Source organism: Perna viridis, chromosome 8 (assembly GCF_037379345.1).
Source record: "Perna viridis isolate PV_CMFRI_1.1 ecotype Kerala chromosome 8, ASM3737934v1, whole genome shotgun sequence".
Classification (NCBI taxonomy): Eukaryota; Metazoa; Mollusca; class Bivalvia; order Mytilida; family Mytilidae; genus Perna; species Perna viridis.
Genome location: NC_142452.1, coordinates 22840757 through 22984935, shown reverse-complemented (window position 1 = coordinate 22984935; position 144179 = coordinate 22840757).

Below are 144179 nucleotides of genomic sequence, written 5' to 3'. Positions count from 1 at the left end.
TTGTAAGATTGACAAAAAAATGTTAACTTTATAAGAACCCTTATGGCTACAAACATGCTCATAAGCAAGCAAAAGCAGTGAAATAGATGCATATTGAACACTGGCTGGTTTAAAACTTTGAAGTCGATCTTTTAAGTCCACGCTGTCTCTACAGACGTTAGCTTAAATCTTACAGTTCTAACAGTTTCATTTTTGAATTTAATTGCTCCGAACAGGAGCAATTAAAGTCAAAAATGAAACTTACAAAGCAACTGCGTTTAATAAAGCATGCCTTTGTGCTTAAATTTCAAGAATAGTGACAGTCTGTTCCTTTAAAATTTTGTGCGGAAAAACCATTTTGAGTATTGAGTTACATTTATGTTCAAATGCTTAACAATATATGTTATAAACGTTGTAGAAAGCTACAATTTGGCAGATATAATTCGTAAGGTGTATATTTCATATAAATAAAACCGCCATTGCACTTTGCAGTCAAACATTTTTATTCTCGTCGATTTTCAAAATCATGTTAGCCCTTACCCGTTATTTGTTTATGTCTAAACATTACTGTAAACACACAACACTTGATGATTAAAGTAACACTGATCCAATCGGTCTGATTGTTGCATTTTTGTTACTTTGGCATCTTAAAGTTGTAAGATTGACAAAAAAATGTTAACTTTATAAGAACCCTTATGGCTACAAACATGCTCATAAGCAAGCAAAAGCAGTGAAATAGATGCATATTGAACACTGGCTGGTTTAAAACTTTGAAGTCGATCTTTTAAGTCCACGCTGTCTCTACAGACGTTAGCTTAAATCTTACAGTTCTAACAGTTTCATTTTTGAATTTAATTGCTCCGAACAGGAGCAATTAAAGTCAAAAATGAAACTTACAAAGCAACTGCGTTTAATAAAGCATGCCTTTGTGCTTAAATTTCAAGAATAGTGACAGTCTGTTCCTTTAAAATTTTGTGCGGAAAAACCATTTTGAGTATTGAGTTACATTTATGTTCAAATGCTTAACAATATATGTTATAAACGTTGTAGAAAGCTACAATTTGGCAGATATAATTCGTAAGGTGTATATTTCATATAAATAAAACCGCCATTGCACTTTGCAGTCAAACATTTTTATTCTCGTCGATTTTCAAAATCATGTTAGCCCTTACCCGTTATTTGTTTATGTCTAAACATTACTGTAAACACACAACACTTGATGATTAAAGTAACACTGATCCAATCGGTCTGATTGTTGCATTTTTGTTACTTTGGCATCTTAAAGTTGTAAGATTGACAAAAAAATGTTAACTTTATAAGAACCCTTATGGCTACAAACATGCTCATAAGCAAGCAAAAGCAGTGAAATAGATGCATATTGAACACTGGCTGGTTTAAAACTTTGAAGTCGATCTTTTAAGTCCACGCTGTCTCTACAGACGTTAGCTTAAATCTTAGAGTTCTAACAGTTTCATTTTTGAATTTAATTGCTCCGAACAGGAGCAATTAAAGTCAAAAATGAAACTTACAAAGCAACTGCGTTTAATAAAGCATGCCTTTGTGCTTAAATTTCAAGAATAGTGACAGTCTGTTCCTTTAAAATTTTGTGCGGAAAAACCATTTTGAGTATTGAGTTACATTTATGTTCAAATGCTTAACAATATATGTTATAAACGTTGTAGAAAGCTACAATTTGGCAGATATAATTCGTAAGGTGTATATTTCATATAAATAAAACCGCCATTGCACTTTGCAGTCAAACATTTTTATTCTCGTCGATTTTCAATATCATGTTAGCCCTTACCCGTTATTTGTTTATGTCTAAACATTACTGTAAACACACAACACTTGATGATTAAAGTAACACTGATCCAATCGGTCTGATTGTTGCATTTTTGTTACTTTGGCATCTTAAAGTTGTAAGATTGACAAAAAAATGTTAACTTTATAAGAACCCTTATGGCTACAAACATGCTCATAAGCAAGCAAAAGCAGTGAAATAGATGCATATTGAACACTGGCTGGTTTAAAACTTTGAAGTCGATCTTTTAAGTCCACGCTGTCTCTACAGACGTTAGCTTAAATCTTAGAGTTCTAACAGTTTCATTTTTGAATTTAATTGCTCCGAACAGGAGCAATTAAAGTCAAAAATGAAACTTACAAAGCAACTGCGTTTAATAAAGCATGCCTTTGTGCTTAAATTTCAAGAATAGTGACAGTCTGTTCCTTTAAAATTTTGTGCGGAAAAACCATTTTGAGTATTGAGTTACATTTATGTTCAAATGCTTAACAATATATGTTATAAACGTTGTAGAAAGCTACAATTTGGCAGATATAATTCGTAAGGTGTATATTTCATATAAATAAAACCGCCATTGCACTTTGCAGTCAAACATTTTTATTCTCGTCGATTTTCAAAATCATCTTAGCCCTTACCCGTTATTTGTTTATGTCTAAACATTACTGTAAACACACAACACTTGATGATTAAAGTAACACTGATCCAATCGGTCTGATTGTTGCATTTTTGTTACTTTGGCATCTTAAAGTTGTAAGATTGACAAAAAAATGTTAACTTTATAAGAACCCTTATGGCTACAAACATGCTCATAAGCAAGCAAAAGCAGTGAAATAGATGCATATTGAACACTGGCTGGTTTAAAACTTTGAAGTCGATCTTTTAAGTCCACGCTGTCTCTACAGACGTTAGCTTAAATCTTACAGTTCTAACAGTTTCATTTTTGAATTTAATTGCTCCGAACAGGAGCAATTAAAGTCAAAAATGAAACTTACAAAGCAACTGCGTTTAATAAAGCATGCCTTTGTGCTTAAATTTCAAGAATAGTGACAGTCTGTTCCTTTAAAATTTTGTGCGGAAAAACCATTTTGAGTATTGAGTTACATTTATGTTCAAATGCTTAACAATATATGTTATAAACGTTGTAGAAAGCTACAATTTGGCAGATATAATTCGTAAGGTGTATATTTCATATAAATAAAACCGCCATTGCACTTTGCAGTCAAACATTTTTATTCTCGTCGATTTTCAAAATCATGTTAGCCCTTACCCGTTATTTGTTTATGTCTAAACATTACTGTAAACACACAACACTTGATGATTAAAGTAACACTGATCCAATCGGTCTGATTGTTGCATTTTTGTTACTTTGGCATCTTAAAGTTGTAAGATTGACAAAAAAATGTTAACTTTATAAGAACCCTTATGGCTACAAACATGCTCATAAGCAAGCAAAAGCAGTGAAATAGATGCATATTGAACACTGGCTGAATTAAAACTTTGAAGTCGATCTTTTAAGTCCACGCTGTCTCTACAGACGTTAGCTTAAATCTTACAGTTCTAACAGTTTCATTTTTGAATTTAATTGCTCCGAACAGGAGCAATTAAAGTCAAAAATGAAACTTACAAAGCAACTGCGTTTAATAAAGCATGCCTTTGTGCTTAAATTTCAAGAATAGTGACAGTCTGTTCCTTTAAAATTTTGTGCGGAAAAACCATTTTGAGTATTGAGTTACATTTATGTTCAAATGTTTAACAATATATGTTATAAACGTTGTAGAAAGCTACAATTTGGCAGATATAATTCGTAAGGTGTATATTTCATATAAATAAAACCGCCATTGCACTTTGCAGTCAAACATTTTTATTCTCGTCGATTTTCAAAATCATGTTAGCCCTTACCCGTTATTTGTTTATGTCTAAACATTACTGTAAACACACAACACTTGATGATTAAAGTAACACTGATCCAATCGGTCTGATTGTTGCATTTTTGTTACTTTGGCATCTTAAAGTTGTAAGATTGACAAAAAAATGTTAACTTTATAAGAACCCTTATGGCTACAAACATGCTCATAAGCAAGCAAAAGCAGTGAAATAGATGCATATTGAACACTGGCTGGTTTAAAACTTTGAAGTCGATCTTTTAAGTCCACGCTGTCTCTACAGACGTTAGCTTAAATCTTAGAGTTCTAACAGTTTCATTTTTGAATTTAATTGCTCCGAACAGGAGCAATTAAAGTCAAAAATGAAACTTACAAAGCAACTGCGTTTAATAAAGCATGCCTTTGTGCTTAAATTTCAAGAATAGTGACAGTCTCTTCCTTTAAAATTTTGTGCGGAAAAACCATTTTGAGTATTGAGTTACATTTATGTTCAAATGCTTAACAATATATGTTATAAACGTTGTAGAAAGCTACAATTTGGCAGATATAATTCGTAAGGTGTATATTTCATATAAATAAAACCGCCATTGCACTTTGCAGTCAAACATTTTTATTCTCGTCGATTTTCAAAATCATGTTAGCCCTTACCCGTTATTTGTTTATGTCTAAACATTACTGTAAACACACAACACTTGATGATTAAAGTAACACTGATCCAATCGGTCTGATTGTTGCATTTTTGTTACTTTGGCATCTTAAAGTTGTAAGATTGACAAAAGAATGTTAACTTTATAAGAACCCTTATGGCTACAAACATGCTCATAAGCAAGCAAAAGCAGTGAAATAGATGCATATTGAACACTGGCTGGTTTAAAACTTTGAAGTCGATCTTTTAAGTCCACGCTGTCTCTACAGACGTTAGCTTAAATCTTACAGTTCTAACAGTTTCATTTTTGAATTTAATTGCTCCGAACAGGAGCAATTAAAGTCAAAAATGAAACTTACAAAGCAACTGCGTTTAATAAAGCATGCCTTTGTGCTTAAATTTCAAGAATAGTGACAGTCTGTTCCTTTAAAATTTTGTGCGGAAAAACCATTTTGAGTATTGAGTTACATTTATGTTCAAATGCTTAACAATATATGTTATAAACGTTGTAGAAAGCTACAATTTGGCAGATATAATTCGTAAGGTGTATATTTCATATAAATAAAACCGCCATTGCACTTTGCAGTCAAACATTTTTATTCTCGTCGATTTTCAAAATCATGTTAGCCCTTACCCGTTATTTGTTTATGTCTAAACATTACTGTAAACACACAACACTTGATGATTAAAGTAACACTGATCCAATCGGTCTGATTGTTGCATTTTTGTTACTTTGGCATCTTAAAGTTGTAAGATTGACAAAAAAATGTTAACTTTATAAGAACCCTTATGGCTACAAACATGCTCATAAGCAAGCAAAAGCAGTGAAATAGATGCATATTGAACACTGGCTGGTTTAAAACTTTGAAGTCGATCTTTTAAGTCCACGCTGTCTCTACAGACGTTAGCTTAAATCTTAGAGTTCTAACAGTTTCATTTTTGAATTTAATTGCTCCGAACAGGAGCAATTAAAGTCAAAAATGAAACTTACAAAGCAACTGCGTTTAATAAAGCATGCCTTTGTGCTTAAATTTCTAGAATAGTGACAGTCTGTTCCTTTAAAATTTTGTGCGGAAAAACCATTTTGAGTATTGAGTTACATTTATGTTCAAATGCTTAACAATATATGTTATAAACGTTGTAGAAAGCTACAATTTGGCAGATATAATTCGTAAGGTGTATATTTCATATAAATAAAACCGCCATTGCACTTTGCAGTCAAACATTTTTATTCTCGTCGATTTTCAAAATCATGTTAGCCCTTACCCGTTATTTGTTTATGTCTAAACATTACTGTAAACACACAACACTTGATGATTAAAGTAACACTGATCCAATCGGTCTGATTGTTGCATTTTTGTTACTTTGGCATCTTAAAGTTGTAAGATTGACAAAAAAATGTTAACTTTATAAGAACCCTTATGGCTACAAACATGCTCATAAGCAAGCAAAAGCAGTGAAATAGATGCATATTGAACACTGGCTGGTTTAAAACTTTGAAGTCGATCTTTTAAGTCCACGCTGTCTCTACAGACGTTAGCTTAAATCTTAGAGTTCTAACAGTTTCATTTTTGAATTTAATTGCTCCGAACAGGAGCAATTAAAGTCAAAAATGAAACTTACAAAGCAACTGCGTTTAATAAAGCATGCCTTTGTGCTTAAATTTCAAGAATAGTGACAGTCTGTTCCTGTAAAATTTTGTGCGGAAAAACCATTTTGAGTATTGAGTTACATTTATGTTCAAATGCTTAACAATATATGTTATAAACGTTGTAGAAAGCTACAATTTGGCAGATATAATTCGTAAGGTGTATATTTCATATAAATAAAACCGCCATTGCACTTTGCAGTCAAACATTTTTATTCTCGTCGATTTTCAAAATCATGTTAGCCCTTACCCGTTATTTGTTTATGTCTAAACATTACTGTAAACACACAACACTTGATGATTAAAGTAACACTGATCCAATCGGTCTGATTGTTGCATTTTTGTTACTTTGGCATCTTAAAGTTGTAAGATTGACAAAAAAATGTTAACTTTATAAGAACCCTTATGGCTACAAACATGCTCATAAGCAAGCAAAAGCAGTGAAATAGATGCATATTGAACACTGGCTGGTTTAAAACTTTGAAGTCGATCTTTTAAGTCCACGCTGTCTCTACAGACGTTAGCTTAAATCTTAGAGTTCTAACAGTTTCATTTTTGAATTTAATTGCTCCGAACAGGAGCAATTAAAGTCAAAAATGAAACTTACAAAGCAACTGCGTTTAATAAAGCATGCCTTTGTGCTTAAATTTCAAGAATAGTGACAGTCTGTTCCTTTAAAATTTTGTGCGGAAAAACCATTTTTGAGTATTGAGTTACATTTATGTTCAAATGCTTAACAATATATGTTATAAACGTTGTAGAAAGCTACAATTTGGCAGATATAATTCATAAGGTGTATATTTCATATAAATAAAACCGCCATTGCACTTTGCAGTCAAACATTTTTATTCTCGTCGATTTTCAAAATCATGTTAGCCCTTACTCGTTATTTGTTTATGTCTAAACATTACTGTAAACAAACAACACTTGATGATTAAAGTAACACTGATCCAATCGGTCTGATTGTTGCATTTTTGTTACTTTGGCATCTTAAAGTTGTAAGATTGACAAAAAAATGTTAACTTTATAAGAACCCTTATGGCTACAAACATGCTCATAAGCAAGCAAAAGCAGTGAAATAGATGCATATTGAACACTGGCTGGTTTAAAACTTTGAAGTCGATCTTTTAAGTCCACGCTGTCTCTACAGACGTTAGCTTAAATCTTAGAGTTCTAACAGTTTCATTTTTGAATTTAATTGCTCCGAACAGGAGCAATTAAAGTCAAAAATGAAACTTACAAAGCAACTGCGTTTAATAAAGCATGCCTTTGTGCTTAAATTTCAAGAATAGTGACAGTCTGTTCCTTTAAAATTTTGTGCGGAAAAACCATTTTGAGTATTGAGTTACATTTATGTTCAAATGCTTAACAATATATGTTATAAACGTTGTAGAAAGCTACAATTTGGCAGATATAATTCGTAAGGTGTATATTTCATATAAATAAAACCGCCATTGCACTTTGCAGTCAAACATTTTTATTCTCGTCGATTTTCAAAATCATGTTAGCCCTTACCCGTTATTTGTTTATGTCTAAACATTACTGTAAACACACAACACTTGATGATTAAAGTAACACTGATCCAATCGGTCTGATTGTTGCATTTTTGTTACTTTGGCATCTTAAAGTTGTAAGATTGACAAAAAAATGTTAACTTTATAAGAACCCTTATGGCTACAAACATGCTCATAAGCAAGCAAAAGCAGTGAAATAGATGCATATTGAACACTGGCTGGTTTAAAACTTTGAAGTCGATCTTTTAAGTCCACGCTGTCTCTACAGACGTTAGCTTAAATCTTACAGTTCTAACAGTTTCATTTTTGAATTTAATTGCTCCGAACAGGAGCAATTAAAGTCAAAAATGAAACTTACAAAGCAACTGCGTTTAATAAAGCATGCCTTTGTGCTTAAATTTCAAGAATAGTGACAGTCTGTTCCTTTAAAATTTTGTGCGGAAAAACCATTTTGAGTATTGAGTTACATTTATGTTCAAATGCTTAACAATATATGTTATAAACGTTGTAGAAAGCTACAATTTGGCAGATATAATTCGTAAGGTGTATATTTCATATAAATAAAACCGCCATTGCACTTTGCAGTCAAACATTTTTATTCTCGTCGATTTTCAAAATCATGTTAGCCCTTACCCGTTATTTGTTTATGTCTAAACATTACTGTAAACACACAACACTTGATGATTAAAGTAACACTGATCCAATCGGTCTGATTGTTGCATTTTTGTTACTTTGGCATCTTAAAGTTGTAAGATTGACAAAAAAATGTTAACTTTATAAGAACCCTTATGGCTACAAACATGCTCATAAGCAAGCAAAAGCAGTGAAATAGATGCATATTGAACACTGGCTGGTTTAAAACTTTGAAGTCGATCTTTTAAGTCCACGCTGTCTCTACAGACGTTAGCTTAAATCTTAGAGTTCTAACAGTTTCATTTTTGAATTTAATTGCTCCGAAAAGGAGCAATTAAAGTCAAAAATGAAACTTACAAAGCAACTGCGTTTAATAAAGCATGCCTTTGTGCTTAAATTTCAAGAATAGTGACAGTCTGTTCCTTTAAAATTTTGTGCGGAAAAACCATTTTGAGTATTGAGTTACATTTATGTTCAAATGCTTAACAATATATGTTATAAACGTTGTAGAAAGCTACAATTTGGCAGATATAATTCGTAAGGTGTATATTTCATATAAATAAAACCGCCATTGCACTTTGCAGTCAAACATTTTTATTCTCGTCGATTTTCAAAATCATGTTAGCCCTTACCCGTTATTTGTTTATGTCTAAACATTACTGTAAACACACAACACTTGATGATTAAAGTAACACTGATCCAATCGGTCTGATTGTTGCATTTTTGTTACTTTGGCATCTTAAAGTTGTAAGATTGACAAAAAAATGTTAACTTTATAAGAACCCTTATGGCTACAAACATGCTCATAAGCAAGCAAAAGCAGTGAAATAGATGCATATTGAACACTGGCTGGTTTAAAACTTTAAAGTCGATCTTTTAAGTCCACGCTGTCTCTACAGACGTTAGCTTAAATCTTAGAGTTCTAACAGTTTCATTTTTGAATTTAATTGCTCCGAAAAGGAGCAATTAAAGTCAAAAATGAAACTTACAAAGCAACTGCGTTTAATAAAGCATGCCTTTGTGCTTAAATTTCAAGAATAGTGACAGTCTGTTCCTTTAAAATTTTGTGCGGAAAAACCATTTTGAGTATTGAGTTACATTTATGTTCAAATGCTTAACAATATATGTTATAAACGTTGTAGAAAGCTACAATTTGGCAGATATAATTCGTAAGGTGTATATTTCATATAAATAAAACCGCCATTGCACTTTGCAGTCAAACATTTTTATTCTCGTCGATTTTCAAAATCATGTTAGCCCTTACCCGTTATTTGTTTATGTCTAAACATTACTGTAAACACACAACACTTGATGATTAAAGTAACACTGATCCAATCGGTCTGATTGTTGCATTTTTGTTACTTTGGCATCTTAAAGTTGTAAGATTGACAAAAAAATGTTAACTTTATAAGAACCCTTATGGCTACAAACATGCTCATACGCAAGCAAAAGCAGTGAAATAGATGCATATTGAACACTGGCTGGTTTAAAACTTTGAAGTCGATCTTTTAAGTCCACGCTGTCTCTACAGACGTTAGCTTAAATCTTAGAGTTCTAACAGTTTCATTTTTGAATTTAATTGCTCCGAACAGGAGCAATTAAAGTCAAAAATGAAACTTACAAAGCAACTGCGTTTAATAAAGCATGCCTTTGTGCTTAAATTTCAAGAATAGTGACAGTCTGTTCCTTTAAAATTTTGTGCGGAAAAACCATTTTGAGTATTGAGTTACATTTATGTTCAAATGCTTAACAATATATGTTATAAACGTTGTAGAAAGCTACAATTTGGCAGATATAATTCGTAAGGTGTATATTTCATATAAATAAAACCGCCATTGCACTTTGCAGTCAAACATTTTTATTCTCGTCGATTTTCAAAATCATGTTAGCCCTTACCCGTTATTTGTTTATGTCTAAACATTACTGTAAACACACAACACTTGATGATTAAAGTAACACTGATCCAATCGGTCTGATTGTTGCATTTTTGTTACTTTGGCATCTTAAAGTTGTAAGATTGACAAAAAAATGTTAACTTTATAAGAACCCTTATGGCTACAAACATGCTCATAAGCAAGCAAAAGCAGTGAAATAGATGCATATTGAACACTGGCTGGTTTAAAACTTTGAAGTCGATCTTTTAAGTCCACGCTGTCTCTACAGACGTTAGCTTAAATCTTAGAGTTCTAACAGTTTCATTTTTGAATTTAATTGCTCCGAACAGGAGCAATTAAAGTCAAAAATGAAACTTACAAAGCAACTGCGTTTAATAAAGCATGCCTTTGTGCTTAAATTTCAAGAATAGTGACAGTCTGTTCCTTTAAAATTTTGTGCGGAAAAACCATTTTGAGTATTGAGTTACATTTATGTTCAAATGCTTAACAATATATGTTATAAACGTTGTAGAAAGCTACAATTTGGCAGATATAATTCGTAAGGTGTATATTTCATATAAATAAAACCGCCATTGCACTTTGCAGTCAAACATTTTTATTCTCGTCGATTTTCAAAATCATGTTAGCCCTTACCCGTTATTTGTTTATGTCTAAACATTACTGTAAACACACAACACTTGATGATTAAAGTAACACTGATCCAATCGGTCTGATTGTTGCATTTTTGTTACTTTGGCATCTTAAAGTTGTAAGATTGACAAAAAAATGTTAACTTTATAAGAACCCTTATGGCTACAAACATGCTCATAAGCAAGCAAAAGCAGTGAAATAGATGCATATTGAACACTGGCTGGTTTAAAACTTTGAAGTCGATCTTTTAAGTCCACGCTGTCTCTACAGACGTTAGCTTAAATCTTAGAGTTCTAACAGTTTCATTTTTGAATTTAATTGCTCCGAACAGGAGCAATTAAAGTCAAAAATGAAACTTACAAAGCAACTGCGTTTAATAAAGCATGCCTTTGTGCTTAAATTTCAAGAATAGTGACAGTCTGTTCCTTTAAAATTTTGTGCGGAAAAACCATTTTGAGTATTGAGTTACATTTATGTTCAAATGCTTAACAATATATGTTATAAACGTTGTAGAAAGCTACAATTTGGCAGATATAATTCGTAAGGTGTATATTTCATATAAATAAAACCGCCATTGCACTTTGCAGTCAAACATTTTTATTCTCGTCGATTTTCAAAATCATGTTAGCCCTTACCCGTTATTTGTTTATGTCTAAACATTACTGTAAACACACAACACTTGATGATTAAAGTAACACTGATCCAATCGGTCTGATTGTTGCATTTTTGTTACTTTGGCATCTTAAAGTTGTAAGATTGACAAAAAAATGTTAACTTTATAAGAACCCTTATGGCTACAAACATGCTCATAAGCAAGCAAAAGCAGTGAAATAGATGCATATTGAACACTGGCTGGTTTAAAACTTTGAAGTCGATCTTTTAAGTCCACGCTGTCTCTACAGACGTTAGCTTAAATCTTAGAGTTCTAACAGTTTCATTTTTGAATTTAATTGCTCCGAACAGGAGCAATTAAAGTCAAAAATGAAACTTACAAAGCAACTGCGTTTAATAAAGCATGCCTTTGTGCTTAAATTTCAAGAATAGTGACAGTCTGTTCCTTTAAAATTTTGTGCGGAAAAACCATTTTGAGTATTGAGTTACATTTATGTTCAAATGCTTAACAATATATGTTATAAACGTTGTAGAAAGCTACAATTTGGCAGATATAATTCGTAAGGTGTATATTTTATATAAATAAAACCGCCATTGCACTTTGCAGTCAAACATTTTTATTCTCGTCGATTTTCAAAATCATGTTAGCCCTTACCCGTTATTTGTTTATGTCTAAACATTACTGTAAACACACAACACTTGATGATTAAAGTAACACTGATCCAATCGGTCTGATTGTTGCATTTTTGTTACTTTGGCATCTTAAAGTTGTAAGATTGACAAAAAAATGTTAACTTTATAAGAACCCTTATGGCTACAAACATGCTCATAAGCAAGCAAAAGCAGTGAAATAGATGCATATTGAACACTGGCTGGTTTAAAACTTTGAAGTCGATCTTTTAAGTCCACGCTGTCTCTACAGACGTTAGCTTAAATCTTACAGTTCTAACAGTTTCATTTTTGAATTTAATTGCTCCGAACAGGAGCAATTAAAGTCAAAAATAAAACTTACAAAGCAACTGCGTTTAATAAAGCATGCCTTTGTGCTTAAATTTCAAGAATAGTGACAGTCTGTTCCTTTAAAATTTTGTGCGGAAAAACCATTTTGAGTATTGAGTTACATTTATGTTCAAATGCTTAACAATATATGTTATAAACGTTGTAGAAAGCTACAATTTGGCAGATATAATTCGTAAGGTGTATATTTCATATAAATAAAACCGCCATTGCACTTTGCAGTCAAACATTTTTATTCTCGTCGATTTTCAAAATCATGTTAGCCCTTACCCGTTATTTGTTTATGTCTAAACATTACTGTAAACACACAACACTTGATGATTAAAGTAACACTGATCCAATCGGTCTGATTGTTGCATTTTTGTTACTTTGGCATCTTAAAGTTGTAAGATTGACAAAAAAATGTTAACTTTATAAGAACCCTTATGGCTACAAACATGCTCATAAGCAAGCAAAAGCAGTGAAATAGATGCATATTGAACACTGGCTGGTTTAAAACTTTGAAGTCGATCTTTTAAGTCCACGCTGTCTCTACAGACGTTAGCTTAAATCTTAGAGTTCTTACAAAGCAACTGCGTTTAATAAAGCATGCCTTTGTGCTTAAATTTCAAGAATAGTGACAGTCTGTTCCTTTAAAATTTTGTGCGGAAAAACCATTTTGAGTATTGAGTTACATTTATGTTCAAATGCTTAACAATATATGTTATAAACGTTGTAGAAAGCTACAATTTGGCAGATATAATTCGTAAGGTGTATATTTCATATAAATAAAACCGCCATTGCACTTTGCAGTCAAACATTTTTATTCTCGTCGATTTTCAAAATCATGTTAGCCCTTACCCGTTATTTGTTTATGTCTAAACATTACTGTAAACACACAACACTTGATGATTAAAGTAACACTGATCCAATCGGTCTGATTGTTGCATTTTTGTTACTTTGGCATCTTAAAGTTGTAAGATTGACAAAAAAATGTTAACTTTATAAGAACCCTTATGGCTACAAACATGCTCATAAGCAAGCAAAAGCAGTGAAATAGATGCATATTGAACACTGGCTGGTTTAAAACTTTGAAGTCGATCTTTTAAGTCCACGCTGTCTCTACAGACGTTAGCTTAAATCTTAGAGTTCTAACAGTTTCATTTTTGAATTTAATTGCTCCGAACAGGAGCAATTAAAGTCAAAAATGAAACTTACAAAGCAACTGCGTTTAATAAAGCATGCCTTTGTGCTTAAATTTCAAGAATAGTGACAGTCTGTTCCTTTAAAATTTTGTGCGGAAAAACCATTTTGAGTATTGAGTTACATTTATGTTCAAATGCTTAACAATATATGTTATAAACGTTGTAGAAAGCTACAATTTGGCAGATATAATTCGTAAGGTGTATATTTCATATAAATAAAACCGCCATTGCACTTTGCAGTCAAACATTTTTATTCTCGTCGATTTTCAAAATCATGTTAGCCCTTACCCGTTATTTGTTTATGTCTAAACATTACTGTAAACACACAACACTTGATGATTAAAGTAACACTGATCCAATCGGTCTGATTGTTGCATTTTTGTTACTTTGGCATCTTAAAGTTGTAAGATTGACAAAAAAATGTTAACTTTATAAGAACCCTTATGGCTACAAACATGCTCATAAGCAAGCAAAAGCAGTGAAATAGATGCATATTGAACACTGGCTGGTTTAAAACTTTGAAGTCGATCTTTTAAGTCCACGCTGTCTCTACAGACGTTAGCTTAAATCTTAGAGTTCTAACAGTTTCATTTTTGAATTTAATTGCTCCGAACAGGAGCAATTAAAGTCAAAAATGAAACTTACAAAGCAACTGCGTTTAATAAAGCATGCCTTTGTGCTTAAATTTCAAGAATAGTGACAGTCTGTTCCTTTAAAATTTTGTGCGGAAAAACCATTTTGAGTATTGAGTTACATTTATGTTCAAATGCTTAACAATATATGTTATAAACGTTGTAGAAAGCTACAATTTGGCAGATATAATTCGTAAGGTGTATATTTCATATAAATAAAACCGCCATTGCACTTTGCAGTCAAACATTTTTATTCTCGTCGATTTTCAAAATCATGTTAGCCCTTACCCGTTATTTGTTTATGTCTAAACATTACTGTAAACACACAACACTTGATGATTAAAGTAACACTGATCCAATCGGTCTGATTGTTGCATTTTTGTTACTTTGGCATCTTAAAGTTGTAAGATTGACAAAAAAATGTTAACTTTATAAGAACCCTTATGGCTACAAACATGCTCATAAGCAAGCAAAAGCAGTGAAATAGATGCATATTGAACACTGGCTGGTTTAAAACTTTGAAGTCGATCTTTTAAGTCCACGCTGTCTCTACAGACGTTAGCTTAAATCTTAGAGTTCTAACAGTTTCATTTTTGAATTTAATTGCTCCGAACAGGAGCAATTAAAGTCAAAAATGAAACTTACAAAGCAACTGCGTTTAATAAAGCATGCCTTTGTGCTTAAATTTCAAGAATAGTGACAGTCTGTTCCTTTAAAATTTTGTGCGGAAAAACCATTTTGAGTATTGAGTTACATTTATGTTCAAATGCTTAACAATATATGTTATAAACGTTGTAGAAAGCTACAATTTGGCAGATATAATTCGTAAGGTGTATATTTCATATAAACAAAACCGCCATTGCACTTTGCAGTCAAACATTTTTATTCTCGTCGATTTTCAAAATCATGTTAGCCCTTACCCGTTATTTGTTTATGTCTAAACATTACTGTAAACACACAACACTTGATGATTAAAGTAACACTGATCCAATCGGTCTGATTGTTGCATTTTTGTTACTTTGGCATCTTAAAGTTGTAAGATTGACAAAAAAATGTTAACTTTATAAGAACCCTTATGGCTACAAACATGCTCATAAGCAAGCAAAAGCAGTGAAATAGATGCATATTGAACACTGGCTGGTTTAAAACTTTGAAGTCGATCTTTTAAGTCCACGCTGTCTCTACAGACGTTAGCTTAAATCTTAGAGTTCTAACAGTTTCATTTTTGAATTTAATTGCTCCGAACAGGAGCAATTAAAGTCAAAAATGAAACTTACAAAGCAACTGCGTTTAATAAAGCATGCCTTTGTGCTTAAATTTCAAGAATAGTGACAGTCTGTTCCTTTAAAATTTTGTGCGGAAAAACCATTTTGAGTATTGAGTTACATTTATGTTCAAATGCTTAACAATATATGTTATAAACGTTGTAGAAAGCTACAATTTGGCAGATATAATTCGTAAGGTGTATATTTCATATAAATAAAACCGCCATTGCACTTTGCAGTCAAACATTTTTATTCTCGTCGATTTTCAAAATCATGTTAGCCCTTACCCGTTATTTGTTTATGTCTAAACATTACTGTAAACACACAACACTTGATGATTAAAGTAACACTGATCCAATCGGTCTGATTGTTGCATTTTTGTTACTTTGGCATCTTAAAGTTGTAAGATTGACAAAAAAATGTTAACTTTATAAGAACCCTTATGGCTACAAACATGCTCATAAGCAAGCAAAAGCAGTGAAATAGATGCATATTGAACACTGGCTGGTTTAAAACTTTGAAGTCGATCTTTTAAGTCCACGCTGTCTCTACAGACGTTAGCTTAAATCTTACAGTTCTAACAGTTTCATTTTTGAATTTAATTGCTCCGAACAGGAGCAATTAAAGTCAAAAATGAAACTTACAAAGCAACTGCGTTTAATAAAGCATGCCTTTGTGCTTAAATTTCAAGAATAGTGACAGTCTGTTCCTTTAAAATTTTGTGCGGAAAAGCCATTTTGAGTATTGAGTTACATTTATGTTCAAATGCTTAACAATATATGTTATAAACGTTGTAGAAAGCTACAATTTGGCAGATATAATTCGTAAGGTGTATATTTCATATAAATAAAACCGCCATTGCACTTTGCAGTCAAACATTTTTATTCTCGTCGATTTTCAAAATCATGTTAGCCCTTACCCGTTATTTGTTTATGTCTAAACATTACTGTAAACACACAACACTTGATGATTAAAGTAACACTGATCCAATCGGTCTGATTGTTGCATTTTTGTTACTTTGGCATCTTAAAGTTGTAAGATTGACAAAAAAATGTTAACTTTATAAGAACCCTTATGGCTACAAACATGCTCATAAGCAAGCAAAAGCAGTGAAATAGATGCATATTGAACACTGGCTGGTTTAAAACTTTGAAGTCGATCTTTTAAGTCCACGCTGTCTCTACAGACGTTAGCTTAAATCTTAGAGTTCTAACAGTTTCATTTTTGAATTTAATTGCTCCGAACAGGAGCAATTAAAGTCAAAAATGAAACTTACAAAGCAACTGCGTTTAATAAAGCATGCCTTTGTGCTTAAATTTCAAGAATAGTGACAGTCTGTTCCTTTAAAATTTTGTGCGGAAAAACCATTTTGAGTATTGAGTTACATTTATGTTCAAATGCTTAACAATATATGTTATAAACGTTGTAGAAAGCTACAATTTGGCAGATATAATTCGTAAGGTGTATATTTCATATAAATAAAACCGCCATTGCACTTTGCAGTCAAACATTTTTATTCTCGTCGATTTTCAAAATCATGTTAGCCCTTACCCGTTATTTGTTTATGTCTAAACATTACTGTAAACACACAACACTTGATGATTAAAGTAACACTGATCCAATCGGTCTGATTGTTGCATTTTTGTTACTTTGGCATCTTAAAGTTGTAAGATTGACAAAAAAATGTTAACTTTATAAGAACCCTTATGGCTACAAACATGCTCATAAGCAAGCAAAAGCATTGAAATAGATGCATATTGAACACTGGCTGGTTTAAAACTTTGAAGTCGATCTTTTAAGTCCACGCTGTCTCTACAGACGTTAGCTTAAATCTTACAGTTCTAACAGTTTCATTTTTGAATTTAATTGCTCCGAACAGGAGCAATTAAAGTCAAAAATGAAACTTACAAAGCAACTGCGTTTAATAAAGCATGCCTTTGTGCTTAAATTTCAAGAATAGTGACAGTCTGTTCCTTTAAAATTTTGTGCGGAAAAACCATTTTGAGTATTGAGTTACATTTATGTTCAAATGCTTAACAATATATGTTATAAACGTTGTAGAAAGCTACAATTTGGCAGATATAATTCGTAAGGTGTATATTTCATATAAATAAAACCGCCATTGCACTTTGCAGTCAAACATTTTTATTCTCGTCGATTTTCAAAATCATGTTAGCCCTTACCCGTTATTTGTTTATGTCTAAACATTACTGTAAACACACAACACTTGATGATTAAAGTAACACTGATCCAATCGGTCTGATTGTTGCATTTTTGTTACTTTGGCATCTTAAAGTTGTAAGATTGACAAAAAAATGTTAACTTTATAAGAACCCTTATGGCTACAAACATGCTCATAAGCAAGCAAAAGCAGTGAAATAGATGCATATTGAACACTGGCTGGTTTAAAACTTTGAAGTCGATCTTTTAAGTCCACGCTGTCTCTACAGACGTTAGCTTAAATCTTAGAGTTCTAACAGTTTCATTTTTGAATTTAATTGCTCCGAACAGGAGCAATTAAAGTCAAAAATGAAACTTACAAAGCAACTGCGTTTAATAAAGCATGCCTTTGTGCTTAAATTTCAAGAATAGTGACAGTCTGTTCCTTTAAAATTTTGTGCGGAAAAACCATTTTGAGTATTGAGTTACATTTATGTTCAAATGCTTAACAATATATGTTATAAACGTTGTAGAAAGCTACAATTTGGCAGATATAATTCGTAAGGTGTATATTTCATATAAATAAAACCGCCATTGCACTTTGCAGTCAAACATTTTTATTCTCGTCGATTTTCAAAATCATGTTAGCCCTTACCCGTTATTTGTTTATGTCTAAACATTACTGTAAACACACAACACTTGATGATTAAAGTAACACTGATCCAATCGGTCTGATTGTTGCATTTTTGTTACTTTGGCATCTTAAAGTTGTAAGATTGACAAAAAAATGTTAACTTTATAAGAACCCTTATGGCTACAAACATGCTCATAAGCAAGCAAAAGCAGTGAAATAGATGCATATTGAACACTGGCTGGTTTAAAACTTTGAAGTCGATCTTTTAAGTCCACGCTGTCTCTACAGACGTTAGCTTAAATCTTAGAGTTCTAACAGTTTCATTTTTGAATTTAATTGCTCCGAACAGGAGCAATTAAAGTCAAAAATGAAACTTACAAAGCAACTGCGTTTAATAAAGCATGCCTTTGTGCTTAAATTTCAAGAATAGTGACAGTCTGTTCCTTTAAAATTTTGTGCGGAAAAACCATTTTGAGTATTGAGTTACATTTATGTTCAAATGCTTAACAATATATGTTATAAACGTTGTAGAAAGCTACAATTTGGCAGATATAATTCGTAAGGTGTATATTTCATATAAATAAAACCGCCATTGCACTTTGCAGTCAAACATTTTTATTCTCGTCGATTTTCAAAATCATGTTAGCCCTTACCCGTTATTTGTTTATGTCTAAACATTACTGTAAACACACAACACTTGATGATTAAAGTAACACTGATCCAATCGGTCTGATTGTTGCATTTTTGTTACTTTGGCATCTTAAAGTTGTAAGATTGACAAAAAAATGTTAACTTTATAAGAACCCTTATGGCTACAAACATGCTCATAAGCAAGCAAAAGCAGTGAAATAGATGCATATTGAACACTGGCTGGTTTAAAACTTTGAAGTCGATCTTTTAAGTCCACGCTGTCTCTACAGACGTTAGCTTAAATCTTAGAGTTCTAACAGTTTCATTTTTGAATTTAATTGCTCCGAACAGGAGCAATTAAAGTCAAAAATGAAACTTACAAAGCAACTGCGTTTAATAAAGCATGCCTTTGTGCTTAAATTTCAAGAATAGTGACAGTCTGTTCCTTTAAAATTTTGTGCGGAAAAACCATTTTGAGTATTGAGTTACATTTATGTTCAAATGCTTAACAATATATGTTATAAACGTTGTAGAAAGCTACAATTTGGCAGATATAATTCGTAAGGTGTATATTTCATATAAATAAAACCGCCATTGCACTTTGCAGTCAAACATTTTTATTCTCGTCGATTTTCAAAATCATGTTAGCCCTTACCCGTTATTTGTTTATGTCTAAACATTACTGTAAACACACAACACTTGATGATTAAAGTAACACTGATCCAATCGGTCTGATTGTTGCATTTTTGTTACTTTGGCATCTTAAAGTTGTAAGATTGACAAAAAAATGTTAACTTTATAAGAACCCTTACGGCTACAAACATGCTCATAAGCAAGCAAAAGCAGTGAAATAGATGCATATTGAACACTGGCTGGTTTAAAACTTTGAAGTCGATCTTTTAAGTCCACGCTGTCTCTACAGACGTTAGCTTAAATCTTAGAGTTCTAACAGTTTCATTTTTGAATTTAATTGCTCCGAACAGGAGCAATTAAAGTCAAAAATGAAACTTACAAAGCAACTGCGTTTAATAAAGCATGCCTTTGTGCTTAAATTTCAAGAATAGTGACAGTCTGTTCCTTTAAAATTTTGTGCGGAAAAACCATTTTGAGTATTGAGTTACATTTATGTTCAAATGCTTAACAATATATGTTATAAACGTTGTAGAAAGCTACAATTTGGCAGATATAATTCGTAAGGTGTATATTTCATATAAATAAAACCGCCATTGCACTTTGCAGTCAAACATTTTTATTCTCGTCGATTTTCAAAATCATGTTAGCCCTTACCCGTTATTTGTTTATGTCTAAACATTACTGTAAACACACAACACTTGATGATTAAAGTAACACTGATCCAATCGGTCTGATTGTTGCATTTTTGTTACTTTGGCATCTTAAAGTTGTAAGATTGACAAAAAAATGTTAACTTTATAAGAACCCTTATGGCTACAAACATGCTCATAAGCAAGCAAAAGCAGTGAAATAGATGCATATTGAACACTGGCTGGTTTAAAACTTTGAAGTCGATCTTTTAAGTCCACGCTGTCTCTACAGACGTTAGCTTAAATCTTAGAGTTCTAACAGTTTCATTTTTGAATTTAATTGCTCCGAACAGGAGCAATTAAAGTCAAAAATGAAACTTACAAAGCAACTGCGTTTAATAAAGCATGCCTTTGTGCTTAAATTTCAAGAATAGTGACAGTCTGTTCCTTTAAAATTTTGTGCGGAAAAACCATTTTGAGTATTGAGTTACATTTATGTTCAAATGCTTAACAATATATGTTATAAACGTTGTAGAAAGCTACAATTTGGCAGATATAATTCGTAAGGTGTATATTTCATATAAATAAAACCGCCATTGCACTTTGCAGTCAAACATTTTTATTCTCGTCGATTTTCAAAATCATGTTAGCCCTTACCCGTTATTTGTTTATGTCTAAACATTACTGTAAACACACAACACTTGATGATTAAAGTAACACTGATCCAATCGGTCTGATTGTTGCATTTTTGTTACTTTGGCATCTTAAAGTTGTAAGATTGACAAAAAAATGTTAACTTTATAAGAACCCTTATGGCTACAAACATGCTCATAAGCAAGCAAAAGCAGTGAAATAGATGCATATTGAACACTGGCTGGTTTAAAACTTTGAAGTCGATCTTTTAAGTCCACGCTGTCTCTACAGACGTTAGCTTAAATCTTACAGTTCTAACAGTTTCATTTTTGAATTTAATTGCTCCGAACAGGAGCAATTAAAGTCAAAAATGAAACTTACAAAGCAACTGCGTTTAATAAAGCATGCCTTTGTGCTTAAATTTCAAGAATAGTGACAGTCTGTTCCTTTAAAATTTTGTGCGGAAAAACCATTTTGAGTATTGAGTTACATTTATGTTCAAATGCTTAACAATATATGTTATAAACGTTGTAGAAAGCTACAATTTGGCAGATATAATTCGTAAGGTGTATATTTCATATAAATAAAACCGCCATTGCACTTTGCAGTCAAACATTTTTATTCTCGTCGATTTTCAAAATCATGTTAGCCCTTACCCGTTATTTGTTTATGTCTAAACATTACTGTAAACACACAACACTTGATGATTAAAGTAACACTGATCCAATCGGTCTGATTGTTGCATTTTTGTTACTTTGGCATCTTAAAGTTGTAAGATTGACAAAAAAATGTTAACTTTATAAGAACCCTTATGGCTACAAACATGCTCATAAGCAAGCAAAAGCAGTGAAATAGATGCATATTGAACACTGGCTGGTTTAAAACTTTGAAGTCGATCTTTTAAGTCCACGCTGTCTCTACAGACGTTAGCTTAAATCTTAGAGTTCTAACAGTTTCATTTTTGAATTTAATTGCTCCGAACAGGAGCAATTAAAGTCAAAAATGAAACTTACAAAGCAACTGCGTTTAATAAAGCATGCCTTTGTGCTTAAATTTCAAGAATAGTGACAGTCTGTTCCTTTAAAATTTTGTGCGGAAAAACCATTTTGAGTATTGAGTTACATTTATGTTCAAATGCTTAACAATATATGTTATAAACGTTGTAGAAAGCTACAATTTGGCAGATATAATTCGTAAGGTGTATATTTCATATAAATAAAACCGCCATTGCACTTTGCAGTCAAACATTTTTATTCTCGTCGATTTTCAAAATCATGTTAGCCCTTACCCGTTATTTGTTTATGTCTAAACATTACTGTAAACACACAACACTTGATGATTAAAGTAACACTGATCCAATCGGTCTGATTGTTGCATTTTTGTTACTTTGGCATCTTAAAGTTGTAAGATTGACAAAAAAATGTTAACTTTATAAGAACCCTTACGGCTACAAACATGCTCATAAGCAAGCAAAAGCAGTGAAATAGATGCATATTGAACACTGGCTGGTTTAAAACTTTGAAGTCGATCTTTTAAGTCCACGCTGTCTCTACAGACGTTAGCTTAAATCTTAGAGTTCTAACAGTTTCATTTTTGAATTTAATTGCTCCGAACAGGAGCAATTAAAGTCAAAAATGAAACTTACAAAGCAACTGCGTTTAATAAAGCATGCCTTTGTGCTTAAATTTCAAGAATAGTGACAGTCTGTTCCTTTAAAATTTTGTGCGGAAAAACCATTTTGAGTATTGAGTTACATTTATGTTCAAATGCTTAACAATATATGTTATAAACGTTGTAGAAAGCTACAATTTGGCAGATATAATTCGTAAGGTGTATATTTCATATAAATAAAACCGCCATTGCACTTTGCAGTCAAACATTTTTATTCTCGTCGATTTTCAAAATCATGTTAGCCCTTACCCGTTATTTGTTTATGTCTAAACATTACTGTAAACACACAACACTTGATGATTAAAGTAACACTGATCCAATCGGTCTGATTGTTGCATTTTTGTTACTTTGGCATCTTAAAGTTGTAAGATTGACAAAAAAATGTTAACTTTATAAGAACCCTTATGGCTACAAACATGCTCATAAGCAAGCAAAAGCAGTGAAATAGATGCATATTGAACACTGGCTGGTTTAAAACTTTGAAGTCGATCTTTTAAGTCCACGCTGTCTCTACAGACGTTAGCTTAAATCTTAGAGTTCTAACAGTTTCATTTTTGAATTTAATTGCTCCGAACAGGAGCAATTAAAGTCAAAAATGAAACTTACAAAGCAACTGCGTTTAATAAAGCATGCCTTTGTGCTTAAATTTCAAGAATAGTGACAGTCTGTTCCTTTAAAATTTTGTGCGGAAAAACCATTTTGAGTATTGAGTTACATTTATGTTCAAATGCTTAACAATATATGTTATAAACGTTGTAGAAAGCTACAATTTGGCAGATATAATTCGTAAGGTGTATATTTCATATAAATAAAACCGCCATTGCACTTTGCAGTCAAACATTTTTATTCTCGTCGATTTTCAAAATCATGTTAGCCCTTACCCGTTATTTGTTTATGTCTAAACATTACTGTAAACACACAACACTTGATGATTAAAGTAACACTGATCCAATCGGTCTGATTGTTGCATTTTTGTTACTTTGGCATCTTAAAGTTGTAAGATTGACAAAAAAATGTTAACTTTATAAGAACCCTTATGGCTACAAACATGCTCATAAGCAAGCAAAAGCAGTGAAATAGATGCATATTGAACACTGGCTGGTTTAAAACTTTGAAGTCGATCTTTTAAGTCCACGCTGTCTCTACAGACGTTAGCTTAAATCTTAGAGTTCTAACAGTTTCATTTTTGAATTTAATTGCTCCGAACAGGAGCAATTAAAGTCAAAAATGAAACTTACAAAGCAACTGCGTTTAATAAAGCATGCCTTTGTGCTTAAATTTCAAGAATAGTGACAGTCTGTTCCTTTAAAATTTTGTGCGGAAAAACCATTTTGAGTATTGAGTTACATTTATGTTCAAATGCTTAACAATATATGTTATAAACGTTGTAGAAAGCTACAATTTGGCAGATATAATTCGTAAGGTGTATATTTCATATAAATAAAACCGCCATTGCACTTTGCAGTCAAACATTTTTATTCTCGTCGATTTTCAAAATCATGTTAGCCCTTACCCGTTATTTGTTTATGTCTAAACATTACTGTAAACACACAACACTTGATGATTAAAGTAACACTGATCCAATCGGTCTGATTGTTGCATTTTTGTTACTTTGGCATCTTAAAGTTGTAAGATTGACAAAAAAATGTTAACTTTATAAGAACCCTTATGGCTACAAACATGCTCATAAGCAAGCAAAAGCAGTGAAATAGATGCATATTGAACACTGGCTGGTTTAAAACTTTGAAGTCGATCTTTTAAGTCCACGCTGTCTCTACAGACGTTAGCTTAAATCTTAGAGTTCTAACAGTTTCATTTTTGAATTTAATTGCTCCGAACAGGAGCAATTAAAGTCAAAAATGAAACTTACAAAGCAACTGCGTTTAATAAAGCATGCCTTTGTCTTTGTGCTTAAATTTCAAGAATAGTGACAGTCTGTTCCTTTAAAATTTTGTGCGGAAAAACCATTTTGAGTATTGAGTTACATTTATGTTCAAATGCTTAACAATATATGTTATAAACGTTGTAGAAAGCTACAATTTGGCAGATATAATTCGTAAGGTGTATATTTCATATAAATAAAACCGCCATTGCACTTTGCAGTCAAACATTTTTATTCTCGTCGATTTTCAAAATCATGTTAGCCCTTACCCGTTATTTGTTTATGTCTAAACATTACTGTAAACACACAACACTTGATGATTAAAGTAACACTGATCCAATCGGTCTGATTGTTGCATTTTTGTTACTTTGGCATCTTAAAGTTGTAAGATTGACAAAAAAATGTTAACTTTATAAGAACCCTTATGGCTACAAACATGCTCATAAGCAAGCAAAAGCAGTGAAATAGATGCATATTGAACACTTGCTGGTTTAAAACTTTGAAGTCGATCTTTTAAGTCCACGCTGTCTCTACAGACGTTAGCTTAAATCTTAGAGTTCTAACAGTTTCATTTTTGAATTTAATTGCTCCGAACAGGAGCAATTAAAGTCAAAAATGAAACTTACAAAGCAACTGCGTTTAATAAAGCATGCCTTTGTGCTTAAATTTCAAGAATAGTGACAGTCTGTTCCTTTAAAATTTTGTGCGGAAAAACCATTTTGAGTATTGAGTTACATTTATGTTCAAATGCTTAACAATATATGTTATAAACGTTGTAGAAAGCTACAATTTGGCAGATATAATTCGTAAGGTGTATATTTCATATAAATAAAACCGCCATTGCACTTTGCAGTCAAACATTTTTATTCTCGTCGATTTTCAAAATCATGTTAGCCCTTACCCGTTATTTGTTTATGTCTAAACATTACTGTAAACACACAACACTTGATGATTAAAGTAATACTGATCCAATCGGTCTGATTGTTGCATTTTTGTTACTTTGGCATCTTAAAGTTGTAAGATTGACAAAAAAATGTTAACTTTATAAGAACCCTTATGGCTACAAACATGCTCATAAGCAAGCAAAAGCAGTGAAATAGATGCATATTGAACACTGGCTGGTTTAAAACTTTGAAGTCGATCTTTTAAGTCCACGCTGTCTCTACAGACGTTAGCTTAAATCTTAGAGTTCTAACAGTTTCATTTTTGAATTTAATTGCTCCGAACAGGAGCAATTAAAGTCAAAAATGAAACTTACAAAGCAACTGCGTTTAATAAAGCATGCCTTTGTGCTTAAATTTCAAGAATAGTGACAGTCTGTTCCTTTAAAATTTTGTGCGGAAAAACCATTTTGAGTATTGAGTTACATTTATGTTCAAATGCTTAACAATATATGTTATAAACGTTGTAGAAAGCTACAATTTGGCAGATATAATTCGTAAGGTGTATATTTCATATAAATAAAACCGCCATTGCACTTTGCAGTCAAACATTTTTATTCTCGTCGATTTTCAAAATCATGTTAGCCCTTACCCGTTATTTGTTTATGTCTAAACATTACTGTAAACACACAACACTTGATGATTAAAGTAACACTGATCCAATCGGTCTGATTGTTGCATTTTTGTTACTTTGGCATCTTAAAGTTGTAAGATTGACAAAAAAATGTTAACTTTATAAGAACCCTTATGGCTACAAACATGCTCATAAGCAAGCAAAAGCAGTGAAATAGATGCATATTGAACACTGGCTGGTTTAAAACTTTGAAGTCGATCTTTTAAGTCCACGCTGTCTCTACAGACGTTAGCTTAAATCTTAGAGTTCTAACAGTTTCATTTTTGAATTTAATTGCTCCGAACAGGAGCAATTAAAGTCAAAAATGAAACTTACAAAGCAACTGCGTTTAATAAAGCATGCCTTTGTGCTTAAATTTCAAGAATAGTGACAGTCTGTTCCTTTAAAATTTTGTGCGGAAAAACCATTTTGAGTATTGAGTTACATTTATGTTCAAATGCTTAACAATATATGTTATAAACGTTGTAGAAAGCTACAATTTGGCAGATATAATTCGTAAGGTGTATATTTCATATAAATAAAACCGCCATTGCACTTTGCAGTCAAACATTTTTATTCTCGTCGATTTTCAAAATCATGTTAGCCCTTACCCGTTATTTGTTTATGTCTAAACATTACTGTAAACACACAACACTTGATGATTAAAGTAACACTGATCCAATCGGTCTGATTGTTGCATTTTTGTTACTTTGGCATCTTAAAGTTGTAAGATTGACAAAAAAATGTTAACTTTATAAGAACCCTTATGGCTACAAACATGCTCATAAGCAAGCAAAAGCAGTGAAATAGATGCATATTGAACACTGGCTGGTTTAAAACTTTGAAGTCGATCTTTTAAGTCCACGCTGTCTCTACAGACGTTAGCTTAAATCTTAGAGTTCTAACAGTTTCATTTTTGAATTTAATTGCTCCGAACAGGAGCAATTAAAGTCAAAAATGAAACTTACAAAGCAACTGCGTTTAATAAAGCATGCCTTTGTGCTTAAATTTCAAGAATAGTGACAGTCTGTTCCTTTAAAATTTTGTGCGGAAAAACCATTTTGAGTATTGAGTTACATTTATGTTCAAATGCTTAACAATATATGTTATAAACGTTGTAGAAAGCTACAATTTGGCAGATATAATTCGTAAGGTGTATATTTCATATAAATAAAACCGCCATTGCACTTTGCAGTCAAACATTTTTATTCTCGTCGATTTTCAAAATCATGTTAGCCCTTACCCGTTATTTGTTTATGTCTAAACATTACTGTAAACACACAACACTTGATGATTAAAGTAACACTGATCCAATCGGTCTGATTGTTGCATTTTTGTTACTTTGGCATCTTAAAGTTGTAAGATTGACAAAAACATGTTAACTTTATAAGAACCCTTATGGCTACAAACATGCTCATAAGCAAGCAAAAGCAGTGAAATAGATGCATATTGAACACTGGCTGGTTTAAAACTTTGAAGTCGATCTTTTAAGTCCACGCTGTCTCTACAGACGTTAGCTTAAATCTTAGAGTTCTAACAGTTTCATTTTTGAATTTAATTGCTCCGAACAGGAGCAATTAAAGTCAAAAATGAAACTTACAAAGCAACTGCGTTTAATAAAGCATGCCTTTGTGCTTAAATTTCAAGAATAGTGACAGTCTGTTCCTTTAAAATTTTGTGCGGAAAAACCATTTTGAGTATTGAGTTACATTTATGTTCAAATGCTTAACAATATATGTTATAAACGTTGTAGAAAGCTACAATTTGGCAGATATAATTCGTAAGGTGTATATTTCATATAAATAAAACCGCCATTGCACTTTGCAGTCAAACATTTTTATTCTCGTCGATTTTCAAAATCATGTTAGCCCTTACCCGTTATTTGTTTATGTCTAAACATTACTGTAAACACACAACACTTGATGATTAAAGTAACACTGATCCAATCGGTCTGATTGTTGCAATTTTGTTACTTTGGCATCTTAAAGTTGTAAGATTGACAAAAAAATGTTAACTTTATAAGAACCCTTATGGCTACAAACATGCTCATAAGCAAGCAAAAGCAGTGAAATAGATGCATATTGAACACTGGCTGGTTTAAAACTTTGAAGTCGATCTTTTAAGTCCACGCTGTCTCTACAGACGTTAGCTTAAATCTTAGAGTTCTAACAGTTTCATTTTTGAATTTAATTGCTCCGAACAGGAGCAATTAAAGTCAAAAATGAAACTTACAAAGCAACTGCGTTTAATAAAGCATGCCTTTGTGCTTAAATTTCAAGAATAGTGACAGTCTGTTCCTTTAAAATTTTGTGCGGAAAAACCATTTTGAGTATTGAGTTACATTTATGTTCAAATGCTTAACAATATATGTTATAAACGTTGTAGAAAGCTACAATTTGGCAGATATAATTCGTAAGGTGTATATTTCATATAAATAAAACCGCCATTGCACTTTGCAGTCAAACATTTTTATTCTCGTCGATTTTCAAAATCATGTTAGCCCTTACCCGTTATTTGTTTATGTCTAAACATTACTGTAAACACACAACACTTGATGATTAAAGTAACACTGATCCAATCGGTCTGATTGTTGCATTTTTGTTACTTTGGCATCTTAAAGTTGTAAGATTGACAAAAAAATGTTAACTTTATAAGAACCCTTATGGCTACAAACATGCTCATAAGCAAGCAAAAGCAGTGAAATAGATGCATGTTGAACACTGGCTGGTTTAAAACTTTGAAGTCGATCTTTTAAGTCCACGCTGTCTCTACAGACGTTAGCTTAAATCTTAGAGTTCTAACAGTTTCATTTTTGAATTTAATTGCTCCGAACAGGAGCAATTAAAGTCAAAAATGAAACTTACAAAGCAACTGCGTTTAATAAAGCATGCCTTTGTGCTTAAATTTCAAGAATAGTGACAGTCTGTTCCTTTAAAATTTTGTGCGGAAAAACCATTTTGAGTATTGAGTTACATTTATGTTCAAATGCTTAACAATATATGTTATAAACGTTGTAGAAAGCTACAATTTGGCAGATATAATTCGTAAGGTGTATATTTCATATAAATAAAACCGCCATTGCACTTTGCAGTCAAACATTTTTATTCTCGTCGATTTTCAAAATCATGTTAGCCCTTACCCGTTATTTGTTTATGTCTAAACATTACTGTAAACACACAACACTTGATGATTAAAGTAACACTGATCCAATCGGTCTGATTGTTGCATTTTTGTTACTTTGGCATCTTAAAGTTGTAAGATTGACAAAAAAATGTTAACTTTATAAGAACCCTTATGGCTACAAACATGCTCATAAGCAAGCAAAAGCAGTGAAATAGATGCATATTGAACACTGGCTGGTTTAAAACTTTGAAGTCGATCTTTTAAGTCCACGCTGTCTCTACAGACGTTAGCTTAAATCTTAGAGTTCTAACAGTTTCATTTTTGAATTTAATTGCTCCGAACAGGAGCAATTATAGTCAAAAATGAAACTTACAAAGCAACTGCGTTTAATAAAGCATGCCTTTGTGCTTAAATTTCAGGAAAAATGACAGTCTGTTCCTTTAAAATTTTGTGCGGAAAAACCATTTTGAGTATTGAGTTACATTTATGTTCAAATGCTTAACAATATATGTTATAAACGTTGTAGAAAGCTACAATTTGGCAGATATAATTCGTAAGGTGTATATTTCATATAAATAAAACCGCCATTGCACTTTGCAGTCAAACATTTTTATTCTCGTCGATTTTCAAAATCATGTTAGCCCTTACCCGTTATTTGTTTATGTCTAAACATTACTGTAAACACACAACACTTGATGATTAAAGTAACACTGATCCAATCGGTCTGATTGTTGCATTTTTGTTACTTTGGCATCTTAAAGTTGTAAGATTGACAAAAACATGTTAACTTTATAAGAACCCTTATGGCTACAAACATGCTCATAAGCAAGCAAAAGCAGTGAAATAGATGCATATTGAACACTGGCTGGTTTAAAACTTTGAAGTCGATCTTTTAAGTCCACGCTGTCTCTACAGACGTTAGCTTAAATCTTAGAGTTCTAACAGTTTCATTTTTGAATTTAATTGCTCCGAACAGGAGCAATTAAAGTCAAAAATGAAACTTACAAAGCAACTGCGTTTAATAAAGCATGCCTTTGTGCTTAAATTTCAAGAATAGTGACAGTCTGTTCCTTTAAAATTTTGTGCGGAAAAACCATTTTGAGTATTGAGTTACATTTATGTTCAAATGCTTAACAATATATGTTATAAACGTTGTAGAAAGCTACAATTTGGCAGATATAATTCGTAAGGTGTATATTTCATATAAATAAAACCGCCATTGCACTTTGCAGTCAAACATTTTTATTCTCGTCGATTTTCAAAATCATGTTAGCCCTTACCCGTTATTTGTTTATGTCTAAACATTACTGTAAACACACAACACTTGATGATTAAAGTAACACTGATCCAATCGGTCTGATTGTTGCAATTTTGTTACTTTGGCATCTTAAAGTTGTAAGATTGACAAAAAAATGTTAACTTTATAAGAACCCTTATGGCTACAAACATGCTCATAAGCAAGCAAAAGCAGTGAAATAGATGCATATTGAACACTGGCTGGTTTAAAACTTTGAAGTCGATCTTTTAAGTCCACGCTGTCTCTACAGACGTTAGCTTAAATCTTAGAGTTCTAACAGTTTCATTTTTGAATTTAATTGCTCCGAACAGGAGCAATTAAAGTCAAAAATGAAACTTACAAAGCAACTGCGTTTAATAAAGCATGCCTTTGTGCTTAAATTTCAAGAATAGTGACAGTCTGTTCCTTTAAAATTTTGTGCGGAAAAACCATTTTGAGTATTGAGTTACATTTATGTTCAAATGCTTAACAATATATGTTATAAACGTTGTAGAAAGCTACAATTTGGCAGATATAATTCGTAAGGTGTATATTTCATATAAATAAAACCGCCATTGCACTTTGCAGTCAAACATTTTTATTCTCGTCGATTTTCAAAATCATGTTAGCCCTTACCCGTTATTTGTTTATGTCTAAACATTACTGTAAACACACAACACTTGATGATTAAAGTAACACTGATCCAATCGGTCTGATTGTTGCATTTTTGTTACTTTGGCATCTTAAAGTTGTAAGATTGACAAAAAAATGTTAACTTTATAAGAACCCTTATGGCTACAAACATGCTCATAAGCAAGCAAAAGCAGTGAAATAGATGCATATTGAACACTGGCTGGTTTAAAACTTTGAAGTCGATCTTTTAAGTCCACGCTGTCTCTACAGACGTTAGCTTAAATCTTAGAGTTCTAACAGTTTCATTTTTGAATTTAATTGCTCCGAACAGGAGCAATTAAAGTCAAAAATGAAACTTACAAAGCAACTGCGTTTAATAAAGCATGCCTGTGTGCTTAAATTTCAAGAATAGTGACAGTCTGTTCCTTTAAAATTTTGTGCGGAAAAACCATTTTGAGTATTGAGTTACATTTATGTTCAAATGCTTAACAATATATGTTATAAACGTTGTAGAAAGCTACAATTTGGCAGATATAATTCGTAAGGTGTATATTTCATATAAATAAAACCGCCATTGCACTTTGCAGTCAAACATTTTTATTCTCGTCGATTTTCAAAATCATGTTAGCCCTTACCCGTTATTTGTTTATGTCTAAACATTACTGTAAACACACAACACTTGATGATTAAAGTAACACTGATCCAATCGGTCTGATTGTTGCATTTTTGTTACTTTGGCATCTTAAAGTTGTAAGATTGACAAAAAAATGTTAACTTTATAAGAACCCTTATGGCTACAAACATGCTCATAAGCAAGCAAAAGCAGTGAAATAGATGCATATTGAACACTGGCTGGTTTAAAACTTTGAAGTCGATCTTTTAAGTCCACGCTGTCTCTACAGACGTTAGCTTAAATCTTAGAGTTCTAACAGTTTCATTTTTGAATTTAATTGCTCCGAACAGGAGCAATTAAAGTCAAAAATGAAACTTACAAAGCAACTGCGTTTAATAAAGCATGCCTTTGTGCTTAAATTTCAAGAATAGTGACAGTCTGTTCCTTTAAAATTTTGTGCGGAAAAACCATTTTGAGTATTGAGTTACATTTATGTTCAAATGCTTAACAATATATGTTATAAACGTTGTAGAAAGCTACAATTTGGCAGATATAATTCGTAAGGTGTATATTTCATATAAATAAAACCGCCATTGCACTTTGCAGTCAAACATTTTTATTCTCGTCGATTTTCAAAATCATGTTAGCCCTTACCCGTTATTTGTTTATGTCTAAACATTACTGTAAACACACAACACTTGATGATTAAAGTAACACTGATCCAATCGGTCTGATTGTTGCATTTTTGTTACTTTGGCATCTTAAAGTTGTAAGATTGACAAAAAAATGTTAACTTTATAAGAACCCTTATGGCTACAAACATGCTCATAAGCAAGCAAAAGCAGTGAAATAGATGCATATTGAACACTGGCTGGTTTAAAACTTTGAAGTCGATCTTTTAAGTCCACGCTGTCTCTACAGACGTTAGCTTAAATCTTAGAGTTCTAACAGTTTCATTTTTGAATTTAATTGCTCCGAACAGGAGCAATTAAAGTCAAAAATGAAACTTACAAAGCAACTGCGTTTAATAAAGCATGCCTTTGTGCTTAAATTTCAAGAATAGTGACAGTCTGTTCCTTTAAAATTTTGTGCGGAAAAACCATTTTGAGTATTGAGTTACATTTATGTTCAAATGCTTAACAATATATGTTATAAACGTTGTAGAAAGCTACAATTTGGCAGATATAATTCGTAAGGTGTATATTTCATATAAATAAAACCGCCATTGCACTTTGCAGTCAAACATTTTTATTCTCGTCGATTTTCAAAATCATGTTAGCCCTTACCCGTTATTTGTTTATGTCTAAACATTACTGTAAACACACAACACTTGATGATTAAAGTAACACTGATCCAATCGGTCTGATTGTTGCATTTTTGTTACTTTGGCATCTTAAAGTTGTAAGATTGACAAAAAAATGTTAACTTTATAAGAACCCTTATGGCTACAAACATGCTCATAAGCAAGCAAAAGCAGTGAAATAGATGCATATTGAACACTGGCTGGTTTAAAACTTTGAAGTCGATCTTTTAAGTCCACGCTGTCTCTACAGACGTTAGCTTAAATCTTAGAGTTCTAACAGTTTCATTTTTGAATTTAATTGCTCCGAACAGGAGCAATTAAAGTCAAAAATGAAACTTACAAAGCAACTGCGTTTAATAAAGCATGCCTTTGTGCTTAAATTTCAAGAATAGTGACAGTCTGTTCCTTTAAAATTTTGTGCGGAAAAACCATTTTGAGTATTGAGTTACATTTATGTTCAAATGCTTAACAATATATGTTATAAACGTTGTAGAAAGCTACAATTTGGCAGATATAATTCGTAAGGTGTATATTTCATATAAATAAAACCGCCATTGCACTTTGCAGTCAAACATTTTTATTCTCGTCGATTTTCAAAATCATGTTAGCCCTTACCCGTTATTTGTTTATGTCTAAACATTACTGTAAACACACAACACTTGATGATTAAAGTAACACTGATCCAATCGGTCTGATTGTTGCATTTTTGTTACTTTGGCATCTTAAAGTTGTAAGATTGACAAAAAAATGTTAACTTTATAAGAACCCTTATGGCTACAAACATGCTCATAAGCAAGCAAAAGCAGTGAAATAGATGCATATTGAACACTGGCTGGTTTAAAACTTTGAAGTCGATCTTTTAAGTCCACGCTGTCTCTACAGACGTTAGCTTAAATCTTAGAGTTCTAACAGTTTCATTTTTGAATTTAATTGCTCCGAACAGGAGCAATTAAAGTCAAAAATGAAACTTACAAAGCAACTGCGTTTAATAAAGCATGCCTTTGTGCTTAAATTTCAAGAATAGTGACAGTCTGTTCCTTTAAAATTTTGTGCGGAAAAACCATTTTGAGTATTGAGTTACATTTATGTTCAAATGCTTAACAATATATGTTATAAACGTTGTAGAAAGCTACAATTTGGCAGATATAATTCGTAAGGTGTATATTTCATATAAATAAAACCGCCATTGCACTTTGCAGTCAAACATTTTTATTCTCGTCGATTTTCAAAATCATGTTAGCCCTTACCCGTTATTTGTTTATGTCTAAACATTACTGTAAACACACAACACTTGATGATTAAAGTAACACTGATCCAATCGGTCTGATTGTTGCATTTTTGTTACTTTGGCATCTTAAAGTTGTAAGATTGACAAAAAAATGTTAACTTTATAAGAACCCTTATGGCTACAAACATGCTCATAAGCAAGCAAAAGCAGTGAAATAGATGCATATTGAACACTGGCTGGTTTAAAACTTTGAAGTCGATCTTTTAAGTCCACGCTGTCTCTACAGACGTTAGCTTAAATCTTAGAGTTCTAACAGTTTCATTTTTGAATTTAATTGCTCCGAACAGGAGCAATTAAAGTCAAAAATGAAACTTACAAAGCAACTGCGTTTAATAAAGCATGCCTTTGTGCTTAAATTTCAAGAATAAAGACAGTCTGTTCCTTTAAAATTTTGTGCGGAAAAACCATTTTGAGTATTGAGTTACATTTATGTTCAAATGCTTAACAATATATGTTATAAACGTTGTAGAAAGCTACAATTTGGCAGATATAATTCGTAAGGTGTATATTTCATATAAATAAAACCGCCATTGCACTTTGCAGTCAAACATTTTTATTCTCGTCGATTTTCAAAATCATGTTAGCCCTTACCCGTTATTTGTTTATGTCTAAACATTACTGTAAACACACAACACTTGATGATTAAAGTAACACTGATCCAATCGGTCTGATTGTTGCATTTTTGTTACTTTGGCATCTTAAAGTTGTAAGATTGACAAAAAAATGTTAACTTTATAAGAACCCTTATGGCTACAAACATGCTCATAAGCAAGCAAAAGCAGTGAAATAGATGCATGTTGAACACTGGCTGGTTTAAAACTTTGAAGTCGATCTTTTAAGTCCACGCTGTCTCTACAGACGTTAGCTTAAATCTTAGAGTTCTAACAGTTTCATTTTTGAATTTAATTGCTCCGAACAGGAGCAATTAAAGTCAAAAATGAAACTTACAAAGCAACTGCGTTTAATAAAGCATGCCTTTGTGCTTAAATTTCAAGAATGGTGACAGTCTGTTCCTTTAAAATTTTGTGCGGAAAAACCATTTTGAGTATTGAGTTACATTTATGTTCAAATGCTTAACAATATATGTTATAAACGTTGTAGAAAGCTACAATTTGGCAGATATAATTCGTAAGGTGTATATTTCATATAAATAAAACCGCCATTGCACTTTGCAGTCAAACATTTTTATTCTCGTCGATTTTCAAAATCATGTTAGCCCTTACCCGTTATTTGTTTATGTCTAAACATTACTGTAAACACACAACACTTGATGATTAAAGTAACACTGATCCAATCGGTCTGATTGTTGCATTTTTGTTACTTTGGCATCTTAAAGTTGTAAGATTGACAAAAAAATGTTAACTTTATAAGAACCCTTATGGCTACAAACATGCTCATAAGCAAGCAAAAGCAGTGAAATAGATGCATATTGAACACTGGCTGGTTTAAAACTTTGAAGTCGATCTTTTAAGTCCACGCTGTCTCTACAGACGTTAGCTTAAATCTTAGAGTTCTAACAGTTTCATTTTTGAATTTAATTGCTCCGAACAGGAGCAATTAAAGTCAAAAATGAAACTTACAAAGCAACTGCGTTTAATAAAGCATGCCTTTGTGCTTAAATTTCAAGAATAGTGACAGTCTGTTCCTTTAAAATTTTGTGCGGAAAAACCATTTTGAGTATTGAGTTACATTTATGTTCAAATGCTTAACAATATATGTTATAAACGTTGTAGAAAGCTACAATTTGGCAGATATAATTCGTAAGGTGTATATTTCATATAAATAAAACCGCCATTGCACTTTGCAGTCAAACATTTTTATTCTCGTCGATTTTCAAAATCATGTTAGCCCTTACCCGTTATTTGTTTATGTCTAAACATTACTGTAAACACACAACACTTGATGATTAAAGTAACACTGATCCAATCGGTCTGATTGTTGCATTTTTGTTACTTTGGCATCTTAAAGTTGTAAGATTGACAAAAAAATGTTAACTTTATAAGAACCCTTATGGCTACAAACATGCTCATAAGCAAGCAAAAGCAGTGAAATAGATGCATATTGAACACTGGCTGGTTTAAAATTTGAAGTCGATCTTTTAAGTCCACGCTGTCTCTACAGACGTTAGCTTAAATCTTACAGTTCTAACAGTTTCATTTTTGAATTTAATTGCTCCGAACAGGAGCAATTAAAGTCAAAAATGAAACTTACAAAGCAACTGCGTTTAATAAAGCATGCCTTTGTGCTTAAATTTCAAGAATAGTGACAGTCTGTTCCTTTAAAATTTTGTGCGGAAAAACCATTTTGAGTATTGAGTTACATTTATGTTCAAATGTTTAACAATATATGTTATAAACGTTGTAGAAAGCTACAATTTGGCAGATATAATTCGTAAGGTGTATATTTCATATAAATAAAACCGCCATTGCACTTTGCAGTCAAACATTTTTATTCTCGTCGATTTTCAAAATCATGTTAGCCCTTACCCGTTATTTGTTTATGTCTAAACATTACTGTAAACACACAACACTTGATGATTAAAGTAACACTGATCCAATCGGTCTGATTGTTGCATTTTTGTTACTTTGCATCTTAAAGTTGTAAGATTGACAAAAAAATGTTAACTTTATAAGAACCCTTATGGCTACAAACATGCTCATAAGCAAGCAAAAGCAGTGAAATAGATGCATATTGAACACTGGCTGGTTTAAAACTTTGAAGTCGATCTTTTAAGTCCACGCTGTCTCTACAGACGTTAGCTTAAATCTTAGAGTTCTAACAGTTTCATTTTTGAATTTAATTGCTCCGAACAGGAGCAATTAAAGTCAAAAATGAAACTTACAAAGCAACTGCGTTTAATAAAGCATGCCTTTGTGCTTAAATTTCAAGAATAGTGACAGTCTGTTCCTTTAAAATTTTGTGCGGAAAAACCATTTTGAGTATTGAGTTACATTTATGTTCAAATGCTTAACAATATATGTTATAAACGTTGTAGAAAGCTACAATTTGGCAGATATAATTCGTAAGGTGTATATTTCATATAAATAAAACCGCCATTGCACTTTGCAGTCAAACATTTTTATTCTCGTCGATTTTCAAAATCATGTTAGCCCTTACCCGTTATTTGTTTATGTCTAAACATTACTGTAAACACACAACACTTGATGATTAAAGTAACACTGATCCAATCGGTCTGATTGTTGCATTTTTGTTACTTTGGCATCTTAAAGTTGTAAGATTGACAAAAAAATGTTAACTTTATAAGAACCCTTATGGCTACAAACATGCTCATAAGCAAGCAAAAGCAGTGAAATAGATGCATATTGAACACTGGCTGGTTTAAAACTTTGAAGTCGATCTTTTAAGTCCACGCTGTCTCTACAGACGTTAGCTTAAATCTTAGAGTTCTAACAGTTTCATTTTTGAATTTAATTGCTCCGAACAGGAGCAATTAAAGTCAAAAATGAAACTTACAAAGCAACTGCGTTTAATAAAGCATGCCTTTGTGCTTAAATTTCAAGAATAGTGACAGTCTGTTCCTTTAAAATTTTGTGCGGAAAAACCATTTTGAGTATTGAGTTACATTTATGTTCAAATGCTTAACAATATATGTTATAAACGTTGTAGAAAGCTACAATTTGGCAGATATAATTCGTAAGGTGTATATTTCATATAAATAAAACCGCCATTGCACTTTGCAGTCAAACATTTTTATTCTCGTCGATTTTCAAAATCATGTTAGCCCTTACCCGTTATTTGTTTATGTCTAAACATTACTGTAAACACACAACACTTGATGATTAAAGTAACACTGATCCAATCGGTCTGATTGTTGCATTTTTGTTACTTTGGCATCTTAAAGTTGTAAGATTGACAAAAAAATGTTAACTTTATAAGAACCCTTATGGCTACAAACATGCTCATAAGCAAGCAAAAGCAGTGAAATAGATGCATATTGAACACTGGCTGGTTTAAAACTTTGAAGTCGATCTTTTAAATCCACGCTGTCTCTACAGACGTTAGCTTAAATCTTAGAGTTCTAACAGTTTCATTTTTGAATTTAATTGCTCCGAACAGGAGCAATTAAAGTCAAAAATGAAACTTACAAAGCAACTGCGTTTAATAAAGCATGCCTTTGTGCTTAAATTTCAAGAATAGTGACAGTCTGTTCCTTTAAAATTTTGTGCGGAAAAACCATTTTGAGTATTGAGTTACATTTATGTTCAAATGCTTAACAATATATGTTATAAACGTTGTAGAAAGCTACAATTTGGCAGATATAATTCGTAAGGTGTATATTTCATATAAATAAAACCGCCATTGCACTTTGCAGTCAAACATTTTTATTCTCGTCGATTTTCAAAATCATGTTAGCCCTTACCCGTTATTTGTTTATGTCTAAACATTACTGTAAACACACAACACTTGATGATTAAAGTAACACTGATCCAATCGGTCTGATTGTTGCATTTTTGTTACTTTGGCATCTTAAAGTTGTAAGATTGACAAAAAAATGTTAACTTTATAAGAACCCTTATGGCTACAAACATGCTCATAAGCAAGCAAAAGCAGTGAAATAGATGCATATTGAACACTGGCTGGTTTAAAACTTTGAAGTCGATCTTTTAAGTCCACGCTGTCTCTACAGACGTTAGCTTAAATCTTAGAGTTCTAACAGTTTCATTTTTGTATTTAATTGCTCCGAACAGGAGCAATTAAAGTCAAAAATGAAACTTACAAAGCAACTGCGTTTAATAAAGCATGCCTTTGTGCTTAAATTTCAAGAATAGTGACAGTCTGTTCCTTTAAAATTTTGTGCGGAAAAACCATTTTGAGTATTGAGTTACATTTATGTTCAAATGCTTAACAATATATGTTATAAACGTTGTAGAAAGCTACAATTTGGCAGATATAATTCGTAAGGTGTATATTTCATATAAATAAAACCGCCATTGCACTTTGCAGTCAAACATTTTTATTCTCGTCGATTTTCAAAATCATGTTAGCCCTTACCCGTTATTTGTTTATGTCTAAACATTACTGTAAACACACAACACTTGATGATTAAAGTAACACTGATCCAATCGGTCTGATTGTTGCATTTTTGTTACTTTGGCATCTTAAAGTTGTAAGATTGACAAAAAAATGTTAACTTTATAAGAACCCTTATGGCTACAAACATGCTCATAAGCAAGCAAAAGCATTGAAATAGATGCATATTGAACACTGGCTGGTTTAAAACTTTGAAGTCGATCTTTTAAGTCCACGCTGTCTCTACAGACGTTAGCTTAAATCTTAGAGTTCTAACAGTTTCATTTTTGAATTTAATTGCTCCGAACAGGAGCAATTAAAGTCAAAAATGAAACTTATAAAGCAACTGCGTTTAATAAAGCATGCCTTTGTGCTTAAATTTCAAGAATAGTGACAGTCTGTTCCTTTAAAATTTTGTGCGGAAAAACCATTTTGAGTATTGAGTTACATTTATGTTCAAATGCTTAACAATATATGTTATAAACGTTGTAGAAAGCTACAATTTGGCAGATATAATTCGTAAGGTGTATATTTCATATAAATAAAACCGCCATTGCACTTTGCAGTCAAACATTTTTATTCTCGTCGATTTTCAAAATCATGTTAGCCCTTACCCGTTATTTGTTTATGTCTAAACATTACTGTAAACACACAACACTTGATGATTAAAGTAACACTGATCCAATCGGTCTGATTGTTGCATTTTTGTTACTTTGGCATCTTAAAGTTGTAAGATTGACAAAAAAATGTTAACTTTATAAGAACCCTTATGGCTACAAACATGCTCATAAGCAAGCAAAAGCAGTGAAATAGATGCATATTGAACACTGGCTGGTTTAAAACTTTGAAGTCGATCTTTTAAGTCCACGCTGTCTCTACAGACGTTAGCTTAAATCTTAGAGTTCTAACAGTTTCATTTTTGAATTTAATTGCTCCGAACAGGAGCAATTAAAGTCAAAAATGAAACTTACAAAGCAACTGCGTTTAATAAAGCATGCCTTTGTGCTTAAATTTCAAGAATAGTGACAGTCTGTTCCTTTAAAATTTTGTGCGGAAAAGCCATTTTGAGTATTGAGTTACATTTATGTTCAAATGCTTAACAATATATGTTATAAACGTTGTAGAAAGCTACAATTTGGCAGATATAATTCGTAAGGTGTATATTTCATATAAATAAAACCGCCATTGCACTTTGCAGTCAAACATTTTTATTCTCGTCGATTTTCAAAATCATGTTAGCCCTTACCCGTTATTTGTTTATGTCTAAACATTACTGTAAACACACAACACTTGATGATTAAAGTAACACTGATCCAATCGGTCTGATTGTTGCATTTTTGTTACTTTGGCATCTTAAAGTTGTAAGATTGACAAAAAAATGTTAACTTTATAAGAACCCTTATGGCTACAAACATGCTCATAAGCAAGCAAAAGCAGTGAAATAGATGCATATTGAACACTGGCTGGTTTAAAACTTTGAAGTCGATCTTTTAAGTCCACGCTGTCTCTACAGACGTTAGCTTAAATCTTAGAGTTCTAACAGTTTCATTTTTGAATTTAATTGCTCCGAACAGGAGCAATTAAAGTCAAAAATGAAACTTACAAAGCAACTGCGTTTAATAAAGCATGCCTTTGTGCTTAAATTTCAAGAATAGTGACAGTCTGTTCCTTTAAAATTTTGTGCGGAAAAACCATTTTGAGTATTGAGTTACATTTATGTTCAAATGCTTAACAATATATGTTATAAACGTTGTAGAAAGCTACAATTTGGCAGATATAATTCGTAAGGTGTATATTTCGTATAAATAAAACCGCCATTGCACTTTGCAGTCAAACATTTTTATTCTCGTCGATTTTCAAAATCATGTTAGCCCTTACCCGTTATTTGTTTATGTCTAAACATTACTGTAAACACACAACACTTGATGATTAAAGTAACACTGATCCAATCGGTCTGATTGTTGCATTTTTGTTACTTTGGCATCTTAAAGTTGTAAGATTGACAAAAAAATGTTAACTTTATAAGAACCCTTACGGCTACAAACATGCTCATAAGCAAGCAAAAGCATTGAAATAGATGCATATTGAACACTGGCTGGTTTAAAACTTTGAAGTCGATCTTTTAAGTCCACGCTGTCTCTACAGACGTTAGCTTAAATCTTAGAGTTCTAACAGTTTCATTTTTGAATTTAATTGCTCCGAACAGGAGCAATTAAAGTCAAAAATGAAACTTACAAAGCAACTGCGTTTAATAAAGCATGCCTTTGTGCTTAAATTTCAAGAATAGTGACAGTCTGTTCCTTTAAAATTTTGTGCGGAAAAACCATTTTGAGTATTGAGTTACATTTATGTTCAAATGCTTAACAATATATGTTATAAACGTTGTAGAAAGCTACAATTTGGCAGATATAATTCGTAAGGTGTATATTTCATATAAATAAAACCGCCATTGCACTTTGCAGTCAAACATTTTTATTCTCGTCGATTTTCAAAATCATGTTAGCCCTTACCCGTTATTTGTTTATGTCTAAACATTACTGTAAACACACAACACTTGATGATTAAAGTAACACTGATCCAATCGGTCTGATTGTTGCATTTTTGTTACTTTGGCATCTTAAAGTTGTAAGATTGACAAAAAAATGTTAACTTTATAAGAACCCTTACGGCTACAAACATGCTCATAAGCAAGCAAAAGCATTGAAATAGATGCATATTGAACACTGGCTGGTTTAAAACTTTGAAGTCGATCTTTTAAGTCCACGCTGTCTCTACAGACGTTAGCTTAAATCTTAGAGTTCTAACAGTTTCATTTTTGAATTTAATTGCTCCGAACAGGAGCAATTAAAGTCAAAAATGAAACTTACAAAGCAACTGCGTTTAATAAAGCATGCCTTTGTGCTTAAATTTCAAGAATAGTGACAGTCTGTTCCTTTAAAATTTTGTGCGGAAAAACCATTTTGAGTATTGAGTTACATTTATGTTCAAATGCTTAACAATATATGTTATAAACGTTGTAGAAAGCTACAATTTGGCAGATATAATTCGTAAGGTGTATATTTCATATAAATAAAACCGCCATTGCACTTTGCAGTCAAACATTTTTATTCTCGTCGATTTTCAAAATCATGTTAGCCCTTACCCGTTATTTGTTTATGTCTAAACATTACTGTAAACACACAACACTTGATGATTAAAGTAACACTGATCCAATCGGTCTGATTGTTGCATTTTTGTTACTTTGGCATCTTAAAGTTGTAAGATTGACAAAAAAATGTTAACTTTATAAGAACCCTTACGGCTACAAACATGCTCATAAGCAAGCAAAAGCATTGAAATAGATGCATATTGAACACTGGCTGGTTTAAAACTTTGAAGTCGATCTTTTAAGTCCACGCTGTCTCTACAGACGTTAGCTTAAATCTTAGAGTTCTAACAGTTTCATTTTTGAATTTAATTGCTCCGAACAGGAGCAATTAAAGTCAAAAATGAAACTTACAAAGCAACTGCGTTTAATAAAGCATGCCTTTGTGCTTAAATTTCAAGAATAGTGACAGTCTGTTCCTTTAAAATTTTGTGCGGAAAAACCATTTTGAGTATTGAGTTACATTTATGTTCAAATGCTTAACAATATATGTTATAAACGTTGTAGAAAGCTACAATTTGGCAGATATAATTCGTAAGGTGTATATTTCATATAAATAAAACCGCCATTGCACTTTGCAGTCAAACATTTTTATTCTCGTCGATTTTCAAAATCATGTTAGCCCTTACCCGTTATTTGTTTATGTCTAAACATTACTGTAAACACACAACACTTGATGATTAAAGTAACACTGATCCAATCGGTCTGATTGTTGCATTTTTGTTACTTTGGCATCTTAAAGTTGTAAGATTGACAAAAAAATGTTAACTTTATAAGAACCCTTACGGCTACAAACATGCTCATAAGCAAGCAAAAGCATTGAAATAGATGCATATTGAACACTGGCTGGTTTAAAACTTTGAAGTCGATCTTTTAAGTCCACGCTGTCTCTACAGACGTTAGCTTAAATCTTAGAGTTCTAACAGTTTCATTTTTGAATTTAATTGCTCCGAACAGGAGCAATTAAAGTCAAAAATGAAACTTACAAAGCAACTGCGTTTAATAAAGCATGCCTTTGTGCTTAAATTTCAAGAATAGTGACAGTCTGTTCCTTTAAAATTTTGTGCGGAAAAACCATTTTGAGTATTGAGTTACATTTATGTTCAAATGCTTAACAATATATGTTATAAACGTTGTAGAAAGCTACAATTTGGCAGATATAATTCGTAAGGTGTATATTTCATATAAATAAAACCGCCATTGCACTTTGCAGTCAAACATTTTTATTCTCGTCGATTTTCAAAATCATGTTAGCCCTTACCCGTTATTTGTTTATGTCTAAACATTACTGTAAACACACAACACTTGATGATTAAAGTAACACTGATCCAATCGGTCTGATTGTTGCATTTTTGTTACTTTGGCATCTTAAAGTTGTAAGATTGACAAAAAAATGTTAACTTTATAAGAACCCTTACGGCTACAAACATGCTCATAAGCAAGCAAAAGCAGTGAAATAGATGCATATTGAACACTGGCTGGTTTAAAACTTTGAAGTCGATCTTTTAAGTCCACGCTGTCTCTACAGACGTTAGCTTAAATCTTAGAGTTCTAACAGTTTCATTTTTGAATTTAATTGCTCCGAACAGGAGCAATTAAAGTCAAAAATGAAACTTACAAAGCAACTGCGTTTAATAAAGCATGCCTTTGTGCTTAAATTTCAAGAATAGTGACAGTCTGTTCCTTTAAAATTTTGTGCGGAAAAACCATTTTGAGTATTGAGTTACATTTATGTTCAAATGCTTAACAATATATGTTATAAACGTTGTAGAAAGCTACAATTTGGCAGATATAATTCGTAAGGTGTATATTTCATATAAATAAAACCGCCATTGCACTTTGCAGTCAAACATTTTTATTCTCGTCGATTTTCAAAATCATGTTAGCCCTTACCCGTTATTTGTTTATGTCTAAACATTACTGTAAACACACAACACTTGATGATTAAAGTAACACTGATCCAATCGGTCTGATTGTTGCATTTTTGTTACTTTGGCATCTTAAAGTTGTAAGATTGACAAAAAAATGTTAACTTTATAAGAACCCTTATGGCTACAAACATGCTCATAAGCAAGCAAAAGCAGTGAAATAGATGCATATTGAACACTGGCTGGTTTAAAACTTTGAAGTCGATCTTTTAAGTCCACGCTGTCTCTACAGACGTTAGCTTAAATCTTAGAGTTCTAACAGTTTCATTTTTGAATTTAATTGCTCCGAACAGGAGCAATTAAAGTCAAAAATGAAACTTACAAAGCAACTGCGTTTAATAAAGCATGCCTTTGTGCTTAAATTTCAAGAATAGTGACAGTCTGTTCCTTTAAAATTTTGTGCGGAAAAACCATTTTGAGTATTGAGTTACATTTATGTTCAAATGCTTAACAATATATGTTATAAACGTTGTAGAAAGCTACAATTTGGCAGATATAATTCGTAAGGTGTATATTTCATATAAATAAAACCGCCATTGCACTTTGCAGTCAAACATTTTTATTCTCGTCGATTTTCAAAATCATGTTAGCCCTTACCCGTTATTTGTTTATGTCTAAACATTACTGTAAACACACAACACTTGATGATTAAAGTAACACTGATCCAATCGGTCTGATTGTTGCATTTTTGTTACTTTGGCATCTTAAAGTTGTAAGATTGACAAAAAAATGTTAACTTTATAAGAACCCTTACGGCTACAAACATGCTCATAAGCAAGCAAAAGCAGTGAAATAGATGCATATTGAACACTGGCTGGTTTAAAACTTTGAAGTCGATCTTTTAAGTCCACGCTGTCTCTACAGACGTTAGCTTAAATCTTAGAGTTCTAACAGTTTCATTTTTGAATTTAATTGCTCCGAACAGGAGCAATTAAAGTCAAAAATGAAACTTACAAAGCAACTGCGTTTAATAAAGCATGCCTTTGTGCTTAAATTTCAAGAATAGTGACAGTCTGTTCCTTTAAAATTTTGTGCGGAAAAGCCATTTTGAGTATTGAGTTACATTTATGTTCAAATGCTTAACAATATATGTTATAAACGTTGTAGAAAGCTACAATTTGGCAGATATAATTCGTAAGGTGTATATTTCATATAAATAAAACCGCCATTGCACTTTGCAGTCAAACATTTTTATTCTCGTCGATTTTCAAAATCATGTTAGCCCTTACCCGTTATTTGTTTATGTCTAAACATTACTGTAAACACACAACACTTGATGATTAAAGTAACACTGATCCAATCGGTCTGATTGTTGCATTTTTGTTACTTTGGCATCTTAAAGTTGTAAGATTGACAAAAAAATGTTAACTTTATAAGAACCCTTATGGCTACAAACATGCTCATAAGCAAGCAAAAGCAGTAAAATAGATGCATATTGAACACTGGCTGGTTTAAAACTTTGAAGTCGATCTTTTAAGTCCACGCTGTCTCTACAGACGTTAGCTTAAATCTTAGAGTTCTAACAGTTTCATTTTTGAATTTAATTGCTCCGAACAGGAGCAATTAAAGTCAAAAATGAAACTTACAAAGCAACTGCGTTTAATAAAGCATGCCTTTGTGCTTAAATTTCAAGAATAGTGACAGTCTGTTCCTTTAAAATTTTGTGCGGAAAAACCATTTTGAGTATTGAGTTACATTTATGTTCAAATGCTTAACAATATATGTTATAAACGTTGTAGAAAGCTACAATTTGGCAGATATAATTCGTAAGGTGTATATTTCATATAAATAAAACCGCCATTGCACTTTGCAGTCAAACATTTTTATTCTCGTCGATTTTCAAAATCATGTTAGCCCTTACCCGTTATTTGTTTATGTCTAAACATTACTGTAAACACACAACACTTGATGATTAAAGTAACACTGATCCAATCGGTCTGATTGTTGCATTTTTGTTACTTTGGCATCTTAAAGTTGTAAGATTGACAAAAAAATGTTAACTTTATAAGAACCCTTACGGCTACAAACATGCTCATAAGCAAGCAAAAGCAGTGAAATAGATGCATATTGAACACTGGCTGGTTTAAAACTTTGAAGTCGATCTTTTAAGTCCACGCTGTCTCTACAGACGTTAGCTTAAATCTTACAGTTCTAACAGTTTCATTTTTGAATTTAATTGCTCCGAACAGGAGCAATTAAAGTCAAAAATGAAACTTACAAAGCAACTGCGTTTAATAAAGCATGCCTTTGTGCTTAAATTTCAAGAATAGTGACAGTCTGTTCCTTTAAAATTTTGTGCGGAAAAACCATTTTGAGTATTGAGTTACATTTATGTTCAAATGCTTAACAATATATGTTATAAACGTTGTAGAAAGCTACAATTTGGCAGATATAATTCGTAAGGTGTATATTTCATATAAATAAAACCGCCATTGCACTTTGCAGTCAAACATTTTTATTCTCGTCGATTTTCAAAATCATGTTAGCCCTTACCCGTTATTTGTTTATGTCTAAACATTACTGTAAACACACAACACTTGATGATTAAAGTAACACTGATCCAATCGGTCTGATTGTTGCATTTTTGTTACTTTGGCATCTTAAAGTTGTAAGATTGACAAAAAAATGTTAACTTTATAAGAACCCTTATGGCTACAAACATGCTCATAAGCAAGCAAAAGCATTGAAATAGATGCATATTGAACACTGGCTGGTTTAAAACTTTGAAGTCGATCTTTTAAGTCCACGCTGTCTCTACAGACGTTAGCTTAAATCTTAGAGTTCTAACAGTTTCATTTTTGAATTTAATTGCTCCGAACAGGAGCAATTAAAGTCAAAAATGAAACTTACAAAGCAACTGCGTTTAATAAAGCATGCCTTTGTCTTTGTGCTTAAATTTCAAGAATAGTGACAGTCTGTTCCTTTAAAATTTTGTGCGGAAAAACCATTTTGAGTATTGAGTTACATTTATGTTCAAATGCTTAACAATATATGTTATAAACGTTGTAGAAAGCTACAATTTGGCAGATATAATTCGTAAGGTGTATATTTCATATAAATAAAACCGCCATTGCACTTTGCAGTCAAACATTTTTATTCTCGTCGATTTTCAAAATCATGTTAGCCCTTACCCGTTATTTGTTTATGTCTAAACATTACTGTAAACACACAACACTTGATGATTAAAGTAACACTGATCCAATCGGTCTGATTGTTGCATTTTTGTTACTTTGGCATCTTAAAGTTGTAAGATTGACAAAAAAATGTTAACTTTATAAGAACCCTTATGGCTACAAACATGCTCATAAGCAAGCAAAAGCAGTGAAATAGATGCATATTGAACACTGGCTGGTTTAAAACTTTGAAGTCGATCTTTTAAGTCCACGCTGTCTCTACAGACGTTAGCTTAAATCTTAGAGTTCTAACAGTTTCAATTTTGAATTTAATTGCTCCGAACAGGAGCAATTAAAGTCAAAAATGAAACTTACAAAGCAACTGCGTTTAATAAAGCATGCCTTTGTGCTTAAATTTCAAGAATAGTGACAGTCTGTTCCTTTAAAATTTTGTGCGGAAAAACCATTTTGAGTATTGAGTTACATTTATGTTCAAATGCTTAACAATATATGTTATAAACGTTGTAGAAAGCTACAATTTGGCAGATATAATTCGTAAGGTGTATATTTCATATAAATAAAACCGCCATTGCACTTTGCAGTCAAACATTTTTATTCTCGTCGATTTTCAAAATCATGTTAGCCCTTACCCGTTATTTGTTTATGTCTAAACATTACTGTAAACACACAACACTTGATGATTAAAGTAACACTGATCCAATCGGTCTGATTGTTGCATTTTTGTTACTTTGGCATCTTAAAGTTGTAAGATTGACAAAAAAATGTTAACTTTATAAGAACCCTTATGGCTACAAACATGCTCATAAGCAAGCAAAAGCAGTGAAATAGATGCATATTGAACACTGGCTGGTTTAAAACTTTGAAGTCGATCTTTTAAGTCCACGCTGTCTCTACAGACGTTAGCTTAAATCTTACAGTTCTAACAGTTTCATGTTTGAATTTAATTGCTCCGAACAGGAGCAATTAAAGTCAAAAATGAAACTTACAAAGCAACTGCGTTTAATAAAGCATGCCTTTGTGCTTAAATTTCAAGAATAGTGACAGTCTGTTCCTTTAAAATTTTGTGCGGAAAAACCATTTTGAGTATTGAGTTACATTTATGTTCAAATGCTTAACAATATATGTTATAAACGTTGTAGAAAGCTACAATTTGGCAGATATAATTCGTAAGGTGTATATTTCATATAAATAAAACCGCCATTGCACTTTGCAGTCAAACATTTTTATTCTCGTCGATTTTCAAAATCATGTTAGCCCTTACCCGTTATTTGTTTATGTCTAAACATTACTGTAAACACACAACACTTGATGATTAAAGTAACACTGATCCAATCGGTCTGATTGTTGCATTTTTGTTACTTTGGCATCTTAAAGTTGTAAGATTGACAAAAAAATGTTAACTTTATAAGAACCCTTATGGCTACAAACATGCTCATAAGCAAGCAAAAGCAGTGAAATAGATGCATATTGAACACTGGCTGGTTTAAAACTTTGAAGTCGATCTTTTAAGTCCACGCTGTCTCTACAGACGTTAGCTTAAATCTTAGAGTTCTAACAGTTTCATTTTTGAATTTAATTGCTCCGAACAGGAGCAATTAAAGTCAAAAATGAAACTTACAAAGCAACTGCGTTTAATAAAGCATGCCTTTGTGCTTAAATTTCAAGAATAGTGACAGTCTGTTCCTTTAAAATTTTGTGCGGAAAAACCATTTTGAGTATTGAGTTACATTTATGTTCAAATGCTTAACAATATATGTTATAAACGTTGTAGAAAGCTACAATTTGGCAGATATAATTCGTAAGGTGTATATTTCATATAAATAAAACCGCCATTGCACTTTGCAGTCAAACATTTTTATTCTCGTCGATTTTCAAAATCATGTTAGCCCTTACCCGTTATTTGTTTATGTCTAAACATTACTGTAAACACACAACACTTGATGATTAAAGTAACACTGATCCAATCGGTCTGATTGTTGCATTTTTGTTACTTTGGCATCTTAAAGTTGTAAGATTGACAAAAAAATGTTAACTTTATAAGAACCCTTATGGCTACAAACATGCTCATAAGCAAGCAAAAGCAGTGAAATAGATGCATATTGAACACTGGCTGGTTTAAAACTTTGAAGTCGATCTTTTAAGTCCACGCTGTCTCTACAGACGTTAGCTTAAATCTTACAGTTCTAACAGTTTCATTTTTGAATTTAATTGCTCCGAACAGGAGCAATTAAAGTCAAAAATGAAACTTACAAAGCAACTGTGTTTAATAAAGCATGCCTTTGTGCTTAAATTTCAAGAATAGTGACAGTCTGTTCCTTTAAAATTTTGTGCGGAAAAACCATTTTGAGTATTGAGTTACATTTATGTTCAAATGCTTAACAATATATGTTATAAACGTTGTAGAAAGCTACAATTTGGCAGATATAATTCGTAAGGTGTATATTTCATATAAATAAAACCGCCATTGCACTTTGCAGTCAAACATTTTTATTCTCGTCGATTTTCAAAATCATGTTAGCCCTTACCCGTTATTTGTTTATGTCTAAACATTACTGTAAACACACAACACTTGATGATTAAAGTAACACTGATCCAATCGGTCTGATTGTTGCATTTTTGTTACTTTGGCATCTTAAAGTTGTAAGATTGACAAAAAAATGTTAACTTTATAAGAACCCTTATGGCTACAAACATGCTCATAAGCAAGCAAAAGCAGTGAAATAGATGCATATTGAACACTGGCTGGTTTAAAACTTTGAAGTCGATCTTTTAAGTCCACGCTGTCTCTACAGACGTTAGCTTAAATCTTACAGTTCTAACAGTTTCATTTTTGAATTTAATTGCTCCGAACAGGAGCAATTAAAGTCAAAAATGAAACTTACAAAGTAACTGCGTTTAATAAAGCATGCCTTTGTCTTTGTGCTTAAATTTCAAGAATAGTGACAGTCTGTTCCTTTAAAATTTTGTGCGGAAAAACCATTTTGAGTATTGAGTTACATTTATGTTCAAATGCTTAACAATATATGTTATAAACGTTGTAGAAAGCTACAATTTGGCAGATATAATTCGTAAGGTGTATATTTCATATAAATAAAACCGCCATTGCACTTTGCAGTCAAACATTTTTATTCTCGTCGATTTTCAAAATCATGTTAGCCCTTACCCGTTATTTGTTTATGTCTAAACATTACTGTAAACACACAACACTTGATGATTAAAGTAACACTGATCCAATCGGTCTGATTGTTGCATTTTTGTTACTTTGGCATCTTAAAGTTGTAAGATTGACAAAAAAATGTTAACTTTATAAGAACCCTTATGGCTACAAACATGCTCATAAGCAAGCAAAAGCAGTGAAATAGATGCATATTGAACACTGGCTGGTTTAAAACTTTGAAGTCGATCTTTTAAGTCCACGCTGTCTCTACAGACGTTAGCTTAAATCTTAGAGTTCTAACAGTTTCATTTTTGAATTTAATTGCTCCGAACAGGAGCAATTAAAGTCAAAAATGAAACTTACAAAGCAACTGCGTTTAATAAAGCATGCCTTTGTGCTTAAATTTCAAGAATAGTGACAGTCTGTTCCTTTAAAATTTTGTGCGGAAAAACCATTTTGAGTATTGAGTTACATTTATGTTCAAATGCTGAACAATATATGTTATAAACGTTGTAGAAAGCTACAATTTGGCAGATATAATTCGTAAGGTGTATATTTCATATAAATAAAACCGCCATTGCACTTTGCAGTCAAACATTTTTATTCTCGTCGATTTTCAAAATCATGTTAGCCCTTACCCGTTATTTGTTTATGTCTAAACATTACTGTAAACACACAACACTTGATGATTAAAGTAACACTGATCCAATCGGTCTGATTGTTGCATTTTTGTTACTTTGGCATCTTAAAGTTGTAAGATTGACAAAAAAATGTTAACTTTATAAGAACCCTTATGGCTACAAACATGCTCATAAGCAAGCAAAAGCAGTGAAATAGATGCATATTGAACACTGGCTGGTTTAAAACTTTGAAGTCGATCTTTTAAGTCCACGCTGTCTCTACAGACGTTAGCTTAAATCTTACAGTTCTAACAGTTTCATTTTTGAATTTAATTGCTCCGAACAGGAGCAATTAAAGTCAAAAATGAAACTTACAAAGTAACTGCGTTTAATAAAGCATGCCTTTGTCTTTGTGCTTAAATTTCAAGAATAGTGACAGTCTGTTCCTTTAAAATTTTGTGCGGAAAAACCATTTTGAGTATTGAGTTACATTTATGTTCAAATGCTTAACAATATATGTTATAAACGTTGTAGAAAGCTACAATTTGGCAGATATAATTCGTAAGGTGTATATTTCATATAAATAAAACCGCCATTGCACTTTGCAGTCAAACATTTTTATTCTCGTCGATTTTCAAAATCATGTTAGCCCTTACCCGTTATTTGTTTATGTCTAAACATTACTGTAAACACACAACACTTGATGATTAAAGTAACACTGATCCAATCGGTCTGATTGTTGCATTTTTGTTACTTTGGCATCTTAAAGTTGTAAGATTGACAAAAAAATGTTAACTTTATAAGAACCCTTATGGCTACAAACATGCTCATAAGCAAGCAAAAGCAGTGAAATAGATGCATATTGAACACTGGCTGGTTTAAAACTTTGAAGTCGATCTTTTAAGTCCACGCTGTCTCTACAGACGTTAGCTTAAATCTTAGAGTTCTAACAGTTTCATTTTTGAATTTAATTGCTCCGAACAGGAGCAATTAAAGTCAAAAATGAAACTTACAAAGCAACTGCGTTTAATAAAGCATGCCTTTGTGCTTAAATTTCAAGAATAGTGACAGTCTGTTCCTTTAAAATTTTGTGCGGAAAAACCATTTTGAGTATTGAGTTACATTTATGTTCAAATGCTGAACAATATATGTTATAAACGTTGTAGAAAGCTACAATTTGGCAGATATAATTCGTAAGGTGTATATTTCATATAAATAAAACCGCCATTGCACTTTGCAGTCAAACATTTTTATTCTCGTCGATTTTCAAAATCATGTTAGCCCTTACCCGTTATTTGTTTATGTCTAAACATTACTGTAAACACACAACACTTGATGATTAAAGTAACACTGATCCAATCGGTCTGATTGTTGCATTTTTGTTACTTTGGCATCTTAAAGTTGTAAGATTGACAAAAAAATGTTAACTTTATAAGAACCCTTATGGCTACAAACATGCTCATAAGCAAGCAAAAGCAGTGAAATAGATGCATATTGAACACTGGCTGGTTTAAAACTTTGAAGTCGATCTTTTAAGTCCACGCTGTCTCTACAGACGTTAGCTTAAATCTTACAGTTCTAACAGTTTCATTTTTGAATTTAATTGCTCCGAACAGGAGCAATTAAAGTCAAAAATGAAACTTACAAAGCAACTGCGTTTAATAAAGCATGCCTTTGTGCTTAAATTTCAAGAATAGTGACAGTCTGTTCCTTTAAAATTTTGTGCGGAAAAACCATTTTGAGTATTGAGTTACATTTATGTTCAAATGCTTAACAATATATGTTATAAACGTTGTAGAAAGCTACAATTTGGCAGATATAATTCGTAAGGTGTATATTTCATATAAATAAAACCGCCATTGCACTTTGCAGTCAAACATTTTTATTCTCGTCGATTTTCAAAATCATGTTAGCCCTTACCCGTTATTTGTTTATGTCTAAACATTACTGTAAACACACAACACTTGATGATTAAAGTAACACTGATCCAATCGGTCTGATTGTTGCATTTTTGTTACTTTGGCATCTTAAAGTTGTAAGATTGACAAAAAAATGTTAACTTTATAAGAACCCTTATGGCTACAAACATGCTCATAAGCAAGCAAAAGCAGTGAAATAGATGCATATTGAACACTGGCTGGTTTAAAACTTTGAAGTCGATCTTTTAAGTCCACGCTGTCTCTACAGACGTTAGCTTAAATCTTACAGTTCTAACAGTTTCATTTTTGAATTTAATTGCTCCGAACAGGAGCAATTAAAGTCAAAAATGAAACTTACAAAGCAACTGCGTTTAATAAAGCATGCCTTTGTGCTTAAATTTCAAGAATAGTGACAGTCTGTTCCTTTAAAATTTTGTGCGGAAAAACCATTTTGAGTATTGAGTTACATTTATGTTCAAATGCTTAACAATATATGTTATAAACGTTGTAGAAAGCTACAATTTGGCAGATATAATTCGTAAGGTGTATATTTCATATAAATAAAACCGCCATTGCACTTTGCAGTCAAACATTTTTATTCTCGTCGATTTTCAAAATCATGTTAGCCCTTACCCGTTATTTGTTTATGTCTAAACATTACTGTAAACACACAACACTTGATGATTAAAGTAACACTGATCCAATCGGTCTGATTGTTGCATTTTTGTTACTTTGGCATCTTAAAGTTGTAAGATTGACAAAAAAATGTTAACTTTATAAGAACCCTTACGGCTACAAACATGCTCATAAGCAAGCAAAAGCAGTGAAATAGATGCATATTGAACACTGGCTGGTTTAAAACTTTGAAGTCGATCTTTTAAGTCCACGCTGTCTCTACAGACGTTAGCTTAAATCTTAGAGTTCTAACAGTTTCATTTTTGAATTTAATTGCTCCGAACAGGAGCAATTAAAGTCAAAAATGAAACTTACAAAGCAACTGCGTTTAATAAAGCATGCCTTTGTGCTTAAATTTCAAGAATAGTGACAGTCTGTTCCTTTAAAATTTTGTGCGGAAAAACCATTTTGAGTATTGAGTTACATTTATGTTCAAATGCTTAACAATATATGTTATAAACGTTGTAGAAAGCTACAATTTGGCAGATATAATTCGTAAGGTGTATATTTCATATAAATAAAACCGCCATTGCACTTTGCAGTCAAACATTTTTATTCTCGTCGATTTTCAAAATCATGTTAGCCCTTACCCGTTATTTGTTTATGTCTAAACATTACTGTAAACACACAACACTTGATGATTAAAGTAACACTGATCCAATCGGTCTGATTGTTGCATTTTTGTTACTTTGGCATCTTAAAGTTGTAAGATTGACAAAAAAATGTTAACTTTATAAGAACCCTTATGGCTACAAACATGCTCATAAGCAAGCAAAAGCAGTGAAATAGATGCATATTGAACACTGGCTGGTTTAAAACTTTGAAGTCGATCTTTTAAGTCCACGCTGTCTCTACAGACGTTAGCTTAAATCTTAGAGTTCTAACAGTTTCATTTTTGAATTTAATTGCTCCGAACAGGAGCAATTAAAGTCAAAAATGAAACTTACAAAGCAACTGCGTTTAATAAAGCATGCCTTTGTGCTTAAATTTCAAGAATAGTGACAGTCTGTTCCTTTAAAATTTTGTGCGGAAAAACCATTTTGAGTATTGAGTTACATTTATGTTCAAATGCTTAACAATATATGTTATAAACGTTGTAGAAAGCTACAATTTGGCAGATATAATTCGTAAGGTGTATATTTCATATAAATAAAACCGCCATTGCACTTTGCAGTCAAACATTTTTATTCTCGTCGATTTTCAAAATCATGTTAGCCCTTACCCGTTATTTGTTTATGTCTAAACATTACTGTAAACACACAACACTTGATGATTAAAGTAACACTGATCCAATCGGTCTGATTGTTGCATTTTTGTTACTTTGGCATCTTAAAGTTGTAAGATTGACAAAAAAATGTTAACTTTATAAGAACCCTTATGGCTACAAACATGCTCATAAGCAAGCAAAAGCAGTGAAATAGATGCATATTGAACACTGGCTGGTTTAAAACTTTGAAGTCGATCTTTTAAGTCCACGCTGTCTCTACAGACGTTAGCTTAAATCTTAGAGTTCTAACAGTTTCATTTTTGAATTTAATTGCTCCGAACAGGAGCAATTAAAGTCAAAAATGAAACTTACAAAGCAACTGCGTTTAATAAAGCATGCCTTTGTGCTTAAATTTCAAGAATAGTGACAGTCTGTTCCTTTAAAATTTTGTGCGGAAAAACCATTTTGAGTATTGAGTTACATTTATGTTCAAATGCTTAACAATATATGTTATAAACGTTGTAGAAAGCTACAATTTGGCAGATATAATTCGTAAGGTGTATATTTCATATAAATAAAACCGCCATTGCACTTTGCAGTCAAACATTTTTATTCTCGTCGATTTTCAAAATCATGTTAGCCCTTACCCGTTATTTGTTTATGTCTAAACATTACTGTAAACACACAACACTTGATGATTAAAGTAACACTGATCCAATCGGTCTGATTGTTGCATTTTTGTTACTTTGGCATCTTAAAGTTGTAAGATTGACAAAAAAATGTTAACTTTATAAGAACCCTTATGGCTACAAACATGCTCATAAGCAAGCAAAAGCAGTGAAATAGATGCATATTGAACACTGGCTGGTTTAAAACTTTGAAGTCGATCTTTTAAGTCCACGCTGTCTCTACAGACGTTAGCTTAAATCTTAGAGTTCTAACAGTTTCATTTTTGAATTTAATTGCTCCGAACAGGAGCAAAAATGAAACTTACAAAGCAACTGCGTTTAATAAAGCATGCCTTTGTGCTTAAATTTCAAGAATAGTGACAGTCTGTTCCTTTAAAATTTTGTGCGGAAAAACCATTTTGAGTATTGAGTTACATTTATGTTCAAATGCTTAACAATATATGTTATAAACGTTGTAGAAAGCTACAATTTGGCAGATATAATTCGTAAGGTGTATATTTCATATAAATAAAACCGCCATTGCACTTTGCAGTCAAACATTTTTATTCTCGTCGATTTTCAAAATCATGTTAGCCCTTACCCGTTATTTGTTTATGTCTAAACATTACTGTAAACACACAACACTTGATGATTAAAGTAACACTGATCCAATCGGTCTGATTGTTGCATTTTTGTTACTTTGGCATCTTAAAGTTGTAAGATTGACAAAAAAATGTTAACTTTATAAGAACCCTTATGGCTACAAACATGCTCATAAGCAAGCAAAAGCAGTGAAATAGATGCATATTGAACACTGGCTGGTTTAAAACTTTGAAGTCGATCTTTTAAGTCCACGCTGTCTCTACAGACTTGAGCTTAAATCTTAGAGTTCTAACAGTTTCATTTTTGAATTTAATTGCTCCGAACAGGAGCAATTAAAGTCAAAAATGAAACTTACAAAGCAACTGCGTTTAATAAAGCATGCCTTTGTGCTTAAATTTCAAGAATAGTGACAGTCTGTTCCTTTAAAATTTTGTGCGGAAAAACCATTTTGAGTATTGAGTTACATTTATGTTCAAATGCTTAACAATATATGTTATAAACGTTGTAGAAAGCTACAATTTGGCAGATATAATTCGTAAGGTGTATATTTCATATAAATAAAACCGCCATTGCACTTTGCAGTCAAACATTTTTATTCTCGTCGATTTTCAAAATCATGTTAGCCCTTACCCGTTATTTGTTTATGTCTAAACATTACTGTAAACACACAACACTTGATGATTAAAGTAACACTGATCCAATCGGTCTGATTGTTGCATTTTTGTTACTTTGGCATCTTCAAGTTGTAAGATTGACAAAAAAATGTTAACTTTATAAGAACCCTTATGGCTACAAACATGCTCATAAGCAAGCAAAAGCAGTGAAATAGATGCATATTGAACACTGGCTGGTTTAAAACTTTGAAGTCGATCTTTTAAGTCCACGCTGTCTCTACAGACGTTAGCTTAAATCTTAGAGTTCTAACAGTTTCATTTTTGAATTTAATTGCTCCGAACAGGAGCAATTAAAGTCAAAAATGAAACTTACAAAGCAACTGCGTTTAATAAAGCATGCCTTTGTGCTTAAATTTCAAGAATAGTGACAGTCTGTTCCTTTAAAATTTTGTGCGGAAAAACCATTTTGAGTATTGAGTTACATTTATGTTCAAATGCTTAACAATATATGTTATAAACGTTGTAGAAAGCTACAATTTGGCAGATATAATTCGTAAGGTGTATATTTCATATAAATAAAACCGCCATTGCACTTTGCAGTCAAACATTTTTATTCTCGTCGATTTTCAAAATCATGTTAGCCCTTACCCGTTATTTGTTTATGTCTAAACATTACTGTAAACACACAACACTTGATGATTAAAGTAACACTGATCCAATCGGTCTGATTGTTGCATTTTTGTTACTTTGGCATCTTAAAGTTGTAAGATTGACAAAAAAATGTTAACTTTATAAGAACCCTTATGGCTACAAACATGCTCATAAGCAAGCAAAAGCAGTGAAATAGATGCATATTGAACACTGGCTGGTTTAAAACTTTGAAGTCGATCTTTTAAGTCCACGCTGTCTCTACAGACGTTAGCTTAAATCTTAGAGTTCTAACAGTTTCATTTTTGAATTTAATTGCTCCGAACAGGAGCAATTAAAGTCAAAAATGAAACTTACAAAGCAACTGCGTTTAATAAAGCATGCCTTTGTGCTTAAATTTCAAGAATAGTGACAGTCTGTTCCTTTAAAATTTTGTGCGGAAAAACCATTTTGAGTATTGAGTTACATTTATGTTCAAATGCTTAACAATATATGTTATAAACGTTGTAGAAAGCTACAATTTGGCAGATATAATTCGTAAGGTGTATATTTCATATAAATAAAACCGCCATTGCACTTTGCAGTCAAACATTTTTATTCTCGTCGATTTTCAAAATCATGTTAGCCCTTACCCGTTATTTGTTTATGTCTAAACATTACTGTAAACACACAACACTTGATGATTAAAGTAACACTGATCCAATCGGTCTGATTGTTGCATTTTTGTTACTTTGGCATCTTAAAGTTGTAAGATTGACAAAAAAATGTTAACTTTATAAGAACCCTTATGGCTACAAACATGCTCATAAGCAAGCAAAAGCAGTGAAATAGATGCATATTGAACACTGGCTGGTTTAAAACTTTGAAGTCGATCTTTTAAGTCCACGCTGTCTCTACAGACGTTAGCTTAAATCTTACAGTTCTAACAGTTTCATTTTTGAATTTAATTGCTCCGAACAGGAGCAATTAAAGTCAAAAATGAAACTTACAAAGCAACTGCGTTTAATAAAGCATGCCTTTGTGCTTAAATTTCAAGAATAGTGACAGTCTGTTCCTTTAAAATTTTGTGCGGAAAAAACATTTTGAGTATTGAGTTACATTTATGTTCAAATGCTTAACAATATATGTTATAAACGTTGTAGAAAGCTACAATTTGGCAGATATAATTCGTAAGGTGTATATTTCATATAAATAAAACCGCCATTGCACTTTGCAGTCAAACATTTTTATTCTCGTCGATTTTCAAAATCATGTTAGCCCTTACCCGTTATTTGTTTATGTCTAAACATTACTGTAAACACACAACACTTGATGATTAAAGTAACACTGATCCAATCGGTCTGATTGTTGCATTTTTGTTACTTTGGCATCTTAAAGTTGTAAGATTGACAAAAAAATGTTAACTTTATAAGAACCCTTATGGCTACAAACATGCTCATAAGCAAGCAAAAGCAGTGAAATAGATGCATATTGAACACTGGCTGGTTTAAAACTTTGAAGTCGATCTTTTAAGTCCACGCTGTCTCTACAGACGTTAGCTTAAATCTTAGAGTTCTAACAGTTTCATTTTTGAATTTAATTGCTCCGAACAGGAGCAATTAAAGTCAAAAATGAAACTTACAAAGCAACTGCGTTTAATAAAGCATGCCTTTGTGCTTAAATTTCAAGAATAGTGACAGTCTGTTCCTTTAAAATTTTGTGCGGAAAAACCATTTTGAGTATTGAGTTACATTTATGTTCAAATGCTTAACAATATATGTTATAAACGTTGTAGAAAGCTACAATTTGGCAGATATAATTCGTAAGGTGTATATTTCATATAAATAAAACCGCCATTGCACTTTGCAGTCAAACATTTTTATTCTCGTCGATTTTCAAAATCATGTTAGCCCTTACCCGTTATTTGTTTATGTCTAAACATTACTGTAAACACACAACACTTGATGATTAAAGTAACACTGATCCAATCGGTCTGATTGTTGCATTTTTGTTACTTTGGCATCTTAAAGTTGTAAGATTGACAAAAAAATGTTAACTTTATAAGAACCCTTATGGCTACAAACATGCTCATAAGCAAGCAAAAGCAGTGAAATAGATGCATATTGAACACTGGCTGGTTTAAAACTTTGAAGTCGATCTTTTAAGTCCACGCTGTCTCTACAGACGTTAGCTTAAATCTTAGAGTTCTAACAGTTTCATTTTTGAATTTAATTGCTCCGAACAGGAGCAATTAAAGTCAAAAATGAAACTTACAAAGCAACTGCCTTTAATAAAGCATGCCTTTGTGCTTAAATTTCAAGAATAGTGACAGTCTGTTCCTTTAAAATTTTGTGCGGAAAAACCATTTTGAGTATTGAGTTACATTTATGTTCAAATGCTTAACAATATATGTTATAAACGTTGTAGAAAGCTACAATTTGGCAGATATAATTCGTAAGGTGTATATTTCATATAAATAAAACCGCCATTGCACTTTGCAGTCAAACATTTTTATTCTCGTCGATTTTCAAAATCATGTTAGCCCTTACCCGTTATTTGTTTATGTCTAAACATTACTGTAAACACACAACACTTGATGATTAAAGTAACACTGATCCAATCGGTCTGATTGTTGCATTTTTGTTACTTTGGCATCTTAAAGTTGTAAGATTGACAAAAAAATGTTAACTTTATAAGAACCCTTATGGCTACAAACATGCTCATAAGCAAGCAAAAGCAGTGAAATAGATGCATATTGAACACTGGCTGGTTTAAAACTTTGAAGTCGATCTTTTAAGTCCACGCTGTCTCTACAGACGTTAGCTTAAATCTTAGAGTTCTAACAGTTTCATTTTTGAATTTAATTGCTCCGAACAGGAGCAAGTAAAGTCAAAAATGAAACTTACAAAGCAACTGCGTTTAATAAAGCATGCCTTTGTGCTTAAATTTCAAGAATAGTGACAGTCTGTTCCTTTAAAATTTTGTGCGGAAAAACCATTTTGAGTATTGAGTTACATTTATGTTCAAATGCTTAACAATATATGTTATAAACGTTGTAGAAAGCTACAATTTGGCAGATATAATTCGTAAGGTGTATATTTCATATAAATAAAACCGCCATTGCACTTTGCAGTCAAACATTTTTATTCTCGTCGATTTTCAAAATCATGTTAGCCCTTACCCGTTATTTGTTTATGTCTAAACATTACTGTAAACACACAACACTTGATGATTAAAGTAACACTGATCCAATCGGTCTGATTGTTGCATTTTTGTTACTTTGGCATCTTCAAGTTGTAAGATTGACAAAAAAATGTTAACTTTATAAGAACCCTTATGGCTACAAACATGCTCATAAGCAAGCAAAAGCAGTGAAATAGATGCATTTTGAACACTGGCTGGTTTAAAACTTTGAAGTCGATCTTTTAAGTCCACGCTGTCTCTACAGACGTTAGCTTAAATCTTAGAGTTCTAACAGTTTCATTTTTGAATTTAATTGCTCCGAACAGGAGCAATTAAAGTCAAAAATGAAACTTACAAAGCAACTGCGTTTAATAAAGCATGCCTTTGTGCTTAAATTTCAAGAATAGTGACAGTCTGTTCCTTTAAAATTTTGTGCGGAAAAACCATTTTGAGTATTGAGTTACATTTATGTTCAAATGCTTAACAATATATGTTATAAACGTTGTAGAAAGCTACAATTTGGCAGATATAATTCGTAAGGTGTATATTTCATATAAATAAAACCGCCATTGCACTTTGCAGTCAAACATTTTTATTCTCGTCGATTTTCAAAATCATGTTAGCCCTTACCCGTTATTTGTTTATGTCTAAACATTACTGTAAACACACAACACTTGATGATTAAAGTAACACTGATCCAATCGGTCTGATTGTTGCATTTTTGTTACTTTGGCATCTTAAAGTTGTAAGATTGACAAAAAAATGTTAACTTTATAAGAACCCTTATGGCTACAAACATGCTCATAAGCAAGCAAAAGCAGTGAAATAGATGCATATTGAACACTGGCTGGTTTAAAACTTTGAAGTCGATCTTTTAAGTCCACGCTGTCTCTACAGACGTTAGCTTAAATCTTAGAGTTCTAACAGTTTCATTTTTGAATTTAATTGCTCCGAACAGGAGCAATTAAAGTCAAAAATGAAACTTACAAAGCAACTGCGTTTAATAAAGCATGCCTTTGTGCTTAAATTTCAAGAATAGTGACAGTCTGTTCCTTTAAAATTTTGTGCGGAAAAACCATTTTGAGTATTGAGTTACATTTATGTTCAAATGCTTAACAATATATGTTATAAACGTTGTAGAAAGCTACAATTTGGCAGATATAATTCGTAAGGTGTATATTTCATATAAATAAAACCGCCATTGCACTTTGCAGTCAAACATTTTTATTCTCGTCGATTTTCAAAATCATGTTAGCCCTTACCCGTTATTTGTTTATGTCTAAACATTACTGTAAACACACAACACTTGATGATTAAAGTAACACTGATCCAATCGGTCTGATTGTTGCATTTTTGTTACTTTGGCATCTTAAAGTTGTAAGATTGACAAAAAAATGTTAACTTTATAAGAACCCTTATGGCTACAAACATGCTCATAAGCAAGCAAAAGCAGTGAAATAGATGCATATTGAACACTGGCTGGTTTAAAACTTTGAAGTCGATCTTTTAAGTCCACGCTGTCTCTACAGACGTTAGCTTAAATCTTACAGTTCTAACAGTTTCATTTTTGAATTTAATTGCTCCGAACAGGAGCAATTAAAGTCAAAAATGAAACTTACAAAGCAACTGCGTTTAATAAAGCATGCCTTTGTGCTTAAATTTCAAGAATAGTGACAGTCTGTTCCTTTAACATTTTGTGCGGAAAAACCATTTTGAGTATTGAGTTACATTTATGTTCAAATGCTTAACAATATATGTTATAAACGTTGTAGAAAGCTACAATTTGGCAGATATAATTCGTAAGGTGTATATTTCATATAAATAAAACCGCCATTGCACTTTGCAGTCAAACATTTTTATTCTCGTCGATTTTCAAAATCATGTTAGCCCTTACCCGTTATTTGTTTATGTCTAAACATTACTGTAAACACACAACACTTGATGATTAAAGTAACACTGATCCAATCGGTCTGATTGTTGCATTTTTGTTACTTTGGCATCTTAAAGTTGTAAGATTGACAAAAAAATGTTAACTTTATAAGAACCCTTATGGCTACAAACATGCTCATAAGCAAGTAAAAGCAGTGAAATAGATGCATATTGAACACTGGCTGGTTTAAAACTTTGAAGTCGATCTTTTAAGTCCACGCTGTCTCTACAGACGTTAGCTTAAATCTTAGAGTTCTAACAGTTTCATTTTTGAATTTAATTGCTCCGAACAGGAGCAATTAAAGTCAAAAATGAAACTTACAAAGCAACTGCGTTTAATAAAGCATGCCTTTGTGCTTAAATTTCAAGAATAGTGACAGTCTGTTACTTAAAAATTTTGTGCGGAAAAACCATTTTGAGTATTGAGTTACATTTATGTTCAAATGCTTAACAATATATGTTATAAACGTTGTAGAAAGCTACAATTTGGCAGATATAATTCGTAAGGTGTATATTTCATATAAATAAAACCGCCATTGCACTTTGCAGTCAAACATTTTTATTCTCGTCGATTTTCAAAATCATGTTAGCCCTTACCCGTTATTTGTTTATGTCTAAACATTACTGTAAACACACAACACTTGATGATTAAAGTAACACTGATCCAATCGGTCTGATTGTTGCATTTTTGTTACTTTGGCATCTTAAAGTTGTAAGATTGACAAAAAAATGTTAACTTTATAAGAACCCTTATGGCTACAAACATGCTCATAAGCAAGCAAAAGCAGTGAAATAGATGCATGTTGAACACGGGCTGGTTGAAAACTTTGAAGTCGATCTTTTAAGTCCACGCTGTCTCTACAGACGTTAGCTTAAATCTTAGAGTTCTAACAGTTTCATTTTTGAATTTAATTGCTCCGAACAGGAGCAATTAAAGTCAAAAATGAAACTTACAAAGCAACTGCGTTTAATAAAGCATGCCTTTGTGCTTAAATTTCAAGAATAGTGACAGTCTGTTCCTTTAAAATTTTGTGCGGAAAAACCATTTTGAGTATTGAGTTACATTTATGTTCAAATGCTTAACAATATATGTTATAAACGTTGTAGAAAGCTACAATTTGGCAGATATAATTCGTAAGGTGTATATTTCATATAAATAAAACCGCCATTGCACTTTGCAGTCAAACATTTTTATTCTCGTCGATTTTCAAAATCATGTTAGCCCTTACCCGTTATTTGTTTATGTCTAAACATTACTGTAAACACACAACACTTGATGATTAAAGTAACACTGATCCAATCGGTCTGATTGTTGCATTTTTGTTACTTTGGCATCTTAAAGTTGTAAGATTGACAAAAAAATGTTAACTTTATAAGAACCCTTATGGCTACAAACATGCTCATAAGCAAGCAAAAGCAGTGAAATAGATGCATATTGAACACTGGCTGGTTTAAAACTTTGAAGTCGATCTTTTAAGTCCACGCTGTCTCTACAGACGTTAGCTTAAATCTTGGAGTTCTAACAGTTTCATTTTTGAATTTAATTGCTCCGAACAGGAGCAATTAAAGTCAAAAATGAAACTTACAAAGCAACTGCGTTTAATAAAGCATGCCTTTGTGCTTAAATTTCAAGAATAGTGACAGTCTGTTCCTTTAAAATTTTGTGCGGAAAAACCATTTTGAGTATTGAGTTACATTTATGTTCAAATGCTTAACAATATATGTTATAAACGTTGTAGAAAGCTACAATTTGGCAGATATAATTCGTAAGGTGTATATTTCATATAAATAAAACCGCCATTGCACTTTGCAGTCAAACATTTTTATTCTCGTCGATTTTCAAAATCATGTTAGCCCTTACCCGTTATTTGTTTATGTCTAAACATTACTGTAAACACACAACACTTGATGATTAAAGTAACACTGATCCAATCGGTCTGATTGTTGCATTTTTGTTACTTTGGCATCTTAAAGTTGTAAGATTGACAAAAAAATGTTAACTTTATAAGAACCCTTATGGCTACAAACATGCTCATAAGCAAGCAAAAGCAGTGAAATAGATGCATATTGAACACTGGCTGGTTTAAAACTTTGAAGTCGATCTTTTAAGTCCACGCTGTCTCTACAGACGTTAGCTTAAATCTTAGAGTTCTAACAGTTTCATTTTTGAATTTAATTGCTCCGAACAGGAGCAATTAAAGTCAAAAATGAAACTTACAAAGCAACTGCGTTTAATAAAGCATGCCTTTGTGCTTAAATTTCAAGAATAGTGACAGTCTGTTCCTTTAAAATTTTGTGCGGAAAAACCATTTTGAGTATTGAGTTACATTTATGTTCAAATGCTTAACAATATATGTTATAAACGTTGTAGAAAGCTACAATTTGGCAGATATAATTCGTAAGGTGTATATTTCATATAAATAAAACCGCCATTGCACTTTGCAGTCAAACATTTTTATTCTCGTCGATTTTCAAAATCATGTTAGCCCTTACCCGTTATTTGTTTATGTCTAAACATTACTGTAAACACACAACACTTGATGATTAAAGTAACACTGATCCAATCGGTCTGATTGTTGCATTTTTGTTACTTTGGCATCTTAAAGTTGTAAGATTGACAAAAAAATGTTAACTTTATAAGAACCCTTATGGCTACAAACATGCTCATAAGCAAGCAAAAGCAGTGAAATAGATGCATATTGAACACTGGCTGGTTTAAAACTTTGAAGTCGATCTTTTAAGTCCACGCTGTCTCTACAGACGTTAGCTTAAATCTTAGAGTTCTAACAGTTTCAAAGAAACTTACAAAGAAACTTACAAAGCAACTGCGTTTAATAAAGCATGCCTTTGTGCTTAAATTTCAAGAATAGTGACAGTCTGTTCCTTTAAAATTTTGTGCGGAAAAACCATTTTGAGTATTGAGTTACATTTATGTTCAAATGCTTAACAATATATGTTATAAACGTTGTAGAAAGCTACAATTTGGCAGATATAATTCGTAAGGTGTATATTTCATATAAATAAAACCGCCATTGCACTTTGCAGTCAAACATTTTTATTCTCGTCGATTTTCAAAATCATGTTAGCCCTTACCCGTTATTTGTTTATGTCTAAACATTACTGTAAACACACAACACTTGATGATTAAAGTAACACTGATCCAATCGGTCTGATTGTTGCATTTTTGTTACTTTGGCATCTTAAAGTTGTAAGATTGACAAAAAAATGTTAACTTTATAAGAACCCTTATGGCTACAAACATGCTCATAAGCAAGCAAAAGCAGTGAAATAGATGCATATTGAACACTGGCTGGTTTAAAACTTTGAAGTCGATCTTTTAAGTCCACGCTGTCTCTACAGACGTTAGCTTAAATCTTAGAGTTCTAACAGTTTCAAAGAAACTTACAAAGAAACTTACAAAGCAACTGCGTTTAATAAAGCATGCCTTTGTGCTTAAATTTCAAGAATAGTGACAGTCTGTTCCTTTAAAATTTTGTGCGGAAAAACCATTTTGAGTATTGAGTTACATTTATGTTCAAATGCTTAACAATATATGTTATAAACGTTGTAGAAAGCTACAATTTGGCAGATATAATTCGTAAGGTGTATATTTCATATAAATAAAACCGCCATTGCACTTTGCAGTCAAACATTTTTATTCTCGTCGATTTTCAAAATCATGTTAGCCCTTACCCGTTATTTGTTTATGTCTAAACATTACTGTAAACACACAACACTTGATGATTAAAGTAACACTGATCCAATCGGTCTGATTGTTGCATTTTTGTTACTTTGGCATCTTAAAGTTGTAAGATTGACAAAAAAATGTTAACTTTATAAGAACCCTTATGGCTACAAACATGCTCATAAGCAAGCAAAAGCAGTGAAATAGATGCATATTGAACACTGGCTGGTTTAAAACTTTGAAGTCGATCTTTTAAGTCCACGCTGTCTCTACAGACGTTAGCTTAAATCTTAGAGTTCTAACAGTTTCATTTTTGAATTTAATTGCTCCGAACAGGAGCAATTAAAGTCAAAAATGAAACTTACAAAGCAACTGCGTTTAATAAAGCATGCCTTTGTGCTTAAATTTCAAGAATAGTGACAGTCTGTTGTTTTAAAATTTTGTGCGGAAAAACCATTTTGAGTATTGAGTTACATTTATGTTCAAATGCTTAACAATATATGTTATAAACGTTGTAGAAAGCTACAATTTGGCAGATATAATTCGTAAGGTGTATATTTCATATAAATAAAACCGCCATTGCACTTTGCAGTCAAACATTTTTATTCTCGTCGATTTTCAAAATCATGTTAGCCCATACCCGTTATTTGTTTATGTCTAAACATTACTGTAAACACACAACACTTGATGATTAAAGTAACACTGATCCAATCGGTCTGATTGTTGCATTTTTGTTACTTTGGCATCTTAAAGTTGTAAGATTGACAAAAAAATGTTAACTTTATAAGAACCCTTATGGCTACAAACATGCTCATAAGCAAGCAAAAGCAGTGAAATAGATGCATATTGAACACTGGCTGGTTTAAAACTTTGAAGTCGATCTTTTAAGTCCACGCTGTCTCTACAGACGTTAGCTTAAATCTTAGAGTTCTAACAGTTTCATTTTTGAATTTAATTGCTCCGAACAGGAGCAAAAATGAAACTTACAAAGCAACTGCGTTTAATAAAGCATGCCTTTGTGCTTAAATTTCAAGAATAGTGACAGTCTGTTCCTTTAAAATTTTGTGCGGAAAAACCATTTTGAGTATTGAGTTACATTTATGTTCAAATGCTTAACAATATATGTTATAAACGTTGTAGAAAGCTACAATTTGGCAGATATAATTCGTAAGGTGTATATTTCATATAAATAAAACCGCCATTGCACTTTGCAGTCAAACATTTTTATTCTCGTCGATTTTCAAAATCATGTTAGCCCTTACCCGTTATTTGTTTATGTCTAAACATTACTGTAAACACACAACACTTGATGATTAAAGTAACACTGATCCAATCGGTCTGATTGTTGCATTTTTGTTACTTTGGCATCTTAAAGTTGTAAGATTGACAAAAAAATGTTAACTTTATAAGAACCCTTATGGCTACAAACATGCTCATAAGCAAGCAAAAGCAGTGAAATAGAAGCATGTTGAACACTGGCTGGTTTAAAACTTTGAAGTCGATCTTTTAAGTCCACGCTGTCTCTACAGACGTTAGCTTAAATCTTAGAGTTCTAACAGTTTCATTTTTGAATTTAATTGCTCCGAACAGGAGCAATTAAAGTCAAAAATGAAACTTACAAAGCAACTGCGTTTAATAAAGCATGCCTTTGTGCTTAAATTTCAAGAATAGTGACAGTCTGTTCCTTTAAAATTTTGTGCGGAAAAACCATTTTGAGTATTGAGTTACATTTATGTTCAAATGCTTAACAATATATGTTATAAACGTTGTAGAAAGCTACAATTTGGCAGATATAATTCGTAAGGTGTATATTTCATATAAATAAAACCGCCATTGCACTTTGCAGTCAAACATTTTTATTCTCGTCGATTTTCAAAATCATGTTAGCCCTTACCCGTTATTTGTTTATGTCTAAACATTACTGTAAACACACAACACTTGATGATTAAAGTAACACTGATCCAATCGGTCTGATTGTTGCATTTTTGTTACTTTGGCATCTTAAAGTTGTAAGATTGACAAAAAAATGTTAACTTTATAAGAACCCTTATGGCTACAAACATGCTCATAAGCAAGCAAAAGCAGTGAAATAGATGCATATTGAACACTGGCTGGTTTAAAACTTTGAAGTCGATCTTTTAAGTCCACGCTGTCTCTACAGACGTTAGCTTAAATCTTAGAGTTCTAACAGTTTCATTTTTGAATTTAATTGCTCCGAACAGGAGCAATTAAAGTCAAAAATGAAACTTACAAAGCAACTGCGTTTAATAAAGCATGCCTTTGTGCTTAAATTTCAAGAATAGTGACAGTCTGTTCCTTTAAAATTTTGTGCGGAAAAACCATTTTGAGTATTGAGTTACATTTATGTTCAAATGCTTAACAATATATGTTATAAACGTTGTAGAAAGCTACAATTTGGCAGATATAATTCGTAAGGTGTATATTTCATATAAATAAAACCGCCATTGCACTTTGCAGTCAAACATTTTTATTCTCGTCGATTTTCAAAATCATGTTAGCCCTTACCCGTTATTTGTTTATGTCTAAACATTACTGTAAACACACAACACTTGATGATTAAAGTAACACTGATCCAATCGGTCTGATTGTTGCATTTTTGTTACTTTGGCATCTTAAAGTTGTAAGATTGACAAAAAAATGTTAACTTTATAAGAACCCTTATGGCTACAAACATGCTCATAAGCAAGCAAAAGCAGTGAAATAGATGCATATTGAACACTGGCTGGTTTAAAACTTTGAAGTCGATCTTTTAAGTCCACGCTGTCTCTACAGACGTTAGCTTAAATCTTAGAGTTCTAACAGTTTCATTTTTGAATTTAATTGCTCCGAACAGGAGCAATTAAAGTCAAAAATGAAACTTACAAAGCAACTGCGTTTAATAAAGCATGCCTTTGTGCTTAAATTTCAAGAATAGTGACAGTCTGTTCCTTTAAAATTTTGTGCGGAAAAACCATTTTGAGTATTGAGTTACATTTATGTTCAAATGCTTAACAATATATGTTATAAACGTTGTAGAAAGCTACAATTTGGCAGATATAATTCGTAAGGTGTATATTTTATATAAATAAAACCGCCATTGCACTTTGCAGTCAAACATTTTTATTCTCGTCGATTTTCAAAATCATGTTAGCCCTTACCCGTTATTTGTTTATGTCTAAACATTACTGTAAACACACAACACTTGATGATTAAAGTAACACTGATCCAATCGGTCTGATTGTTGCATTTTTGTTACTTTGGCATCTTAAAGTTGTAAGATTGACAAAAAAATGTTAACTTTATAAGAACCCTTATGGCTACAAACATGCTCATAAGCAAGCAAAAGCAGTGAAATAGATGCATATTGAACACTGGCTGGTTTAAAACTTTGAAGTCGATCTTTTAAGTCCACGCTGTCTCTACAGACGTTAGCTTAAATCTTAGAGTTCTAACAGTTTCATTTTTGAATTTAATTGCTCCGAACAGGAGCAATTAAAGTCAAAAATGAAACTTACAAAGCAACTGCGTTTAATAAAGCATGCCTTTGTGCTTAAATTTCAAGAATAGTGACAGTCTGTTCCTTTAAAATTTTGTGCGGAAAAACCATTTTGAGTATTGAGTTACATTTATGTTCAAATGCTTAACAATATATGTTATAAACGTTGTAGAAAGCTACAATTTGGCAGATATAATTCGTAAGGTGTATATTTCATATAAATAAAACCGCCATTGCACTTTGCAGTCAAACATTTTTATTCTCGTCGATTTTCAAAATCATGTTAGCCCTTACCCGTTATTTGTTTATGTCTAAACATTACTGTAAACACACAACACTTGATGATTAAAGTAACACTGATCCAATCGGTCTGATTGTTGCATTTTTGTTACTTTGGCATCTTAAAGTTGTAAGATTGACAAAAAAATGTTAACTTTATAAGAACCCTTATGGCTACAAACATGCTCATAAGCAAGCAAAAGCAGTGAAATAGATGCATATTGAACACTGGCTGGTTTAAAACTTTGAAGTCGATCTTTTAAGTCCACGCTGTCTCTACAGACGTTAGCTTAAATCTTAGAGTTCTAACAGTTTCATTTTTGAATTTAATTGCTCCGAACAGGAGCAATTAAAGTCAAAAATGAAACTTACAAAGCAACTGCGTTTAATAAAGCATGCCTTTGTGCTTAAATTTCAAGAATAGTGACAGTCTGTTCCTTTAAAATTTTGTGCGGAAAAACCATTTTGAGTATTGAGTTACATTTATGTTCAAATGCTTAACAATATATGTTATAAACGTTGTAGAAAGCTACAATTTGGCAGATATAATTCGTAAGGTGTATATTTCATATAAATAAAACCGCCATTGCACTTTGCAGTCAAACATTTTTATTCTCGTCGATTTTCAAAATCATGTTAGCCCTTACCCGTTATTTGTTTATGTCTAAACATTACTGTAAACACACAACACTTGATGATTAAAGTAACACTGATCCAATCGGTCTGATTGTTGCATTTTTGTTACTTTGGCATCTTAAAGTTGTAAGATTGACAAAAAAATGTTAACTTTATAAGAACCCTTATGGCTACAAACATGCTCATAAGCAAGCAAAAGCAGTGAAATAGATGCATATTGAACACTGGCTGGTTTAAAACTTTGAAGTCGATCTTTTAAGTCCACGCTGTCTCTACAGACGTTAGCTTAAATCTTAGAGTTCTAACAGTTTCATTTTTGAATTTAATTGCTCCGAACAGGAGCAATTAAAGTCAAAAATGAAACTTACAAAGCAACTGCGTTTAATAAAGCATGCCTTTGTGCTTAAATTTCAAGAATAGTGACAGTCTGTTCCTTTAAAATTTTGTGCGGAAAAACCATTTTGAGTATTGAGTTACATTTATGTTCAAATGCTTAACAATATATGTTATAAACGTTGTAGAAAGCTACAATTTGGCAGATATAATTCGTAAGGTGTATATTTCATATAAATAAAACCGCCATTGCACTTTGCAGTCAAACATTTTTATTCTCGTCGATTTTCAAAATCATGTTAGCCCTTACCCGTTATTTGTTTATGTCTAAACATTACTGTAAACACACAACACTTGATGATTAAAGTAACACTGATCCAATCGGTCTGATTGTTGCATTTTTGTTACTTTGGCATCTTAAAGTTGTAAGATTGACAAAAAAATGTTAACTTTATAAGAACCCTTATGGCTACAAACATGCTCATAAGCAAGCAAAAGCAGTGAAATAGATGCATATTGAACACTGGCTGGTTTAAAACTTTGAAGTCGATCTTTTAAGTCCACGCTGTCTCTACAGACGTTAGCTTAAATCTTAGAGTTCTAACAGTTTCATTTTTGAATTTAATTGCTCCGAACAGGAGCAAAAATGAAACTTACAAAGCAACTGCGTTTAATAAAGCATGCCTTTGTGCTTAAATTTCAAGAATAGTGACAGTCTGTTCCTTTAAAATTTTGTGCGGAAAAACCATTTTGAGTATTGAGTTACATTTATGTTCAAATGCTTAACAATATATGTTATAAACGTTGTAGAAAGCTACAATTTGGCAGATATAATTCGTAAGGTGTATATTTCATATAAATAAAACCGCCATTGCACTTTGCAGTCAAACATTTTTATTCTCGTCGATTTTCAAAATCATGTTAGCCCTTACCCGTTATTTGTTTATGTCTAAACATTACTGTAAACACACAACACTTGATGATTAAAGTAACACTGATCCAATCGGTCTGATTGTTGCATTTTTGTTACTTTGGCATCTTAAAGTTGTAAGATTGACAAAAAAATGTTAACTTTATAAGAACCCTTATGGCTACAAACATGCTCATAAGCAAGCAAAAGCAGTGAAATAGATGCATATTGAACACTGGCTGGTTTAAAACTTTGAAGTCGATCTTTTAAGTCCACGCTGTCTCTACAGACGTTAGCTTAAATCTTAGAGTTCTAACAGTTTCATTTTTGAATTTAATTGCTCCGAACAGGACCAATTAAAGTCAAAAATGAAACTTACAAAGCAACTGCGTTTAATAAAGCATGCCTTTGTGCTTAAATTTCAAGAATAGTGACAGTCTGTTCCTTTAAAATTTTGTGCGGAAAAACCATTTTGAGTATTGAGTTACATTTATGTTCAAATGCTTAACAATATATGTTATAAACGTTGTAGAAAGCTACAATTTGGCAGATATAATTCGTAAGGTGTATATTTCATATAAATAAAACCGCCATTGCACTTTGCAGTCAAACATTTTTATTCTCGTCGATTTTCAAAATCATGTTAGCCCTTACCCGTTATTTGTTTATGTCTAAACATTACTGTAAACACACAACACTTGATGATTAAAGTAACACTGATCCAATCGGTCTGATTGTTGCATTTTTGTTACTTTGGCATCTTAAAGTTGTAAGATTGACAAAAAAATGTTAACTTTATAAGAACCCTTATGGCTACAAACATGCTCATAAGCAAGCAAAAGCAGTGAAATAGATGCATATTGAACACTGGCTGGTTTAAAACTTTGAAGTCGATCTTTTAAGTCCACGCTGTCTCTACAGACGTTAGCTTAAATCTTAGAGTTCTAACAGTTTCATTTTTGAATTTAATTGCTCCGAACAGGAGCAATTAAAGTCAAAAATGAAACTTACAAAGCAACTGCGTTTAATAAAGCATGCCTTTGTGCTTAAATTTCAAGAATAGTGACAGTCTGTTCCTTTAAAATTTTGTGCGGAAAAACCATTTTGAGTATTGAGTTACATTTATGTTCAAATGCTTAACAATATATGTTATAAACGTTGTAGAAAGCTACAATTTGGCAGATATAATTCGTAAGGTGTATATTTCATATAAATAAAACCGCCATTGCACTTTGCAGTCAAACATTTTTATTCTCGTCGATTTTCAAAATCATGTTAGCCCTTACCCGTTATTTGTTTATGTCTAAACATTACTGTAAACACACAACACTTGATGATTAAAGTAACACTGATCCAATCGGTCTGATTGTTGCATTTTTGTTACTTTGGCATCTTAAAGTTGTAAGATTGACAAAAAAATGTTAACTTTATAAGAACCCTTATGGCTACAAACATGCTCATAAGCAAGCAAAAGCAGTGAAATAGATGCATATTGAACACTGGCTGGTTTAAAACTTTGAAGTCGATCTTTTAAGTCCACGCTGTCTCTACAGACGTTAGCTTAAATCTTAGAGTTCTAACAGTTTCATTTTTGAATTTAATTGCTCCGAACAGGACCAATTAAAGTCAAAAATGAAACTTACAAAGCAACTGCGTTTAATAAAGCATGCCTTTGTGCTTAAATTTCAAGAATAGTGACAGTCTGTTCCTTTAAAATTTTGTGCGGAAAAACCATTTTGAGTATTGAGTTACATTTATGTTCAAATGCTTAACAATATATGTTATAAACGTTGTAGAAAGCTACAATTTGGCAGATATAATTCGTAAGGTGTATATTTCATATAAATAAAACCGCCATTGCACTTTGCAGTCAAACATTTTTATTCTCGTCGATTTTCAAAATCATGTTAGCCCTTACCCGTTATTTGTTTATGTCTAAACATTACTGTAAACACACAACACTTGATGATTAAAGTAACACTGATCCAATCGGTCTGATTGTTGCATTTTTGTTACTTTGGCATCTTAAAGTTGTAAGATTGACAAAAAAATGTTAACTTTATAAGAACCCTTATGGCTACAAACATGCTCATAAGCAAGCAAAAGCAGTGAAATAGATGCATATTGAACACTGGCTGGTTTAAAACTTTGAAGTCGATCTTTTAAGTCCACGCTGTCTCTACAGACGTTAGCTTAAATCTTAGAGTTCTAACAGTTTCAGAAACTTACAAAGCAACTGCGTTTAATAAAGCATGCCTTTGTGCTTAAATTTCAAGAATAGTGACAGTCTGTTCCTTTAAAATTTTGTGCGGAAAAACCATTTTGAGTATTGAGTTACATTTATGTTCAAATGCTTAACAATATATGTTATAAACGTTGTAGAAAGCTACAATTTGGCAGATATAATTCGTAAGGTGTATATTTCATATAAATAAAACCGCCATTGCACTTTGCAGTCAAACATTTTTATTCTCGTCGATTTTCAAAATCATGTTAGCCCTTACCCGTTATTTGTTTATGTCTAAACATTACTGTAAACACACAACACTTGATGATTAAAGTAACACTGATCCAATCGGTCTGATTGTTGCATTTTTGTTACTTTGGCATCTTAAAGTTGTAAGATTGACAAAAAAATGTTAACTTTATAAGAACCCTTATGGCTACAAACATGCTCATAAGCAAGCAAAAGCAGTGAAATAGATGCATATTGAACACTGGCTGGTTTAAAACTTTGAAGTCGATCTTTTAAGTCCACGCTGTCTCTACAGACGTTAGCTTAAATCTTAGAGTTCTAACAGTTTCATTTTTTAATTTAATTGCTCCGAACAGGAGCAATTAAAGTCAAAAATGAAACTTACAAAGCAACTGCGTTTAATAAAGCATGCCTTTGTGCTTAAATTTCAAGAATAGTGACAGTCTGTTCCTTTAAAATTTTGTGCGGAAAAACCATTTTGAGTATTGAGTTACATTTATGTTCAAATGCTTAACAATATATGTTATAAACGTTGTAGAAAGCTACAATTTGGCAGATATAATTCGTAAGGTGTATATTTCATATAAATAAAACCGCCATTGCACTTTGCAGTCAAACATTTTTATTCTCGTCGATTTTCAAAATCATGTTAGCCCTTACCCGTTATTTGTTTATGTCTAAACATTACTGTAAACACACAACACTTGATGATTAAAGTAACACTGATCCAATCGGTCTGATTGTTGCATTTTTGTTACTTTGGCATCTTAAAGTTGTAAGATTGACAAAAAAATGTTAACTTTATAAGAACCCTTATGGCTACAAACATGCTCATAAGCAAGCAAAAGCAGTGAAATAGATGCATATTGAACACTGGCTGGTTTAAAACTTTGAAGTCGATCTTTTAAGTCCACGCTGTCTCTACAGACGTTAGCTTAAATCTTAGAGTTCTAACAGTTTCATTTTTTAATTTAATTGCTCCGAACAGGAGCAATTAAAGTCAAAAATGAAACTTACAAAGCAACTGCGTTTAATAAAGCATGCCTTTGTGCTTAAATTTCAAGAATAGTGACAGTCTGTTCCTTTAAAATTTTGTGCGGAAAAACCATTTTGAGTATTGAGTTACATTTATGTTCAAATGCTTAACAATATATGTTATAAACGTTGTAGAAAGCTACAATTTGGCAGATATAATTCGTAAGGTGTATATTTCATATAAATAAAACCGCCATTGCACTTTGCAGTCAAACATTTTTATTCTCGTCGATTTTCAAAATCATGTTAGCCCTTACCCGTTATTTGTTTATGTCTAAACATTACTGTAAACACACAACACTTGATGATTAAAGTAACACTGATCCAATCGGTCTGATTGTTGCATTTTTGTTACTTTGGCATCTTAAAGTTGTAAGATTGACAAAAAAATGTTAACTTTATAAGAACCCTTATGGCTACAAACATGCTCATAAGCAAGCAAAAGCAGTGAAATAGATGCATATTGAACACTGGCTGGTTTAAAACTTTGAAGTCGATCTTTTAAGTCCACGCTGTCTCTACAGACGTTAGCTTAAATCTTAGAGTTCTAACAGTTTCATTTTTGAATTTAATTGCTCCGAAAAGGAGCAATTAAAGTCAAAAAATGAAACTTACAAAGCAACTGCGTTTAATAAAGCATGCCTTTGTGCTTAAATTTCAAGAATAGTGACAGTCTGTTCCTTTAAAATTTTGTGCGGAAAAACCATTTTGAGTATTGAGTTACATTTATGTTCAAATGCTTAACAATATATGTTATAAACGTTGTAGAAAGCTACAATTTGGCAGATATAATTCGTAAGGTGTATATTTCATATAAATAAAACCGCCATTGCACTTTGCAGTCAAACATTTTTATTCTCGTCGATTTTCAAAATCATGTTAGCCCTTACCCGTTATTTGTTTATGTCTAAACATTACTGTAAACACACAACACTTGATGATTAAAGTAACACTGATCCAATCGGTCTGATTGTTGCATTTTTGTTACTTTGGCATCTTAAAGTTGTAAGATTGACAAAAAAATGTTAACTTTATAAGAACCCTTATGGCTACAAACATGCTCATAAGCAAGCAAAAGCAGTGAAATAGATGCATATTGAACACTGGCTGGTTTAAACCTTTGAAGTCGATCTTTTAAGTCCACGCTGTCTCTACAGACGTTAGCTTAAATCTTAGAGTTCTAACAGTTTCATTTTTGAATTTAATTGCTCCGAACAGGAGCAATTAAAGTCAAAAATGAAACTTACAAAGCAACTGCGTTTAATAAAGCATGCCTTTGTGCTTAAATTTCAAGAATAGTGACAGTCTGTTCCTTTAAAATTTTGTGCGGAAAAACCATTTTGAGTATTGAGTTACATTTATGTTCAAATGCTTAACAATATATGTTATAAACGTTGTAGAAAGCTACAATTTGGCAGATATAATTCGTAAGGTGTATATTTCATATAAATAAAACCGCCATTGCACTTTGCAGTCAAACATTTTTATTCTCGTCGATTTTCAAAATCATGTTAGCCCTTACCCGTTATTTGTTTATGTCTAAACATTACTGTAAACACACAACACTTGATGATTAAAGTAACACTGATCCAATCGGTCTGATTGTTGCATTTTTGTTACTTTGGCATCTTAAAGTTGTAAGATTGACAAAAAAATGTTAACTTTATAAGAACCCTTATGGCTACAAACATGCTCATAAGCAAGCAAAAGCAGTGAAATAGATGCATATTGAACACTGGCTGGTTTAAAACTTTGAAGTCGATCTTTTAAGTCCACGCTGTCTCTACAGACGTTAGCTTAAATCTTAGAGTTCTAACAGTTTCATTTTTGAATTTAATTGCTCCGAACAGGAGCAATTAAAGTCAAAAATGAAACTTACAAAGCAACTGCGTTTAATAAAGCATGCCTTTGTGCTTAAATTTCAAGAATAGTGACAGTCTGTTCCTTTAAAATTTTGTGCGGAAAAACCATTTTGAGTATTGAGTTACATTTATGTTCAAATGCTTAACAATATATGTTATAAACGTTGTAGAAAGCTACAATTTGGCAGATATAATTCGTAAGGTGTATATTTCATATAAATAAAACCGCCATTGCACTTTGCAGTCAAACATTTTTATTCTCGTCGATTTTCAAAATCATGTTAGCCCTTACCCGTTATTTGTTTATGTCTAAACATTACTGTAAACACACAACACTTGATGATTAAAGTAACACTGATCCAATCGGTCTGATTGTTGCATTTTTGTTACTTTGGCATCTTAAAGTTGTAAGATTGACAAAAAAATGTTAACTTTATAAGAACCCTTATGGCTACAAACATGCTCATAAGCAAGCAAAAGCAGTGAAATAGATGCATATTGAACACTGGCTGGTTTAAAACTTTGAAGTCGATCTTTTAAGTCCACGCTGTCTCTACAGACGTTAGCTTAAATCTTAGAGTTCTAACAGTTTCATTTTTGAATTTAATTGCTCCGAACAGGAGCAATTAAAGTCAAAAAATGAAACTTACAAAGCAACTGCGTTTAATAAAGCATGCCTTTGTGCTTAAATTTCAAGAATAGTGACAGTCTGTTCCTTTAAAATTTTGTGCGCAAAAACCATTTTGAGTATTGAGTTACATTTATGTTCAAATGCTTAACAATATATGTTATAAACGTTGTAGAAAGCTACAATTTGGCAGATATAATTCGTAAGGTGTATATTTCATATAAATAAAACCGCCATTGCACTTTGCAGTCAAACATTTTTATTCTCGTCGATTTTCAAAATCATGTTAGCCCTTACCCGTTATTTGTTTATGTCTAAACATTACTGTAAACACACAACACTTGATGATTAAAGTAACACTGATCCAATCGGTCTGATTGTTGCATTTTTGTTACTTTGGCATCTTAAAGTTGTAAGATTGACAAAAAAATGTTAACTTTATAAGAACCCTTATGGCTACAAACATGCTCATAAGCAAGCAAAAGCAGTGAAATAGATGCATATTGAACACTGGCTGGTTTAAAACTTTGAAGTCGATCTTTTAAGTCCACGCTGTCTCTACAGACGTTAGCTTAAATCTTAGAGTTCTAACAGTTTCATTTTTTAATTTAATTGCTCCGAACAGGAGCAATTAAAGTCAAAAATGAAACTTACAAAGCAACTGCGTTTAATAAAGCATGCCTTTGTGCTTAAATTTCAAGAATAGTGACAGTCTGTTCCTTTAAAATTGTGTGCGGAAAAACCATTTTGAGTATTGAGTTACATTTATGTTCAAATGCTTAACAATATATGTTATAAACGTTGTAGAAAGCTACAATTTGGCAGATATAATTCGTAAGGTGTATATTTCATATAAATAAAACCGCCATTGCACTTTGCAGTCAAACATTTTTATTCTCGTCGATTTTCAAAATCATGTTAGCCCTTACCCGTTATTTGTTTATGTCTAAACATTACTGTAAACACACAACACTTGATGATTAAAGTAACACTGATCCAATCGGTCTGATTGTTGCATTTTTGTTATTTTGGCATCTTAAAGTTGTAAGATTGACAAAAAAAATGTTAACTTTATAAGAACCCTTATGGCTACAAACATGCTCATAAGCAAGCAAAAGCAGTGAAATAGATGCATATTGAACACTGGCTGGTTTAAAACTTTGAAGTCGATCTTTTAAGTCCACGCTGTCTCTACAGACGTTAGCTTAAATCTTAGAGTTCTAACAGTTTCATTTTTGAATTTAATTGCTCCGAACAGGAGCAATTAAAGTCAAAAATGAAACTTACAAAGCAACTGCGTTTAATAAAGCATGCCTTTGTGCTTAAATTTCAAGAATAGTGACAGTCTGTTCCTTTAAAATTGTGTGCGGAAAAACCATTTTGAGTATTGAGTTACATTTATGTTCAAATGCTTAACAATATATGTTATAAACGTTGTAGAAAGCTACAATTTGGCAGATATAATTCGTAAGGTGTATATTTCATATAAATAAAACCGCCATTGCACTTTGCAGTCAAACATTTTTATTCTCGTCGATTTTCAAAATCATGTTAGCCCTTACCCGTTATTTGTTTATGTCTAAACATTACTGTAAACACACAACACTTGATGATTAAAGTAACACTGATCCAATCGGTCTGATTGTTGCATTTTTGTTACTTTGGCATCTTAAAGTTGTAAGATTGACAAAAAAATGTTAACTTTATAAGAACCCTTATGGCTACAAACATGCTCATAAGCAAGCAAAAGCAGTGAAATAGATGCATATTGAACACTGGCTGGTTTAAAACTTTGAAGTCGATCTTTTAAGTCCACGCTGTCTCTACAGACGTTAGCTTAAATCTTAGAGTTCTAACAATTTCATTTTTGAATTTAATTGCTCCGAACAGGAGCAATTAAAGTCAAAAATGAAACTTACAAAGCAACTGCGTTTAATAAAGCATGCCTTTGTGCTTAAATTTCAAGAATAGTGACAGTCTGTTCCTTTAAAATTTTGTGCGGAAAAACCATTTTGAGTATTGAGTTACATTTATGTTCAAATGCTTAACAATATATGTTATAAACGTTGTAGAAAGCTACAATTTGGCAGATATAATTCGTAAGGTGTATATTTCATATAAATAAAACCGCCATTGCACTTTGCAGTCAAACATTTTTATTCTCGTCGATTTTCAAAATCATGTTAGCCCTTACCCGTTATTTGTTTATGTCTAAACATTACTGTAAACACACAACACTTGATGATTAAAGTAACACTGATCCAATCGGTCTGATTGTTGCATTTTTGTTATTTTGGCATCTTAAAGTTGTAAGATTGACAAAAAAATGTTAACTTTATAAGAACCCTTATGGCTACAAACATGCTCATAAGCAAGCAAAAGCAGTGAAATAGATGCATATTGAACACTGGCTGGTTTAAAACTTTGAAGTCGATCTTTTAAGTCCACGCTGTCTCTACAGACGTTAGCTTAAATCTTAGAGTTCTAACAGTTTCATTTTTTAATTTAATTGCTCCGAACAGGAGCAATTAAAGTCAAAAATGAAACTTACAAAGCAACTGCGTTTAATAAAGCATGCCTTTGTGCTTAAATTTCAAGAATAGTGACAGTCTGTTCCTTTAAAATTGTGTGCGGAAAAACCATTTTGAGTATTGAGTTACATTTATGTTCAAATGCTTAACAATATATGTTATAAACGTTGTAGAAAGCTACAATTTGGCAGATATAATTCGTAAGGTGTATATTTCATATAAATAAAACCGCCATTGCACTTTGCAGTCAAACATTTTTATTCTCGTCGATTTTCAAAATCATGTTAGCCCTTACCCGTTATTTGTTTATGTCTAAACATTACTGTAAACACACAACACTTGATGATTAAAGTAACACTGATCCAATCGGTCTGATTGTTGCATTTTTGTTATTTTGGCATCTTAAAGTTGTAAGATTGACAAAAAAAATGTTAACTTTATAAGAACCCTTATGGCTACAAACATGCTCATAAGCAAGCAAAAGCAGTGAAATAGATGCATATTGAACACTGGCTGGTTTAAAACTTTGAAGTCGATCTTTTAAGTCCACGCTGTCTCTACAGACGTTAGCTTAAATCTTAGAGTTCTAACAGTTTCATTTTTGAATTTAATTGCTCCGAACAGGAGCAATTAAAGTCAAAAATGAAACTTACAAAGCAACTGCGTTTAATAAAGCATGCCTTTGTGCTTAAATTTCAAGAATAGTGACAGTCTGTTCCTTTAAAATTGTGTGCGGAAAAACCATTTTGAGTATTGAGTTACATTTATGTTCAAATGCTTAACAATATATGTTATAAACGTTGTAGAAAGCTACAATTTGGCAGATATAATTCGTAAGGTGTATATTTCATATAAATAAAACCGCCATTGCACTTTGCAGTCAAACATTTTTATTCTCGTCGATTTTCAAAATCATGTTAGCCCTTACCCGTTATTTGTTTATGTCTAAACATTACTGTAAACACACAACACTTGATGATTAAAGTAACACTGATCCAATCGGTCTGATTGTTGCATTTTTGTTACTTTGGCATCTTAAAGTTGTAAGATTGACAAAAAAATGTTAACTTTATAAGAACCCTTATGGCTACAAACATGCTCATAAGCAAGCAAAAGCAGTGAAATAGATGCATATTGAACACTGGCTGGTTTAAAACTTTGAAGTCGATCTTTTAAGTCCACGCTGTCTCTACAGACGTTAGCTTAAATCTTAGAGTTCTAACAATTTCATTTTTGAATTTAATTGCTCCGAACAGGAGCAATTAAAGTCAAAAATGAAACTTACAAAGCAACTGCGTTTAATAAAGCATGCCTTTGTGCTTAAATTTCAAGAATAGTGACAGTCTGTTCCTTTAAAATTTTGTGCGGAAAAACCATTTTGAGTATTGAGTTACATTTATGTTCAAATGCTTAACAATATATGTTATAAACGTTGTAGAAAGCTACAATTTGGCAGATATAATTCGTAAGGTGTATATTTCATATAAATAAAACCGCCATTGCACTTTGCAGTCAAACATTTTTATTCTCGTCGATTTTCAAAATCATGTTAGCCCTTACCCGTTATTTGTTTATGTCTAAACATTACTGTAAACACACAACACTTGATGATTAAAGTAACACTGATCCAATCGGTCTGATTGTTGCATTTTTGTTATTTTGGCATCTTAAAGTTGTAAGATTGACAAAAAAAATGTTAACTTTATAAGAACCCTTATGGCTACAAACATGCTCATAAGCAAGCAAAAGCAGTGAAATAGATGCATATTGAACACTGGCTGGTTTAAAACTTTGAAGTCGATCTTTTAAGTCCACGCTGTCTCTACAGACGTTAGCTTAAATCTTAGAGTTCTAACAGTTTCATTTTTGAATTTAATTGCTCCGAACAGGAGCAATTAAAGTCAAAAATGAAACTTACAAAGCAACTGCGTTTAATAAAGCATGCCTTTGTGCTTAAATTTCAAGAATAGTGACAGTCTGTTCCTTTAAAATTGTGTGCGGAAAAACCATTTTGAGTATTGAGTTACATTTATGTTCAAATGCTTAACAATATATGTTATAAACGTTGTAGAAAGCTACAATTTGGCAGATATAATTCGTAAGGTGTATATTTCATATAAATAAAACCGCCATTGCACTTTGCAGTCAAACATTTTTATTCTCGTCGATTTTCAAAATCATGTTAGCCCTTACCCGTTATTTGTTTATGTCTAAACATTACTGTAAACACACAACACTTGATGATTAAAGTAACACTGATCCAATCGGTCTGATTGTTGCATTTTTGTTACTTTGGCATCTTAAAGTTGTAAGATTGACAAAAAAATGTTAACATTATAAGAACCCTTATGGCTACAAACATGCTCATAAGCAAGCAAAAGCAGTGAAATAGATGCATATTGAACACTGGCTGGTTTAAAACTTTGAAGTCGATCTTTTTAAGTCCACGCTGTCTCTACAGACGTTAGCTTAAATCTTAGAGTTCTAACAGTTTCATTTTTGAATTTAATTGCTCCGAACAGGAGCAATTAAAGTCAAAAATGAAACTTACAAAGCAACTGCGTTTAATAAAGCATGCCTTTGTGCTTAAATTTCAAGAATAGTGACAGTCTGTTCCTTTAAAATTTTGTGCGGAAAAACCATTTTGAGTATTGAGTTACATTTATGTTCAAATGCTTAACAATATATGTTATAAACGTTGTAGAAAGCTACAATTTGGCAGATATAATTCGTAAGGTGTATATTTCATATAAATAAAACCGCCATTGCACTTTGCAGTCAAACATTTTTATTCTCGTCGATTTTCAAAATCATGTTAGCCCTTACCCGTTATTTGTTTATGTCTAAACATTACTGTAAACACACAACACTTGATGATTAAAGTAACACTGATCCAATCGGTCTGATTGTTGCATTTTTGTTACTTTGGCATCTTAAAGTTGTAAGATTGACAAAAAAATGTTAACTTTATAAGAACCCTTATGGCTACAAACATGCTCATAAGCAAGCAAAAGCAGTGAAATAGATGCATATTGAACACTGGCTGGTTTAAAACTTTGAAGTCGATCTTTTAAGTCCACGCTGTCTCTACAGACGTTAGCTTAAATCTTAGAGTTCTAACAGTTTCATTTTTGAATTTAATTGCTCCGAACAGGAGCAATTAAAGTCAAAAATGAAACTTACAAAGCAACTGCGTTTAATAAAGCATGCCTTTGTGCTTAAATTTCAAGAATAGTGACAGTCTGTTCCTTTAAAATTTTGTGCGGAAAAACCATTTTGAGTATTGAGTTACATTTATGTTCAAATGCTTAACAATATATGTTATAAACGTTGTAGAAAGCTACAATTTGGCAGATATAATTCGTAAGGTGTATATTTCATATAAATAAAACCGCCATTGCACTTTGCAGTCAAACATTTTTATTCTCGTCGATTTTCAAAATCATGTTAGCCCTTACCCGTTATTTGTTTATGTCTAAACATTACTGTAAACACACAACACTTGATGATTAAAGTAACACTGATCCAATCGGTCTGATTGTTGCATTTTTGTTACTTTGGCATCTTAAAGTTGTAAGATTGACAAAAAAATGTTAACTTTATAAGAACCCTTATGGCTACAAACATGCTCATAAGCAAGCAAAAGCAGTGAAATAGATGCATATTGAACACTGGCTGGTTTAAAACTTTGAAGTCGATCTTTTAAGTCCACGCTGTCTCTACAGACGTTAGCTTAAATCTTAGAGTTCTAACAGTTTCATTTTTGAATTTAATTGCTCCGAACAGGAGCAATTAAAGTCAAAAAATGAAACTTACAAAGCAACTGCGTTTAATAAAGCATGCCTTTGTGCTTAAATTTCAAGAATAGTGACAGTCTGTTCCTTTAAAATTTTGTGCGCAAAAACCATTTTGAGTATTGAGTTACATTTATGTTCAAATGCTTAACAATATATGTTATAAACGTTGTAGAAAGCTACAATTTGGCAGATATAATTCGTAAGGTGTATATTTCATATAAATAAAACCGCCATTGCACTTTGCAGTCAAACATTTTTATTCTCGTCGATTTTCAAAATCATGTTAGCCCTTACCCGTTATTTGTTTATGTCTAAACATTACTGTAAACACACAACACTTGATGATTAAAGTAACACTGATCCAATCGGTCTGATTGTTGCATTTTTGTTACTTTGGCATCTTAAAGTTGTAAGATTGACAAAAAAATGTTAACTTTATAAGAACCCTTATGGCTACAAACATGCTCATAAGCAAGCAAAAGCAGTGAAATAGATGCATATTGAACACTGGCTGGTTTAAAACTTTGAAGTCGATCTTTTAAGTCCACGCTGTCTCTACAGACGTTAGCTTAAATCTTAGAGTTCTAACAGTTTCATTTTTTAATTTAATTGCTCCGAACAGGAGCAATTAAAGTCAAAAATGAAACTTACAAAGCAACTGCGTTTAATAAAGCATGCCTTTGTGCTTAAATTTCAAGAATAGTGACAGTCTGTTCCTTTAAAATTGTGTGCGGAAAAACCATTTTGAGTATTGAGTTACATTTATGTTCAAATGCTTAACAATATATGTTATAAACGTTGTAGAAAGCTACAATTTGGCAGATATAATTCGTAAGGTGTATATTTCATATAAATAAAACCGCCATTGCACTTTGCAGTCAAACATTTTTATTCTCGTCGATTTTCAAAATCATGTTAGCCCTTACCCGTTATTTGTTTATGTCTAAACATTACTGTAAACACACAACACTTGATGATTAAAGTAACACTGATCCAATCGGTCTGATTGTTGCATTTTTGTTATTTTGGCATCTTAAAGTTGTAAGATTGACAAAAAAAATGTTAACTTTATAAGAACCCTTATGGCTACAAACATGCTCATAAGCAAGCAAAAGCAGTGAAATAGATGCATATTGAACACTGGCTGGTTTAAAACTTTGAAGTCGATCTTTTAAGTCCACGCTGTCTCTACAGACGTTAGCTTAAATCTTAGAGTTCTAACAGTTTCATTTTTGAATTTAATTGCTCCGAACAGGAGCAATTAAAGTCAAAAATGAAACTTACAAAGCAACTGCGTTTAATAAAGCATGCCTTTGTGCTTAAATTTCAAGAATAGTGACAGTCTGTTCCTTTAAAATTGTGTGCGGAAAAACCATTTTGAGTATTGAGTTACATTTATGTTCAAATGCTTAACAATATATGTTATAAACGTTGTAGAAAGCTACAATTTGGCAGATATAATTCGTAAGGTGTATATTTCATATAAATAAAACCGCCATTGCACTTTGCAGTCAAACATTTTTATTCTCGTCGATTTTCAAAATCATGTTAGCCCTTACCCGTTATTTGTTTATGTCTAAACATTACTGTAAACACACAACACTTGATGATTAAAGTAACACTGATCCAATCGGTCTGATTGTTGCATTTTTGTTACTTTGGCATCTTAAAGTTGTAAGATTGACAAAAAAATGTTAACTTTATAAGAACCCTTATGGCTACAAACATGCTCATAAGCAAGCAAAAGCAGTGAAATAGATGCATATTGAACACTGGCTGGTTTAAAACTTTGAAGTCGATCTTTTAAGTCCACGCTGTCTCTACAGACGTTAGCTTAAATCTTAGAGTTCTAACAATTTCATTTTTGAATTTAATTGCTCCGAACAGGAGCAATTAAAGTCAAAAATGAAACTTACAAAGCAACTGCGTTTAATAAAGCATGCCTTTGTGCTTAAATTTCAAGAATAGTGACAGTCTGTTCCTTTAAAATTTTGTGCGGAAAAACCATTTTGAGTATTGAGTTACATTTATGTTCAAATGCTTAACAATATATGTTATAAACGTTGTAGAAAGCTACAATTTGGCAGATATAATTCGTAAGGTGTATATTTCATATAAATAAAACCGCCATTGCACTTTGCAGTCAAACATTTTTATTCTCGTCGATTTTCAAAATCATGTTAGCCCTTACCCGTTATTTGTTTATGTCTAAACATTACTGTAAACACACAACACTTGATGATTAAAGTAACACTGATCCAATCGGTCTGATTGTTGCATTTTTGTTATTTTGGCATCTTAAAGTTGTAAGATTGACAAAAAAAATGTTAACTTTATAAGAACCCTTATGGCTACAAACATGCTCATAAGCAAGCAAAAGCAGTGAAATAGATGCATATTGAACACTGGCTGGTTTAAAACTTTGAAGTCGATCTTTTAAGTCCACGCTGTCTCTACAGACGTTAGCTTAAATCTTAGAGTTCTAACAGTTTCATTTTTGAATTTAATTGCTCCGAACAGGAGCAATTAAAGTCAAAAATGAAACTTACAAAGCAACTGCGTTTAATAAAGCATGCCTTTGTGCTTAAATTTCAAGAATAGTGACAGTCTGTTCCTTTAAAATTGTGTGCGGAAAAACCATTTTGAGTATTGAGTTACATTTATGTTCAAATGCTTAACAATATATGTTATAAACGTTGTAGAAAGCTACAATTTGGCAGATATAATTCGTAAGGTGTATATTTCATATAAATAAAACCGCCATTGCACTTTGCAGTCAAACATTTTTATTCTCGTCGATTTTCAAAATCATGTTAGCCCTTACCCGTTATTTGTTTATGTCTAAACATTACTGTAAACACACAACACTTGATGATTAAAGTAACACTGATCCAATCGGTCTGATTGTTGCATTTTTGTTACTTTGGCATCTTAAAGTTGTAAGATTGACAAAAAAATGTTAACATTATAAGAACCCTTATGGCTACAAACATGCTCATAAGCAAGCAAAAGCAGTGAAATAGATGCATATTGAACACTGGCTGGTTTAAAACTTTGAAGTCGATCTTTTTAAGTCCACGCTGTCTCTACAGACGTTAGCTTAAATCTTAGAGTTCTAACAGTTTCATTTTTGAATTTAATTGCTCCGAACAGGAGCAATTAAAGTCAAAAATGAAACTTACAAAGCAACTGCGTTTAATAAAGCATGCCTTTGTGCTTAAATTTCAAGAATAGTGACAGTCTGTTCCTTTAAAATTTTGTGCGGAAAAACCATTTTGAGTATTGAGTTACATTTATGTTCAAATGCTTAACAATATATGTTATAAACGTTGTAGAAAGCTACAATTTGGCAGATATAATTCGTAAGGTGTATATTTCATATAAATAAAACCGCCATTGCACTTTGCAGTCAAACATTTTTATTCTCGTCGATTTTCAAAATCATGTTAGCCCTTACCCGTTATTTGTTTATGTCTAAACATTACTGTAAACACACAACACTTGATGATTAAAGTAACACTGATCCAATCGGTCTGATTGTTGCATTTTTGTTACTTTGGCATCTTAAAGTTGTAAGATTGACAAAAAAATGTTAACTTTATAAGAACCCTTATGGCTACAAACATGCTCATAAGCAAGCAAAAGCAGTGAAATAGATGCATATTGAACACTGGCTGGTTTAAAACTTTGAAGTCGATCTTTTAAGTCCACGCTGTCTCTACAGACGTTAGCTTAAATCTTAGAGTTCTAACAGTTTCATTTTTGAATTTAATTGCTCCGAACAGGAGCAATTAAAGTCAAAAATGAAACTTACAAAGCAACTGCGTTTAATAAAGCATGCCTTTGTGCTTAAATTTCAAGAATAGTGACAGTCTGTTCCTTTAAAATTTTGTGCGGAAAAACCATTTTGAGTATTGAGTTACATTTATGTTCAAATGCTTAACAATATATGTTATAAACGTTGTAGAAAGCTACAATTTGGCAGATATAATTCGTAAGGTGTATATTTCATATAAATAAAACCGCCATTGCACTTTGCAGTCAAACATTTTTATTCTCGTCGATTTTCAAAATCATGTTAGCCCTTACCCGTTATTTGTTTATGTCTAAACATTACTGTAAACACACAACACTTGATGATTAAAGTAACACTGATCCAATCGGTCTGATTGTTGCATTTTTGTTACTTTGGCATCTTAAAGTTGTAAGATTGACAAAAAAATGTTAACTTTATAAGAACCCTTATGGCTACAAACATGCTCATAAGCAAGCAAAAGCAGTGAAATAGATGCATATTGAACACTGGCTGGTTTAAAACTTTGAAGTCGATCTTTTAAGTCCACGCTGTCTCTACAGACGTTAGCTTAAATCTTAGAGTTCTAACAGTTTCATTTTTGAATTTAATTGCTCCGAACAGGAGCAATTAAAGTCAAAAATGAAACTTACAAAGCAACTGCGTTTAATAAAGCATGCCTTTGTGCTTAAATTTCAAGAATAGTGACAGTCTGTTCCTTTAAAATTTTGTGCGGAAAAACCATTTTGAGTATTGAGTTACATTTATGTTCAAATGCTTAACAATATATGTTATAAACGTTGTAGAAAGCTACAATTTGGCAGATATAATTCGTAAGGTGTATATTTCATATAAATAAAACCGCCATTGCACTTTGCAGTCAAACATTTTTATTCTCGTCGATTTTCAAAATCATGTTAGCCCTTACCCGTTATTTGTTTATGTCTAAACATTACTGTAAACACACAACACTTGATGATTAAAGTAACACTGATCCAATCGGTCTGATTGTTGCATTTTTGTTACTTTGGCATCTTAAAGTTGTAAGATTGACAAAAAAATGTTAACTTTATAAGAACCCTTATGGCTACAAACATGCTCATAAGCAAGCAAAAGCAGTGAAATAGATGCATATTGAACACTGGCTGGTTTAAAACTTTGAAGTCGATCTTTTAAGTCCACGCTGTCTCTACAGACGTTGGCTTAAATCTTAGAGTTCTAACAGTTTCATTTTTGAATTTAATTGCTCCGAACAGGAGCAATTAAAGTCAAAAATGAAACTTACAAAGCAACTGCGTTTAATAAAGCATGCCTTTGTGCTTAAATTTCAAGAATAGTGACAGTCTGTTCCTTTAAAATTTTGTGCGGAAAAACCATTTTGAGTATTGAGTTACATTTATGTTCAAATGCTTAACAATATATGTTATAAACGTTGTAGAAAGCTACAATTTGGCAGATATAATTCGTAAGGTGTATATTTCATATAAATAAAACCGCCATTGCACTTTGCAGTCAAACATTTTTATTCTCGTCGATTTTCAAAATCATGTTAGCCCTTACCCGTTATTTGTTTATGTCTAAACATTACTGTAAACACACAACACTTGATGATTAAAGTAACACTGATCCAATCGGTCTGATTGTTGCATTTTTGTTACTTTGGCATCTTAAAGTTGTAAGATTGACAAAAAAATGTTAACTTTATAAGAACCCTTATGGCTACAAACATGCTCATAAGCAAGCAAAAGCAGTGAAATAGATGCATATTGAACACTGGCTGGTTTAAAACTTTGAAGTCGATCTTTTAAGTCCACGCTGTCTCTACAGACGTTAGCTTAAATCTTAGAGTTCTAACAGTTTCATTTTTGAATTTAATTGCTCCGAACAGGAGCAATTAAAGTCAAAAATGAAACTTACAAAGCAACTGCGTTTAATAAAGCATGCCTTTGTGCTTAAATTTCAAGAATAGTGACAGTCTGTGCCTTTAAAATTTTGTGCGGAAAAACCATTTTGAGTATTGAGTTACATTTATGTTCAAATGCTTAACAATATATGTTATAAACGTTGTAGAAAGCTACAATTTGGCAGATATAATTCGTAAGGTGTATATTTCATATAAATAAAACCGCCATTGCACTTTGCAGTCAAACATTTTTATTCTCGTCGATTTTCAAAATCATGTTAGCCCTTACCCGTTATTTGTTTATGTCTAAACATTACTGTAAACACACAACACTTGATGATTAAAGTAACACTGATCCAATCGGTCTGATTGTTGCATTTTTGTTACTTTGGCATCTTAAAGTTGTAAGATTGACAAAAAAATGTTAACTTTATAAGAACCCTTATGGCTACAAACATGCTCATAAGCAAGCAAAAGCAGTGAAATAGATGCATATTGAACACTGGCTGGTTTAAAACTTTGAAGTCGATCTTTTAAGTCCACGCTGTCTCTACAGACGTTAGCTTAAATCTTAGAGTTCTAACAGTTTCATTTTTGAATTTAATTGCTCCGAACAGGAGCAATTAAAGTCAAAAATGAAACTTACAAAGCAACTGCGTTTAATAAAGCATGCCTTTGTGCTTAAATTTCAAGAATAGTGACAGTCTGTTCCTTTAAAATTTTGTGCGGAAAAACCATTTTGAGTATTGAGTTACATTTATGTTCAAATGCTTAACAATATATGTTATAAACGTTGTAGAAAGCTACAATTTGGCAGATATAATTCGTAAGGTGTATATTTCATATAAATAAAACCGCCATTGCACTTTGCAGTCAAACATTTTTATTCTCGTCGATTTTCAAAATCATGTTAGCCCTTACCCGTTATTTGTTTATGTCTAAACATTACTGTAAACACACAACACTTGATGATTAAAGTAACACTGATCCAATCGGTCTGATTGTTGCATTTTTGTTACTTTGGCATCTTAAAGTTGTAAGATTGACAAAAAAATGTTAACTTTATAAGAACCCTTATGGCTACAAACATGCTCATAAGCAAGCAAAAGCAGTGAAATAGATGCATATTGAACACTGGCTGGTTTAAAACTTTGAAGTCGATCTTTTAAGTCCACGCTGTCTCTACAGACGTTAGCTTAAATCTTAGAGTTCTAACAGTTTCATTTTTGAATTTAATTGCTCCGAACAGGAGCAATTAAAGTCAAAAATGAAACTTACAAAGCAACTGCGTTTAATAAAGCATGCCTTTGTGCTTAAATTTCAAGAATAGTGACAGTCTGTTCCTTTAAAATTTTGTGCGGAAAAACCATTTTGAGTATTGAGTTACATTTATGTTCAAATGCTTAACAATATATGTTATAAACGTTGTAGAAAGCTACAATTTGGCAGATATAATTCGTAAGGTGTATATTTCATATAAATAAAACCGCCATTGCACTTTGCAGTCAAACATTTTTATTCTCGTCGATTTTCAAAATCATGTTAGCCCTTACCCGTTATTTGTTTATGTCTAAACATTACTGTAAACACACAACACTTGATGATTAAAGTAACACTGATCCAATCGGTCTGATTGTTGCATTTTTGTTACTTTGGCATCTTAAAGTTGTAAGATTGACAAAAAAATGTTAACTTTATAAGAACCCTTATGGCTACAAACATGCTCATAAGCAAGCAAAAGCAGTGAAATAGATGCATATTGAACACTGGCTGGTTTAAAACTTTGAAGTCGATCTTTTAAGTCCACGCTGTCTCTACAGACGTTAGCTTAAATCTTAGAGTTCTAACAGTTTCATTTTTGAATTTAATTGCTCCGAACAGGAGCAATTAAAGTCAAAAATGAAACTTACAAAGCAACTGCGTTTAATAAAGCATGCCTTTGTGCTTAAATTTCAAGAATAGTGACAGTCTGTTCCTTTAAAATTTTGTGCGGAAAAACCATTTTGAGTATTGAGTTACATTTATGTTCAAATGCTTAACAATATATGTTATAAACGTTGTAGAAAGCTACAATTTGGCAGATATAATTCGTAAGGTGTATATTTCATATAAATAAAACCGCCATTGCACTTTGCAGTCAAACATTTTTATTCTCGTCGATTTTCAAAATCATGTTAGCCCTTACCCGTTATTTGTTTATGTCTAAACATTACTGTAAACACACAACACTTGATGATTAAAGTAACACTGATCCAATCGGTCTGATTGTTGCATTTTTGTTACTTTGGCATCTTAAAGTTGTAAGATTGACAAAAAAATGTTAACTTTATAAGAACACTTATGGCTACAAACATGCTCATAAGCAAGCAAAAGCAGTGAAATAGATGCATATTGAACACTGGCTGGTTTAAAACTTTGAAGTCGATCTTTTAAGTCCACGCTGTCTCTACAGACGTTAGCTTAAATCTTAGAGTTCTAACAGTTTCATTTTTGAATTTAAAGTCAAAAATGAAACTTACAAAGCAACTGCGTTTAATAAAGCATGCCTTTGTGCTTAAATTTCAAGAATAGTGACAGTCTGTTCCTTTAAAATTTTGTGCGGAAAAACCATTTTGAGTATTGAGTTACATTTATGTTCAAATGCTTAACAATATATGTTATAAACGTTGTAGAAAGCTACAATTTGGCAGATATAATTCGTAAGGTGTATATTTCATATAAATAAAACCGCCATTGCACTTTGCAGTCAAACATTTTTATTCTCGTCGATTTTCAAAATCATGTTAGCCCTTACCCGTTATTTGTTTATGTCTAAACATTACTGTAAACACACAACACTTGATGATTAAAGTAACACTGATCCAATCGGTCTGATTGTTGCATTTTTGTTACTTTGGCATCTTAAAGTTGTAAGATTGACAAAAAAATGTTAACTTTATAAGAACCCTTATGGCTACAAACATGCTCATATGCAAGCAAAAGCAGTGAAATAGATGCATATTGAACACTGGCTGGTTTAAAACTTTGAAGTCGATCTTTTAAGTCCACGCTGTCTCTACAGACGTTAGCTTAAATCTTAGAGTTCTAACAGTTTCATTTTTGAATTTAATTGCTCCGAACAGGAGCAATTAAAGTCAAAAATGAAACTTACAAAGCAACTGCGTTTAATAAAGCATGCCTTTGTGCTTAAATTTCAAGAATAGTGACAGTCTGTTCCTTTAAAATTTTGTGCGGAAAAACCATTTTGAGTATTGAGTTACATTTATGTTCAAATGCTTAACAATATATGTTATAAACGTTGTAGAAAGCTACAATTTGGCAGATATAATTCGTAAGGTGTATATTTCATATAAATAAAACCGCCATTGCACTTTGCAGTCAAACATTTTTATTCTCGTCGATTTTCAAAATCATGTTAGCCCTTACCCGTTATTTGTTTATGTCTAAACATTACTGTAAACACACAACACTTGATGATTAAAGTAACACTGATCCAATCGGTCTGATTGTTGCATTTTTGTTACTTTGGCATCTTAAAGTTGTAAGATTGACAAAAAAATGTTAACTTTATAAGAACCCTTATGGCTACAAACATGCTCATAAGCAAGCAAAAGCAGTGAAATAGATGCATATTGAACACTGGCTGGTTTAAAACTTTGAAGTCGATCTTTTAAGTCCACGCTGTCTCTACAGACGTTAGCTTAAATCTTAGAGTTCTAACAGTTTCATTTTTGAATTTAATTGCTCCGAACAGGAGCAATTAAAGTCAAAAATGAAACTTACAAAGCAACTGCGTTTAATAAAGCATGCCTTTGTGCTTAAATTTCAAGAATAGTGACAGTCTGTTCCTTTAAAATTTTGTGCGGAAAAACCATTTTGAGTATTGAGTTACATTTATGTTCAAATGCTTAACAATATATGTTATAAACGTTGTAGAAAGCTACAATTTGGCAGATATAATTCGTAAGGTGTATATTTCATATAAATAAAACGGCCATTGCACTTTGCAGTCAAACATTTTTATTCTCGTCGATTTTCAAAATCATGTTAGCCCTTACCCGTTATTTGTTTATGTCTAAACATTACTGTAAACACACAACACTTGATGATTAAAGTAACACTGATCCAATCGGTCTGATTGTTGCATTTTTGTTACTTTGGCATCTTAAGGTTGTAAGATTGACAAAAAAATGTTAACTTTATAAGAACCCTTATGGCTACAAACATGCTCATAAGCAAGCAAAAGCAGTGAAATAGATGCATATTGAACACTGGCTGGTTTAAAACTTTGAAGTCGATCTTTTAAGTCCACGCTGTCTCTACAGACGTTAGCTTAAATCTTAGAGTTCTAACAGTTTCATTTTTGAATTTAATTGCTCCGAACAGGAGCAATTAAAGTCAAAAATGAAACTTACAAAGCAACTGCGTTTAATAAAGCATGCCTTTGTGCTTAAATTTCAAGAATAGTGACAGTCTGTTCCTTTAAAATTTTGTGCGGAAAAACCATTTTGAGTATTGAGTTACATTTATGTTCAAATGCTTAACAATATATGTTATAAACGTTGTAGAAAGCTACAATTTGGCAGATATAATTCGTAAGGTGTATATTTCATATAAATAAAACCGCCATTGCACTTTGCAGTCAAACATTTTTATTCTCGTCGATTTTCAAAATCATGTTAGCCCTTACCCGTTATTTGTTTATGTCTAAACATTACTGTAAACACACAACACTTGATGATTAAAGTAACACTGATCCAATCGGTCTGATTGTTGCATTTTTGTTACTTTGGCATCTTAAAGTTGTAAGATTGACAAAAAAATGTTAACTTTATAAGAACCCTTATGGCTACAAACATGCTCATAAGCAAGCAAAAGCAGTGAAATAGATGCATATTGAACACTGGCTGGTTTAAAACTTTGAAGTCGATCTTTTAAGTCCACGCTGTCTCTACAGACGTTAGCTTAAATCTTAGAGTTCTAACAGTTTCATTTTTGAATTTAATTGTTCCGAACAGGAGCAATTAAAGTCAAAAATGAAACTTACAAAGCAACTGCGTTTAATAAAGCATGCCTTTGTGCTTAAATTTCAAGAATAGTGACAGTCTGTTCCTTTAAAATTTTGTGCGGAAAAACCATTTTGAGTATTGAGTTACATTTATGTTCAAATGCTTAACAATATATGTTATAAACGTTGTAGAAAGCTACAATTTGGCAGATATAATTCGTAAGGTGTATATTTCATATAAATAAAACCGCCATTGCACTTTGCAGTCAAACATTTTTATTCTCGTCGATTTTCAAAATCATGTTAGCCCTTACCCGTTATTTGTTTATGTCTAAACATTACTGTAAACACACAACACTTGATGATTAAAGTAACACTGATCCAATCGGTCTGATTGTTGCATTTTTGTTACTTTGGCATCTTAAAGTTGTAAGATTGACAAAAAAATGTTAACTTTATAAGAACCCTTATGGCTACAAACATGCTCATAAGCAAGCAAAAGCAGTGAAATAGATGCATATTGAACACTGGCTGGTTTAAAACTTTGAAGTCGATCTTTTAAGTCCACGCTGTCTCTACAGACGTTAGCTTAAATCTTAGAGTTCTAACAGTTTCATTTTTGAATTTAATTGCTCCGAACAGGAGCAATTAAAGTCAAAAATGAAACTTACAAAGCAACTGCGTTTAATAAAGCATGCCTTTGTGCTTAAATTTCAAGAATAGTGACAGTCTGTTCCTTTAAAATTTTGTGCGGAAAAACCATTTTGAGTATTGAGTTACATTTATGTTCAAATGCTTAACAATATATGTTATAAACGTTGTAGAAAGCTACAATTTGGCAGATATAATTCGTAAGGTGTATATTTCATATAAATAAAACCGCCATTGCACTTTGCAGTCAAACATTTTTATTCTCGTCGATTTTCAAAATCATGTTAGCCCTTACCCGTTATTTGTTTATGTCTAAACATTACTGTAAACACACAACACTTGATGATTAAAGTAACACTGATCCAATCGGTCTGATTGTTGCATTTTTGTTACTTTGGCATCTTAAAGTTGTAAGATTGACAAAAAAATGTTAACTTTATAAGAACCCTTATGGCTACAAACATGCTCATATGCAAGCAAAAGCAGTGAAATAGATGCATATTGAACACTGGCTGGTTTAAAACTTTGAAGTCGATCTTTTAAGTCCACGCTGTCTCTACAGACGTTAGCTTAAATCTTAGAGTTCTAACAGTTTCATTTTTGAATTTAATTGCTCCGAACAGGAGCAATTAAAGTCAAAAATGAAACTTACAAAGCAACTGCGTTTAATAAAGCATGCCTTTGTGCTTAAATTTCAAGAATAGTGACAGTCTGTTCCTTTAAAATTTTGTGCGGAAAAACCATTTTGAGTATTGAGTTACATTTATGTTCAAATGCTTAACAATATATGTTATAAACGTTGTAGAAAGCTACAATTTGGCAGATATAATTCGTAAGGTGTATATTTCATATAAATAAAACCGCCATTGCACTTTGCAGTCAAACATTTTTATTCTCGTCGATTTTCAAAATCATGTTAGCCCTTACCCGTTATTTGTTTATGTCTAAACATTACTGTAAACACACAACACTTGATGATTAAAGTAACACTGATCCAATCGGTCTGATTGTTGCATTTTTGTTACTTTGGCATCTTAAAGTTGTAAGATTGACAAAAAAATGTTAACTTTATAAGAACCCTTATGGCTACAAACATGCTCATAAGCAAGCAAAAGCAGTGAAATAGATGCATATTGAACACTGGCTGGTTTAAAACTTTGAAGTCGATCTTTTAAGTCCACGCTGTCTCTACAGACGTTAGCTTAAATCTTAGAGTTCTAACAGTTTCATTTTTGAATTTAATTGCTCCGAACAGGAGCAATTAAAGTCAAAAATGAAACTTACAAAGCAACTGCGTTTAATAAAGCATGCCTTTGTGCTTAAATTTCAAGAATAGTGACAGTCTGTTCCTTTAAAATTTTGTGCGGAAAAACCATTTTGAGTATTGAGTTACATTTATGTTCAAATGCTTAACAATATATGTTATAAACGTTGTAGAAAGCTACAATTTGGCAGATATAATTCGTAAGGTGTATATTTCATATAAATAAAACCGCCATTGCACTTTGCAGTCAAACATTTTTATTCTCGTCGATTTTCAAAATCATGTTAGCCCTTACCCGTTATTTGTTTATGTCTAAACATTACTGTAAACACACAACACTTGATGATTAAAGTAACACTGATCCAATCGGTCTGATTGTTGCATTTTTGTTACTTTGGCATCTTAAAGTTGTAAGATTGACAAAAAAATGTTAACTTTATAAGAACCCTTATGGCTACAAACATGCTCATAAGCAAGCAAAAGCAGTGAAATAGATGCATATTGAACACTGGCTGGTTTAAAACTTTGAAGTCGATCTTTTAAGTCCACGCTGTCTCTACAGACGTTAGCTTAAATCTTAGAGTTCTAACAGTTTCATTTTTGAATTTAATTGCTCCGAACAGGAGCAATTAAAGTCAAAAATGAAACTTACAAAGCAACTGCGTTTAATAAAGCATGCCTTTGTGCTTAAATTTCAAGAATAGTGACAGTCTGTTCCTTTAAAATTTTGTGCGGAAAAACCATTTTGAGTATTGAGTTACATTTATGTTCAAATGCTTAACAATATATGTTATAAACGTTGTAGAAAGCTACAATTTGGCAGATATAATTCGTAAGGTGTATATTTCATATAAATAAAACCGCCATTGCACTTTGCAGTCAAACATTTTTATTCTCGTCGATTTTCAAAATCATGTTAGCCCTTACCCGTTATTTGTTTATGTCTAAACATTACTGTAAACACACAACACTTGATGATTAAAGTAACACTGATCCAATCGGTCTGATTGTTGCATTTTTGTTACTTTGGCATCTTAAAGTTGTAAGATTGACAAAAAAATGTTAACTTTATAAGAACCCTTATGGCTACAAACATGCTCATAAGCAAGCAAAAGCAGTGAAATAGATGCATATTGAACACTGGCTGGTTTAAAACTTTGAAGTCGATCTTTTAAGTCCACGCTGTCTCTACAGACGTTAGCTTAAATCTTAGAGTTCTAACAGTTTCATTTTTGAATTTAATTGCTCCGAACAGGAGCAATTAAAGTCAAAAATGAAACTTACAAAGCAACTGCGTTTAATAAAGCATGCCTTTGTGCTTAAATTTCAAGAATAGTGACAGTCTGTTCCTTTAAAATTTTGTGCGGAAAAACCATTTTGAGTATTGAGTTACATTTATGTTCAAATGCTTAACAATATATGTTATAAACGTTGTAGAAAGCTACAATTTGGCAGATATAATTCGTAAGGTGTATATTTCATATAAATAAAACCGCCATTGCACTTTGCAGTCAAACATTTTTATTCTCGTCGATTTTCAAAATCATGTTAGCCCTTACCCGTTATTTGTTTATGTCTAAACATTACTGTAAACACACAACACTTGATGATTAAAGTAACACTGATCCAATCGGTCTGATTGTTGCATTTTTGTTACTTTGGCATCTTAAAGTTGTAAGATTGACAAAAAAATGTTAACTTTATAAGAACCCTTATGGCTACAAACATGATCATAAGCAATCAAAAGCAGTGAAATAGATGCATATTGAACACTGGCTGGTTTAAAACTTTGAAGTCGATCTTTTAAGTCCACGCTGTCTCTACAGACGTTAGCTTAAATCTTAGAGTTCTAACAGTTTCATTTTTGAATTTAATTGCTCCGAACAGGAGCAATTAAAGTCAAAAATGAAACTTACAAAGCAACTGCGTTTAATAAAGCATGCCTTTGTGCTTAAATTTCAAGAATAGTGACAGTCTGTTCCTTTAAAATTTTGTGCGGAAAAACCATTTTGAGTATTGAGTTACATTTATGTTCAAATGCTTAACAATATATGTTATAAACGTTGTAGAAAGCTACAATTTGGCAGATATAATTCGTAAGGTGTATATTTCATATAAATAAAACCGCCATTGCACTTTGCAGTCAAACATTTTTATTCTCGTCGATTTTCAAAATCATGTTAGCCCTTACCCGTTATTTGTTTATGTCTAAACATTACTGTAAACACACAACACTTGATGATTAAAGTAACACTGATCCAATCGGTCTGATTGTTGCATTTTTGTTACTTTGGCATCTTAAAGTTGTAAGATTGACAAAAAAATGTTAACTTTATAAGAACCCTTATGGCTACAAACATGCTCATAAGCAAGCAAAAGCAGTGAAATAGATGCATATTGAACACTGGCTGGTTTAAAACTTTGAAGTCGATCTTTTAAGTCCACGCTGTCTCTACAGACGTTAGCTTAAATCTTAGAGTTCTAACAGTTTCATTTTTGAATTTAATTGCTCCGAACAGGAGCAATTAAAGTCAAAAATGAAACTTACAAAGCAACTGCGTTTAATAAAGCATGCCTTTGTGCTTAAATTTCAAGAATAGTGACAGTCTGTTCCTTTAAAATTTTGTGCGGAAAAACCATTTTGAGTATTGAGTTACATTTATGTTCAAATGCTTAACAATATATGTTATAAACGTTGTAGAAAGCTACAATTTGGCAGATATAATTCGTAAGGTGTATATTTCATATAAATAAAACCGCCATTGCACTTTGCAGTCAAACATTTTTATTCTCGTCGATTTTCAAAATCATGTTAGCCCTTACCCGTTATTTGTTTATGTCTAAACATTACTGTAAACACACAACACTTGATGATTAAAGTAACACTGATCCAATCGGTCTGATTGTTGCATTTTTGTTACTTTGGCATCTTAAAGTTGTAAGATTGACAAAAAAATGTTAACTTTATAAGAACCCTTATGGCTAAAAACATGCTCATAAGCAAGCAAAAGCAGTGAAATAGATGCATATTGAACACTGGCTGGTTTAAAACTTTGAAGTCGATCTTTTAAGTCCACGCTGTCTCTACAGACGTTAGCTTAAATCTTAGAGTTCTAACAGTTTCATTTTTGAATTTAATTGCTCCGAACAGGAGCAATTAAAGTCAAAAATGAAACTTACAAAGCAACTGCGTTTAATAAAGCATGCCTTTGTGCTTAAATTTCAAGAATAGTGACAGTCTGTTCCTTTAAAATTTTGTGCGGAAAAACCATTTTGAGTATTGAGTTACATTTATGTTCAAATGCTTAACAATATATGTTATAAACGTTGTAGAAAGCTACAATTTGGCAGATATAATTCGTAAGGTGTATATTTCATATAAATAAAACCGCCATTGCACTTTGCAGTCAAACATTTTTATTCTCGTCGATTTTCAAAATCATGTTAGCCCTTACCCGTTATTTGTTTATGTCTAAACATTACTGTAAACACACAACACTTGATGATTAAAGTAACACTGATCCAATCGGTCTGATTGTTGCATTTTTGTTACTTTGGCATCTTAAAGTTGTAAGATTGACAAAAAAATGTTAACTTTATAAGAACCCTTATGGCTACAAACATGCTCATAAGCAAGCAAAAGCAGTGAAATAGATGCATATTGAACACTGGCTGGTTTAAAACTTTGAAGTCGATCTTTTAAGTCCACGCTGTCTCTACAGACGTTAGCTTAAATCTTAGAGTTCTAACAGTTTCATTTTTGAATTTAATTGCTCCGAACAGGAGCAATTAAAGTCAAAAATGAAACTTACAAAGCAACTGCGTTTAATAAAGCATGCCTTTGTGCTTAAATTTCAAGAATAGTGACAGTCTGTTCCTTTAAAATTTTGTGCGGAAAAACCATTTTGAGTATTGAGTTACATTTATGTTCAAATGCTTAACAATATATGTTATAAACGTTGTAGAAAGCTACAATTTGGCAGATATAATTCGTAAGGTGTATATTTCATATAAATAAAACCGCCATTGCACTTTGCAGTCAAACATTTTTATTCTCGTCGATTTTCAAAATCATGTTAGCCCTTACCCGTTATTTGTTTATGTCTAAACATTACTGTAAACACACAACACTTGATGATTAAAGTAACACTGATCCAATCGGTCTGATTGTTGCATTTTTGTTACTTTGGCATCTTAAAGTTGTAAGATTGACAAAAAAATGTTAACTTTATAAGAACCCTTATGGCTACAAACATGCTCATAAGCAAGCAAAAGCAGTGAAATAGATGCATATTGAACACTGGCTGGTTTAAAACTTTGAAGTCGATCTTTTAAGTCCACGCTGTCTCTACAGACGTTAGCTTAAATCTTAGAGTTCTAACAGTTTCATTTTTGAATTTAATTGCTCCGAACAGGAGCAATTAAAGTCAAAAATGAAACTTACAAAGCAACTGCGTTTAATAAAGCATGCCTTTGTGCTTAAATTTCAAGAATAGTGACAGTCTGTTCCTTTAAAATTTTGTGCGGAAAAACCATTTTGAGTATTGAGTTACATTTATGTTCAAATGCTTAACAATATATGTTATAAACGTTGTAGAAAGCTACAATTTGGCAGATATAATTCGTAAGGTGTATATTTCATATAAATAAAACCGCCATTGCACTTTGCAGTCAAACATTTTTATTCTCGTCGATTTTCAAAATCATGTTAGCCCTTACCCGTTATTTGTTTATGTCTAAACATTACTGTAAACACACAACACTTGATGATTAAAGTAACACTGATCCAATCGGTCTGATTGTTGCATTTTTGTTACTTTGGCATCTTAAAGTTGTAAGATTGACAAAAAAATGTTAACTTTATAAGAACCCTTATGGCTAAAAACATGCTCATAAGCAAGCAAAAGCAGTGAAATAGATGCATATTGAACACTGGCTGGTTTAAAACTTTGAAGTCGATCTTTTAAGTCCACGCTGTCTCTACAGACGTTAGCTTAAATCTTAGAGTTCTAACAGTTTCATTTTTGAATTTAATTGCTCCGAACAGGAGCAATTAAAGTCAAAAATGAAACTTACAAAGCAACTGCGTTTAATAAAGCATGCCTTTGTGCTTAAATTTCAAGAATAGTGACAGTCTGTTCCTTTAAAATTTTGTGCGGAAAAACCATTTTGAGTATTGAGTTACATTTATGTTCAAATGCTTAACAATATATGTTATAAACGTTGTAGAAAGCTACAATTTGGCAGATATAATTCGTAAGGTGTATATTTCATATAAATAAAACCGCCATTGCACTTTGCAGTCAAACATTTTTATTCTCGTCGATTTTCAAAATCATGTTAGCCCTTACCCGTTATTTGTTTATGTCTAAACATTACTGTAAACACACAACACTTGATGATTAAAGTAACACTGATCCAATCGGTCTGATTGTTGCATTTTTGTTACTTTGGCATCTTAAAGTTGTAAGATTGACAAAAAAATGTTAACTTTATAAGAACCCTTATGGCTAAAAACATGCTCATAAGCAAGCAAAAGCAGTGAAATAGATGCATATTGAACACTGGCTGGTTTAAAACTTTGAAGTCGATCTTTTAAGTCCACGCTGTCTCTACAGACGTTAGCTTAAATCTTAGAGTTCTAACAGTTTCATTTTTGAATTTAATTGCTCCGAACAGGAGCAATTAAAGTCAAAAATGAAACTTACAAAGCAACTGCGTTTAATAAAGCATGCCTTTGTGCTTAAATTTCAAGAATAGTGACAGTCTGTTCCTTTAAAATTTTGTGCGGAAAAACCATTTTGAGTATTGAGTTACATTTATGTTCAAATGCTTAACAATATATGTTATAAACGTTGTAGAAAGCTACAATTTGGCAGATATAATTCGTAAGGTGTATATTTCATATAAATAAAACCGCCATTGCACTTTGCAGTCAAACATTTTTATTCTCGTCGATTTTCAAAATCATGTTAGCCCTTACCCGTTATTTGTTTATGTCTAAACATTACTGTAAACACACAACACTTGATGATTAAAGTAACACTGATCCAATCGGTCTGATTGTTGCATTTTTGTTACTTTGGCATCTTAAAGTTGTAAGATTGACAAAAAAATGTTAACTTTATAAGAACCCTTATGGCTACAAACATGCTCATAAGCAAGCAAAAGCAGTGAAATAGATGCATATTGAACACTGGCTGGTTTAAAACTTTGAAGTCGATCTTTTAAGTCCACGCTGTCTCTACAGACGTTAGCTTAAATCTTAGAGTTCTAACAGTTTCATTTTTGAATTTAATTGCTCCGAACAGGAGCAATTAAAGTCAAAAATGAAACTTACAAAGCAACTGCGTTTAATAAAGCATGCCTTTGTGCTTAAATTTCAAGAATAGTGACAGTCTGTTCCTTTAAAATTTTGTGCGGAAAAAACCATTTTGAGTATTGAGTTACATTTATGTTCAAATGCTTAACAATATATGTTATAAACGTTGTAGAAAGCTACAATTTGGCAGATATAATTCGTAAGGTGTATATTTCATATAAATAAAACCGCCATTGCACTTTGCAGTCAAACATTTTTATTCTCGTCGATTTTCAAAATCATGTTAGCCCTTACCCGTTATTTGTTTATGTCTAAACATTACTGTAAACACACAACACTTGATGATTAAAGTAACACTGATCCAATCGGTCTGATTGTTGCATTTTTGTTACTTTGGCATCTTAAAGTTGTAAGATTGACAAAAAAATGTTAACTTTATAAGAACCCTTATGGCTACAAACATGCTCATAAGCAAGCAAAAGCAGTGAAATAGATGCATATTGAACACTGGCTGTTTTAAAACTTTGAAGTCGATCTTTTAAGTCCACGCTGTCTCTACAGACGTTAGCTTAAATCTTAGAGTTCTAACAGTTTCATTTTTGAATTTAATTGCTCCGAACAGGAGCAATTAAAGTCAAAAATGAAACTTACAAAGCAACTGCGTTTAATAAAGCATGCCTTTGTGCTTAAATTTCAAGAATAGTGACAGTCTGTTCCTTTAAAATTTTGTGCGGAAAAACCATTTTGAGTATTGAGTTACATTTATGTTCAAATGCTTAACAATATATGTTATAAACGTTGTAGAAAGCTACAATTTGGCAGATATAATTCGTAAGGTGTATATTTCATATAAATAAAACCGCCATTGCACTTTGCAGTCAAACATTTTTATTCTCGTCGATTTTCAAAATCATGTTAGCCCTTACCCGTTATTTGTTTATGTCTAAACATTACTGTAAACACACAACACTTGATGATTAAAGTAACACTGATCCAATCGGTCTGATTGTTGCATTTTTGTTACTTTGGCATCTTAAAGTTGTAAGATTGACAAAAAAATGTTAACTTTATAAGAACCCTTATGGCTACAAACATGCTCATAAGCAAGCAAAAGCAGTGAAATAGATGCATATTGAACACTGGCTGGTTTAAAACTTTGAAGTCGATCTTTTAAGTCCACGCTGTCTCTACAGACGTTAGCTTAAATCTTAGAGTTCTAACAGTTTCATTTTTGAATTTAATTGCTCCGAACAGGAGCAATTAAAGTCAAAAATGAAACTTACAAAGCAACTGCGTTTAATAAAGCATGCCTTTGTGCTTAAATTTCAAGAATAGTGACAGTCTGTTCCTTTAAAATTTTGTGCGGAAAAACCATTTTGAGTATTGAGTTACATTTATGTTCAAATGCTTAACAATATATGTTATAAACGTTGTAGAAAGCTACAATTTGGCAGATATAATTCGTAAGGTGTATATTTCATATAAATAAAACCGCCATTGCACTTTGCAGTCAAACATTTTTATTCTCGTCGATTTTCAAAATCATGTTAGCCCTTACCCGTTATTTGTTTATGTCTAAACATTACTGTAAACACACAACACTTGATGATTAAAGTAACACTGATCCAATCGGTCTGATTGTTGCATTTTTGTTACTTTGGCATCTTAAAGTTGTAAGATTGACAAAAAAATGTTAACTTTATAAGAACCCTTATGGCTACAAACATGCTCATAAGCAAGCAAAAGCAGTGAAATAGATGCATATTGAACACTGGCTGGTTTAAAACTTTGAAGTCGATCTTTTAAGTCCACGCTGTCTCTACAGACGTTAGCTTAAATCTTAGAGTTCTAACAGTTTCATTTTTGACTTTAATTGCTCCGAACAGGAGCAATTAAAGTCAAAAATGAAACTTACAAAGCAACTGCGTTTAATAAAGCATGCCTTTGTGCTTAAATTTCAAGAATAGTGACAGTCTGTTCCTTTAAAATTTTGTGCGGAAAAACCATTTTGAGTATTGAGTTACATTTATGTTCAAATGCTTAACAATATATGTTATAAACGTTGTAGAAAGCTACAATTTGGCAGATATAATTCGTAAGGTGTATATTTCATATAAATAAAACCGCCATTGCACTTTGCAGTCAAACATTTTTATTCTCGTCGATTTTCAAAATCATGTTAGCCCTTACCCGTTATTTGTTTATGTCTAAACATTACTGTAAACACACAACACTTGATGATTAAAGTAACACTGATCCAATCGGTCTGATTGTTGCATTTTTGTTACTTTGGCATCTTAAAGTTGTAAGATTGACAAAAAAATGTTAACTTTATAAGAACCCTTATGGCTACAAACATGCTCATAAGCAAGCAAAAGCAGTGAAATAGATGCATATTGAACACTGGCTGGTTTAAAACTTTGAAGTCGATCTTTTAAGTCCACGCTGTCTCTACAGACGTTAGCTTAAATCTTAGAGTTCTAACAGTTTCATTTTTGAATTTAATTGCTCCGAACAGGAGCAATTAAAGTCAAAAATGAAACTTGCAAAGCAACTGCGTTTAATAAAGCATGCCTTTGTGCTTAAATTTCAAGAATAGTGACAGTCTGTTCCTTTAAAATTTTGTGCGGAAAAACCATTTTGAGTATTGAGTTACATTTATGTTCAAATGCTTAACAATATATGTTATAAACGTTGTAGAAAGCTACAATTTGGCAGATATAATTCGTAAGGTGTATATTTCATATAAATAAAACCGCCATTGCACTTTGCAGTCAAACATTTTTATTCTCGTCGATTTTCAAAATCATGTTAGCCCTTACCCGTTATTTGTTTATGTCTAAACATTACTGTAAACACACAACACTTGATGATTAAAGTAACACTGATCCAATCGGTCTGATTGTTGCATTTTTGTTACTTTGGCATCTTAAAGTTGTAAGATTGACAAAAAAATGTTAACTTTATAAGAACCCTTATGGCTACAAACATGCTCATAAGCAAGCAAAAGCAGTGAAATAGATGCATATTGAACACTGGCTGGTTTAAAACTTTGAAGTCGATCTTTTAAGTCCACGCTGTCTCTACAGACGTTAGCTTAAATCTTAGAGTTCTAACAGTTTCATTTTTGAATTTAATTGCTCCGAACAGGAGCAATTAAAGTCAAAAATGAAACTTACAAAGCAACTGCGTTTAATAAAGCATGCCTTTGTGCTTAAATTTCAAGAATAGTGACAGTCTGTTCCTTTAAAATTTTGTGCGGAAAAACCATTTTGAGTATTGAGTTACATTTATGTTCAAATGCTTAACAATATATGTTATAAACGTTGTAGAAAGCTACAATTTGGCAGATATAACTCGTAAGGTGTATATTTCATATAAATAAAACCGCCATTGCACTTTGCAGTCAAACATTTTTATTCTCGTCGATTTTCAAAATCATGTTAGCCCTTACCCGTTATTTGTTTATGTCTAAACATTACTGTAAACACACAACACTTGATGATTAAAGTAACACTGATCCAATCGGTCTGATTGTTGCATTTTTGTTACTTTGGCATCTTAAAGTTGTAAGATTGACAAAAAAATGTTAACTTTATAAGAACCCTTATGGCTACAAACATGCTCATAAGCAAGCAAAAGCAGTGAAATAGATGCATATTGAACACTGGCTGGTTTAAAACTTTGAAGTCGATCTTTTAAGTCCACGCTGTCTCTACAGACGTTAGCTTAAATCTTAGAGTTCTAACAGTTTCATTTTTGAATTTAATTGCTCCGAACAGGAGCAATTAAAGTCAAAAATGAAACTTGCAAAGCAACTGCGTTTAATAAAGCATGCCTTTGTGCTTAAATTTCAAGAATAGTGACAGTCTGTTCCTTTAAAATTGTGTGCGGAAAAACCATTTTGAGTATTGAGTTACATTTATGTTCAAATGCTTAACAATATATGTTATAAACGTTGTAGAAAGCTACAATTTGGCAGATATAATTCGTAAGGTGTATATTTCATATAAATAAAACCGCCATTGCACTTTGCAGTCAAACATTTTTATTCTCGTCGATTTTCAAAATCATGTTAGCCCTTACCCGTTATTTGTTTATGTCTAAACATTACTGTAAACACACAACACTTGATGATTAAAGTAACACTGATCCAATCGGTCTGATTGTTGCATTTTTGTTACTTTGGCATCTTAAAGTTGTAAGATTGACAAAAAAATGTTAACTTTATAAGAACCCTTATGGCTACAAACATGCTCATAAGCAAGCAAAAGCAGTGAAATAGATGCATTTTGAACACTGGCTGGTTTAAAACTTTGAAGTCGATCTTTTAAGTCCACGCTGTCTCTACAGACGTTAGCTTAAATCTTAGAGTTCTAACAGTTTCATTTTTGAATTTAATTGCTCCGAACAGGAGCAATTAAAGTCAAAAATGAAACTTACAAAGCAACTGCGTTTAATAAAGCATGCCTTTGTGCTTAAATTTCAAGAATAGTGACAGTCTGTTCCTTTAAAATTTTGTGCGGAAAAACCATTTTGAGTATTGAGTTACATTTATGTTCAAATGCTTAACAATATATGTTATAAACGTTGTAGAAAGCTACAATTTGGCAGATATAATTCGTAAGGTGTATATTTCATATAAATAAAACCGCCATTGCACTTTGCAGTCAAACATTTTTATTCTCGTCGATTTTCAAAATCATGTTAGCCCTTACCCGTTATTTGTTTATGTCTAAACATTACTGTAAACACACAACACTTGATGATTAAAGTAACACTGATCCAATCGGTCTGATTGTTGCATTTTTGTTACTTTGGCATCTTAAAGTTGTAAGATTGACAAAAAAATGTTAACTTTATAAGAACCCTTATGGCTACAAACATGCTCATAAGCAAGCAAAAGCAGTGAAATAGATGCATATTGAACACTGGCTGGTTTAAAACTTTGAAGTCGATCTTTTAAGTCCACGCTGTCTCTACAGACGTTAGCTTAAATCTTAGAGTTCTAACAGTTTCATTTTTGAATTTAATTGCTCCGAACAGGAGCAATTAAAGTCAAAAATGAAACTTACAAAGCAACTGCGTTTAATAAAGCATGCCTTTGTGCTTAAATTTCAAGAATAGTGACAGTCTGTTCCTTTAAAATTTTGTGCGGAAAAACCATTTTGAGTATTGAGTTACATTTATGTTCAAATGCTTAACAATATATGTTATAAACGTTGTAGAAAGCTACAATTTGGCAGATATAATTCGTAAGGTGTATATTTCATATAAATAAAACCGCCATTGCACTTTGCAGTCAAACATTTTTATTCTCGTCGATTTTCAAAATCATGTTAGCCCTTACCCGTTATTTGTTTATGTCTAAACATTACTGTAAACACACAACACTTGATGATTAAAGTAACACTGATCCAATCGGTCTGATTGTTGCATTTTTGTTACTTTGGCATCTTAAAGTTGTAAGATTGACAAAAAAATGTTAACTTTATAAGAACCCTTATGGCTACAAACATGCTCATAAGCAAGCAAAAGCAGTGAAATAGATGCATATTGAACACTGGCTGGTTTAAAACTTTGAAGTCGATCTTTTAAGTCCACGCTGTCTCTACAGACGTTAGCTTAAATCTTAGAGTTCTAACAGTTTCATTTTTGAATTTAATTGCTCCGAACAGGAGCAATTAAAGTCAAAAATGAAACTTGCAAAGCAACTGCGTTTAATAAAGCATGCCCTTGTGCTTAAATTTCAAGAATAGTGACAGTCTGTTCCTTTAAAGTTGTGTGCGGAAAAACCATTTTGAGTATTGAGTTACATTTATGTTCAAATGCTTAACAATATATGTTATAAACGTTGTAGAAAGCTACAATTTGGCAGATATAATTCGTAAGGTGTATATTTCATATAAATAAAACCGCCATTGCACTTTGCAGTCAAACATTTTTATTCTCGTCGATTTTCAAAATCATGTTAGCCCTTACCCGTTATTTGTTTATGTCTAAACATTACTGTAAACACACAACACTTGATGATTAAAGTAACACTGATCCAATCGGTCTGATTGTTGCATTTTTGTTACTTTGGCATCTTAAAGTTGTAAGATTGACAAAAAAATGTTAACTTTATAAGAACCCTTATGGCTACAAACATGCTCATAAGCATGCAATAGCAGTTAAATAGATGCATATTGAACTCTGGCTGGTTTAAAACTTTGATGTCGATCTTTTAAGTCCACGCTGTCTCTACAGACGTTAGCTTAAATCTTAGAGTTCTAACAGTTTCATTTTTGAATTTAATTGCTCCGAACAGGAGCAATTAAAGTCAAAAATGAAACTTACAAAGCAACTGCGTTTAATAAAGCATGCCTTTGTGCTTAAATTTCAAGAATAGTGACAGTCTGTTCCTTTAAAATTTTGTGCGGAAAAACCATTTTGAGTATTGAGTTACATTTATGTTCAAATGCTTAACAATATATGTTATAAACGTTGTAGAAAGCTACAATTTGGCAGATATAATTCGTAAGGTGTATATTTCATATAAATAAAACCGCCATTGCACTTTGCAGTCAAACATTTTTATTCTCGTCGATTTTCAAAATCATGTTAGCCCTTACCCGTTATTTGTTTATGTCTAAACATTACTGTAAACACACAACACTTGATGATTAAAGTAACACTGATCCAATCGGTCTGATTGTTGCATTTTTGTTACTTTGGCATCTTAAAGTTGTAAGATTGACAAAAAAATGTTAACTTTATAAGAACCCTTATGGCTACAAACATGCTCATAAGCAAGCAAAAGCAGTGAAATAGATGCATATTGAACACTGGCTGGTTTAAAACTTTGAAGTCGATCTTTTAAGTCCACGCTGTCTCTACAGACGTTAGCTTAAATCTTAGAGTTCTAACAGTTTCATTTTTGAATTTAATTGCTCCGAACAGGAGCAATTAAAGTCAAAAATGAAACTTGCAAAGCAACTGCGTTTAATAAAGCATGCCTTTGTGCTTAAATTTCAAGAATAGTGACAGTCTGTTCCTTTAAAATTGTGTGCGGAAAAACCATTTTGAGTATTGAGTTACATTTATGTTCAAATGCTTAACAATATATGTTATAAACGTTGTAGAAAGCTACAATTTGGCAGATATAATTCGTAAGGTGTATATTTCATATAAATAAAACCGCCATTGCACTTTGCAGTCAAACATTTTTATTCTCGTCGATTTTCAAAATCATGTTAGCCCTTACCCGTTATTTGTTTATGTCTAAACATTACTGTAAACACACAACACTTGATGATTAAAGTAACACTGATCCAATCGGTCTGATTGTTGCATTTTTGTTACTTTGGCATCTTAAAGTTGTAAGATTGACAAAAAAATGTTAACTTTATAAGAACCCTTATGGCTACAAACATGCTCATAAGCAAGCAAAAGCAGTGAAATAGATGCATATTGAACACTGGCTGGTTTAAAACTTTGAAGTCGATCTTTTAAGTCCACGCTGTCTCTACAGACGTTAGCTTAAATCTTAGAGTTCTAACAGTTTCATTTTTGAATTTAATTGCTCCGAACAGGAGCAATTAAAGTCAAAAATGAAACTTACAAAGCAACTGCGTTTAATAAAGCATGCCTTTGTGCTTAAATTTCAAGAATAGTGACAGTCTGTTCCTTTAAAATTTTGTGCGGAAAAACCATTTTGAGTATTGAGTTACATTTATGTTCAAATGCTTAACAATATATGTTATAAACGTTGTAGAAAGCTACAATTTGGCAGATATAATTCGTAAGGTGTATATTTCATATAAATAAAACCGCCATTGCACTTTGCAGTCAAACATTTTTATTCTCGTCGATTTTCAAAATCATGTTAGCCCTTACCCGTTATTTGTTTATGTCTAAACATTACTGTAAACACACAACACTTGATGATTAAAGTAACACTGATCCAATCGGTCTGATTGTTGCATTTTTGTTACTTTGGCATCTTAAAGTTGTAAGATTGACAAAAAAATGTTAACTTTATAAGAACCCTTATGGCTACAAACATGCTCATAAGCAAGCAAAAGCAGTGAAATAGATGCATATTGAACACTGGCTGGTTTAAAACTTTGAAGTCGATCTTTTAAGTCCACGCGGTCTCTACAGACGTTAGCTTAAATCTTAGAGTTCTAACAGTTTCATTTTTGAATTTAATTGCTCCGAACAGGAGCAATTAAAGTCAAAAATGAAACTTACAAAGCAACTGCGTTTAATAAAGCATGCCTTTGTGCTTAAATTTCAAGAATAGTGACAGTCTGTTCCTTTAAAATTTTGTGCGGAAAAACCATTTTGAGTATTGAGTTACATTTATGTTCAAATGCTTAACAATATATGTTATAAACGTTGTAGAAAGCTACAATTTGGCAGATATAATTCGTAAGGTGTATATTTCATATAAATAAAACCGCCATTGCACTTTGCAGTCAAACATTTTTATTCTCGTCGATTTTCAAAATCATGTTAGCCCTTACCCGTTATTTGTTTATGTCTAAACATTACTGTAAACACACAACACTTGATGATTAAAGTAACACTGATCCAATCGGTCTGATTGTTGCATTTTTGTTACTTTGGCATCTTAAAGTTGTAAGATTGACAAAAAAATGTTAACTTTATAAGAACCCTTATGGCTACAAACATGCTCATAAGCAAGCAAAAGCAGTGAAATAGATGCATATTGAACACTGGGAGGATTAAAACTTTGAAGTCGATCTTTTAAGTCCACGCTGTCTCTACAGACGTTAGCTTAAATCTTAGAGTTCTAACAGTTTCATTTTTGAATTTAATTGCTCAGAACAGGAGCAATTAAAGTCAAAAATGAAACTTACAAAGCAACTGCGTTTAATAAAGCATGCCTTTGTGCTTAAATTTCAAGAATAGTGACAGTCAGTTCCATTAAAATTTTGTGCGGAAAAACCATTTTGAGTATTGAGTTACATTTATGTTCAAATGCTTAACAATATATGTTATAAACGTTGTAGAAAGCTACAATTTGGCAGATATAATTCGTAAGGTGTATATTTCATATAAATAAAACCGCCATTGCACTTTGCAGTCAAACATTTTTATTCTCGTCGATTTTCAAAATCATGTTAGCCCTTACCCGTTATTTGTTTATGTCTAAACATTACTGTAAACACACAACACTTGATGATTAAAGTAACACTGATCCAATCGGTCTGATTGTTGCATTTTTGTTACTTTGGCATCTTAAAGTTGTAAGATTGACAAAAAAATGTTAACTTTATAAGAACCCTTATGGCTACAAACATGCTCATAAGCAAGCAAAAGCAGTGAAATAGATGCATATTGAACACTGGCTGGTTTAAAACTTTGAAGTCGATCTTTTAAGTCCACGCTGTCTCTACAGACGTTAGCTTAAATCTTAGAGTTCTAACAGTTTCATTTTTGAATTTAATTGCTCCGAACAGGAGCAATTAAAGTCAAAAATGAAACTTGCAAAGCAACTGCGTTTAATAAAGCATGCCTTTGTGCTTAAATTTCAAGAATAGTGACAGTCTGTTCCTTTAAAATTTTGTGCGGAAAAACCATTTTGAGTATTGAGTTACATTTATGTTCAAATGCTTAACAATATATGTTATAAACGTTGTAGAAAGCTACAATTTGGCAGATATAATTCGTAAGGTGTATATTTCATATAAATAAAACCGCCATTGCACTTTGCAGTCAAACATTTTTATTCTCGTCGATTTTCAAAATCATGTTAGCCCTTACCCGTTATTTGTTTATGTCTAAACATTACTGTAAACACACAACACTTGATGATTAAAGTAACACTGATCCAATCGGTCTGATTGTTGCATTTTTGTTACTTTGGCATCTTAAAGTTGTAAGATTGACAAAAAAATGTTAACTTTATAAGAACCCTTATGGCTACAAACATGCTCATAAGCAAGCAAAAGCAGTGAAATAGATGCATATTGAACACTGGCTGGTTTAAAACTTTGAAGTCGATCTTTTAAGTCCACGCTGTCTCTACAGACGTTAGCTTAAATCTTAGAGTTCTAACAGTTTCATTTTTGAATTTAATTGCTCCGAACAGGAGCAATTAAAGTCAAAAATGAAACTTACAAAGCAACTGCGTTTAATAAAGCATGCCTTTGTGCTTAAATTTCAAGAATAGTGACAGTCTGTTCCTTTAAAATTTTGTGCGGAAAAACCATTTTGAGTATTGAGTTACATTTATGTTCAAATGCTTAACAATATATGTTATAAACGTTGTAGAAAGCTACAATTTGGCAGATATAATTCGTAAGGTGTATATTTCATATAAATAAAACCGCCATTGCACTTTGCAGTCAAACATTTTTATTCTCGTCGATTTTCAAAATCATGTTAGCCCTTACCCGTTATTTGTTTATGTCTAAACATTACTGTAAACACACAACACTTGATGATTAAAGTAACACTGATCCAATCGGTCTGATTGTTGCATTTTTGTTACTTTGGCATCTTAAAGTTGTAAGATTGACAAAAAAATGTTAACTTTATAAGAACCCTTATTGCTACAAACATGCTCATAAGCAAGCAAAAGCAGTGAAATAGATGCATATTGAACACTGGCTGGTTTAAAACTTTGAAGTCGATCTTTTAAGTCCACGCTGTCTCTACAGACGTTAGCTTAAATCTTAGAGTTCTAACAGTTTCATTTTTGAATTTAATTGCTCCGAACTGGAGCAATTAAAGTCAAAAATGAAACTTACAAAGCAACTGCGTTTAATAAAGCATGCCTTTGTGCTTAAATTTCAAGAATAGTGACAGTCTGTTCCTTTAAAATTTTGTGCGGAAAAACCATTTTGAGTATTGAGTTACATTTATGTTCAAATGCTTAACAATATATGTTATAAACGTTGTAGAAAGCTACAATTTGGCAGATATAATTCGTAAGGTGTATATTTCATATAAATAAAACCGCCATTGCACTTTGCAGTCAAACATTTTTATTCTCGTCGATTTTCAAAATCATGTTAGCCCTTACCCGTTATTTGTTTATGTCTAAACATTACTGTAAACACACAACACTTGATGATTAAAGTAACACTGATCCAATCGGTCTGATTGTTGCATTTTTGTTACTTTGGCATCTTAAAGTTGTAAGATTGACAAAAAAATGTTAACTTTATAAGAACCCTTATGGCTACAAACATGCTCATAAGCAAGCAAAAGCAGTGAAATAGATGCATATTGAACACTGGCTGGTTTAAAACTTTGAAGTCGATCTTTTAAGTCCACGCTGTCTCTACAGACGTTAGCTTAAATCTTAGAGTTCTAACAGTTTCATTTTTGAATTTAATTGCTCCGAACAGGAGCAATTAAAGTCAAAAATGAAACTTACAAAGCAACTGCGTTTAATAAAGCATGCCTTTGTGCTTAAATTTCAAGAATAGTGACAGTCTGTTCCTTTAAAATTTTGTGCGGAAAAACCATTTTGAGTATTGAGTTACATTTATGTTCAAATGCTTAACAATATATGTTATAAACGTTGTAGAAAGCTACAATTTGGCAGATATAATTCGTAAGGTGTATATTTCATATAAATAAAACCGCCATTGCACTTTGCAGTCAAACATTTTTATTCTCGTCGATTTTCAAAATCATGTTAGCCCTTACCCGTTATTTGTTTATGTCTAAACATTACTGTAAACACACAACACTTGATGATTAAAGTAACACTGATCCAATCGGTCTGATTGTTGCATGTTTGTTACTTTGGCATCTTAAAGTTGTAAGATTGACAAAAAAATGTTAACTTTATAAGAACCCTTATGGCTACAAACATGCTCATAAGCAAGCAAAAACAGTGAAATAGATGCATATTGAACACTGGCTGGTTTAAAACTTTGAAGTCGATCTTTTAAGTCCACGCTGTCTCTACAGACGTTAGCTTAAATCTTAGAGTTCTAACAGTTTCATTTTTGAATTTAATTGCTCCGAACAGGAGCAATTAAAGTCAAAAATGAAACTTACAAAGCAACTGCGTTTAATAAAGCATGCCTTTGTGCTTAAATTTCAAGAATAGTGACAGTCTGTTCCTTTACAATTTTGTGCGGAAAAACCATTTTGAGTATTGAGTTACATTTATGTTCAAATGCTTAACAATATATGTTATAAACGTTGTAGAAAGCTACAATTTGGCAGATATAATTCGTAAGGTGTATATTTCATATAAATAAAACCGCCATTGCACTTTGCAGTCAAACATTTTTATTCTCGTCGATTTTCAAAATCATGTTAGCCCTTACCCGTTATTTGTTTATGTCTAAACATTACTGTAAACACACAACACTTGATGATTAAAGTAACACTGATCCAATCGGTCTGATTGTTGCATTTTTGTTACTTTGGCATCTTAAGGTTGTAAGATTGACAAAAAAATGTTAACTTTATAAGAACCCTTATGGCTACAAACATGCTCATAAGCAAGCAAAAGCAGTGAAATAGATGCATATTGAACACTGGCTGGTTTAAAACTTTGAAGTCGATCTTTTAAGTCCACGCTGTCTCTACAGACGTTAGCTTAAATCTTAGAGTTCTAACAGTTTCATTTTTGAATTTAATTGCTCCGAACAGGAGCAATTAAAGTCAAAAATGAAACTTACAAAGCAACTGCGTTTAATAAAGCATGCCTTTGTGCTTAAATTTCAAGAATAGTGACAGTCTGTTCCTTTAAAATTTTGTGCGGAAAAACCATTTTGAGTATTGAGTTACATTTATGTTCAAATGCTTAACAATATATGTTATAAACGTTGTAGAAAGCTACAATTTGGCAGATATAATTCGTAAGGTGTATATTTCATATAAATAAAACCGCCATTGCACTTTGCAGTCAAACATTTTTATTCTCGTCGATTTTCAAAATCATGTTAGCCCTTACCCGTTATTTGTTTATGTCTAAACATTACTGTAAACACACAACACTTGATGATTAAAGTAACACTGATCCAATCGGTCTGATTGTTGCATTTTTGTTACTTTGGCATCTTAAAGTTGTAAGATTGACAAAAAAATGTTAACTTTATAAGAACCCCTATGGCTACAAACATGCTCATAAGCAAGCAAAAGCAGTGAAATAGATGCATATTGAACACTGGCTGGTTTAAAACTTTGAAGTCGATCTTTTAAGTCCACGCTGTCTCTACAGACGTTAGCTTAAATCTTAGAGTTCTAACAGTTTCATTTTTGAATTTAATTGCTCCAAACAGGAGCAATTAAAGTCAAAAATGAAACTTACAAAGCAACTGCGTTTAATAAAGCATGCCTTTGTGCTTAAATTTCAAGAATAGTGACAGTCTGTTCCTTTACAATTTTGTGCGGAAAAACCATTTTGAGTATTGAGTTACATTTATGTTCAAATGCTTAACAATATATGTTATAAACGTTGTAGAAAGCTACAATTTGGCAGATATAATTCGTAAGGTGTATATTTCATATAAATAAAACCGCCATTGCACTTTGCAGTCAAACATTTTTATTCTCGTCGATTTTCAAAATCATGTTAGCCCTTACCCGTTATTTGTTTATGTCTAAACATTACTGTAAACACACAACACTTGATGATTAAAGTAACACTGATCCAATCGGTCTGATTGTTGCATTTTTGTTACTTTGGCATCTTAAAGTTGTAAGATTGACAAAAAAATGTTAACTTTATAAGAACCCTTATGGCTACAAACATGCTCATAAGCAAGCAAAAGCAGTGAAATAGATGCATATTGAACACTGGCTGGTTTAAAACTTTGAAGTCGATCTTTTAAGTCCACGCTGTCTCTACAGACGTTAGCTTAAATCTTAGAGTTCTAACAGTTTCATTTTTGAATTTAATTGCTCCGAACAGGAGCAATTAAAGTCAAAAATGAAACTTACAAAGCAACTGCGTTTAATAAAGCATGCCTTTGTGCTTAAATTTCAAGAATAGTGACAGTCTGTTCCTTTACAATTTTGTGCGGAAAAACCATTTTGAGTATTGAGTTACATTTATGTTCAAATGCTTAACAATATATGTTATAAACGTTGTAGAAAGCTACAATTTGGCAGATATAATTCGTAAGGTGTATATTTCATATAAATAAAACCGCCATTGCACTTTGCAGTCAAACATTTTTATTCTCGTCGATTTTCAAAATCATGTTAGCCCTTACCCGTTATTTGTTTATGTCTAAACATTACTGTAAACACACAACACTTGATGATTAAAGTAACACTGATCCAATCGGTCTGATTGTTGCATTTTTGTTACTTTGGCATCTTAAAGTTGTAAGATTGACAAAAAAATGTTAGCTTTATAAGAACCCTTATGGCTACAAACATGCTCATAAGCAAGCAAAAGCAGTGAAATAGATGCATATTGAACACTGGCTGGTTTAAAACTTTGAAGTCGATCTTTTAAGTCCACGCTGTCTCTACAGACGTTAGCTTAAATCTTAGAGTTCTAACAGTTTCATTTTTGAATTTAATTGCTCCGAACAGGAGCAATTAAAGTCAAAAATGAAACTTACAAAGCAACTGCGTTTAATAAAGCATGCCTTTGTGCTTAAATTTCAAGAATAGTGACAGTCTGTTCCTTTAAAATTTTGTGCGGAAAAACCATTTTGAGTATTGAGTTACATTTATGTTCAAATGCTTAACAATATATGTTATAAACGTTGTAGAAAGCTACAATTTGGCAGATATAATTCGTAAGGTGTATATTTCATATAAATAAAACCGCCATTGCACTTTGCAGTCAAACATTTTTATTCTCGTCGATTTTCAAAATCATGTTAGCCCTTACCCGTTATTTGTTTATGTCTAAACATTACTGTAAACACACAACACTTGATGATTAAAGTAACACTGATCCAATCGGTCTGATTGTTGCATTTTTGTTACTTTGGCATCTTAAAGTTGTAAGATTGACAAAAAAAATGTTAACTTTATAAGAACCCTTATGGCTACAAACATGCTCATAAGCAAGCAAAAGCAGTGAAATAGATGCATATTGAACACTGGCTGGTTTAAAACTTTGAAGTCGATCTTTTAAGTCCACGCTGTCTCTGCAGACGTTAGCTTAAATCTTAGAGTTCTAACAGTTTCATTTTTGAATTTAATTGCTCCGAACAGGAGCAATTAAAGTCAAAAATGAAACTTACAAAGCAACTGCGTTTAATAAAGCATGCCTTTGTGCTTAAATTTCAAGAATAGTGACAGTCTGTTCCTTTACAATTTTGTGCGGAAAAACCATTTTGAGTATTGAGTTACATTTATGTTCAAATGCTTAACAATATATGTTATAAACGTTGTAGAAAGCTACAATTTGGCAGATATAATTCGTAAGGTGTATATTTCATATAAATAAAACCGCCATTGCACTTTGCAGTCAAACATTTTTATTCTCGTCGATTTTCAAAATCATGTTAGCCCTTACCCGTTATTTGTTTATGTCTAAACATTACTGTAAACACACAACACTTGATGATTAAAGTAACACTGATCCAATCGGTCTGATTGTTGCATTTTTGTTACTTTGGCATCTTAAAGTTGTAAGATTGACAAAAAAATGTTAACTTTATAAGAACCCTTATGGCTACAAACATGCTCATAAGCAAGCAAAAGCAGTGAAATAGATGCATATTGAACACTGGCTGGTTTAAAACTTTGAAGTCGATCTTTTAAGTCCACGCTGTCTCTACAGACGTTAGCTTAAATCTTAGAGTTCTAACAGTTTCATTTTTGAATTTAATTGCTCCGAACAGGAGCAATTAAAGTCAAAAATGAAACTTACAAAGCAACTGCGTTTAATAAAGCATGCCTTTGTGCTTAAATTTCAAGAATAGTGACAGTCTGTTCCTTTACAATTTTGTGCGGAAAAACCATTTTGAGTATTGAGTTACATTTATGTTCAAATGCTTAACAATATATGTTATAAACGTTGTAGAAAGCTACAATTTGGCAGATATAATTCGTAAGGTGTATATTTCATATAAATAAAACCGCCATTGCACTTTGCAGTCAAACATTTTTATTCTCGTCGATTTTCAAAATCATGTTAGCCCTTACCCGTTATTTGTTTATGTCTAAACATTACTGTAAACACACAACACTTGATGATTAAAGTAACACTGATCCAATCGGTCTGATTGTTGCATTTTTGTTACTTTGGCATCTTAAAGTTGTAAGATTGACAAAAAAATGTTAACTTTATAAGAACCCTTATGGCTACAAACATGCTCATAAGCAAGCAAAAGCAGTGAAATAGATGCATATTGAACACTGGCTGGTTTAAAACTTTGAAGTCGATCTTTTAAGTCCACGCTGTCTCTACAGACGTTAGCTTAAATCTTAGAGTTCTAACAGTTTCATTTTTGAATTTAATTGCTCCGAACAGGAGCAATTAAAGTCAAAAATGAAACTTACAAAGCAACTGCGTTTAATAAAGCATGCCTTTGTGCTTAAATTTCAAGAATAGTGACAGTCTGTTTCTTTAAAATTTTGTGCGGAAAAACCATTTTGAGTATTGAGTTACATTTATGTTCAAATGCTTAACAATATATGTTATAAACGTTGTAGAAAGCTACAATTTGGCAGATATAATTCGTAAGGTGTATATTTCATATAAATAAAACCGCCATTGCACTTTGCAGTCAAACATTTTTATTCTCGTCGATTTTCAAAATCATGTTAGCCCTTACCCGTTATTTGTTTATGTCTAAACATTACTGTAAACACACAACACTTGATGATTAAAGTAACACTGATCCAATCGGTCTGATTGTTGCATTTTTGTTACTTTGGCATCTTAAAGTTGTAAGATTGACAAAAAAATGTTAACTTTATAAGAACCCTTATGGCTACAAACATGCTCATAAGCAAGCAAAAGCAGTGAAATAGATGCATATTGAACACTGGCTGGTTTAAAACTTTGAAGTCGATCTTTTAAGTCCACGCTGTCTCTACAGACGTTAGCTTAAATCTTAGAGTTCTAACAGTTTCATTTTTGAATTTAATTGCTCCGAACAGGAGCAATTAAAGTCAAAAATGAAACTTACAAAGCAACTGCGTTTAATAAAGCATGCCTTTGTGCTTAAATTTCAAGAATAGTGACAGTCTGTTCCTTTAAAATTTTGTGCGGAAAAACCATTTTGAGTATTGAGTTACATTTATGTTCAAATGCTTAACAATATATGTTATAAACGTTGTAGAAAGCTACAATTTGGCAGATATAATTCGTAAGGTGTATATTTCATATAAATAAAACCGCCATTGCACTTTGCAGTCAAACATTTTTATTCTCGTCGATTTTCAAAATCATGTTAGCCCTTACCCGTTATTTGTTTATGTCTAAACATTACTGTAAACACACAACACTTGATGATTAAAGTAACACTGATCCAATCGGTCTGATTGTTGCATTTTTGTTACTTTGGCATCTTAAAGTTGTAAGATTGACAAAAAAATGTTAACTTTATAAGAACCCTTATTGCTACAAACATGCTCATAAGCAAGCAAAAGCAGTGAAATAGATGCATATTGAACACTGGCTGGTTTAAAACTTTGAAGTCGATCTTTTAAGTCCACGCTGTCTCTACAGACGTTAGCTTAAATCTTAGAGTTCTAACAGTTTCATTTTTGAATTTAATTGCTCCGAACTGGAGCAATTAAAGTCAAAAATGAAACTTACAAAGCAACTGCGTTTAATAAAGCATGCCTTTGTGCTTAAATTTCAAGAATAGTGACAGTCTGTTCCTTTAAAATTTTGTGCGGAAAAACCATTTTGAGTATTGAGTTACATTTATGTTCAAATGCTTAACAATATATGTTATAAACGTTGTAGAAAGCTACAATTTGGCAGATATAATTCGTAAGGTGTATATTTCATATAAATAAAACCGCCATTGCACTTTGCAGTCAAACATTTTTATTCTCGTCGATTTTCAAAATCATGTTAGCCCTTACCCGTTATTTGTTTATGTCTAAACATTACTGTAAACACACAACACTTGATGATTAAAGTAACACTGATCCAATCGGTCTGATTGTTGCATTTTTGTTACTTTGGCATCTTAAAGTTGTAAGATTGACAAAAAAATGTTAACTTTATAAGAACCCTTATGGCTACAAACATGCTCATAAGCAAGCAAAAGCAGTGAAATAGATGCATATTGAACACTGGCTGGTTTAAAACTTTGAAGTCGATCTTTTAAGTCCACGCTGTCTCTACAGACGTTAGCTTAAATCTTAGAGTTCTAACAGTTTCATTTTTGAATTTAATTGCTCCGAACAGGAGCAATTAAAGTCAAAAATGAAACTTACAAAGCAACTGCGTTTAATAAAGCATGCCTTTGTGCTTAAATTTCAAGAATAGTGACAGTCTGTTCCTTTAAAATTTTGTGCGGAAAAACCATTTTGAGTATTGAGTTACATTTATGTTCAAATGCTTAACAATATATGTTATAAACGTTGTAGAAAGCTACAATTTGGCAGATATAATTCGTAAGGTGTATATTTCATATAAATAAAACCGCCATTGCACTTTGCAGTCAAACATTTTTATTCTCGTCGATTTTCAAAATCATGTTAGCCCTTACCCGTTATTTGTTTATGTCTAAACATTACTGTAAACACACAACACTTGATGATTAAAGTAACACTGATCCAATCGGTCTGATTGTTGCATTTTTGTTACTTTGGCATCTTAAAGTTGTGAGATTGACAAAAAAATGTTAACTTTATAAGAACCCTTATGGCTACAAACATGCTCATAAGCAAGCAAAAACAGTGAAATAGATGCATATTGAACACTGGCTGGTTTAAAACTTTGAAGTCGATCTTTTAAGTCCACGCTGTCTCTACAGACGTTAGCTTAAATCTTAGAGTTCTAACAGTTTCATTTTTGAATTTAATTGCTCCGAACAGGAGCAATTAAAGTCAAAAATGAAACTTACAAAGCAACTGCGTTTAATAAAGCATGCCTTTGTGCTTAAATTTCAAGAATAGTGACAGTCTGTTCCTTTAAAATTTTGTGCGGAAAAACCATTTTGAGTATTGAGTTACATTTATGTTCAAATGCTTAACAATATATGTTATAAACGTTGTAGAAAGCTACAATTTGGCAGATATAATTCGTAAGGTGTATATTTCATATAAATAAAACCGCCATTGCACTTTGCAGTCAAACATTTTTATTCTCGTCGATTTTCAAAATCATGTTAGCCCTTACCCGTTATTTGTTTATGTCTAAACATTACTGTAAACACACAACACTTGATGATTAAAGTAACACTGATCCAATCGGTCTGATTGTTGCATTTTTGTTACTTTGGCATCTTAAAGTTGTAAGATTGACAAAAAAATGTTAACTTTATAAGAACCCTTATGGCTACAAACATGCTCATAAGCAAGCAAAAGCAGTGAAATAGATGCATATTGAACACTGGCTGGTTTAAAACTTTGAAGTCGATCTTTTAAGTCCACGCTGTCTCTACAGACGTTAGCTTAAATCTTAGAGTTCTAACAGTTTCATTTTTGAATTTAATTGCTCCGAACAGGAGCAATTAAAGTCAAAAATGAAACTTACAAAGCAACTGCGTTTAATAAAGCATGCCTTTGTGCTTAAATTTCAAGAATAGTGACAGTCTGTTCCTTTAAAATTTTGTGCGGAAAAACCATTTTGAGTATTGAGTTACATTTATGTTCAAATGCTTAACAATATATGTTATAAACGTTGTAGAAAGCTACAATTTGGCAGATATAATTCGTAAGGTGTATATTTCATATAAATAAAACCGCCATTGCACTTTGCAGTCAAACATTTTTATTCTCGTCGATTTTCAAAATCATGTTAGCCCTTACCCGTTATTTGTTTATGTCTAAACATTACTGTAAACACACAACACTTGATGATTAAAGTAACACTGATCCAATCGGTCTGATTGTTGCATTTTTGTTACTTTGGCATCTTAAAGTTGTAAGATTGACAAAAAAATGTTAACTTTATAAGAACCCTTATGGCTACAAACATGCTCATAAGCAAGCAAAAGCAGTGAAATAGATGCATATTGAACACTGGCTGGTTTAAAACTTTGAAGTCGATCTTTTAAGTCCACGCTGTCTCTACAGACGTTAGCTTAAATCTTAGAGTTCTAACAGTTTCATTTTTGAATTTAATTGCTCCGAACAGGAGCAATTAAAGTCAAAAATGAAACTTACAAAGCAACTGCGTTTAATAAAGCATGCCTTTGTGCTTAAATTTCAAGAATAGTGACAGTCTGTTCCTTTAAAATTTTGTGCGGAAAAACCATTTTGAGTATTGAGTTACATTTATGTTCAAATGCTTAACAATATATGTTATAAACGTTGTAGAAAGCTACAATTTGGCAGATATAATTCGTAAGGTGTATATTTCATATAAATAAAACCGCCATTGCACTTTGCAGTCAAACATTTTTATTCTCGTCGATTTTCAAAATCATGTTAGCCCTTACCCGTTATTTGTTTATGTCTAAACATTACTGTAAACACACAACACTTGATGATTAAAGTAACACTGATCCAATCGGTCTGATTGTTGCATTTTTGTTACTTTGGCATCTTAAAGTTGTAAGATTGACAAAAAAATGTTAACTTTATAAGAACCCTTATGGCTACAAACATGCTCATAAGCAAGCAAAAGCAGTGAAATAGATGCATATTGAACACTGGCTGGTTTAAAACTTTGAAGTCGATCTTTTAAGTCCACGCTGTCTCTACAGACGTTAGCTTAAATCTTACAGTTCTAACAGTTTCATTTTTGAATTTAATTGCTCCGAACAGGAGCAATTAAAGTCAAAAATGAAACTTACAAAGCAACTGCGTTTAATAAAGCATGCCTTTGTGCTTAAATTTCAAGAATAGTGACAGTCTGTTCCTTTAAAATTTTGTGCGGAAAAACCATTTTGAGTATTGAGTTACATTTATGTTCAAATGCTTAACAATATATGTTATAAACGTTGTAGAAAGCTACAATTTGGCAGATATAATTCGTAAGGTGTATATTTCATATAAATAAAACCGCCATTGCACTTTGCAGTCAAACATTTTTATTCTCGTCGATTTTCAAAATCATGTTAGCCCTTACCCGTTATTTGTTTATGTCTAAACATTACTGTAAACACACAACACTTGATGATTAAAGTAACACTGATCCAATCGGTCTGATTGTTGCATTTTTGTTACTTTGGCATCTTAAAGTTGTAAGATTGACAAAAAAATGTTAACTTTATAAGAACCCTTATGGCTACAAACATGCTCATAAGCAAGCAAAAGCAGTGAAATAGATGCATATTGAACACTGGCTGGTTTAAAACTTTGAAGTCGATCTTTTAAGTCCACGCTGTCTCTACAGACGTTAGCTTAAATCTTAGAGTTCTAACAGTTTCATTTTTGAATTTAATTGCTCCGAACAGGAGCAATTAAAGTCAAAAATGAAACTTACAAAGCAACTGCGTTTAATAAAGCATGCCTTTGTGCTTAAATTTCAAGAATAGTGACAGTCTGTTCCTTTAAAATTTTGTGCGGAAAAACCATTTTGAGTATTGAGTTACATTTATGTTCAAATGCTTAACAATATATGTTATAAACGTTGTAGAAAGCTACAATTTGGCAGATATAATTCGTAAGGTGTATATTTCATATAAATAAAACCGCCATTGCACTTTGCAGTCAAACATTTTTATTCTCGTCGATTTTCAAAATCATGTTAGCCCTTACCCGTTATTTGTTTATGTCTAAACATTACTGTAAACACACAACACTTGATGATTAAAGTAACACTGATCCAATCGGTCTGATTGTTGCATTTTTGTTACTTTGGCATCTTAAAGTTGTAAGATTGACAAAAAAATGTTAACTTTATAAGAACCCTTATGGCTACAAACATGCTCATAAGCAAGCAAAAGCAGTGAAATAGATGCATATTGAACACTGGCTGGTTTAAAACTTTGAAGTCGATCTTTTAAGTCCACGCTGTCTCTACAGACGTTAGCTTAAATCTTAGAGTTCTAACAGTTTCATTTTTGAATTTAATTGCTCCGAACAGGAGCAATTAAAGTCAAAAATGAAACTTACAAAGCAACTGCGTTTAATAAAGCATGCCTTTGTGCTTAAATTTCAAGAATAGTGACAGTCTGTTCCTGTTCCTTTAAAATTTTGTGCGGAAAAACCATTTAGAGTATTGAGTTACATTTATGTTCAAATGCTTAACAATATATGTTATAAACGTTGTAGAAAGCTACAATTTGGCAGATATAATTCGTAAGGTGTATATTTCATATAAATAAAACCGCCATTGCACTTTGCAGTCAAACATTTTTATTCTCGTCGATTTTCAAAATCATGTTAGCCCTTACCCGTTATTTGTTTATGTCTAAACATTACTGTAAACACACAACACTTGATGATTAAAGTAACACTGATCCAATCGGTCTGATTGTTGCATTTTTGTTACTTTGGCATCTTAAAGTTGTAAGATTGACAAAAAAATGTTAACTTTATAAGAACCCTTATGGCTACAAACATGCTCATAAGCAAGCAAAAGCAGTGAAATAGATGCATATTGAACACTGGCTGGTTTAAAACTTTGAAGTCGATCTTTTAAGTCCACGCTGTCTCTACAGACGTTAGCTTAAATCTTAGAGTTCTAACAGTTTCATTTTTGAATTTAACTGCTCCGAACAGGAGCAATTAAAGTCAAAAATGAAACTTACAAAGCAACTGCGTTTAATAAAACATGCCTTTGTGCTTAAATTTCAAGAATAGTGACAGTCTGTTCCTTTAAAATTTTGTGCGGAAAAACCATTTTGAGTATTGAGTTACATTTATGTTCAAATGCTTAACAATATATGTTATAAACGTTGTAGAAAGCTACAATTTGGCAGATATAATTCGTAAGGTGTATATTTCATATAAATAAAACCGCCATTGCACTTTGCAGTCAAACATTTTTATTCTCGTCGATTTTCAAAATCATGTTAGCCCTTACCCGTTATTTGTTTATGTCTAAACATTACTGTAAACACACAACACTTGATGATTAAAGTAACACTGATCCAATCGGTCTGATTGTTGCATTTTTGTTACTTTGGCATCTTAAAGTTGTAAGATTGACAAAAAAATGTTAACTTTATAAGAACCCTTATGGCTACAAACATGCTCATAAGCAAGCAAAAGCAGTGAAATAGATGCATATTGAACACTGGCTGGTTTAAAACTTTGAAGTCGATCTTTTAAGTCCACGCTGTCTCTACAGACGTTAGCTTGAATCTTAGAGTTCTAACAGTTTCATTTTTTAATTTAATTGCTCCGAACAGGAGCAATTAAAGTCAAAAATGAAACTTACAAAGCAACTGCGTTTAATAAAGCATGCCTTTGTGCTTAAATTTCAAGAATAGTGACAGTCTGTTCCTTTAAAATTTTGTGCGGGAAAAACCATTTTGAGTATTGAGTTACATTTATGTTCAAATGCTTAACAATATATGTTATAAACGTTGTAGAAAGCTACAATTTGGCAGATATAATTCGTAAGGTGTATATTTCATATAAATAAAACCGCCATTGCACTTTGCAGTCAAACATTTTTATTCTCGTCGATTTTCAAAATCATGTTAGCCCTTACCCGTTATTTGTTTATGTCTAAACATTACTGTAAACACACAACACTTGATGATTAAAGTAACACTGATCCAATCGGTCTGATTGTTGCATTTTTGTTACTTTGGCATCTTAAAGTTGTAAGATTGACAAAAAAATGTTAACTTTATAAGAACCCTTATGGCTACAAACATGCTCATAAGCAAGCAAAAGCAGTGAAATAGATGCATATTGAACACTGGCTGGTTTAAAACTTTGAAGTCGATCTTTTAAGTCCACGCTGTCTCTACAGACGTTAGCTTAAATCTTAGAGTTCTAACAGTTTCATTTTTGAATTTAATTGCTCCGAACAGGAGCAATTAAAGTCAAAAATGAAACTTACAAAGCAACTGCGTTTAATAAAGCATGCCTTTGTGCTTAAATTTCAAGAATAGTGACAGTCTGTTCCTTTAAAATTTTGTGCGGAAAAACCATTTTGAGTATTGAGTTACATTTATGTTCAAATGCTTAACAATATATGTTATAAACGTTGTAGAAAGCTACAATTTGGCAGATATAATTCGTAAGGTGTATATTTCATATAAATAAAACCGCCATTGCACTTTGCAGTCAAACATTTTTATTCTCGTCGATTTTCAAAATCATGTTAGCCCTTACCCGTTATTTGTTTATGTCTAAACATTACTGTAAACACACAACACTTGATGATTAAAGTAACACTGATCCAATCGGTCTGATTGTTGCATTTTTGTTACTTTGGCATCTTAAAGTTGTAAGATTGACAAAAAAATGTTAACTTTATAAGAACCCTTATGGCTACAAACATGCTCATAAGCAAGCAAAAGCAGTGAAATAGATGCATATTGAACACTGGCTGGTTTAAAACTTTGAAGTCGATCTTTTAAGTCCACGCTGTCTCTACAGACGTTAGCTTAAATCTTAGAGTTCTAACAGTTTCATTTTTTAATTTAATTGCTCCGAACAGGAGCAATTAAAGTCAAAAATGAAACTTACAAAGCAACTGCGTTTAATAAAGCATGCCTTTGTGCTTAAATTTCAAGAATAGTGACAGTCTGTTCCTTTAAAATTTTGTGCGGAAGAACCATTTTGAGTATTGAGTTACATTTATGTTCAAATGCTTAACAATATATGTTATAAACGTTGTAGAAAGCTACAATTTGGCAGATATAATTCGTAAGGTGTATATTTCATATAAATAAAACCGCCATTGCACTTTGCAGTCAAACATTTTTATTCTCGTCGATTTTCAAAATCATGTTAGCCCTTACCCGTTATTTGTTTATGTCTAAACATTACTGTAAACACACAACACTTGATGATTAAAGTAACACTGATCCAATCGGTCTGATTGTTGCATTTTTGTTACTTTGGCATCTTAAAGTTGTAAGATTGACAAAAAAATGTTAACTTTATAAGAACCCTTATGGCTACAAACATGCTCATAAGCAAGCAAAAGCAGTGAAATAGATGCATATTGAACACTGGCTGGTTTAAAACTTTGAAGTCGATCTTTTAAGTCCACGCTGTCTCTACAGACGTTAGCTGAAATCTTAGAGTTCTAACAGTTTCATTTTTGAATTTAATTGCTCCGAACAGGAGCAATTAAAGTCAAAAATGAAACTTACAAAGCAACTGCGTTTAATAAAGCATGCCTTTGTGCTTAAATTTCAAGAATAGTGACAGTCTGTTCCTTTAAAATTTTGTGCGGAAAAACCATTTTGAGTATTGAGTTACATTTATGTTCAAATGCTTAACAATATATGTTATAAACGTTGTAGAAAGCTACAATTTGGCAGATATAATTCGTAAGGTGTATATTTCATATAAATAAAACCGCCATTGCACTTTGCAGTCAAACATTTTTATTCTCGTCGATTTTCAAAATCATGTTAGCCCTTACCCGTTATTTGTTTATGTCTAAACATTACTGTAAACACACAACACTTGATGATTAAAGTAACACTGATCCAATCGGTCTGATTGTTGCATTTTTGTTACTTTGGCATCTTAAAGTTGTAAGATTGACAAAAAAATGTTAACTTTATAAGAACCCTTATGGCTACAAACATGCTCATAAGCAAGCAAAAGCAGTGAAATAGATGCATATTGAACACTGGCTGGTTTAAAACTTTGAAGTCGATCTTTTAAGTCCACGCTGTCTCTACAGACGTTAGCTTAAATCTTAGAGTTCTAACAGTTTCATTTTTGAATTTAATTGCTCCGAACAGGAGCAATTAAAGTCAAAAATGAAACTTACAAAGCAACTGCGTTTAATAAAGCATGCCTTTGTGCTTAAATTTCAAGAATAGTGACAGTCTGTTCCTTTAAAATTTTGTGCGGAAAAACCATTTTGAGTATTGAGTTACATTTATGTTCAAATGCTTAACAATATATGTTATAAACGTTGTAGAAAGCTACAATTTGGCAGATATAATTCGTAAGGTGTATATTTCATATAAATAAAACCGCCATTGCACTTTGCAGTCAAACATTTTTATTCTCGTCGATTTTCAAAATCATGTTAGCCCTTACCCGTTATTTGTTTATGTCTAAACATTACTGTAAACACACAACACTTGATGATTAAAGTAACACTGATCCAATCGGTCTGATTGTTGCATTTTTGTTACTTTGGCATCTTAAAGTTGTAAGATTGACAAAAAAATGTTAACTTTATAAGAACCCTTATGGCTACAAACATGCTCATAAGCAAGCAAAAGCAGTGAAATAGATGCATATTGAACACTGGCTGGTTTAAAACATTGAAGTCGATCTTTTAAGTCCACGCTGTCTCTACAGACGTTAGCTTAAATCTTAGAGTTCTAACAGTTTCATTTTTGAATTTAATTGCTCCGAACAGGAGCAATTAAAGTCAAAAATGAAACTTACAAAGCAACTGCGTTTAATAAAGCATGCCTTTGTGCTTAAATTTCAAGAATAGTGACAGTCTGTTCCTTTAAAATTTTGTGCGGAAAAACCATTTTGAGTATTGAGTTACATTTATGTTCAAATGCTTAACAATATATGTTATAAACGTTGTAGAAAGCTACAATTTGGCAGATATAATTCGTAAGGTGTATATTTCATATAAATAAAACCGCCATTGCACTTTGCAGTCAAACATTTTTATTCTCGTCGATTTTCAAAATCATGTTAGCCCTTACCCGTTATTTGTTTATGTCTAAACATTACTGTAAACACACAACACTTGATGATTAAAGTAACACTGATCCAATCGGTCTGATTGTTGCATTTTTGTTACTTTGGCATCTTAAAGTTGTAAGATTGACAAAAAAATGTTAACTTTATAAGAACCCTTATGGCTACAAACATGCTCATAAGCAAGCAAAAGCAGTGAAATAGATGCATATTGAACACTGGCTGGTTTAAAACTTTGAAGTCGATCTTTTGAGTCCACGCTGTCTCTACAGACGTTAGCTTAAATCTTAGAGTTCTAACAGTTTCATTTTTGAATTTAATTGCTCCGAACAGGAGCAATTAAAGTCAAAAATGAAACTTACAAAGCAACTGCGTTTAATAAAGCATGCCTTTGTGCTTAAATTTCAAGAATAGTGACAGTCTGTTCCTTTAAAATTTTGTGCGGAAAAACCATTTTGAGTATTGAGTTACATTTATGTTCAAATGCTTAACAATATATGTTATAAACGTTGTAGAAAGCTACAATTTGGCAGATATAATTCGTAAGGTGTATATTTCATATAAATAAAACCGCCATTGCACTTTGCAGTCAAACATTTTTATTCTCGTCGATTTTCAAAATCATGTTAGCCCTTACCCGTTATTTGTTTATGTCTAAACATTACTGTAAACACACAACACTTGATGATTAAAGTAACACTGATCCAATCGGTCTGATTGTTGCATTTTTGTTACTTTGGCATCTTAAAGTTGTAAGATTGACAAAAAAATGTTAACTTTATAAGAACCCTTATGGCTACAAACATGCTCATAAGCAAGCAAAAGCAGTGAAATAGATGCATATTGAACACTGGCTGGTTTAAAACTTTGAAGTCGATCTTTTAAGTCCACGCTGTCTCTACAGACGTTAGCTTGAATCTTAGAGTTCTAACAGTTTCATTTTTGAATTTAATTGCTCCGAACAGGAGCAATTAAAGTCAAAAATGAAACTTACAAAGCAACTGCGTTTAATAAAGCATGCCTTTGTGCTTAAATTTCAAGAATAGTGACAGTCTGTTCCTTTAAAATTTTGTGCGGAAAAACCATTTTGAGTATTGAGTTACATTTATGTTCAAATGCTTAACAATATATGTTATAAACGTTGTAGAAAGCTACAATTTGGCAGATATAATTCGTAAGGTGTATATTTCATATAAATAAAACCGCCATTGCACTTTGCAGTCAAACATTTTTATTCTCGTCGATTTTCAAAATCATGTTAGCCCTTACCCGTTATTTGTTTATGTCTAAACATTACTGTAAACACACAACACTTGATGATTAAAGTAACACTGATCCAATCGGTCTGATTGTTGCATTTTTGTTACTTTGGCATCTTAAAGTTGTAAGATTGACAAAAAAATGTTAACTTTATAAGAACCCTTATGGCTACAAACATGCTCATAAGCAAGCAAAAGCAGTGAAATAGATGCATATTGAACACTGGCTGGTTTAAAACTTTGAAGTCGATCTTTTAAGTCCACGCTGTCTCTACAGACGTTAGCTTAAATCTTAGAGTTCTAACAGTTTCATTTTTGAATTTAATTGCTCCGAACAGGAGCAATTAAAGTCAAAAATGAAACTTACAAAGCAACTGCGTTTAATAAAGCATGCCTTTGTGCTTAAATTTCAAGAATAGTGACAGTCTGTTCCTTTAAAATTTTGTGCGGAAAAACCATTTTGAGTATTGAGTTACATTTATGTTCAAATGCTTAACAATATATGTTATAAACGTTGTAGAAAGCTACAATTTGGCAGATATAATTCGTAAGGTGTATATTTCATATAAATAAAACCGCCATTGCACTTTGCAGTCAAACATTTTTATTCTCGTCGATTTTCAAAATCATGTTAGCCCTTACCCGTTATTTGTTTATGTCTAAACATTACTGTAAACACACAACACTTGATGATTAAAGTAACACTGATCCAATCGGTCTGATTGTTGCATTTTTGTTACTTTGGCATCTTAAAGTTGTAAGATTGACAAAAAAATGTTAACTTTATAAGAACCCTTATGGCTACAAACATGCTCATAAGCAAGCAAAAGCAGTGAAATAGATGCATATTGAACACTGGCTGGTTTAAAACTTTGAAGTCGATCTTTTAAGTCCACGCTGTCTCTACAGACGTTAGCTTGAATCTTAGAGTTCTAACAGTTTCATTTTTGAATTTAATTGCTCCGAACAGGAGCAATTAAAGTCAAAAATGAAACTTACAAAGCAACTGCGTTTAATAAAGCATGCCTTTGTGCTTAAATTTCAAGAATAGTGACAGTCTGTTCCTTTAAAATTTTGTGCGGAAAAACCATTTTGAGTATTGAGTTACATTTATGTTCAAATGCTTAACAATATATGTTATAAACGTTGTAGAAAGCTACAATTTGGCAGATATAATTCGTAAGGTGTATATTTCATATAAATAAAACCGCCATTGCACTTTGCAGTCAAACATTTTTATTCTCGTCGATTTTCAAAATCATGTTAGCCCTTACCCGTTATTTGTTTATGTCTAAACATTACTGTAAACACACAACACTTGATGATTAAAGTAACACTGATCCAATCGGTCTGATTGTTGCATTTTTGTTACTTTGGCATCTTAAAGTTGTAAGATTGACAAAAAAATGTTAACTTTATAAGAACCCTTATGGCTACAAACATGCTCATAAGCAAGCAAAAGCAGTGAAATAGATGCATATTGAACACTGGCTGGTTTAAAACTTTGAAGTCGATCTTTTAAGTCCACGCTGTCTCTACAGACGTTAGCTTAAATCTTAGAGTTCTAACAGTTTCATTTTTGACTTTAATTGCTCCGAACAGGAGCAATTAAAGTCAAAAATGAAACTTACAAAGCAACTGCGTTTAATAAAGCATGCCTTTGTGCTTAAATTTCAAGAATAGTGACAGTCTGTTCCTTTAAAATTTTGTGCGGAAAAACCATTTTGAGTATTGAGTTACATTTATGTTCAAATGCTTAACAATATATGTTATAAACGTTGTAGAAAGCTACAATTTGGCAGATATAATTCGTAAGGTGTATATTTCATATAAATAAAACCGCCATTGCACTTTGCAGTCAAACATTTTTATTCTCGTCGATTTTCAAAATCATGTTAGCCCTTACCCGTTATTTGTTTATGTCTAAACATTACTGTAAACACACAACACTTGATGATTAAAGTAACACTGATCCAATCGGTCTGATTGTTGCATTTTTGTTACTTTGGCATCTTAAAGTTGTAAGATTGACAAAAAAATGTTAACTTTATAAGAACCCTTATGGCTACAAACATGCTCATAAGCAAGCAAAAGCAGTGAAATAGATGCATATTGAACACTGGCTGGTTTAAAACTTTGAAGTCGATCTTTTAAGTCCACGCTGTCTCTACAGACGTTAGCTTAAATCTTAGAGTTCTAACAGTTTCATTTTTGACTTTAATTGCTCCGAACAGGAGCAATTAAAGTCAAAAATGAAACTTACAAAGCAACTGCGTTTAATAAAGCATGCCTTTGTGCTTAAATTTCAAGAATAGTGACAGTCTGTTCCTTTAAAATTTTGTGCGGAAAAACCATTTTGAGTATTGAGTTACATTTATGTTCAAATGCTTAACAATATATGTTATAAACGTTGTAGAAAGCTACAATTTGGCAGATATAATTCGTAAGGTGTATATTTCATATAAATAAAACCGCCATTGCACTTTGCAGTCAAACATTTTTATTCTCGTCGATTTTCAAAATCATGTTAGCCCTTACCCGTTATTTGTTTATGTCTAAACATTACTGTAAACACACAACACTTGATGATTAAAGTAACACTGATCCAATCGGTCTGATTGTTGCATTTTTGTTACTTTGGCATCTTAAAGTTGTAAGATTGACAAAAAAATGTTAACTTTATAAGAACCCTTATGGCTACAAACATGCTCATAAGCAAGCAAAAGCAGTGAAATAGATGCATATTGAACACTGGCTGGTTTAAAACTTTGAAGTCGATCTTTTAAGTCCACGCTGTCTCTACAGACGTTAGCTTAAATCTTAGAGTTCTAACAGTTTCATTTTTGAATTTAATTGCTCCGAACAGGAGCAATTAAAGTCAAAAATGAAACTTACAAAGCAACTGCGTTTAATAAAGCATGCCTTTGTGCTTAAATTTCAAGAATAGTGACAGTCTGTTCCTTTAAAATTGTGTGCGGAAAAACCATTTTGAGTATTGAGTTACATTTATGTTCAAATGCTTAACAATATATGTTATAAACGTTGTAGAAAGCTACAATTTGGCAGATATAATTCGTAAGGTGTATATTTCATATAAATAAAACCGCCATTGCACTTTGCAGTCAAACATTTTTATTCTCGTCGATTTTCAAAATCATGTTAGCCCTTACCCGTTATTTGTTTATGTCTAAACATTACTGTAAACACACAACACTTGATGATTAAAGTAACACTGATCCAATCGGTCTGATTGTTGCATTTTTGTTACTTTGGCATCTTAAAGTTGTAAGATTGACAAAAAAATGTTAACTTTATAAGAACCCTTATGGCTACAAACATGCTCATAAGCAAGCAAAAGCAGTGAAATAGATGCATATTGAACACTGGCTGGTTTAAAACTTTGAAGTCGATCTTTTAAGTCCACGCTGTCTCTACAGACGTTAGCTTAAATCTTAGAGTTCTAACAGTTTCATTTTTGACTTTAATTGCTCCGAACAGGAGCAATTAAAGTCAAAAATGAAACTTACAAAGCAACTGCGTTTAATAAAGCATGCCTTTGTGCTTAAATTTCAAGAATAGTGACAGTCTGTTCCTTTAAAATTTTGTGCGGAAAAACCATTTTGAGTATTGAGTTACATTTATGTTCAAATGCTTAACAATATATGTTATAAACGTTGTAGAAAGCTACAATTTGGCAGATATAATTCGTAAGGTGTATATTTCATATAAATAAAACCGCCATTGCACTTTGCAGTCAAACATTTTTATTCTCGTCGATTTTCAAAATCATGTTAGCCCTTACCCGTTATTTGTTTATGTCTAAACATTACTGTAAACACACAACACTTGATGATTAAAGTAACACTGATCCAATCGGTCTGATTGTTGCATTTTTGTTACTTTGGCATCTTAAAGTTGTAAGATTGACAAAAAAATGTTAACTTTATAAGAACCCTTATGGCTACAAACATGCTCATAAGCAAGCAAAAGCAGTGAAAAAGATGCATATTGAACACTGGCTGGTTTAAAACTTTGAAGTCGATCTTTTAAGTCCACGCTGTCTCTACAGACGTTAGCTTAAATCTTAGAGTTCTAACAGTTTCATTTTTGAATTTAATTGCTCCGAACAGGAGCAATTAAAGTCAAAAATGAAACTTACAAAGCAACTGCGTTTAATAAAGCATGCCTTTGTGCTTAAATTTCAAGAATAGTGACAGTCTGTTCCTTTAAAATTGTGTGCGGAAAAACCATTTTGAGTATTGAGTTACATTTATGTTCAAATGCTTAACAATATATGTTATAAACGTTGTAGAAAGCTACAATTTGGCAGATATAATTCGTAAGGTGTATATTTCATATAAATAAAACCGCCATTGCACTTTGCAGTCAAACATTTTTATTCTCGTCGATTTTCAAAATCATGTTAGCCCTTACCCGTTATTTGTTTATGTCTAAACATTACTGTAAACACACAACACTTGATGATTAAAGTAACACTGATCCAATCGGTCTGATTGTTGCATTTTTGTTACTTTGGCATCTTAAAGTTGTAAGATTGACAAAAAAATGTTAACTTTATAAGAACCCTTATGGCTACAAACATGCTCATAAGCAAGCAAAAGCAGTGAAATAGATGCATATTGAACACTGGCTGGTTTAAAACTTTGAAGTCGATCTTTTAAGTCCACGCTGTCTCTACAGACGTTAGCTTAAATCTTAGAGTTCTAACAGTTTCATTTTTGAATTTAATTGCTCCGAACAGGAGCAATTAAAGTCAAAAATGAAACTTGCAAAGCAACTGCGTTTAATAAAGCATGCCTTTGTGCTTAAATTTCAAGAATAGTGACAGTCTGTTCCTTTAAAATTGTGTGCGGAAAAACCATTTTGAGTATTGAGTTACATTTATGTTCAAATGCTTAACAATATATGTTATAAACGTTGTAGAAAGCTACAATTTGGCAGATATAATTCGTAAGGTGTATATTTCATATAAATAAAACCGCCATTGCACTTTGCAGTCAAACATTTTTATTCTCGTCGATTTTCAAAATCATGTTAGCCCTTACCCGTTATTTGTTTATGTCTAAACATTACTGTAAACACACAACACTTGATGATTAAAGTAACACTGATCCAATCGGTCTGATTGTTGCATTTTTGTTACTTTGGCATCTTAAAGTTGTAAGATTGACAAAAAAATGTTAACTTTATAAGAACCCTTATGGCTACAAACATGCTCATAAGCAAGCAAAAGCAGTGAAATAGATGCATATTGAACACTGGCTGGTTTAAAACTTTGAAGTCGATCTTTTAAGTCCACGCTGTCTCTACAGACGTTAGCTTAAATCTTAGAGTTCTAACAGTTTCATTTTTGAATTTAATTGCTCCGAACAGGAGCGTTTAATAAAGCATGCCTTTGTGCTTAAATTTCAAGAATAGTGACAGTCTGTTCCTTTAAAATTTTGTGCGGAAAAACCATTTTGAGTATTGAGTTACATTTATGTTCAAATGCTTAACAATATATGTTATAAACGTTGTAGAAAGCTACAATTTGGCAGATATAATTCGTAAGGTGTATATTTCATATAAATAAAACCGCCATTGCACTTTGCAGTCAAACATTTTTATTCTCGTCGATTTTCAAAATCATGTTAGCCCTTACCCGTTATTTGTTTATGTCTAAACATTACTGTAAACACACAACACTTGATGATTAAAGTAACACTGATCCAATCGGTCTGATTGTTGCATTTTTGTTACTTTGGCATCTTAAAGTTGTAAGATTGACAAAAAAATGTTAACTTTATAAGAACCCTTATGGCTACAAACATGCTCATAAGCAAGCAAAAGCAGTGAAATAGATGCATATTGAACACTGGCTGGTTTAAAACTTTGAAGTCGATCTTTTAAGTCCACGCTGTCTCTACAGACGTTAGCTTAAATCTTAGAGTTCTAACAGTTTCATTTTTGAATTTAATTGCTCCGAACAGGAGCAATTAAAGTCAAAAATGAAACTTACAAAGCAACTGCGTTTAATAAAGCATGCCTTTGTGCTTAAATTTCAAGAATAGTGACAGTCTGTTCCTTTAAAATTGTGTGCGGAAAAACCATTTTGAGTATTGAGTTACATTTATGTTCAAATGCTTAACAATATATGTTATAAACGTTGTAGAAAGCTACAATTTGGCAGATATAATTCGTAAGGTGTATATTTCATATAAATAAAACCGCCATTGCACTTTGCAGTCAAACATTTTTATTCTCGTCGATTTTCAAAATCATGTTAGCCCTTACCCGTTATTTGTTTATGTCTAAACATTACTGTAAACACACAACACTTGATGATTAAAGTAACACTGATCCAATCGGTCTGATTGTTGCATTTTTGTTACTTTGGCATCTTAAAGTTGTAAGATTGACAAAAAAATGTTAACTTTATAAGAACCCTTATGGCTACAAACATGCTCATAAGCAAGCAAAAGCAGTGAAATAGATGCATATTGAACACTGGCTGGTTTAAAACTTTGAAGTCGATCTTTTAAGTCCACGCTGTCTCTACAGACGTTAGCTTAAATCTTAGAGTTCTAACAGTTTCATTTTTGAATTTAATTGCTCCGAACAGGAGCAATTAAAGTCAAAAATGAAACTTACAAAGCAACTGCGTTTAATAAAGCATGCCTTTGTGCTTAAATTTCAAGAATAGTGACAGTCTGTTCCTTTAAAATTGTGTGCGGAAAAACCATTTTGAGTATTGAGTTACATTTATGTTCAAATGCTTAACAATATATGTTATAAACGTTGTAGAAAGCTACAATTTAGCAGATATAATTCGTAAGGTGTATATTTCATATAAATAAAACCGCCATTGCACTTTGCAGTCAAACATTTTTATTCTCGTCGATTTTCAAAATCATGTTAGCCCTTACCCGTTATTTGTTTATGTCTAAACATTACTGTAAACACACAACACTTGATGATTAAAGTAACACTGATCCAATCGGTCTGATTGTTGCATTTTTGTTACTTTGGCATCTTAAAGTTGTAAGATTGACAAAAAAATGTTAACTTTATAAGAACCCTTATGGCTACAAACATGCTCATAAGCAAGCAAAAGCAGTGAAATAGATGCATATTGAACACTGGCTGGTTTAAAACTTTGAAGTCGATCTTTTAAGTCCACGCTGTCTCTACAGACGTTAGCTTAAATCTTAGAGTTCTAACAGTTTCATTTTTGAGTTTAATTGCTCCGAACAGGAGCAATTAAAGTCAAAAATGAAACTTACAAAGCAACTGCGTTTAATAAAGCATGCCTTTGTGCTTAAATTTCAAGAATAGTGACAGTCTGTTCCTTTAAAATTTTGTGCGGAAAAACCATTTTGAGTATTGAGTTACATTTATGTTCAAATGCTTAACAATATATGTTATAAACGTTGTAGAAAGCTACAATTTGGCAGATATAATTCGTAAGGTGTATATTTCATATAAATAAAACCGCCATTGCACTTTGCAGTCAAACATTTTTATTCTCGTCGATTTTCAAAATCATGTTAGCCCTTACCCGTTATTTGTTTATGTCTAAACATTACTGTAAACACACAACACTTGATGATTAAAGTAACACTGATCCAATCGGTCTGATTGTTGCATTTTTGTTACTTTGGCATCTTAAAGTTGTAAGATTGACAAAAAAATGTTAACTTTATAAGAACCCTTATGGCTACAAACATGCTCATAAGCAAGCAAAAGCAGTGAAATAGATGCATATTGAACACTGGCTGGTTTAAAACTTTGAAGTCGATCTTTTAAGTCCACGCTGTCTCTACAGACGTTAGCTTAAATCTTAGAGTTCTAACAGTTTCATTTTTGAATTTAATTGCTCCGAACAGGAGCAATTAAAGTCAAAAATGAAACTTACAAAGCAACTGCGTTTAATAAAGCATGCCTTTGTGCTTAAATTTCAAGAATAGTGACAGTCTGTTCCTTTAAAATTTTGTGCGGAAAAACCATTTTGAGTATTGAGTTACATTTATGTTCAAATGCTTAACAATATATGTTATAAACGTTGTAGAAAGCTACAATTTGGCAGATATAATTCGTAAGGTGTATATTTCATATAAATAAAACCGCCATTGCACTTTGCAGTCAAACATTTTTATTCTCGTCGATTTTCAAAATCATGTTAGCCCTTACCCGTTATTTGTTTATGTCTAAACATTACTGTAAACACACAACACTTGATGATTAAAGTAACACTGATCCAATCGGTCTGATTGTTGCATTTTTGTTACTTTGGCATCTTAAAGTTGTAAGATTGACAAAAAAATGTTAACTTTATAAGAACCCTTATGGCTACAAACATGCTCATAAGCAAGCAAAAGCAGTGAAATAGATGCATATTGAACACTGGCTGGTTTAAAACTTTGAAGTCGATCTTTTAAGTCCACGCTGTCTCTACAGACGTTAGCTTAAATCTTAGAGTTCTAACAGTTTCATTTTTGAATTTAATTGCTCCGAACAGGAGCAATTAAAGTCAAAAATGAAACTTACAAAGCAACTGCGTTTAATAAAGCATGCCTTTGTGCTTAAATTTCAAGAATAGTGACAGTCTGTTCCTTTAAAATTTTGTGCGGAAAAACCATTTTGAGTATTGAGTTACATTTATGTTCAAATGCTTAACAATATATGTTATAAACGTTGTAGAAAGCTACAATTTGGCAGATATAATTCGTAAGGTGTATATTTCATATAAATAAAACCGCCATTGCACTTTGCAGTCAAACATTTTTATTCTCGTCGATTTTCAAAATCATGTTAGCCCTTACCCGTTATTTGTTTATGTCTAAACATTACTGTAAACACACAACACTTGATGATTAAAGTAACACTGATCCAATCGGTCTGATTGTTGCATTTTTGTTACTTTGGCATCTTAAAGTTGTAAGATTGACAAAAAAATGTTAACTTTATAAGAACCCTTATGGCTACAAACATGCTCATAAGCAAGCAAAAGCAGTGAAATAGATGCATATTGAACACTGGCTGGTTTAAAACTTTGAAGTCGATCTTTTAAGTCCACGCTGTCTCTACAGACGTTAGCTTAAATCTTAGAGTTCTAACAGTTTCATTTTTGAATTTAATTGCTCCGAACAGGAGCAATTAAAGTCAAAAATGAAACTTACAAAGCAACTGCGTTTAATAAAGCATGCCTTTGTGCTTAAATTTCAAGAATAGTGACAGTCTGTTCCTTTAAAATTTTGTGCGGAAAAACCATTTTGAGTATTGAGTTACATTTATGTTCAAATGCTTAACAATATATGTTATAAACGTTGTAGAAAGCTACAATTTGGCAGATATAATTCGTAAGGTGTATATTTCATATAAATAAAACCGCCATTGCACTTTGCAGTCAAACATTTTTATTCTCGTCGATTTTCAAAATCATGTTAGCCCTTACCCGTTATTTGTTTATGTCTAAACATTACTGTAAACACACAACACTTGATGATTAAAGTAACACTGATCCAATCGGTCTGATTGTTGCATTTTTGTTACTTTGGCATCTTAAAGTTGTAAGATTGACAAAAAAATGTTAACTTTATAAGAACCCTTATGGCTACAAACATGCTCATAAGCAAGCAAAAGCAGTGAAATAGATGCATATTGAACACTGGCTGGTTTAAAACTTTGAAGTCGATCTTTTAAGTCCACGCTGTCTCTACAGACGTTAGCTTAAATCTTAGAGTTCTAACAGTTTCATTTTTGAATTTAATTGCTCCGAACAGGAGCAATTAAAGTCAAAAATGAAACTTACAAAGCAACTGCGTTTAATAAAGCATGCCTTTGTGCTTAAATTTCAAGAATAGTGACAGTCTGTTCCTTTAAAATTTTGTGCGGAAAAACCATTTTGAGTATTGAGTTACATTTATGTTCAAATGCTTAACAATATATGTTATAAACGTTGTAGAAAGCTACAATTTGGCAGATATAATTCGTAAGGTGTATATTTCATATAAATAAAACCGCCATTGCACTTTGCAGTCAAACATTTTTATTCTCGTCGATTTTCAAAATCATGTTAGCCCTTACCCGTTATTTGTTTATGTCTAAACATTACTGTAAACACACAACACTTGATGATTAAAGTAACACTGATCCAATCGGTCTGATTGTTGCATTTTTGTTACTTTGGCATCTTAAAGTTGTAAGATTGACAAAAAAATGTTAACTTTATAAGAACCCTTATGGCTACAAACATGCTCATAAGCAAGCAAAAGCAGTGAAATAGATGCATATTGAACACTGGCTGGTTTAAAACTTTGAAGTCGATCTTTTAAGTCCACGCTGTCTCTACAGACGTTAGCTTAAATCTTAGAGTTCTAACAGTTTCATTTTTGAATTTAATTGCTCCGAACAGGAGCAATTAAAGTCAAAAATGAAACTTACAAAGCAACTGCGTTTAATAAAGCATGCCTTTGTGCTTAAATTTCAAGAATAGTGACAGTCTGTTCCTTTAAAATTTTGTGCGGAAAAACCATTTTGAGTATTGAGTTACATTTATGTTCAAATGCTTAACAATATATGTTATAAACGTTGTAGAAAGCTACAATTTGGCAGATATAATTCGTAAGGTGTATATTTCATATAAATAAAACCGCCATTGCACTTTGCAGTCAAACATTTTTATTCTCGTCGATTTTCAAAATCATGTTAGCCCTTACCCGTTATTTGTTTATGTCTAAACATTACTGTAAACACACAACACTTGATGATTAAAGTAACACTGATCCAATCGGTCTGATTGTTGCATTTTTGTTACTTTGGCATCTTAAAGTTGTAAGATTGACAAAAAAATGTTAACTTTATAAGAACCCTTATGGCTACAAACATGCTCATAAGCAAGCAAAAGCAGTGAAATAGATGCATATTGAACACTGGCTGGTTTAAAACTTTGAAGTCGATCTTTTAAGTCCACGCTGTCTCTACAGACGTTAGCTTAAATCTTAGAGTTCTAACAGTTTCATTTTTGAATTTAATTGCTCCGAACAGGAGCAATTAAAGTCAAAAATGAAACTTACAAAGCAACTGCGTTTAATAAAGCATGCCTTTGTGCTTAAATTTCAAGAATAGTGACAGTCTGTTCCTTTAAAATTTTGTGCGGAAAAACCATTTTGAGTATTGAGTTACATTTATGTTCAAATGCTTAACAATATATGTTATAAACGTTGTAGAAAGCTACAATTTGGCAGATATAATTCGTAAGGTGTATATTTCATATAAATAAAACCGCCATTGCACTTTGCAGTCAAACATTTTTATTCTCGTCGATTTTCAAAATCATGTTAGCCCTTACCCGTTATTTGTTTATGTCTAAACATTACTGTAAACACACAACACTTGATGATTAAAGTAACACTGATCCAATCGGTCTGATTGTTGCATTTTTGTTACTTTGGCATCTTAAAGTTGTAAGATTGACAAAAAAATGTTAACTTTATAAGAACCCTTATGGCTACAAACATGCTCATAAGCAAGCAAAAGCAGTGAAATAGATGCATATTGAACACTGGCTGGTTTAAAACTTTGAAGTCGATCTTTTAAGTCCACGCTGTCTCTACAGACGTTAGCTTAAATCTTAGAGTTCTAACAGTTTCATTTTTGAATTTAATTGCTCCGAACAGGAGCAATTAAAGTCAAAAATGAAACTTACAAAGCAACTGCGTTTAATAAAGCATGCCTTTGTGCTTAAATTTCAAGAATAGTGACAGTCTGTTCCTTTAAAATTTTGTGCGGAAAAACCATTTTGAGTATTGAGTTACATTTATGTTCAAATGCTTAACAATATATGTTATAAACGTTGTAGAAAGCTACAATTTGGCAGATATAATTCGTAAGGTGTATATTTCATATAAATAAAACCGCCATTGCACTTTGCAGTCAAACATTTTTATTCTCGTCGATTTTCAAAATCATGTTAGCCCTTACCCGTTATTTGTTTATGTCTAAACATTACTGTAAACACACAACACTTGATGATTAAAGTAACACTGATCCAATCGGTCTGATTGTTGCATTTTTGTTACTTTGGCATCTTAAAGTTGTAAGATTGACAAAAAAATGTTAACTTTATAAGAACCCTTATGGCTACAAACATGCTCATAAGCAAGCAAAAGCAGTGAAATAGATGCATATTGAACACTGGCTGGTTTAAAACTTTGAAGTCGATCTTTTAAGTCCACGCTGTCTCTACAGACGTTAGCTTAAATCTTAGAGTTCTAACAGTTTCATTTTTGAATTTAATTGCTCCGAACAGGAGCAATTAAAGTCAAAAATGAAACTTACAAAGCAACTGCGTTTAATAAAGCATGCCTTTGTGCTTAAATTTCAAGAATAGTGACAGTCTGTTCCTCTAAAATTTTGTGCGGAAAAACCATTTTGAGTATTGAGTTACATTTATGTTCAAATGCTTAACAATATATGTTATAAACGTTGTAGAAAGCTACAATTTGGCAGATATAATTCGTAAGGTGTATATTTCATATAAATAAAACCGCCATTGCACTTTGCAGTCAAACATTTTTATTCTCGTCGATTTTCAAAATCATGTTAGCCCTTACCCGTTATTTGTTTATGTCTAAACATTACTGTAAACACACAACACTTGATGATTAAAGTAACACTGATCCAATCGGTCTGATTGTTGCATTTTTGTTACTTTGGCATCTTAAAGTTGTAAGATTGACAAAAAAATGTTAACTTTATAAGAACCCTTATGGCTACAAACATGCTCATAAGCAAGCAGAAGCAGTGAAATAGATGCATATTGAACACTGGCTGGTTTAAAACTTTGAAGTCGATCTTTTAAGTCCACGCTGTCTCTACAGACGTTAGCTTAAATCTTAGAGTTCTAACAGTTTCATTTTTGAATTTAATTGCTCCGAACAGGAGCAATTAAAGTCAAAAATGAAACTTACAAAGCAACTGCGTTTAATAAAGCATGCCTTTGTGCTTAAATTTCAAGAATAGTGACAG